This window comes from Sciurus vulgaris, assembly GCF_902686455.1.
Source record: "Sciurus vulgaris genome assembly, chromosome: 10".
NCBI lineage: Eukaryota > Metazoa > Chordata > Mammalia > Rodentia > Sciuridae > Sciurus > Sciurus vulgaris.
The window spans coordinates 72,188,891-72,333,069 of NC_136470.1; the positions used below are offsets into that span (position 1 = coordinate 72,188,891).

Below are 144,179 nucleotides of genomic sequence, written 5' to 3' on the forward strand. Positions count from 1 at the left end.
AATAATGTACTGTTATGGCAGGGAGTGCATGGTGGAGGAAACTGCTCACCTCTTATAGCAGGGAAGCAAGAGAGGAAAAGGTGGGACTGGGGTTCCGATACTCCCTTCAAGGGTAGCAACACTGCTGGGGACCAAGCCTTCAGCAAATAAAACTTTGGGGGCATTTACAATTCAAATTATAATATGCATAGATCTATTCTGGGGTTCTCCATTTTGTCCATTTGTCTACTTTTTATTCTTATGCCCAAACTACACCATCTAGGACTTACTAAAATGTCTTCAATTCTAGTTGAGCAACTCCTCCCACTTTGCACCTCAACTGTTCTTAACCATCGGTACTCTCACACATATTTATCATCCGCATATCATGAATAGATCTTTTTGAATTTTGGCTGCTTTTGTATTAAATCTATTAATCCATTTTACTGAATTGGCATCTTTTCACACTGTCATGTCTTCCAAGCTGTGAATATGGTAGAACTCTCCAACCAGGCAAGTCTGGTCCACGTTTTCTTTATCATTTTTCTGTTGATGAGTCCCTTATACAAGAGCCTACTCCCATTCATGAGGATGCTGCCCTCAAGGCCTAATCACCTCCAAAAGGGCCCCCTCTAAATGCTATCACACTGGAGATTACGACTTAAAAAACATGTGAATCTGGGAGTGGGGAGCAAGCATTCAGCCTATCGCAAGATGTTTTCAAACAGTTATTTTATCACTGTGAAAGCTAATGTCAACATCCAAAATCGTTGTGCATTTGTATCTATATGCCTTGTTTCTTGTTGGACATGGTTTTCTTTGACTTTGTGATACTCATTGTTCTTGAATTTGTAGAACTATTTATGACCTAAAATGAAAATCTCTTTCTCTAGAAAGGATTTTTTTTTTTTTTTTTTTTTTTTTTTTTTTACTAAAAATAACTTGATTCAAGTTCATGGACACAGGTATATGGATGACCCAAGGGACATGAACTCAAGCTACAAATTCACTTGAGGTAGATCATTTATGGTCTTTCTTGTTCCTAAGGCAAATTCTTCAACTACATATTTTGATTATGTTGTTTTACCTACTATTTATGTCTGTTATGATTTCTGAATTAGCCATATACTCTTATCGGTTAGCCTGTGTATTTCTCCAAAAGCAAGGTTTCTGTGACAATTTTTGATAGGGAATATAACATCTGAGTTCATAAAACCCAATATTAGCCAAGCACCATGGCACATACCTGTAACCCCAGTGCTTGGGAGGCTGAGGCAGGAGGATTGCCAGTCAGCCTTAGCAATTTAGCGAGGCCCTAAGCAACTTAGCAACCTGTCTCAAAATAAAATATAAAAAGGATTGGAGATATGGCTTAGTGGTCAAGTGTCCCTGGGTTTAATCCCTGGTAATAAAAACAAAAAACAAAACAAAACAAAAAAAACCAATATTAGCTTTAGCTTGCTGAGAAACTTCCTAAAAGACTCAATTTATTTCTTTATACTTGCAAGGAAAAATCTTCAGGACTCTTGAGGATAAGACAAATCAGCCCATATTAAAATAATATCTTTATTTAAATCTGAAAAGTAAGTTCAACCCTTCAGTATATGTAGAAATGCCACATTTTCCATATCACTGGATTAAAATTCACAAAAGTGGTAGCTTGGTACAATGGAAACTTTCTCTCACAGTTCTGAAGGCCGTAAGTCTATAGCAGCAAGCTCACACTTCCCCTAAGTGTCTACAGGACAATCCTTCCTGTCTCTTTTAGATCTTGGTGGTCCCAGATGTTCCTTGGTTTTTGGCTGCATTGATCCAATTTCTCCCTCTACCTTCATGTGGCCTTTTCCTCTGTGTCTGTCTTCTCTTCCTTCACTCTTACGGACATTTGCCATTAGAATTAAGGCTCACCACAGAAAATCCAAAATGATCCCATCTCCTAAAGATTTCATCTCTTAATTGTATTTTGCAAAAAACTCTTTTTCCAAACATCACATTCATAGGTTCTTGGGTTCAGACTTGCCCATAAGTTTTTGGAGGCCACTATCCAACCCACTACACCTACCATCTTTCTTCTCCAGGGATTGGACCCCTTTTTTCCTTGAAACTGTTTCTGAGGAAGGACATCACTTATTGAATTTAGGTTATTTCCAATAGAAACCAAAACTCATACCCAGGATATGCAGGTGAAATGAAATGGCGAGACCTGTGAAATTGTGTCATATTGGTTTCTATTCACATTGTTCATTTGTCCAGTGGCAGCCTGGGAATTTTTACATGATTCTTGTGGTTCCAACAGAAGAGATAGATTTTATTTTATTCATTTTTAGGCTTTCATTTGTTTTCTAAACTGCCAAAAGATTTGATGGCTTATAAAAATATGTCTTAAAATATTTTACAACATCTTTTCCCATAGGCGAAGAAACTGAAAGGAAAGGAAATTAAAGCAGGCAAAATAAAATGGAATCAAAGGAAAAATCCACAATATTCATGCAAATAAAAACAATTTGGGTGCTAGAGAAAGGCTGCAATATGAACCTGTGTTTCAAAAGCCAATAAAGAAAAGTAAAAAACATGACCGGGTAAAAGATTTTCTGTGTCTATAAACCAATTGTTCTGGAGGAGCATGATTTAATTTTAGTACAGACACATGAAAAATTTTCCTAAGATGTTAAAAAGGGAATATCATGAGGTGTATCAGTAGTATCATCAATAATATCCTAGTAGTAAATATAATCATGAAATCTATGACCTCAATAGAAATAATGACACAAACGGAAACAATTTTACATAAGTGAAAATAATACGATCCAGAAATTAAGGGCTCTTGACGGTCAAACTAGAACTAAGGATAAAATCTAAACTACCTGCAGAATAGTTTGCATGTCTTCTGTGCAGTGTTCTATGAACATTATCTCTCAAAATTAAACTTTCAACCATGATTCATGCAGAAGTCATGGCTCTCTTTTCTCATAAAATTTGGAATACATTTGAATATTCAACCAAACAAAGGAAGTAAAATTGTCATCCTCTTAAAAAGTGGAGGACTCTGGTCAAAACTGTTGCTTACATATGTAGACATCCCACCTCCACATGGACATAGGCCAATAGAATGCTTGTGGAAGAGAGGTACATATTTTAAAAATCATTTAATACCATAATTAATGCATGAAAGTTTTCTTGATAAAAGATGAAACATTACAGAGAAATTGAAAGTCCTTTGACAACCATCCTCAATCATTGTCTCCTTTCCAGTCATAATCACAGTTGGCAATTTAGTGAGTGTACTATTTCATGATTTCTGGCATTTGTATGTAGGTATATATGCAAAGTATATAGTATATTGTGTACAGTGCTGTTTCGTACAAATTTTTTACATAAAAATTACACAGTTTCTATTTGCCTTTTCCCCAGTGCATTCTGGATTTCAAGCCATGTCAATACCTGTAAATCCACTTCATTCTACTTTATTCGCCCACTGATGAATACTAGTTGGTTTACTAATACAAACATTTTTAATGACAATCCTCATATATGCTTTTTTTTGGCACACAAGCAAGCGTTTCTCTACCTTTAGTAAATTTTTTTTTTTCTTTTTAGTTATGCCATTAGGTTTTGAGAAGTAGAATTACCAGGTGGAATTTTGATTTTTTTTAAATGGGTACTGCCAAATTTCCCTGTGTGTTATGAAGGGAAATACCTGAGATAATCAACTTATAAAGAGGAAAGATTGATGGCTTCAGTTCATGGTTGATTGGTCCCATTGCTGTGCCCTGGGTGAGGCAGCATCATGGCAGGGAGAGCGTGGTGGAGCAAAGCCACTCAACTCATGACCAGGAAGCAAAAAAGGGAGGAATGAGAGGGGCCAGGGTCTCTCCAAGGACATTCCCCAAATAGTGAGAAGACCTCCCACCACATACTTCTTAAAGGTTCCAGTACCCCAATATGGGCATTTGGGGGACACTTAAGATTCAAACTATAGCGCCCTCCAAAAGGTCGCACCAATTTACCCTTCTCCAAGCAGTATGACCATATCTGTTTTCTCAGGTCCTCAGCAATGCTGGACATTATCAATCTTTTAATATTTTTATAACCCAAGGATGAAAATATCATCATCTTATTTGAATCTGCTGTTCCCTGGTTGTTAGTGAAGCTTTTTAAATTCATTTCCAGTAACCATTGATGTTACCTCTCCTTCCCACTTTTCTAGTAATTCGTTTGTCTTTCACTTACTAACTCGTGAGAATTATTTCATACATATATATGATACAAATCATTTGCCTATTATACATGTTTTCATTGCTTTGTTTTGTCATTTAACTTTGGAGCACCATGTAACATACTAAGGTTTTTCATTTCAGTGTATTCAAATTATCAATCTTTTACTTCCTTTTAGTATCTTTTTTTTTTTTTTTTTAATTTCTGGCCCTAAAATGAGAGCATGCTTTAAAAAAAAAAAAAAAAAAAAAAAGAATTTTAGGACCTTTATTTTATCTATATATTTAAATGTGGTGTTGAGAATGAATCACACATGCCAGGCAAGCACTCTACCACTGAGCCACAACCCCAGCCCTCCTTTAAGTATCTTATTGGAAAAGGCTCTGTCGAGAGAACACACATTTTTTTGCACAGAAGTCAGAAGTTGCCAATGTCTGCTGTTGCCTATAAACCCATCCTGACTCTCTCTGCTCCTGATTATTACCATCCACCCTACAGTATGCAGTACACGTCTTGTGAGATAACAAATCCCTGGGTGGTTAAATGAATGGATTCTACTCATTAACTCACTCAAGTCCACTCATGGAGTACTTCCCCAGGGCCAGGCACAGTACTACCCCTTGATATGCAGCAGTGGGTAAAGAAGATGAGACCTGGCCCTCACGGAGCTCGTGGAGTCTGTGGAATACACATTCATAGAACAAGTAGGCAAATGTGTAGACCCACTGCACACCACAGGAAGTGTGAGAGTTGTGGGTGCTGCCCAGCACGCCTCCGGGACAGCATTCCTCTTGCTGTCTTCTAATTGCCTGATCCCTGGGGCGTTTACACGTTGGCCACCAACACACTGCTAGTCTGACACCTTTCTTCTCTGAGTCATCATCCCGAACAGGGACAGGTCCGGGTTTGACCCCATTCCTCGTCTCTGGGGTGGCTGCTGACTTAGCATGGTGTGGGTCACTCTGACTCTGAGAAACCAAGTTCGGAGAAAATCGAGCCAACCAACAGGTGACAGAAAAATAAAACTCCTAACGTAAGGGATTTGGAGCACGTAGGGGTGGAAAAATCACTCTGGAGTTGTCAGATGAACCTGATTCAGATAAAATATTCTGTGCTTAGATGAACAAACAGATAGTGAAGTAAATAAAAGTACATTTTGGGAACTGTTTGGAACAGTGACACGTAAACACCTCCTATCCCTTGAGAAAGGGCTTCATGGTAATATAGAGATCTTGTCAGAAAACCAAACCTAGATATTTGAAAAAAAAAGAATATTGAATCAATGAATCCACTTTTCCCCTCTCACCATCATCTGGTAAATAAACCATCATACCTTCAAGGGTTCATGATCTTAAAAGAACCCCTAAAATGGCAAAAAAGGGCTTCCCACTGCCTCGCTCAGGCTGGAGGCCTGGCATCTGCAGTCAAATATCTGCTGCACCTGCTGCATGATTGCAGGCAGGTTGTTTAAGCTCATTCATCCAGTCTCAGTTTCCTCATGTGTACTATGCAAACAGTAACGAACCTTCTAGAGTCTGAGTGCTTATTATATGATAGGCATTATAATTTTATGATTTATTATTTTTGGCACCCAGCTTACTGCTTAGCACAAATGGTCCATAAATGTTTCATTGTTTGATTAGCCAAAGCAGTGAGAGTGCTCTTAACGCCAAGAGAAATGGGTGACTGGTCACAGTGGCCCACAGATTCTCTCAGAGGGCCAGGATATGTTTTGCAAATACTAACCCTGGACTACAAGGCATTAAGAAATCTAAGTCCAGCTGAAGCCTCCAAGCACAGAAAGGAAAGGAGTTCCTCCATTAACCTGGCCCTATTTATCTTCCACCTTCCTAGGCAAACAGCAACTTGATTATTTGTTATTTAAATAAATAGATTAAAAATACTGAGAATGCTTATGAACATTTCTTGATCAAGTTTAACTAAAAGGAAAATTCAAGCCAACCATAGAGCCTTCACCAGCTGCCCAACACCTAAGGTTGCATGGCATTAACTTTACCCAGCTAGGCACTGACTGGTGCCAGGTCTTACAACCAAATCCGGAGCTCTCTTTCCCAAACAGAGCTCTGCCCCACAACTCAGTCTTAAACCAACTCTAATATTTTGACTCTCCCAATAAAGCTATCATTTTTTTTTTCTGTTATCTGCTTCTCCTTCCCCAAATGCAAAATGCCAAGTAAGTAGCTGTCAGATGATATCATGGGCCTGCCTGCCACCATATCTGGCTACTACCCTGAGTGGACAGTGGTCACCTTAGCTCTGCTGGTGAACTCTGTTGCTGGGCTCATGATGAAATGCACTCAGTCTCAAGACAGTGTGTGACAGGGAGTAAAAAGGGATTCTCTGGGAAGGATATTCTGTAGGTTTCTCTACCTGCAAGGGTAAAATTCATTCTAGAAAACATGAAATTTTTGATAAACTCAATCCACAGATCATCTAAAATTCAAGGAATTTGACTTTCTACCACAAAGAAAAATAGGGTCTATATAATTTTTTTTTTACCTCAAGACTACCAGAGCAACTATTTGAAGTTTGAAACTTATAAAACTATAGTTTTCATAGTAATCAACCATCAACAACTTTAAAAACCAAAGAGTTAAGATAAGGAAGGAAGGAAGGAAGGAAGGAAGGAAGGAAGGAAGGAAGGAAGGAAGGAAGGAAGGAAAGAAAGAAAGAAAGAAAGAAAGAAAGAAAGAAAGAAAGAAAGAAAGAAAGAAAGAAAGAAAAAGAAAAAAAGAACCCAGATATGAGTTTCTTACATCACTGTTAAGGTTAATATTGTGATAATAGAAAGGTTAATCCTGAGTTCACAGCTGTGGGGTAAAATGAAAAATAATAATAATAATAGTTTATATCCTGAAAGCTGAAGACTAGGTTCTCTAATCCCAGACTGCATTATCCTGATGAATAAGGAAGTCATGCTTATTAAAAGGAGCTTAATAAGATTGTTTCTTTAAATATCCTGAAGACACTGTCCGCTTTCCTCTCCAGCAGCAAACTGTGGTGGGCAGCTCAGGGTCATTTCCTGCCCTATCCTTGGGCCTGTGGGCACGGCTGACCGGTCATGGAGTCACATGACTCATTGTTCTTCCACCACATGGATATGAGGGCAGCACCATTTGCAGGAAGCACAATTTTGTTTTATTTTGTCTAATGTGGTTCTGGGACAGCAGGAGGCTAAGGCTGGAGAATTTGATTTCCTGTCTTGCCTGTGGAAACAGGCTCAGCAGGGAGCCCCATTTAGTCACAGAAGGTTACCTCTAACCCAAGATGGCCAACTGGAGGCCTGCCTGACTACAGCAGACAACCCAAATCCTTTTGGTTCAAACCAGGCCCAACCTCAGAGTACAGAGCCTTTGGAAGCCCTGCCAACCACATAGGCACAAGTGAATCAAACTACCGGTATTTCCTCAGTTTAAAGATGGCATACTGGTGGGCGGGGTTTGTGGCTCAGAGGTAAAGCGCTTGCCTAGCATGTGTGAAGCACTGGGTTCAATTCTCAGCACCTAATATAAATGAATAAAATAAAAGTCCATCAACAACTAAAAATATATATAAAAACATTTTTTTTAAAAAAAAGATGACATATAGGGCTGGGGGTGCAGCTCAGTGGTAGAGCACTCGCCTTGCACATGTGAGGCCCTGGGTTCGATCCTCAGCATCACATACAAACAGATAAATAAAATAAAGTTATTGTATCCATCTACAACTAAATAATATTTTTTTAAAAAAGATGGCATATAACTCTTTTCACTGACAGGGGAAAAAGCATTACCATTTTGACAGCTGCATGAGAAGCCCACTAAGAGAGAACTAGTCAGCAATAGTAATGTACGTACATTTTGATCCTCTTTTTCAGAGTTATTTCCAAACCTCCACCCACTCCCTGCCCCGCTCCTCATATTCCTAAATGCTCAGTAAGAGTCTAGTATAGTCATGCACCGCTTAACGACAGGACTGAGAAATGCATCTAGGTGATTTTGTCACTGTGCAAACATCATAGAGCGTCCAGTACTTAAACCTGATGGTCTTGCTCGCTGCACACCCAGGCTGTATGGAATAGTCTATTGTTCCTAAACTGTAAACCTATACAGTATGTTACTGTACCCAATGTTGTAGACAATCACCTACTTACTGTAGGCATTTGTGTATATAAACATTTCTGAACATAGAATAGGTATAGTATAAATAGTAGGTGACAGGAAGTTTTTCAGCTCCATTATAATCTTACTTCCGGCAGTGAGTCTTGACCTCAACTTCCCTGTGTGGTGCATGACTGTATATCAACCACCTCGTATTCCTGAAAACATGGGGAATGAAGGAAGAAGGATGGTGCCTGTGTGAAGTGAGAGACAGGAGAGAAAGGTGAGCAGTTAAGGTGCTTAAAGAAATAGTAGAAGCCAGGAAGTATTAGAGAGGAAGGCTGCCTGCAGAGAAGGCAAACCCAGAGACAGCGGACTCTAGAGATTTTCGGTAGCAGGCAGACAGCAGCAGACAGCCTTGGTGCTGTCACATGGAAAGCGGCCTTCCAAGTGGCAGACATTTCAGTTCAATGAGTATTTGCTCAATACATTTGCAACAATACTTCATGTATAATCTAGTACCCTGGCTTCTTTTGCAAAATACAATCTCAGAAGCACTTTCTATGTTAATAATGCATTATCTTCGTAAACATCATTTTCAGTGGTGTCAAAATAGTCTATAGAGACAATTTGCCACGATTTATTTAACATTCTCTCTATCAGACTTTTAAATAAATTCAACTTTCTTTAAACGATTAAGGATAATGATACTATGAACATCTTTAAGCAGGAAGTTGTGTTTTTTTTTTTTATATCATAGTTAGCATTATTTCCTCATAATAAATTGCTGGCAATGGTGGTGGGACTGCAAACTGGTGAAACCATTCTGGAAAGCAGTATGGAGATTCCTCAGAAAACTTGGAGTGGAACCACCATTTGATCCAGCTGGCCCACTCCTTGGTTTATATCCAAAGGGCTTAAAATCAGCATACTACAGTGATGCAACCACATCAATGTTCATAGCAGCACAATTCACAATAGCTACACTAAGGAACCAACCTCGGTGCCCCTGAACAGATGAATGGATAAAGAAACCGTGGTATACATACACAATGGAATATTACTCAGCCTTAAAGAAGAATGAAATGATGGCATTAATCAGTAAATGGATGGAACTGGAGAATATCCCGCTAAGTGAAATAAGCCAATCCCGTAGAATCAAGGGCAGAATGTTTTCTCTGAAACGCAGATGCTAATTCACAATAAGGAGGAGGCAGCTAGGGAAGAATAGAGGGACTTTGGATTAGACAGAGTGGAGTGAAGGGAGAGGAGGAGGTTTGGAGGTAGGAAGGATAGTAGAGTGAATCAGACATTATTACCCTATATGCATATATGCCTACACAACCAGTGTAATTCTACATCATGTACAAGTAGAAGAATGGAAAGTTATACTCCATGTATGTATGATGTATAAAAAGGATTTTACTGCCATGTATAACTAATTAGAACAAATAAAAATTAAAAAATAAAAACAAATAAAAAAGAAAAAAATTACCAGCAATGTAATTTATCAGGTCAGAAGATATAGTTTTTGAACTTTTTTTTAAATATTATTTTAGTTGTTGATGGACCTTTATTTTATGCATGTATTTATGTGTGGTGCTGAGACTCAAACCCAGTGCCTCACATATGCTAGGCAAGTGCTCTACCACTGAGCCACAACCCCAACCCCCGAGTTTTTGAACTTTTGATAAATATTGATAAACTGGTTTCCACTTCCAGTAACCCTAATGGGAATCCCAGTTTCTCTGGACAAAGGAAATTCTTTATTAAATAACCACTTATTCTCTGGAGGGAGATGTTCTTAGGACTAAAGGGGTTTTTCCCCTGTATTTTTTATTGTTACATCGTAGTTGTACCTAATGCTGAGATTTGTTGTTACATATTTGTACGTACACACAATATAACAATATAGTTTGGCCAAGATCATTTACTAGTATTCTCCTGTACCTTCCCCTCCTCCTCCTTCTGGCCCCCTTCCTCTACTCTACTCCGCCACCACTCCCCATCCCCTGCCAATTTCCTTTTCCTTTTTCCTCTCTAGTTTCCATGTATAAGAGAAAACATATGACCCTTGACTTTCTGAGTTTGGCTTATTTTGCTTAACTTAATGTTCTCAAGTCCCATTCATTTTCCTGCAAATGACATAATTTCATTCTTTTTTAAAATTTGTTCTTTTTAGATTTACACGACAGTAGTATATATTTTGACATATTTACACAAACATGGAGTACATCTTTTTCTAATTGAGATTCCAGTTTTGTGATTGTACAGATTGTACAGTGATGTGGAGATTCACTGTGGTGTATTCATATAGGTACATAGGAAAGTTGTGTTAGATTCATTCCACTATTTTTCCTATTCCTATCATAATTTTATTCTTTTTTAAAAAATATTTTTAGCTGTAGATGGACATCATAACTGCTTTATTTATTTATTTATATGCAGTGCCAAGAATTGAACCTAGTGCCTCACACATGCTAGGCAAGTGTTCTACCACTGAGCCTCAACGCCAACCCCCATAATTTCATTCTTTATTACTGAATAAAACTCCATTGTGTATACATACCATGTTTTCTTTATTCATTCATCTGCTGATGGACACTTAGGCTGGTTCTATAGTTGGGCTATTGTGAATTATGCTGCTATAAACATGGGTATGCATGTATCTCTATAGTATGATGACTTTAATTCTTTAGGAGAAATACCGAGGAGTGATATAGCTGAGTCATATGGTGGTTCCACACCTAGTCTCTCTCTCTCTTTTTTTTTTTTTTTTTTTTTTTGGTAACAGGGATTGAACTCAGGGGCACTCAACCACTGACCCACATCCCTAGCCATATATTGTATTTTATTTAGAGATGGGGTCTCACCAAGTTGCTTAGCACCTCACCATCGCTAACGCTGGCTTTGAACTTGTGATCCTCCTGCCTCAACCTCCCAAGCCGCTGGGGTTACAGGCATGCACCACTGCACCCAGCTTCATGCCTAGTCTTTTGAGGAACCTCCATACCGATTTCCATAGTGGTTGTACTAATTTTTCTTTTGAATTTATCTTGCGAGATAATTTGCAAATAGTGAAAATTTGACTTCTATGACTAAAGTTTTTTAGAGATCACACTCTTACAGGTTAAATTACTAACTCACTAAGACAGAGTATGTATGTTTGAGCTTTTAGCAGACAATGTCAAATTGCTTTCCATTTAACCACCATGTAAACTTCATCAAATATGCATGAAAATATTTATTTCTCCACACTGTCTCCAACTATAAGTATTATCATACTTAAAATAATTTGTCAATCTGATGTCCAAAATATCTTATGATTATTTTATTTTACATTTTCCACAATTGCTAGAGAAGCCAAAAGTCTTTTCATGTTATTAACTATTTGTATTTTTCATCTATGAATTGCCTGTTTGTATCTCTTTCCCTTTATTCTCTTAAGTGTTCATATTTTATTTATTGATTTGTAGAACTCCTCTGTTATAACCTATTGCATATGCTAAATATATTGCTCTTTATGTATATTATAAATATTTCCTTCCTGTCTTGTTTTCTTTGTACTGAAAAATTTATTCTGTGTATAGTGGGTCCATCTGTCTTTCCCTTTTGGCATCTCTATTTTTTATGTAGTTTAGGAAGTTTTTACTCAATCCAAGATTTTGAAAATATTCTCTGAAGTTTTGTTATAACAGTTTTTTTTTTCTATATGTAGTTATTTAAGCCATATGGAATCTAGCTTCATATCTGTTATGAAGTGGGATTTTTTTCCAGAAAAGATTATCAATTGTCCATTTATCATGAAATAATCCATAGCCATCTTGGATCTAGTTTTAGTTCCAAGTTATTAGCTTCATAGCAAATTTTGTTCTAGTGAAATAAATCACCCAATATTTTTCTTGTTTTAAAATTTCATTGGTCATTCTTGTGCATGTACTTCTCCAGATATACTTTAGAATCATCTTTTTGTTTGTTTGTTTGTTTTTGAAGTTCTTTTACTGCAAATGGAGATCACATAATAAAAGATTTGGTTTCACTTTACACACATGCAGAAAACAATCAAAATGCAGTCTGTAAAATATCAAAAAATAAATAAATAATTTAAAAAACAAAGTTAGAATCATCTTGAAGAGAATTACTTTATAAACATTTTTTCATTGAGATTACTTTGAATTTGTATATGAATCTGGGGACAGACGATCCCTTTGTATCAATAGTAAATCTTTCTGGGAGGAATCAGAATGGAGCTCCAAAAGGGGCAACCGTGAAATTGATCTCTTAGTGGGTAGGAGAGTGGGGAGGCGGGATCTAATTAACAATTTAACAGTAAGGCCAGAAGCTCTGGCAGGGGCTTGTTTTGCCCCCATCCTTATAGAAGGTAAGTGAGTAGCGTTGGAAGAAGCCTCCTTGTCCCGTCCAGGGGGCAGAGGAGAACCCAGAGGTTTGGAATGGAGAACAGAGAGCAATAGATAGAGTTGGCTGCATTACCTGACTGGGCAGCTATTCCACACAGTATTGTGGAGTTTTCCCCAACTTTCCCAAGAGGGACAGAGATGTCATCAAGAGTTGAGCCTGGAGAGGCATTGGAACAAGTTCAAGAAGGACCCTGTCCGGGCGGTTTGCATGGACCAGGGCTCAGAGCCCTGCCAGGAGCCAGCAGCCAGCAGATGTTAGAGTGGACAGAAGAAGACGGCCCCCCAGCACCAACTCAGCTCCAAGGGTTGCAGGTGCGTAACCTGAATGTGGAAAACCTGAGTGAACTAAGATTCCCCTGAACTGAATGAGATGACGTCTCTGCCACCATGCAGTGTGAGCCCTGAAACAGAACTTAAGTTCACTTAGAGAAAAATTTCTGAAGTTACAGTTTCATTTTTAGGCATGAGTTTGTAAAACTACACGCAAGGCCTATTTTGAGGTTAACTCTTTGTATTTTGTTAGCTTTGTGTTCATGGCTGTCACGTGTTCACATGGCTTTCATGAATACTTTTTAGTTGTAGGTGGACATGATACTTTTTATTTTATTTATGTTCATGCAGTGCTGAGGATTGAGCTCAGGGCCTCACATGTGCTAGGCAGGTACGTCTCCACTGAGCTACAGCCCCAGCCCTGTCACATGTTGATTTAGGTATTTGTTCAAGAATTCTTGATGTATTGTATTTTTTTCCCCATGTAATACTTTTAGCCTTGAATTCAGCTTTGTCTGTTATTAATATATCTTTCTTTTTATAAGTATTTATCAAGTATTTGAAATTATATATATTTATTTATTTTGCATTTGTTTTAATTAGTTATACATGATGGTAGAACACATTTATGCATTTTGACAAATCATACATAAATGGAGTACGATTTCTCATTTTTCCAATTATACATGTTGGATCACACTGGTCATGCAGTCAGATATGTATATGAGGTAATGATGTCGGTTCCACTCTACTATCCTTCCCACCCCCATACCCCTTCCCCTCCCTTCATTCCATACTACCTAATCTAAAGTAACTCTATTCTTCACCTTCCTCCCCTCCTTATTGTGATTAGCATTGGCATATCAGAGAAAACATTCTGCCCTTGATTCTCTGGGATTGACTTATTTTGCTTAGCATGATATTCTCCAGTTTCATCCATTTGCCAGCAAATGCCATCATTCCATTCTTCTTAAAGGCTAAGTAATATTCCATTGTGTATAAATACCACAATTTCTTTATCCATTCAATTTCTTTAGCCACAATTTCTTTATCCGAGGACACCTAGTTTGGTTCCATAGTTTAGTTATTGTGAACTGAACTGCTATAAACACTGATGTGGCTGTGTCACTGTAGTATGCTGACTTTAAATCTTTTGAGTATAAACAAGGAGTGGGATAGCTGGGTGAAATGGTGGTTCCATTCCAAGTTTTCTGAGGAATCTCCATACCACTTTCCATAATGGTTGTTTGATTTTAAATCTCCTTGTGTCATTTTCATATTTGTGGGCCTTTAATAAAAAACATATGGCCAGATTTATTCACATTTGAGATTTCCTGCCTTTTCATTATTTATTACAATTAATGGCATGCTGGCTCTATTCCAGTTATATTCTTTTATATTCTCCATTTACTATTTTATTGTTTGGTATTATTTTTCTATTTCCTGTACTCTGTTGCTTGATCAGGTTTTCGTTTTTCACTTTTATTTTCCTTTAGGGGCCTTTAAAAAGTTGTGTCCTAGCTCTCCTTTGTTGCCACCATAAAGTCAGATGACGAACACTTGCAAATTGCTTCTTTTGGCTCCGCTCCATCTCTTCTGCAGTCCCTGGGAGCTCCTCCAACTTGTCCTCCTTCTCCAAGCTGGAAGAGGAGGAGTCATGGGAGAAAACATGGAGACAAAGAGGGAATTCGAGGGAGGAAAGGGAAGCAGAAATCAGGAGAGGGGCACGTCCCCCGTGGCACACATAGCCCAGCCCCAGCCGTCCCTAAGAGGCTGTATTTGATAGCACAACTGGAATTGGGAAGGGGAAATATCATGGAATCAAAAGTCCGAGGCTCCAGAGAGATGTCTGAACTTGTAAATTCTCTCCTCAGATTTTGCCAATTCAGCTAAATACAGGACTTCAATATGTGTTTTCTCTAATACCTTCATGCATATAGTCTCCCTCACATACACCCAGTGAGATTCTTTTATCTGTGGGAAAGGAAAGGAATAGTTCCTTCAAGACTAATTTCTAACAGGCTATCCATCCTGAGACATGAAAGATGAGGGAAAGGAGAGGAAGGACAATAGAGCCCAGTAAACATGGGTGGTGACAACCCTAACCCTAGCAAGCCCAAGGGAGGGTCTCTGTTGGGTCCAGGCAAAGAGAGGAAAGCTGAATTTCTTCCACTCAATGCCTAGGCAGTTATATACTGGTGACAACAAAGGCAAAACTATTTTAGATTTATCTTAACTTCTTTCTTCTCACTTAAGCAAAAAGTCCTCCCGACCGAAAAGGGAAGTGTTGACATCAAAAAAAAAGAAAGAATATCATGCTAAGTGAAATAAGCCAATCCCCCAAAACCAAAGACCAAATGTTTTCTCTGATAAGTGGATGATGATACATAACAGGGGTGGGGGGAAGGGAAGAATGGAGGAAGGGTGGATTGTGTAGAGGGAAATGAGGGGAGGGGAGGGACCAGGGGGAAAGAAAGATGGTGGAATGAGACAAACATCACTACCCTATGTACACGTATGAGTACATGAGGGGTGTGACTCTACATCGTGTACAACCAGAGAAATGAAAAGTTGTACCCCATTGTATATAATGAATCAAAATGCATTCTGTACAAATTTAAAAAAAAATCCACAACTTCACACTGTGGCCACTGGCAATAAAATACAGTGTTAGAAAAAAAAAAAAAAAAACAATTAGCCGAGCTGTTGTATGGTTACCATATTAATAATGCCTGTCATTTTTATTCAGGTGCATGAATGATGTTTTCTAAAGATTGTTTGAGATTCAGTGATACTTAGGACTCTCCTAATTAAAATGCAGCAGACTAAATAAACATTTTGGAATACATGTCGATTTTGAATGCAAATCGAATACAATGACTTGCTTTAAAAAAAAAAGTCTGGAGGTATATGGAGAAATAATAAAGACTCTCGGGAATTTCATTCTAATGAAGGATAAAATTTGGAAAAAATGATCTAATATTCCCTGTATGTAACACTAAGAAGCTGTAAAGAATGGATAAAGAAGACAAATACTCACCTATTCTCAAATGAGGGCCAACAAATGAATTCAACACACACACACACACACACACACACACACACACACCAAAGAAATGAAAACCAAATAAGGTTGGTACTGATTTGGGTCTGGAGTTGTGGCTCAGTGGTCGAGCACTTGCCTGGCATATGTGAGGCACTAGGTTCAATCCTCAGTGCCACATAAAAATAAATTTAAAAAATGAAAATATTGTATCCATCTATAACTAAAAATATTTTAAAAGAAAAAGAAAAGGAGGAAGAAAGAAAGAGAGAAAGAAAGAAAGAAAGAAAGAAAGAAAGAGGCAAAGTGGACAAGCTTGCCTCAGAAAGAGCAGTAGAAAAGAGATACAGGCTGAATTAAGCTGGGACAGAAGCTGCAAAGTGAGCTAAGGAGTAAGAAGTGCTTCACTTTTCACACCTCGTTGGTGGAGAGCCCTGGGCAGCCATTCTGTGAGTCCTACCTGGTGAGGAACTGCAGCGCTTGGCTTTGGAAAGGGAGGAAGATCAAGAGCCACCTCCTGCACCAGGAAGGAGACTAATTCTCTATTGTTTTAGAGGGAGGAAGTGGGATTTGCAACAAGTAGATTTCAGCTCAGTATAAGTCAATTCAAATCAATAAATATTGATGGTGCCTATTATGTTCCAGGAACTGTTTTAGGCATTGGGGATAAAGACGTGACCAAAAGGGACAAAAACTTCTCAGAGCTTGCATTCTTACAAGAGAGAGAAACAATAACACATAAATACACCAAGTAAGTTCTTGATATAGAACAACATTCTCTAACTTTATTCTTCTTTAGGGTTATCTTGGCTCCCCTTGGCCTTTTGCAAATTTCTGTATGTTTCTTTATAATCAGCTTGTGTGCATACACACATACGCACACATACACACACACATACACACACCACTAACTTTGGAGAGAATAATATTGGCTCTATAGATGGATTTTGGAGAAAATGGGCATCCTTAATCTTTAGAATCAACTAAGTCAGCTCTTATTTATCTATCAAACAGTAAGGTGATAGCGTCTTCCAAGAAGAAAAATACATCAAGGCACAAGCAATGACCAATTAACAGTGAAATTCGAAAAGGATGCCACATATAATTGCATTCCAAAGCACCAACTACCTAGAAATAAATCTAGCAAAATATGGACAAGACTTCCACAGAGAAAAATAGAAGTCACTAGTGAGAGAAATTAGAGAATACTTAAATGGAAGGTTATGCCGTGTTTGCTGAAATGAAGATCTAATGATTAAAAGGTTGTTTGTTTCTCCAAAATTTATCTACAGATTCTCCTAAAATTTAGTAAGTGGTGTATGTATGAGTGTGCGTGTGTGTGTGTGTGTGCACGCACACCTGTGTATGCATGCACTGACAAGCTGATCCTAAAGATGTATGTGAAAATTAAAAATAGATGATTAAGATAGTGAAAGGTAAACAAAGAATTGGAAAATATATTTGTGGTATCTATAGTTAACAAGAAACCTTCCCCTAGAGTATAGAAAGAATACTTCATATTGATAAGAAAAGGAGAGATCACCTAATTGTTTACAGAGTAGGGAAGGAAGATATGGACAGGCACTTCACTAAAGAAACTATCCAAATAGACAATAAATATATAAAAATACTCAATTTCACTGGTCATTAGGAAAATGCAAATTAAAACTGCAGTAAGATATCACTTCACACCCATCAGAGTAATAATTTAAAGAAGATTATGCCACATCTTGGTAAAGAGATGGATAAATAAAAACTTTCATTTTATGCTGGTAAAAATATAAATTGGTATGACCTCTTTGGAAAATTCTTTGGCCATATCCCAGTAATTCTACTCCTATATTTGGCTCAACAGAAATTTAAGCACATACACACCAAAGAACATATACAGTATTATTATACAGAAACTCATTCATAATGACTCAAAACCAGAAGCAACAAGAATGTTCATCAGTAAAATAGATTAATAAATTATAATATTGTCATGTAACAATATTATGCAGCAATGAAAAGGGAAATCTATCACATGATGTAGTTGGATCTCACAAACATTGTTAAGGAAAAGATATTAGACACCAAAATAGTATTTAATAAATAATCCCTTTAACATAAATAACTTGTGATGTTATAAGTCAGGATAATGTTTACTCTCTGGGGGTCTTTCATAATGAAAAAGAATATAAAGAGGAATTTTTAAGTGGAGTTCAAGATTTCTACAAGTATGTTGATTTCAATCAAATTGATTAATTAAAACAAAACAAACCAAGAAGACAGGTCTCTATTTGAGTTTTTTAGGATAATCTGAGGGTAGTTAGGGGATACCTGTAAGAGGGTAGGAAAACCCTCAAGACAGGAGACCCAGCAGCCAATGATAAGCTCACAGTAGCTGAATTCCCTATGTGTTTTAAAGAAGTGAATATTTACTATTCATTTCTAAGTTGTTTTCTGTGCTGTGATTTTCCCTAACCTCTCTGTGACTCCATCCCCAACCCAAATTTATTGGTCTCAAACTATCAGCAAAATTTACAACACCCTTAAAACAAGACAAAACAAAACAAAAAACCCCAGCCAACCAGGGTAAGGAAATCGGAATGGAATTGGGTGAAAGAGGAGCTAAGTCTTAGAGGAGAGGAACCCCAGAGGAACAGCTCTCTGAAGAGGTGACACCTGAATAGAGAGTGAAGAAGTGAGGATGAAGAGGGTCACAGACTGTGAGATAAGACCAGGAAGGGACTCCAGGCAGGATGCGCTGGGCCGCACTCAGAAATCTGCAGGAAGCCACTGTGTGTAGCAGGGAGATTGCAGAGAGGAGAGGAGACCAGGGAACAGTGGGGGTCCTGATGCCGGCCCTAATTAGAGCCATGGATCTTTCGGGATCTTACTCTGAGTGAGATAGGAGCCATAAGAGATGTTACTGGGTTTTAAACAGAGAAAGATCTAATGCAAGCTAAGTTCGAAATATATCGTTGTAGTGGCTTTGGGGAGAACTGGCTGTAGGGAGGCACGGGGTAGAGCCGGGAGAACAGCTGGGAGGTTGGTGGGCCTGGTAGTGGTGGGGTGGGGAAAGAGGGTGGTTCAGGATGTGTTTTGAAAATGGATCCAGCAGGACTGCAGATGGGTTGGATATGATACCGGAGGGAAAGAGCTGCAAAGAGATCTTAGGAAAGAACTTTCTAACCAAAGGGCTGTCTGACAACTGAACACTCTTCCAGCAAGACAGTTAATTCCAGTGTAAGCTGAGTCCTTCTGTGGGGCTGTCTGAATACTCTCCTTTCTCTATTTTACCTGCCACATAAGCTCCCAGGCAGCTTTCTGTTCTGAGCAGGTCTGTGTTTCTAGGAAAAACAGCCAGAAAAACTGTTTTCCTTCTGTCCTCACACCACAATCAACGCAGAAAATTTCTCTGACCCCTCAAAGGTGTGGGGATGTCTCCCCACCAGCAAGCAAGCAATTCTGCAGCAGACACCAGATGGCTGGCCTCTAATTCAATTAAATTCTGGCACTACCTACTTTGAGACAGCATCAAACCCCACCGATTGAGAGTTCAGCCCCCCAGGAATGCCCGTCCACTCCTCTTTCCCTTCCTCTCTCCCTCTCTTTCTGATGGGGTCTTGCTAAGTTGCTGAGACTGACCTTAAACTTGCAATCCTCCTGCCTCAGACTCCCAGTAGCTAGGATTGCGAGTGTGCTCTACCATGCCCAGAGCCTCCCCACCCACTTCAGATGCCAACTGCATGCCCCAGGTTGTCTTACCTGTGCTTCTGACGGATTGGCTATACATCAGGGTACACACAACCCTCTCCCGGGGTTCACAGAACTCAGGACAATAATTACATTTGCCAGTTTACTATAAAGGAAATGACAAAGACTTCTCATAGACAGAGGCATAGGGTGAAGTAATGGGGGGAAGGCTGCAAAGCTTCCAAGCCCTCTCTAGTCATGCCAGCTTCCAGGAACTTCCATGTCTTTATCTCTCTGGAAGTTCTCTAAACCCTGTACTTTGGGGGGACTTATGGAGACTCCATTGCACAGGCACGAATGCTAATAGACTGGATGGGGAAACCCAGAAAGATCTGATTCGATTTTTCAGGAGTCCTTCCTAGAAGGGATGGGGCAGGACCCCCTGGAATGAGGAAATCAGAGAATTTCTTTGTAGCCAGTTAAAGGCAGGGGAAGATCAGAATTTTTATAACCCATCTTGGGGAGGGAGTTATGATCCAGGAATTGTGTGATAAAGAAAATATATATGTATGTTTACATATGTATGCATCTTGATCCTTTTGAAGGCTGTTAAGTTGTACAGTTGTCATATAGATGCTGCTGTTGTTCAAAGATTGCTTGAAACTCACCTTTGGGATTTTTCCTCAGAGTGATTAATGTAATTTACTCCAAAATCTGTCTTTCCACAGGTCAGGCCCCTGGGAAGCTCTGCTGTCAAGAAACAGATTCTCCCAGTTGGCAGGAACTTTAAAGCTTCTAGCGCCCCTCTCTCTCTCTCTTTCTCTCTCTCTCTCTCTCTCTCTCTCTCTCTCTCTCTCACACACACACACACACACACACACACACATGCACACACACACACACACACACACACACACACACACACAGAGGCTCTTCAGCGTCTTCCACACGGCTCTGATTGTTAGAAAGTCGTCATTCATTTTGGACGGAAACTTCCTCACCATACCTGGTCATATTGGAATGTGAGGCAGAATTTTCCAAATTTCAAATATCAATGGTCTTATTAGTTCCTTAATATTATCCCTTTAAACTACCCATTTGTCCCTACTAAGCAAACATACATTAAATGGAAGCTCTATCACCTTTAAAACGGAAAACCATATCTAGAAATTAACAGCATAAGGAAGAGGAGATGGAAGAGAAAGTGATGATATTAAATTCTACTTAGGAATCGTTGCCTAGCAAAGGCTGTGAAGGAGAAGCAATCTCTGTAGAAATAGGAGATCAGAGACTGGGGACGTAGCTCAGTGGTAGAGTGCTTCTCCAGCTTGTGTGAGGCCCTGGGCTCCATCTCCAGCACAAAAAGCAAACAAGAAAGGAAATTAGCAAAAGTTAAAGAAGTGTAAAAATAAATACCACAAAAATGATACTTCTTCCTTGGCTAAGCCAAAAGAACAGGAGAATTGGAAAGGACATAACTTTTTCACCTGGTAATCCCCTGTTATTTAATGTTATTGTCTGTGTGCCCTCAAAACCATCTCTTGTGGAAGATGTACACACTGAAACATGCTGGCAAAGTGACCAGGCCCCGGGACCGTGCGCAAGCTGAGCAGCTGCAATTGCACTCTTGGCTCTGTGGCTTCCAAGCTGCATGGTCCTTGACACTGTAAACTCTGTGTGCTTCCATTTCTTCATCTTTAAAATGGGAGTAACAGAGCTCTTCAGAGTGACACTTTAAAACGACAATGCCTAGATTTGAACATTATGCCCAGGTGTAAGCTGACTACTGAAGAGTATTAGTTCAGCCTGAGATCGTGGGATCTTTAGGGTTTTGGATTGAATTAATTCAGCCCTTGCGCACTGACAAGGTTGCACTCATAGCCAACTAAAATCTCCCAGCTTTTTGACACTTCCTGTCACTGAACCAAATACCCCACTGTAAATGTGTGTTGCTGTGGGGTGGGGGAGAAGCCCAGGGAGGACTTGCATTTATTCTTGTTAGCTAGATTCTTCCCTTCACTTAACCCCAGGGTTTGAACATTTGCTCAGCTCCTTCTCCTACCCTGCATTTGAGGGAAAATAAGCCAAATGGGCAGAATTGGGCCACCAGGATGTTTCTGACATTCTGGATGTGAGTCTGTATTTCTGTGAAGAAAGGAAATGAGAACGTCTTGCTGAGTATCCACCATGTATCAGGTACTTTTAAAAAAATATCTCGTTCAATATACCAAGGACCCCTTAAGGTAGGTGTTTATCTTCATATTTACAGAGAAGGAATGTACATTTTAATTTGAAGTTATAAATCATGATAATTATGCAATTTTATACTGTTTTCCTTAATATTATTTTGTAAACTCTTTATCAAGTTATTTTTCTTTTTTTTTTTTTTTTACTGTAGAAATAAATAAATACTACCCCCTTGTTCTAAAAAGAATTTGAGGCACTTCTGTCTTGATGTTTATTGTTTTAATGATTACATAATATTCTATTAAGTCACTCTGCCATTTATTTAACCAATTTCTTACTAGTGACAGTTTGCTGTCTTTGTTTTTTAATATTATTTTTCTGTCATAAATGATCCTGCAACAGACATCTGCCCCTGAGTGTTACTTTGTTCTCCAACGGTTGAACTGGTGCATTAAAAAGGATAGAGATTAGCAAATTACCTACCCAATCTAGTGAGTAGGCTTCGAGAGGAAAAAAGCAAAGACTGGTTTTCTACCAAAGAAATTAGTTTTCTACATATTCAGAAAACATTTGAATGTTGCGATGGGTGGCAGGCGTGGTGCCAGGTGATGGAGACAGGGATGAGAAAGGCTGGGTGCCGGTCTTTAAGGAGCACACTGTTGGGTAGGGTAGAGGAGAAGCCGCGCAAGGGGCGCAGGCCGCCAGTCAGCCAGGGATGCGCATCCGTTTGCGCAGAAGCTGTTTCTGAGCACCCGGCGCGGGAAACCCTTGACCGGAGTCTTGCAGAATGAGTAAGAGTTCGAGCACGGGATTTAAAAATTTTATACTGTGACTCTCTGGCCTTTTTTATTAGGGAAAAAAAAAAAAAAGTATCCCATTCTTGGCACGTAGGACGTTGGTGGTGTCGCAAGTTTCCAATATCTTAAGCCTCTTTTCATCTCCAAAAAGGAGAGGGAAAGGGGACCTTCTCCACACAGGGGCGGGAGCTGCGATCTGAGGGCCGGGAACCCCTAGTGCGGCGCCGGAGACAGGAGGGGGCTTGAGTGCCAGGCCCACGGTTCCCTGGGGACCAGACCCAACGGGTGGCCTCGGGGGAGGGAAGGCGTCCCCACAGTTCCTGGCTTCGGAGAAGTCGGCTCAGTTCCGTCTGGCTAGGAAGACGGCAAGGGAGCCTGGCTGTCGGGGGCAGGGGTTAGAGAGCAGCCCGCAGGTGGGTTCGGAGCGGAGCAGGGCTCTGCAGTCCGGGACCCCGAGGGGGCAGGCGGGCGGGGAGCGGGAGAGGGGCGGAGCTCTAAGGCCCGGGCACCTCGGCCGCCCAGAGGGTCTGCGGGGGCTCCTGTAGCCGGACCCGAGAGCGCGCGCCAAGAGTTCCAGGTAGTGGCGCGCCCCTCCAAGGCTGCGACCTTGGCATGGGGAGCAGGACCTTCGCGCCGCCCTGAGCTCAGTCCTGAGCTCACCCTCCTGGAGACCCTCCGCCGAGGGACCAGAACTGCCTCTGTACGAAGGAACCCGGGGAATCGGCGGCAGGTAGGACTGAGGGACGCAAGGAGAGCTGATGGAAAGCGCTCCCAGGAGGGGAGGGACTCTGACGGAGTCTGAGGGCTACGGGACTGAGATACTAAACAAGGGGAGCACATCCAAGCATCTAGGACCTGGAGGCACTGGGTGCCGGGTGTGGGGGAAGCCAGGGTCGGGTTACAGGAGCTAGGTTTCTGGTACGGGACTCTTTAGTGACCCTGAAGGGCTGTGGGGTTGTCCATGCGGATGAATGGAGGTGTGCACTAAGACGCGGCTGTAAGTTGTATGTCGTGCCTCTGCCTTATTTCTGCAGAAATAAGGTCTGAAAGAACTCCTTTTCCGTGTGTTAACAAGGGGATAAGTAGCTTTCTAGAGTGCATTTGTGTGTAGGAAAGGCCACAGCATCCGCACCCATCTGCCTGGGCCAGGAGTCCTCTCGGAGGAATTCTGGTCCAAGCCGCCAAATGCCTTGGAGACTTTGCCTCAATGGCACCAAGTTAGGGTGTCAGTCCCCACCCAGGTCTAGTTACCAGCTTTCATATTCCTTGAGGAGAAAAAAAAGGCACCTGATTGATGGAGTCTTTTATTATTATTTCGAGATTGTAGTTTTCAATTGCAATATATGTACATAGTTTTTAAAAATCAAATTATGCAGGGGTTTACCATCTCGGGGCAATACCTGTACTAGCATTGGCCTGTATGTATGCCTCCCTTCTTTACCCATGTGCTTTCCTGTTCTGCTCCTTCTGTCCCTTCCTTCTGATTCTTTATCCACCTCCTGCAGTTGAAAGTACCAGAAGAAAATGATTTCACTACCACTACCCACATCCCTAGTCCCCAGTCTTCTCCCTTAGAACACCACTGCACTCTCCAGCATCTTTCAGAGAGAGGGTCCTCAGGGTAGGAAGCCCACTAATGAGAAGACGGCTCCTTTAGTGGCCTTCATTCTTCCAGCAATTTGAAGAAAGGTGTGTTGAGGAAAAGTCCGTGATAAGTTCTGTACCCACCTGTTCTTTCCCTTAAACTGGTCTTTCCAAGTGCAGTTGAAGTAGATTTGGGTACTGAGAGGGATCGATGAAGAATCATTCCTGAATGCTCCACATTGGTGCCAATTCCTCAAAGCAGCCCTTTGCCACTTAAATACCTTCCATTGCTTTCCCCCTCTCCACCCTAGAGTGGCATGCCTTGGATTTTCCCTTTGTAGGACCTGGGAAGGTGAATGTTTTATAGTGGCCTCTGAGCAGCCCAGAGAGGAGCTCAGGGACACAGCTTTGTGGTAGAGAAGGGGGAGGGGAAGATGCAGAAGGAGTTGGAGGGGAACTGGGAAGTAGTCAAGGAGGAGCAGACCAGCCCCCCACCCCAACCTCCAGGGGAGAAGAATCCTGGAGCAGGGCCCTATAATTTAGGGACATAATTTTGCTAATAGATCACACATGTAGCTTACCATTTGCCATCAGCCAGCACAATAAACTCTTTTCCAGGACTTTTTCTATGCTAGGTCAAAACATCTGAAAGTGTAAGAAAGTTCAACTAATCAACCCCTTTTGTCTATATGGTAAAACACAGTGGTCGACAGGTTCTTTAGGAGCTGTGTAAACTGTTTCAAATAGTCTCGTTGCTGTCGCAGTTTCCATAATTTTGTTCCCTTTTTCCTCTGGCACCTCCTTGAACTGGAGGTCATGAGCGTCAGAAAGTTCAGGTTGGTTTGAAGCTGCCCCTTCTGAGAAAACTCTCTGAATGGGGAGGAAAGGATTCAAAACTCAAGACTGGTCCTTGTGATAGGATAGGGGAACAATAAAGAGGAATGGGGTGAGGCAGGTCCACGCCTCACGAGGAGTTGGGTATAATTCTTAAGTGAACAGGACATTGTTGGGCAAGAAGTGAAGCATCTCATTCATCCAAAATGTGTATAGCGCACCTCCCTATATGCTAGCTAGTAGGAACAGAACAGTGAATAAAGTCAGGCCAGGTGCCTGCCCTCCTAGCTGCTTTGGAGAGGTAGCTATTCATTAAATCACTGAAGTATTAACTAATGGTTACAAACTAAGGTAAACTCTGCAAAGGAAATAAATGACATTCTTTGTAGGTACATATAAACTGGACTTGAGACCAGGGAAGAATTTCTCAAGTAGGTCTCCCCTGAGCTGAGGTTCAGGGGTGGATGGGAATGACGGAGATGTATTTGGTTTTGAGGTTAGGCCAGATCCTGTCAGGTAGGAATTGCATTTGGCTGCCAATCATCAAGAAGACTGGCTGCTGTGTAGCATTTACCACGCTACAAGTGCATGTGCGCAGAGCTGGTGTTTCTGGCACAATAGGAAAGAATGCTTTGTTATCTATCACAGGCTGTGTGTGTTGTCGGAAAGTAGTCATGGTTCTCCATTACAGTATTCTTGATTTTAAATTAAATGTTTAGGTTAACTTAATTCTTATCCATTTATTTTGTTAATTCTTATCCATTTATTTTACTATGTGCAATAAAATGTGCACATTGAAGGTCAAATGCTAATCAATCAGACTCCGATTGATAAGGTAAATGTGTAGATACCTCTGACATCAAATTTGGGTTATTTAGTGACGGATCAGTGGTATCACTGAATAACTTCCCAGGTGAGAAACATCTTCCCTCCCTCCCTATCCCCATTCTAATTGGGACAATGTCAGTCCTCACCCCACATCCCCACCCTGCTGCCCAGTGCTAGGGATAGAACCCAGGACCTTGCACATGCAAAGCACACATTCTACCACTGAGTTACATTTCCAGCCCTTGAATTTTTTTGGCAGGGGAATGGGGCGGGTGTCAAAATTTTTAGTTACCCTAAATCTGCCATACCTCTTCAAAACCTCATATACAGTTCTTTAATAAGGACAAAGATACATATAACCAATTGTATTAATGCTGTAAGTGAAGATATAAATCTCACCACATAGTGCAGGGATGCTGTAACAAGCGATGTGTTTAATGTTCAAACAAATATTTTCATTTCTTCAACAATATTTGTAGTAAAACTTCTCTGGGCCCAGAACTATGTTAGAGACTGTGGATAAAATGAATTGAGGAAACACAGTCCCAGCACTTAAGGAGTTCTTCCAAGTCTAAGAGAGGAGTTGTACTCATCCATGTCAGGCTATTAAGTACTGCATGTGCTGTAATGGAAACATCATAGGGAGAAGCACAGGGGAGGAGAGTGACCAGTTCTGCCAACCAAGGGAGGATGTCGGGAAATGGTTCAAAGAGGTGGTAACACTTGAATTGACTACTGGAGGATGAGACGTTCCAGCAGGTAGATAAAAGGGAGAGGGCATTAGAGAAAGAGGCTTGTGTGCAAAAACAAACCCCAGAGACTTGGAACGGCACATCAAGTTCTAAGACTTGCAAGCAATTCAAGAAGCAAAGAGGGGCTCATGGAACCATGAGGCTAGAAAAGGAGGACAGGCTAGTGAGGTGGTTAAAGTGTACACCGTAGGGTCACACAGACCCAGGCTTAAGGTTCTGCCACCTTCTAGCTAAGAGACCTCAGTCAAGTAACGTAGCTTCTGTCAGTAATGGTGACGGAGGTAGAACATCCCTCATAGGATCACTGCGAAGACTGACTCAAGATGCACAGTGCCCAACACAGACTGTGAACCCAGTGAAGCTTGGCTGTTAATTTTCATTATTGCTCCTAGGGCAGAGGAGCTGCTGGAGAGTTTTCCATACAGGAGTAACCTAGCATTTAGCAAAGGGCAGTCACCTGTCTGCATGTGGAAGGGGGACACCTAGAGCAGAGTGACCACATACAGGTATAACCAGCCAAACTGTGGTGATGACGGCCTGAACCAGGATGGCCATGGCAGTGACCGTGGAGAAAAAGAGTTCATGTTTTTTCAGCATAGACTCTACCACAGAACTGTTGCTCCCTGCATGCGGGCTGTGAGGGGGAGGAAGCCACCTTGGATTATGGTCTGTCCTCCCTGACCTCTGTCATCCACATGATCTCGGGATGAACAAAAGGAAGCTAGATATCAACCTGGACTGGGAATCAGGAATCTTGGAAGTGCTCATGGGCAGAGAACTTCTTGATCAGTGTCCAAAAAAGCTGTCTTTCTGATTCAGAAGACCCTTTGATAACTTCTGTGTAAGAGCATAAAACAGGGTCTAGATCAGAGTGAATGAATATTAGACTTCACCCCTTTGTCCCTGCCACGAAAGGCCATATATAAGCCTCACGCAGTCCCGGTGCAACTCTCTCCTCACATTAGCCTGACTGGCTTTTTTCTCCTTTTCTTTCTCAAGTGTCCTTCCACAGTCCAGCAAGCTCCTGCTGAGATGCTTACATGAGCTTATGGAAGTCAGTGGGACGTAGAGGGCTAAGGTGGTCCCTGTGTCACATGTGCACTCTTGGTAACCACACTAACTGTCCATAAGGCAGAACACAAGCCAGATATGTGATGGCATTTTGGAAGAACTGCTGGGAGATTTATGCCTGCTTCCACCAAAGGTGGATACTGGGAAGTGCTCATTAAAAGTGTGATTTTGGATTCAATTCCTTGAACAACTGTGTTATTACTTGAAGTCACAGAAAGGAGCAGACATTATAAGCAGGCAAGATGAAATGAATGAGGTGACCAAAGGCAAAACGAGGAAAATGAAGGTCAGCCTCTGCCACGGACAGTCTAGTTTGGTTGAAAATGTACTTTATGTCTCTATGACCTTCGGTAAGACATTAACCAATCCGAGCCTCCTCTTGAACTGGTAGACAGCTGGTGGATACCGTAAAACTACGATGATGTCTCCTTCAAAGGTTATTTGTGGGAATTAAATGAGCAATACATGGAAAATGCTTAACACAGGCCTGGAGTGTGTCCAAGCACTTAATTGGTCATACCCTTTGGCTCAATGGGTCCCCAAGGTCTTTCTGTACACTGAAAAAGCAGGAAGAGTAAAGATTTCTTAGGTTAAGTAACCTGAATTAATTTGCTTACATGTGTTTCTCATCTGTAATTGATTTTTTCCCCCCTGGAAACCTGTTTTCCTCCACCCTCAGTGAATGCTTATCAGAGATGATGGAGCAAAGGTAACATGATGCCCACAGAGGAAACTCGACTCTCACTCTTCTGTCAACAAGTCTTTAACACACACAAGCAAAATCACTACCAAAGAATGGAGTCATTTCATTTCTTTTCACTTCTTTCTCCCATTTTGTTTTTTTTGTTTTGTTTTGTTTTGTTTTGTTTTTGGTAGAGTCCCTAAGGATCTTCTTTCCCCCGCCCCCATCCTGAAAGAAATAGGCAGACTCAAAGAGATTGTAAATGTTCTCCCCAACTACTGTGAGCTATTTGTCCTCAGGAAAAACATTTTGTTTTCCTTCTCTTAATAGAAGTAGGTGGTTGACAGAATCACCTTAGTCTTTATGTAGTCTTTTATAAGTCTTCCATGACTTGACAGAAGCCTGTAGCGCTCAGCTCATCAGTTGCATGGTGCGCGCAGAGATGCCTTAAGGGAGAGTGTGGGGAGAAAGTGGAGGAGGCTGGGGCCAGCTGATCAGGACAAGCTGGGGTGGGACAAGAGGGGCCCTCATGCCTGGGTTCTGCACCACCGCATCAGACACGCTCCCTGCATCCATAAGACCATTAGTGGGGATTTCAGGTGGGGATCTGGGGTCTGCTCATGCTAATGCCCAGAGGCTATGCCCACAGGAGCCCTTTTGGGCTAAATTTTTGTTGGTTGAGGAATTAGGAGACAACAGAAATGAGGAGGCCAGGTGGTCTCTTTCTACACTCTGCTTGTGTCCTATGCAATCATCAGCAAAATTTTACTCATCTTTTCAGAGGCAGTACAGCAGAATGGTTAAAGATTCTTGGTTACACTGAAGACATGATTTGGGAGCTAAAAACCCTAACAAGTAATCTCTTGGACCTTGAGCCACATATTTTCCTTAAAGTGTACATTTTACCAACAAATTTTTGCTGGGTTATGTTGTTGAGGATGAACTGAGATGAATATGAGGTTTTATGTAATGGCCTACTGTACTGGAGATGTTGAAGAACTGCAACAGACTTAAATTCCAACTCTTGTTAAAATTTTATGAAAGACTGAAAAATTCTCAAAATGCATATGAATCAAGTTCTAATATACTGTATGATGGGTAGATGAGGCTGTTCATTATATCATTTCCTCCTTTGGATTCACAGGCACAGTTTGGCAGTGCAAGAACTCTATAACTTTAATGAATTCAATAAAAAGTAAATATATGGAAAAAACAAACAAAATCCTGAGCTCTGGAGTTAGATTACCTGGGCTTATAGCTCAGCTCCACAGCTTTGTGACCTTGGACAAGGTGTTTAACGTCTCTGTGCCCCATATTTCTTACCTATAAACTAAGCTTTAATATTACCTACATCGTTGATTATTAAAAAATTTATATGAACATTGTCCACCCTTACACTTGATATATAACTATCGATGTGTCATGTTGAACACCAATGTCATCATGACAGACACATGGGAGAAGCTACCTCAGAACTTATGCTGCGTATTCTGATCTCTTTACTTGTTTTAATTAAAATACAGTTAATAATCTGATATGATATGGTAGCATGAAGCTATCAAGTTAAATTTGCTTTCCTGAAAAACTGTTTTTCAAAAACATAGAGTGTATTCAAAATCTTTGGCAATTATAACCTTTCACTGTTTTGCCTCTGCTCTTTTTAAGAATGACTCATTCTTACCTGTAATCACATTTATTAATTATAGGAAATATATTTCAAAGATTTTTTTAGAAAGACTTACATAAGCTAAGGTACATTGTCCCCATGCACAGAAAGCATGTCTTATTCAATGTGGAAACCCCAGAAACCAGCAAATCTCAAAATGCAGACTGTTTTAAGGTCAGTGATTGATAAGGCACCCTCCTACCACTAACTCCTTTTATCCTCAGAACCCCACAGGAATTAAATAGGGCAATTATCAGGATAGGCATTACCATCTTCATTTTACAAATTAGGCCACTAGACACTGAGGGTGGGGTGGCTTGCTTGGGGCAGCCTGGCTGTAAATGACAGGCCTACTGCCTGAGGCTGACTCTGTTAGCCCCTACGTAGCTCTGCCTGCACCTGGCAGCATGGAGCTCCAGGGATATCCACCTTTGAAAGTGAGGCTCATTCAGCTCTCTGAAGAAATGAGCCTCCCCCTGTGAATACACCCAATCAGGTGGTAACTTATTTGGAAAGTTTCTGTCTTTTGGAAAGGAGAGCAGTAGACTGTGAGAATGAGGAAGTTCTAAGTGTGAAAGCAGCAGAGAATTATGGAGGAAAATATTGATAGATTGTATTACATAAGCACTTAAATAGCATATATATTGTCATAATTAAATTAAAAGGAAAATAAACTTAAAAAATTACTGGGCACCAAACACGCCAAAGGGTTAACATTTTCAGTATGAAAGAGCTTGTAGAATTTAATAAAAAGAACATTGAGACCTTGGTTTTTAAAAAGTGAGTAAAGGGCTGGGCGCAGTGGTGCACACCTGTAATCCCAGCAGCTCGGGAGGCTGAGGCAGGAGGATCGAGAGTTCAAAGCCAGCCTCAGCAATTTAGTGAGGCCCTAAGTAACTCAGAGAGACCCTGTCTTTTAAAACATTAAAAAGGTGGGGATATGGCTCAGTGGTTGAGTGCCCATGGGCTCAATACCTGGTACCCCCACCTCCCTGCAAAAAAGTAAATAAAAGACATAACAGTTTTCAAATGTGGAAAAACAGGAGTGGAGAAACACAAAAATGTGCTAACTTTATTTTGAATCAAAGAAGTAAGCAACTTTAAAAGGTTATACCAGTTTATGTACCAAGAACACTAAGATTTTAAATACAATGCTGGCGGAGTAAGACAAAACAGTTACCCTTATAGCAAATGACCTAGAAAACAATTGCCTTAAAACTATTCACAGCTTTGACCAAGGAATTCTGTTTCTGGGAACATATAATAAAGAAATCACCATAAATTTGGTTTAAGACTCATGTCCAAATGTGTTCTTTGTGGTACGTATTTGAAAATGAAACACTAGAAATAACCTATGTGTTCAACAAAAAGGGAATGGGTAAACATTATGGTGGGTGTGAAGCAGCATAGACTAGCAGCTAAAATCGTGTATTCTGCAGTCTCACCGCCTGGGTTCAAATCCTTCGCCCAGTATGGAAATCTCTCCATACCCCACTTTCCTCGTATGTTGGGGAGGATGATAAGAGTTTCTACCACATAGGGTTTTAATGTGAGTTAAATAACTTAATATAGGTCTTCAGTTTCAAAATATTCAAAACTCAAAAAATTTAAAGCATTTTTTGTGACTTAATTTGCCCCAAAATATGATAGACCCAACATAAATCTATGTATCCACTTACAGTGGCTAGATTCAGCACCTATCATCAATCTTAATTGTTTTCTAGTTTTTCTTTCCTTAAGAATCTCCAATTTTCTCTTCACAAATTCTAAATAACCTCTTGCACATGTGAAAAGATTAATTTTGAGGTCACAGCTAACTGGAGAGCAGTGTGTAGTTTTAATTAATCTTTTGACCAAGAAATGTTTTCAAAGCCTCTACCCCAGGGCTTCCAAACTTTAAGGGGGATTATTATCAACATAAAGGTTGCTGAGCTTCATCCCAGAAACTGGTTAAGCAGGAGTGGGATGGGGTCAAATGTCCGTGGTTCCTACAAGGCCAGGTGATGCTGGGGGTGCTGGTCCAAGCACCACCCTTAGTAGTCCCGCTCTATCCACCCCTTCTTTAATTTTATCACCCTTAACATTGTCCCTTGTTAATTTCAATTCTTTTATTCCTGGAAGTTTTCAGGTTGTGTTTTATGTTACCCTTCTCCTACCCTCTCATTTCTATCTGTGCTTTTATTACTAGAAATAGTGCTATAATAAAATTATCCATCACTTTCTGAGCACTTATCATGTCAGTAACTGTTACTATATTCCTATTATTTTTTTTGTCCTCCAAAGAACCCTGAAGGGAGAATGTAGAGATGAGTCTTCTTGGCCCCACAGCCAAGTTCTGTTTTTTTTAGTGTCCTGCCTGTTTCACTTGGCAGTACATGTCACCAGGTTTGCAGTCTGTACACCTCCTGAGTTCTGCCAAGTGCACACAGCGTGGAACCTCCCCTCTCTGAGATCAATCCAGACCTTCTGCACCAGGAAGCTTTTCCAGCTACACCTGCTCAGAGCCCACTATCAGCTGTGCCTACTGCTCCTGTTATCCATTTATCATATGTGCATGCTGTGACAGGGGATTTTGTCTTCCTTCTGGATTTGGAGTTTCTGAGAGGCAGGTTCATCTCATGCATCTGGGTCTCCCTTGTAAGAGCAATGGGATGGGGTGATTGCTTCCTTCACCCCCACTTCTGACTCTTTTCCCTCCTATTCCCCCACCTCTACCACTTTGTTCCATCCCACCTTGGTGCAGTCAGGTCACACGAACAAGAAGGCAGAACATAAGCCAGCTCTAACCTTTCTTAACCCCTTCCCTGTATTCCAGCCATGGGTGGTTGGTTAGTGTGGACCTTGTTGGTCCACAGTATCAAGAAAAGAAATTCTCCATGAGCCTCTGCACTTGACCAAGAGATCCCAGCAATGTCTTGTGAACCTTTGTTCCTCTTGAGGGTTTCCAGAACCCTCTTCCCTCCTTCTGTGTATACTCAATTCTGTTTTCATCACTGTGCTTCTTAGATTCACCCTACATTCTTGTCATCATCCACAAGTATGCCTAGAGCTCTTGCCTGCCTGGGCCCGGCTTGTACATCTGTGACGCTACCTCCCCCTGGTGAGGTATAGTGGGGCCAGCATGGTGGACTCACTCATCTATCTGGTCTGTGCACTTTGGTTGTTTCTTCCTTCTCTTCCCTCCTTGTCCTCTTCCTTCTTCCTCCTGCTCCTCATCTTTCTTGTTCCTCCCTACTATCCCTCTCTCCCCTTCCCTCCAGCTCTTCCTTCCTCCCTCTTCAAATCATCATACCTATTATTGCTTGAGTAGTGTTTTCAACTCTCTAGGACAGCACCCAACTTACACATCCCAGGGCTCGTGACATTCCTTTTTGTAACTTTCCCGAAACTTGTCATTGTTTCCCCCTGTAACAGTCTACAGAGCAGCTGGGCCTCAGAGCAAGGATTTCATTTCCTCCATGTCCACACAGTGTTGGTTGTGTCTGTTATGGCACCATGTGGAACACTGCCACATTGACCCCACCACTGTGACAGCATCTTAGAGTCATGAGTCTCTTGTTCAGAAGGCTGTTTCCTGATCCAAATTCATGACCCATGGTGATCCTGATGCTTTCCTTCAGTGTATTCTGTGATCTGAATTCCTTCTCTTTGGTGCCTACGTCCATGTGCTGTTCTTGATAAGTTTTATAGTAGAATCCTAGGTGGGATAATTATTGCAAGGAATACCATCATTTACTGTTTATTTAGGGTTTGCAATATGCCAGACATTGTGCTAAGTATTTTTGTATATTGTTTTGTTTAATCCTACCAGAAGCTTTAGGTAGACATCATCCCAATGCACTTGGGGAAACTGAGGTTTAATGATGTTGAGTGACTTGTCTGAGGCCTCCTGACCAGTAAGTAGAACAGTCAACATTCAAATTCAGTTCATATTATTCCAAAACCCACAATCAAAATTTAATTTATGGGATATTTTTCCTTCCTTCAAAATTATGATGAGTTTTCCATAAGTTCATTTACAATCTGCTATGAGAGTATGAATTAATTAACTTTTTTGGTGGGAAAATCTAGCAATACCTGTGAAAAGCTTTTAAAATGTTCTTATTCATTAATCTAACAATTCCCATGACTGAGTTTATACTAAGAAAATTATCATTAATATGTGCAAAGATTTTACCCTGAGGAATTTCAAAAGAGCAATATTCATAATAAGAAAAATTTGAATCAGGTTTCATGTCCAACAAAAGGGAATTGGTTAAATAAATGATGATACTTGGAGCCAGTGAAACACTGTCAGTCATTATGAATTATGTGGAAAAAGAATATTCAGTGGCATAGAAATGTGTTTAAGGCATAGTAAGTAACGTAGGATTTGAGACTAAATCCAATTTTTTGTAAAAACAGATACTATAAAACATATTCAAAGAGAAATATTATAGATCTAGAAACACAAGTATGTATTGTATTATACATTTAAAATGTGAAGAGTTGTGAGATGAAAGGGTTGAAATGAGACTGATTTTTCTTTCACTTGCTATGTAATAATTACTTTTAAATTGAGGTTTAGATTTTTTAATTTTTCATTTTCTCTTACTATTTTTAATAGGAAAAAAGGTCTTCATGCTATGCACCCCCAATTTTATTGAGGTATAATTGACATTCCATGTGATGATCTGCTAAACATGTATTTTGTGATTGGTCCACTAACTACAGTCAAGTTGGTGCACATATCCATCATACCACCTAGGTGCCATTTTTGGTGTGTGGGAAGAACACTTAAAATCTACTCTCTCAGCAAACCTCAAATATATAGTACCTTCTTGTTAACTATAGTCACCAGGCTTGTAACGGTGGACAACATCTCCCCATTTAGAGGTGGGGTCTTCAGAACTCCATCTTGGTATGTCCTCTGATGGTGTTTTATGCTAACAACTCCAGTAGTTCTTTTTGTCCACCTGCCTGCTATGCTGAGCTTGAGAACTAATCATTCATGCTGGAAATATTTGCACAAAACAGAGCTCATGTCTGGCATTGCGTGTCCTCGTGTGGCTCAGGTAGGAAATCCATAGCTTGTTGAATCAAAATTCTTTTCCTGATCTAAACTAACTAAATATCTTCTCCACCTCCTGCCACTGCCTGGTTTGGTGCACCCCAGCAGAATCCTGGAATAGCAACTTTCTTTACCCTCACTCACCTGGTGAAGGAAATTCCACACTTTTTAAATTATAACTCTGTGACCACTGTTCTTATTTACCAGTGTTCCCATTTCATATTTGTAATGCCTCCCCCCCCCCCATTTCTTCAGATGCTGAATTCTATCCTCAATCTCTTTAATAAACCTTTTTTCTTAATTTCAGATTTGTGCTGGGTTTTTTTCTCTTTGACCCAGTGTGACCAGGTCACTCACCAACCACCTCGTGCTGTTGACACAGATCAATCCCCTATACCCTCCCCAGCACACCCCTTCCTTAGCCTCTAAAATGTCTTTGAAAAATGCCTCATTCTTTTGCAGCCTTTCTGCTCTCCTGGCTTTGATCAGGTCTTTGCAGGCTTCCTTGATTGACCCCTTTTCTCTTCCCATTTCTGTATCTAGAGAGACCACGGCTCCTTCTCTCCTCTCTTTATAATCCCCATTGGCTGCTTGATTGGTAATCCTTTGTCTGGCCATTCAATCCTTTGATTTGCGCCTTCTCTGAAACGTTTGTTCAGATCTTTCAAAAACTATTCTCACTCCTCAGACTCCTGAGAGGTCTTCAGTACCTTCAGACTTATGCTTTTTATTTAGAGCATAATCGATTATAGAAGGAGAAGTTAAACCTCAGAAGATTAAATACACAAAACATTAGCAGTCTGTTTTAAAAAATGGATTTCAAAAAAAAGCAAGTATTTTTATAAAGAGCAAATTATTCCTGACCAACACTTCCAAATGAGTTCATAACACTTTTCCTCTTCTCAGAATGAACCTTAATGTTAAAGATATATTTGAAAACAGGCTGATTGAAATATTATTTAACATAGTTACAAAGGTAAGAAATATCTAAAATACCCAACAGTAGATGATTGGCTATGTAAATTTTGACCCATACCACACTGAAGTCATTAAATATGATTATGTATTTATGATAATAAATATGTTGTTGAGTGAAAAGTCAGGAAGTAAACCAGAATGTATAATACAATCCTAGTTCAGTAAAATTATTTATATTTATGTCTATATCATCACCAAATTAAGATCTCATGATGATGGAATTTTGAATGATTTTAAATTTTGTTCCTTCTTTTTGATTTTCTACATTGCTTGGTTATTTTTCACTTAGGAAATGTCCTTAAACGACAACAACAACAACAAAAATCTAGTTTTGTTTCTTAGTAGGTTATTTAGCTAACTTCAATTCTTGATTGTTCATTTCATATTTTCCTAACATTTTGCCATGAAATTACTCATTGTTTGCTTGATTCTTTATTTTGAAATATGTCATTCATACTAAAGATAATGTGTAATATATATCCATAGTTTAAAGAATAACAAAATGGATACCTGTGAACCTATAATCCAATTTAAGAAAATAATTCTTTGGAACCCCTGTGTGCCCTTCATCAAGTCTTTCCTGTTCCTTCTTACAAAGAGGTGACCACTTCTGAATTTGTATTTCACATTCCCTTTCTTTATAGTTTTGATGGCATATGTGTGTTTGATTGTTCTGTTCATTATGGTGTAAAACTACCTTGCTGTAATTCACATTTACATGTATGCAATTGGTAAATAAGGGAATTGTGATGCTATACACAGAAATTCCATTGCTTATGAAAGATATTTCCCAACTCAAAAACTCTGTGCCACCAGGGAACTGCAGCTGGTACACTAAGCTGCCAAGTTCAGTAGCAGAACCTTCCACCGCAGGCAGGTTCTTAAACTTGGCTTAGTTTGGCCTTGCAATGTTTCTGCTCTTCCTGATTTCCAGGATTTTGCCCTAAGACAGCTTCCTAATCCTTCCTAAATCTCCTCCTAAGAAGTTCTCTTTGGAGCCCAGGTGGTAGCTCAGTGGTAGAGTGTGTGTTTTGCATGTTTAAGGCTTTGAGTTCAATATCTAGCACCTCAAAACAAAATGTTATCTTTCTCTTTTCTATGAATTTTTATATTTGAAGTAGTATTTATTAAGAATTTAATGGGTCTTATAATCATCGTAATGTTTTATTGGGATTTTATTGACTTTACTAATATTCTGGTTACAAACTGACACAGGATTTTTTTCTTTTCTTTCTTTTTTTCTGTACAAAATAGTCCATAGGCCAGGCATAGTGGTGCACACCTATAGTCCAAGGTACTTTGGAGGCTGAGGAAAGAGGATTTACATATTCAAGGTTAGCCTAGGAAACTTAGTAAGACACTGTCTCAAAATAAAATAAAAATTTAAAATAGGCTATGAATGTTACTTAGCACTTGCCTAGCATGTACAAGGCTCTGGAGTCAATACCCAGTACTGGAAAAAAAAAAAAGTTCATAATCTTAATCTTGTTTACTCTTAATGCATGAGTTTACAGAATGTGAGGGTTTATTTTTTAAATGCATGTATTATTATATTATACCAGAAACACTTTTATTTTTAAACAATGCATTGCTTAATGTTTGTGTTGTTTTGAATTTTGTACAAGAGTCATGCATGCTCTTTGCATTCTTCTCAATATCCTTTTTAAAATTTATGTATGTATATGTGTGTGTGTGCTTGTGACTGTAGCTGTGGTTCATTCATTTTCACTACTAAATAAAATTTCATTATATGAGTGTACCAAAATTTATTTATATATTCTCCTGTCAGTGGAGCAATTGGTATTTTTAAACTCTCCTGCTATTATAAAAAAATAGTATGAATATTTTTGTACATGACTCCTTGGCACATGTGTAAAAATCTCTAAAAAATTATACTTAGGAATAAATTATGTGAGTCGTGGAGTATGGACATCTTTGTGTTTGTTAGAACATGCAAAATAGATTTCCAACATGATTTTACCAATTTAAACTTTCTCCATTAGTGTAAAAGAGTGTTCCTTAGGCACATCCTTGCCAACAGTTGAATTGTTTCCAAAGCGTTTGGGTTCTAATTTGGTCACCTATGAGTGTATGCTTCTTTTCTTTGCCAAATCCTGTTTTTTCCTCTATAAAATACCTGTTGATGTCCTTTGCCCATTGTTTTGCCATTAGAATGTCTGTTTGTCTTTCCATGGAAACGTTATCTATTCTGGAAACTAATCTTTTTCAGTTACGTTGCTGCAACTTTCCCTTTCTAGTGTGTGACTTGTCTCTTCACTTTATAGGATCTTTTTGTGAACAACGTTCTTAATTTAGTGTAATTGAATTTATCAAGTTTTTCTATTATAATTTGTGCTTTTTTAATTTAAGAAATCTTTCTATACTTAGAGTTATGAAAACATTTTGTATTTTTTTCTAAATGTTTTAAATTTTTGCCTTTCACATTTAAATCTTCAAAGCATTTACAGTTGATTTTTGTGTCTGGTCTGAATACAGATCCAAATGTCTGTTTTCTGCATGGATAACCAGCTGCCCCAAATCTGTTACTGAGTAGTTCCCCTTCCTCCAGCAGCGCACCAGGCATCAGTCCATTATCAAGTTTCCACGAATGCTCGGGTCTGTCTCTGGGCTCTCTGTTCTGTACTGTTTTTTTCCCTGCCATTATCAACTATCTCAATTATTCCAGTAGAGTATTAAGTTTGGGCAGTAGGGTTGGATGGGAGGGGGAAACCTTTTTTCCAGGAATATCAACTATTCTCAGTTCTTTGCTGGTCCTTATGACCTTTTTAGAATGGTCTATGTTGCCCAGGCTGGTCTCAAACTCATGAGTTCAAGTGATCCTCCTACCTCAGTCTCCCAAGGATGTGGGACTGGAGGAGTGTGCTGCCAAGCCTGGCTTATAGGACTTTTAAGAACCAACTAGGCTGGGTGTAGTGGCACACACCTGTAATCCCAGCAACTTGGGAGGTTGGGTCAGAAGGATCTCAAGTTCAAAGCCAGCCTAGCAACTTAGAAAGGCCCTAAACCACTTAGCGAGCCCCTGTCTCAAAATAAAAAACAGAAAGAACCAGGGATGTGTTCAATGGTTAAGTGCACTTGGTTTCAATCCCCAATACCAAAAAAAAAAAAAAAAAAAAAGGAAAAGAATCAACTAGTTAAGTTGTGGCCATGCAACACACACACACACACACACACACACACACACACACACACACACCCCAATGGGGATTTTTTTTTTTTTAATTCAACTGTGGTGAATCATAGATGAATCTGGGGAGAACTGACATCCTAACAATATTGAGTGCCCCCCCATGCATGAACCATGAACACAGGAGCACTCTGCCTTTATTTAAACTTTCTTTAATATCTTTAAACATTTTATTCTTTCTCCATAAAGTTCTTGCATATCTTCGATTCTTTTCATTCCTGGGAAACTTATTTTGGTTACTATTGCTCAACAGGCTCCCCTTCCTTCCACCCGTGCACAGTGCCATCTGTTTTACCAAGTGTACATTTTACATTGTGTCATTTGCACAGCATAGATTTCTGTTATTAATGATTAAGAGAAAAACAAATTGTCTTTACCCACCACATATCTGGCAAGTCTCCTAAAGTTTCTAATTAATTCTAATTATTTGTAAGTGAATTATAAGATTATCATGTTGTCTATACTTAATCATCTTTTTTTCCCTCAACCTTATATTTTTACTATCTTTTTGTTATGTTACTCAACTGGCTAAAATCTCCGGGAAGATGTTGAAGAGAAGGGCTGATGGGGCATGTTCTCTTGTTTCTGGTTTTAAAGGAAAGATTTTTTTTTTATATTTCATCAATGAGTGCTGTGCTTCACATAGATTTTTTTTCAGAGGCACTTATTTTGTGTTAATGAAGTTTCTTTAAACACCTGGCTTACTAAGGTCTTACCATGAGTGCATGTAGAACTTTGTAGAACACTTTTCTCCCCAGAGGCAGTAGAGATCTAGGACTATTCAGTTGGCCTTGGGAAGCCCGGAATATATGGAAAGCAAATTCCACTTTTCCTTCTCGTGCTGAATTGCTACATATTTTGGAGCACACCTTTCTCATATTTGATTGGAAAGAGGGAAGCTGGAGGTTGAGCCTTGGAGAAGAGGAAAGACAGCATGCTTGAAATCTGGGTTCTTTCCACTAACACAGTGGAGAAAAAGCCCCTTCTGTGTGGTCCTCCTCAGTCACTAGAGTGTGGTATGGGGGTCACCTGTTATTCTCAGTACATGCATTTTTCTCTGAATACCTAAGGGGAGGATTTCTGTAGTTCTGAGTCCCCAGTGAAAAACCACCTCCTATGGCACTAATGGTTCACAAAACTCAGGCGAGTATCAGAATCACCCACTGTTGAGCCCTGCCCTAGAGTCTATCTATGAGTCAGAAAGTCTGAAAATTTGCATTTCTAAGAAGTTTCTAGATGTTGCTGATGCTGCTGGTCCCGAAGTCATACTTTGAAAAAATATTGGAAGTCATACTTTGAAAAACTCTCTCTCGGTGCTGCCTTAAAACACCCAGACAGTGACAGTTCAGGGCAGTGGCAGTTCAGGACAGTGGCAGTTCAGAGCCAAGGAAACAAAATATCCAAGTGTTGGAGAGGGAAGGAAGAAAACTACAGAGTGGCCACGAGTACTGCCCTTGGAGGGTGACGGATGGCCACCTCCAAACATGGGAGAACCAAGGAAAGGAAGGCACAGGGAGAAATGGAGGATTTGGGATAGAACAATGGAAGGAACACATGAGAAAGTGTAAAGGGGGACCAGAAATAAGCAAATGTGTCAGGTGGGATGCAGCCCACAAAGAACAAAGAGGGGCAGGACAGAAGCAAGACCTGTGAAGCTTCTGGGAACGGGTGGTAGGGCAGCCATCTAAGGGAGCATTCCTTGTGAAGATTTGTCCCACATAGAGATGGGCCTCACCAAGTTAAGACAGGAAGTGCTGAGCGTACCAGCAACCCAAGGCCTAGGAAGTAAGAGACATAAGGCAAGTTTCCTATCAAGTGAAAAAACTAAGTTTATATTAAAATAGAAAAGAAAAGAGAGGTATCTTGAGTTTCAAGTCATGACATTTACTGCAAGGACCACAGTGCTCACCAGAGACACTTTGACTTGGGCTCAGGGTCAGTAAGTTGGCAAGGGTGGTTCAAGCAGAGTCACACAAGGAGCAGAAGTTGGAGCTGTTGCCCTGGTGGATGGAGAGCAATACTAGGTGTGCCATGGATGGTCGAAGCCTAACTTTGCAGAGGGGATTGAGTCATACAAGCCTCAACAGCATGAAAAATAAACAGAGAATTTGGATGGGCCTAAGTTCTCCATGCTCCTTCCCAGCCAGCCACCTCCCCGTCAGGGGCTGGCTCACTCCCTGGGACTTCATGTCTAGAAGTTACCTTTGGCTTTGGTGATTAGTGCATAACACGTCAGAGCTGGAAGGAACCATAGAGGTGATCCTCATAGTTCCAGCTGAGTCCACAAGTAGGTGTGACTTGCCAGAGGTAACCAGAGGAATGGCTTTTGTTTATTTTATTTTACTTATTTGCCATTAAGACTCTTGATTCAATTGATTAACTTATATTAAAACATATAAATCTTTGCCATATTTATAAGTCTGAAAGCTTGCCTTGGATTTGCATAGGTTCTTGCCTCTGGGTAAACTCAAGTAACTTCATATGAATAAGTATGTAGAAACCAATGAGAATTTTATTCCTATGAGGACTTTTGACCCCGTATTTTCTGCAGCCAATTTTTAATCAAATTGTTACATTGTTCTGTGATGCACTGACTCTTGTGAGACTAGAGGTAAAAAATAATTTCCAAGAAGGTAAGTTATGATATAAATTCAAGGGAGTTCTTGAATTTTTGAAATTCATATGGTAACTTCTAGCGGGACTTGAAGATCTCTTGTTACCCAGGGCCAGGTGCCCTCTCTGCTCTCTCACACTCCTTCTGAATACTTTTACACCCTCATATGTATTTCCACTATTGCATACTCCTCATGGTTATAATAGGAAATTTATTCTCATGCTATGTTGGAAACCTAGTGCATTATTGTACAAATTTGATGATTAGAAAATCTTCCTTGCATCATACCCAAATCTGTTTTCCTGAAATTTATTCCTGTCTGTCCAGTACTCTTACCCATATCTATCTAAAAAAAAAAAATAAATTAAAAAAAAAAAAAAACTTAAGGTCTCTTTCAGGATCCTGAAGACCCCAGTGGTGTCTCAACTAGAATTCTTTTCTCTAGGCAAACTCTCAGGGTTGGTGCCCAAAGTTGTTTCCTCCTTGTGACTTCATTTCCAAGCTCTTATTGTCCTGTTTGCCTTCTGCAGGCATAGGACAGCTTGTCTAAGACTAAAATACACATACCAGGCAACATGTCCCATATGAATTCTGGGTACAAGGGTCTTGGTCCTCCTGGATCTTGTGAACTTCTTCAGTCGTCACCCAGCCCTGTGGCTCATAGATTTCCTTCCAGGCCATCCAGATCTTTCTATGTTTTTTCTTACTGTGTGGGTACAGTTGGATAGTCAGTGTCAAAAACACCTATCTGAATAATTGAAATCACTACTCACTTTCATCTGCCATTACAGTGACATAGCAGAGAGAAGTCAGGGACAGTCTGTGATGACTTGCTCAAGCTGGCTCCTAAGCTATTATTTCTAAGAATATCTTTCTCACTTCTTCCCCATGGTTATTTCTCACAATCTGCCAATTGTTCTAGGTTCATATCAGTGTGTCGTCTGAACCCACTTAGTTCCTCAGTACTTGACCCTGAGTCAACCTCTCACTTGGAAACCCCAAGGTGACTTTGGGAAGTGCCTGGATTTTGTTACTGCTTACTCTTTCCCTCTCCCTCCATCTTTCTGAACTCTGTGCCAGATTCTAACATTTGCTCTTTTAGGTTTGTTGATGCTATTTTATGGCCCCATTTTCCTTTGTCTGCCAGCAGTATCCATTTGAAGATACTTTAATGAAGAATATCCATTTTTATCATTAAAGTCTTTTTGATTTGTGCTGGCTTCTAAGAACAACGATGACAATAAACTTTCTTTAGAACTTCTTTAAAAGCATGCCACACTTAATGAGGTACAAGGGAGTATGGACAAGCAATTATATTTGGAAGGAAATCCAGTTCTCTTAGCTCCAAGTTCAGAACACTTGTACCACGTCTGCATAATCTCTCACTTAGATGGATCAGACAAGATGATAAGGACATAATACCCCTATACTCTTTTGGTCTAGAATGTCCATAACCCTCAAGGAGCTGGTGAAGCAAGTTAGAGATGGGCAAGTCATGTAGATCATCTAACATCACATGCTGAACCCATCTGAGGCCCACCTTTGACCACAGGGAAAGGTGTTAACTATTATTCAAATGAACTTAGCTGTCATTCACTGTGTACTTGAACTATACAGTAATACTTTTCAGTCTGGGCTCTAATTGCTAGAATTTAACCAGATAAAATCTCTTATAGCTGCTAAGGAGTTTTTGGAATGAAAATGACTGAGTAAAGACCATGTCCCCTAACTGGACATGTGGCAAGAGGTAGTAAGGCAAATTCCTTGTTTAAAAACACTCACGGCACATTTTTTTTTTTTCATTGACTGGACTAAGGGTCACAAAAAACCCATGGTAAATGTCTTTCTTTCTTCAGAGTCATTTATTAACTTCAGGAGTGTGGAATGCATCACTGAAAGACTAATCCATGCTACACACTCAAAGGACATAAACCGAGTTTGTTGAACTGGTAAGCAGGAGGGTGGAAGAAAATAAGTCAGACTACCCTTGCCTTTGCTACTATTCCACATATTGCTGCATCCCATGCCTTAAAAAAAGAGATGCTGTATTATTCAGCTTTCTGTCACCATAACAGAAGATCTGAGGTAATCAACTTAAAAAAGATAAGGTTTATTTTGGCTCACAGTTTTGGAGTTCCAGCCTATAATTGACAAGTTCCATCACTACGGGCCCATTGAGAAGCAGCACATCGCAGCAGGAGCATGTGGTAGAGCAAAGCCACTCATCTCATGCCCGAAAGTAAAAGAAAGGAAAAAGAAGGGCACAGTCCCTTTCAAGGCACCCCTCCAATGACTTAAAGACTTTCCCTATGCCCTACCTCCCTAAGAGGATCACCATGGGAACCATACTTTTTACACATGGGTCTTTGGAGGCCACTGAAGATCCAGACTGTGGCTTATGGATAAAGAGACCTTATGTACACATTTGAGAAAGCTGGGCCATGCTCTGATTACAGCCCTCTGCCTCCAGAAATGCGCCAAGGGCACGCCTGCACAGGTGGGCAATGAATGAGGCATAAAATAAGCTTCTGACTTATTTTAACCCCACAGGCTGGTGCGTACACAGCCAAGTGACTGTGGTTTCCTTTTAACTAAAGCCCCTTGAAAAACTTTTCACTTGTTCCATGATGTGTTGGTGTTGCTCAAAATATTGTTAGGGAGTTGAGTGAAGGAAAACAAAAAGAAAATGGCAGCATCTACAACTCAAAATTAGCTACTCTTAATAGTTTGGCACATTTGCTTCCAGCATTTGTCTCAAGACATCTTTTTCTTTTGTTTCTCAGTAGAGTGAAACATGGCTTATTAGATTTCAAATAATGCAGAAAATAGCAAAAATTAAAAGACTTTTCAAAGTATCTAAAAGTCCACATCATCAATACTTGCTGACTGTCATTCAGGACTTTTCACTATATATTCCTTCCTTTTGAATATCATTGTTTTTGGCAATCTTTCCACCTTGTAGAGAAGATGTGATTTTTTGAAGTAGCTGCTATTTTTTTGCCAGGTGCTATTTAAGTCTGGTGAATAGGTAATGATTAAGCAGAGTAAAGATTTGGGTGTGAAGTCAGGTATAATTGGTTTTGTTGGACAGCTCAGAAATTGTCATGAGGAGACCCAGGTTTGAAGTGATCAATGAGCACTGCCTCAGAGAGACTTTCTCTGAAGGACATGTGTGTGGGGAGGCAGGATATAGCTCTGGGGACCATAGCTGCCGGAACTGAGCCGGGCTGTCCTTTGAGGACTCTGGGCCACAAGGTAATGCTGAAGCTGTTACCCTCCCTGAGTCTGTTTGCTTATCTTTAATGGGATGTTCATAATGTCCACTTTTCATAAGCTGTTATGAGAATCAAATTAGGTCAGGGACATGAAAGCTCTTTTGCAAGCTGTCAAGCCCTATGCAAATGTTAGGCTTGATTATTTAAGTATATTTGTCAAATTAATCTTGCTTCTGGATGGGCAACCTTCTACAGACACTGTCAGTTCATGACAGTCACATTGTCAAAGCCTAAGTGGGTGGGGCTGTTCTCTCACCCTTCTGCTCTACTCGGTTACAAGTTTGTCCTCTCCAGGCTGCTTTACCTGTGACCTGATCATAATTTTACCAATTTTTTTCCCAGTACCCAAGTGTGGACAAAAGGAACCGGAGAAGGAACCAGTTTGAATTACCATCACCATGATTTCTAGCTTCCTACAGGCTATGTGATGAATTATTTCAGTCTGGGTATCTATTTGCAAGTTTTATAAGGATCTGGTCAGTTTCCTGGCTACTTGGAAGTCTTTGGGGATTCAGACCTCATCAAACCATCTTTCACAGAACAGGAGAATCTGAGATCTGGAAGGTTTCTCAGGGGTTCCCAGGGTGCATAATGGAAGAAAGATTCAAAGGCATAGTTATCTATAAAAATAGAGGTAATCGGTACCATTCTAATAGTAGTTGTAAGGACTAAAGTTCAGGCACTCAGTACAGCTTGGCACATAAAAAGTATCCAGTAAAGTTTAATTATTATTTTTATGTTGTTATTATTATTAATATAAGAATTGGAACTTACAGACTCCGTGAGTTAGAAAGATGTCAGCATGTGTGCCGTTGGGGACTTTGGACACATGGAAGCATGCCTCATCACAATGAGCTACTGTTGCTCATACGGGTGGAATTTTGCCATTTGGAATATCTGCCTTTTCACTTGTACTCATTCACTCATCTTGTATTTATTGCGTGCTTACTATGTGCCAGGCTTTGTGCGATATATCACAGTACATCAGTGAGTCAACCAGACAGGACCCTCATGCCTCATGTCCCAGAAAGGAGACAGGCAGTAAACAAGTAGTTACAGAAACGAATATTCAACCAGAACTTGTTCTGAGTGCAAGAAGGGCAAGTATAATCGTATGAGGTCATATAGATGATGGAACCCACTCCTGTGTAAATGGATGGGGAGGAGGCAGGGAGGACTTAGGGGAGATTTTCTCAAATAATTGGCATGTGAGTTGAAATCCAAAAAATGAACAAAGAGTGAGGAAAAGCAGATTCCATCCTGAGGAACAACAAGTACAAAGGCCTTGAGGTTGGAAAAAACAGGACATGGTCTCACATCTGAAGTAGAACAAGGAGTTATAGAGCAAAACCTGAGGGTGAAGGCTAGAGGGAATTAAATCAGCCAGAGCCTTAAAGACCAATCCTAAGACTTGTGCTCGAGACTCTTAGAGCAAAGGGGAAGCATTGGAGTGATTTAAACAAGATGACCAGGATTCAAAGCTCATGCCACTGAGAGGAGAAGAATGGATTGGAGGGAAGCCCTGTGAATGCAGGCAATCAAAGTCAGAGGCCATGACAGCAGGGCACAGGAGGGCTGTTGGCAGTTTGACTCTGAATGGTAGTGGTGGAGTTGGAAAAAAAATAGAAAGAATTAAGAGTTATGTAAGAAACAAAGTCTGGAAAAAAAAAAAAAAAAAACAAAGTCTGAAAGATCCCATGATGAATTGGATCTAGGAGGTAAGAGACAGAAGTGTGAGGAATCCATTCATTTATTCAGCAGATATTTTTGGAGCCCTTACTAAATTCTAGACATCACACTAAGTGTTGAGGAGGCAGCTCTGGACAAGACAGGGAAGTTCCTGTCCTCGGAGGGCTATAGTTTGAAGGTGGAACTGGAGAGTTGATAATAAGTAAGTAAACAAATAAATAAGGACCTGTTTGAATTACAGAGTGGTGGTTACAAGTAAGTTATAGGAAGAAAAAACAAACAAAAACAAAAATGGACAGCATGTCAGAGATAGCAGCTCTCAGGGAGGTGACATGGAAGATAAGACCTGAAAGAGGAGAAAGCCAGAAGAGCCAGTGGAAGAACATGCCAGAAAGAGGAAACAGCAGGCCAAGGAGCTCAGAGTGTTCCAGAAATAGGCTGGAAACCAGGATGTCTGAAAGCAGTGAGCTGTACAAAATGGAGTTGGACATGATTTGTAGATCACACTTCAGATTTAGAGGGTTTTTTTTTTTTCTTCTTTGTACAACTAGAATGATCTGATTAATGTTGAAAAGGGTTACACTGTTCTGTGAAAATTTGACAAGAATATGGTTATTTCAGAGTAACGGTGAAAGCAGGGAGGCCATTCAGGAGCCAGCCATTCAAGTGATGGAAGACGACGGTGCCATTGTCTAAGGGCTAAGGGTGCAGTAATGAGTCAAGCAGAGGGGACCAAGGATCAGGTGCATTTTGCACATAAAGCCAACTGACCTCCATGAAGGTCCAAATCATCTTAAATATGTGGTGGCACATTTCAGTCACTGAGGTTGACAGCGTGGTACAGACCAGATTCATCACTTGAGTCCAGGCAAGGATGAGACCGTCATTTTCCAAGCCCCAGGAAAGCAGGTCATTGACATAAGGGAGACCCAGATCAGGAATTAGGGGCCCATGCCTGGCACCCAATGAAACTGGTATCAGGGCCATTGGTCACCAAGATAGGGGTTACCACAGTCACATCAGGGTGGGTATCAGCCCACAGTGAAGGGAAGGATCTATTGAGCTATGTTTCTGTGAGTTCATCATCCCACCTGGGGCCAGAAGTAGGAACTGGTTTGAAACATGGGTCAGGGTGCGGTTGGGTCAACAGTGGAGGTTAAAGTAGCAAAGCACCAGTGAGAGGTTAGAGAGATGGGGAGGTGCCACCTACAACACCAGTTGAGATGGGATGTCTGGAACAGACATTTGTTTGTAGATTAGGTGATTCAGATATTTATTTTTAGAACAGCAAGCAGTGTGGTCTCCAATGTTCTTTAGGGTTGTTTTGTTGTTGTTCTTTTTTGTGATTTAGAGAAGAGGAATCCCTGCCTGCAGACTTTGTTCCACCTCAAGTGTGAGACCTTTTGGTAGTCTGACTATCAAACTACTGCCTTCTTGATTCCATTCTTCCTTTCTCTGCCATCTCAACATCACTTTGTACATAAGGTGAAATAACTGACCTTCTGTGACAATGCTGAATTTCAGCTCAGTATACCTGCAAACACATGTATGTATACACATTGGGTCAAATACAGTGAGCCTGTGTGGAAGCCAGGGTGTGAGTAATGGCTACATCAAGACAGATTAACCTGCAGAGCAACAGGTATCTCCATGTAGTGAGTCAGAGATGAAATTAAAGAATGAGCAAAATGAATCTAAAGTGACAAAAATCAGAAGAGCAGTTAGAGGTATCATTGACTTGAAGGGTCATGAAGAAGGCTTCTAGAATGCTGAAAATGCTCTGTCTTTGATCTGGATGATGGTTATATGGATGTTGCCCATATGTAAAAATTCATTGAGTTGTCGTCTTAAGAATTGTTCACTTAAGCTGGGCATGGTGGTGCATGCCTGTAATCCCAGCAACTCAGGAGGCTGAGGCAGGAGGATGGCAGTTTCAAGGCCAGCCTTAGAATTTAAAAAGGCCTTTTAAAAAAAAAAAAAAAAAAAAAAAAAAAGGCTTGGAGATGTAACTCAGTGGTGGAGTGACCCTGGGTTCAATCTCCAATCCCAAAGAGAGAGAGAGAGAGAGAGAGAATAGTGCAACTGACTAAGTATGTTAGACTTCAGTGCAAATGATTTTAGAAGCAAGAAGGAGACACCTGATCCCAAGACAAAATAAGACAGAGAAGGGTGGTTCACTCAGATGTCAATCACAAAGCGCAGCCATGTGCCTCCTTTCCAGAACTTACTGCCGTCTGACCACTCCTTCCTGCTCTTCTTCCAGTCTCAGACCTCAGTCAATGCTGCAGTCTACCCAGCAGCATCTAGAAGAGGTTGGCGACTTTTGATGGTAAGCCAGGGGCCAGTGAAGTGTCAGGTAGAACAAATCATTTCCAAATATTAGGAATCCAAAGTGACACAGACTGAAAATTTCTAGAGAAATACCAAGCAACATCCCTATTAGTCATCAGCATCCCTGATGGCCATGGTTAACCACAAATGAATTGAATAAATCACAGAACTACAAGAACTTCCAGAACTTTGAGGAGAAAAGAAGAACAAGAAAATTAACAGAATGACCTTGTTTTTTCTTTGTAACTTTCCATTTTATTTGCTAAATCCACTTCCTGGAGATTCTACCATGTACATTAGGTCATTAGACTGGTAAGTTCTACAGTAAAGAGAAATGTTTAGTTTTATTTAGCCCGGTGTTTTCATGTGTATTTGACCAGCAGTGCTTTGCAAAATGGTGCTTAAGTCTATCATTTGTTTTCCTTCCCGCTTCCTCCCCTCCTTGGAGATTCATTAATCTTTACTCTTTCAACTGCCATCTCAGGGCCCCGTCTCCCCACAACCACGACTCCGGGTTATCACTACCCATAAGGAACCTGTGCCTGGAGGGTCCACAGTGGGGCAGAGCGGGGACCTATGGAGGTTCAGAGGAAGTTCTAAATTCTTGAGAATTGAAACCCAAACTCATGGAATCTTTGCTTATTAAAGATGTAAAATCTTTAGTGTTCTGTTGCCACTAGAAAGACAGTAGTAATAAATATTACCAAGAAAGCTCTCCAGTACACCCGCCAAGTCTCCTGGGAACTCTGCAATGTAGGTTTAAATTCTTTCTCCATCATGTATTAGTGTGATTTGTCGAAGTCTCTTCACCTCTCTGATTCTCCCAGAGTTCATCCTGGGAGTAGGGATAATATCTGTGGAGATTTTTGAGAGAGTGTAACAAATGACAGTAGCAAATACAAAACACCTTTCACCTGCCGCTCACCCCCACTTATTTATCCATTAACTTTCATCTTCTGCCACTTCCTTTTACATCCATTAAGCGAGCACAGTCTCCACACCAACACCTAGATCCACATTTATTCAAGCTCCTCCTTCCTGCTCCAGCGCATTCACTCAGAATCATAGCAGAAAGGGAGAACTGGCTGGCTGCTCTCTCCCAGGCTTGGGATGGGGTTGGTTTGTTCAGTTAGTTGAATGTTTTTGTTTGCTTATGGGGGGAGTGTTTGTTTTGTTTTGCTTTTGTGGCACTGGGGACTACTGAGCCCAGGACCTGGTGCGTGCTAAGCAAGCGCTCCACTCTACTAAGCTATGTCTCCAGCCCCAAGGTTGGTCTTTTTCTGAAATAGCCTTTAAAAGATGATACCATTATTTTGAAGTAGATTCTACTAAATGAGATCACTGGTACTGGTTCTCTGCCCTTGGGAGAGTCCAGCTGAGGGTAAAGACAATTGTCTCTGACCCTTGATTTTCTCATCTGCTAGATAATTGTTCTAACCATTTCTAATATCCTGCATATACAAAGTGTGTGCATAAAGTGACTGGTATCGTGCCCATGCCACTTCTCCCAAAGAAGATTTGGGAAGGGGGGAATATTTATCTGCATTGTTTACAAAAGCAAAAGCAAAACAAAAACTCTAAGGGCATGTAAAGGACTATATAGTTGTGGCAGTATGGCTACTTCAAAACCACACAGCCTTCCTGGGATGTGTGTCCAGCTATCTGCAGAAGTGGTTCCAGGTGAGGCTTTGCCAGTATAATATAATACTGTACATTTTATAATGCTGGGCAAGCCACCTAATCTTCAAGTGTCAGTAATGTCGATGTTGTTTGTAAATCACAGGCTTAGTCAGTTCTTCTCAGCCTAGGTCACAGGGCTGTTAATAATTCTCCATTATTTCTTCCCGCGTCTATTCACATTTTCAAAAGCAAATTGGTTTCACTGTACATGCTGTTCTCTGCTTGTTCTTTAATTTATTTAACAGCATGTCATGGCTTTCGTCCCCCATCTTTAGGTAGTTTTATGACTTGTTCTTGAAGTCTGCATAGTGTTCTGCTCTGTGACTGCACCATCTTTGCATACCCATTCTCCCTTGTTGGACGTGGAGTTCCACTGTTTGCTGTTAGAAATAATGTGTTGCCAGGTACAAAGAAAATCCGAGCTTCTTAAATGAGATCACACCTCCCGTGCTCCACTTAGAAAGTCCCATCTGTCTTTGGCCAGAATTGAGACCCTAAAAAGGAGGAGATGAAGGACTGGTTACTTGGAAGAGCAAGGGGCTGAGAAGGACAGGGCAGGAGCTGCATTTGCCTATTGGGGACCATCGTGTGAGACACGTGTGTTAGTACCACATCCCTGTGAGGTAAAACTTGCCCCCATTACCTGAGCTGCAAGAGCGGAACTGACCCCATGCTCACACCTTCCTGACTGACAGGGACCCAGAATCCCCACTGCACTGCACCTCATGAACATTCACCACCCTCTCCTTCCCACCATGACACTTGACCTTCCTCTGCCTGTGCACACCTTACTTCCCCATCCTAACCCATCGCCCTGCTCTTCAGAGGCCCTCTGATGTATCCTTTCTGGACTTCTCAGTCACATATTCAGCATCTTATTACAATCCAACCTAATGCTCAGATTCTTAAGATTGCAACAATTTATATATATACCCTTGCCTACATGCAGTGAAGTCCCTTCAAGATTAAAATTCTCCCTGTCTGAGCCTAAAATTTAATACTCTCCACAACATGGATACCCTACACTAAATGGATGTTTTATTGTAAGCAGTCTTAAATTAAATCCCATTTTAACCATATTTTTCCAGCTTCTGTAAGTCTTCCCAGCTACATCGACCCAGCCTCAACATCTTTGCACACTAGTAGCAAAATTTCCTATTTTCCTGCCCAAGGTGGGGCTCTTTTGCATTTCTTTTAAGGTGAGCTTCTTTGCTTACTTAATAACAGCTATGGGAGTGAGCAGGGCCCACCAGAATCCATCCTCCAGTCCTCCAAGTTGCTAACAAATGAAGTGAGCTAGAAGACTTCTCATATCCTTCCAAAATTAAGAATATGTGTCATTTGGACACATCTTCATGCGCCCCCCGCGGGGGAGGGGATATCTTTCCATCGTGGTTTACTTTTTATGTTAAGTTTGCACATTAAAAATTAGAAATAAGAAGCCTTCCAATCCTTACCACGACATCTATGAATGAGAGTGCACAGTCGCATCCTATTCTTATCCCTGCAGGTCTCTGACCCTGAGATCTTAGTGAGTTGAGGGTCTTATCTCTCAGAGTTTCCGTTTACCCGTTTGTAAAATCGGAAATTTATAATGAAGGTGTACTGAGATGCCTCCTGACCCTGGCATTATTGGATTCTGATTATGTATTCATTCTGCACAGAAGAGTCTCTCTGGTTTCAAGGCAATAATAACCTCTGAAGGAAGCGAAGACACTGGGACTGGGTCCGCCCAGCCCAGCTGAGGCGCTCAGGAGTCGCCCTTGGGCATCTGTAAAATCTGTGAAGAGCAAACCCGCGTCCGCTCGCCATGGGCGCCGGAATCAGGAACCCGAGAAGGCCACTCGGTTACAAAGCAAAACAACCTGTCCTGCATGCTGACGCCACGGCCGGCCGGCTGGGGCTGCAAATCGAGCCCGGATCTTTCTGCTCCAGCGTAGCGGGGCCGCGGCGGATGCGGGCGGAACCGCGGGGCTGCTGACAGCGGAGAAAGGAACCGGCCTCCAGCGGCTCCTCTCCCTGCGCCGCCCCAGGCCACGGGGCAGGCTTGGGCCCCCGGGTGGGTGGGAGGAGGGAGGCCCTGTCCCCTAAACAAGGCGAGGAGTGGGGACAGGGAGAGTGGCCACTTGTAAGCCCATCTTTCTACTGAGGTTCCACCTGCGTCGAAGGGATTTCCAGGGACCCGCCGAGCTGCTGCTGCCCAGCTCGGTCCTCCTACAGGAGGACCGAAGCCAAGAGAAGCGCGGCAGCTGCTCCCAAGGGGGAGAGGCAGAGGCAGAGCCAGACCGCATCCCCCTCCCCCGAACCCTTCCAGTCCTCCGCCAGACCTCCAGGCTTCCTCAGGCGAAGGGCTCTCCCTTCCCTTAGTTTCCTCACAACGTTTCCAAGTTGTTGCCTGGACCTGCTTTTCTGCTTCATACTTAAAGGATCGGGAATTTCCACATATGTAATCCAGTTCTCCCGGTGAGATCTTACCGCACATCTTCCTTGCTAGTTCAGATCATCTACAGCTTCCCGAGGGACACTGGGGGCTACAGTTCACTTATGTCGGGATCATGATGTCATTGTAGGGATGTGTCACCGCTCTAATCCCTCTCACCCTGGAGGGCGCCTCACATCTCGGAGGGCTCCATTTCTGTGATCCAGCTGCTGGGTAGCTTGCCTGGTTTTCTGCCCTAGTCCAGTCTCATCATCACCCACTTGTCTGAAGGTAGGCAGGCTGTGGGGAAACTGAACCAGTAGCATTCTGGGACCACTGGAGAGATAACAAGTCACTCCTCCTCAATTCAATTAGTAAAGGGGTAGAGGGGTGCCTCAAATTAAGAACTAATATTTATTGAACATTTACCATGTGCTAGGCTCTAGTACATGCTAACTGGTATTATTTTAATATAATCCTTACAGCAACCCTACCATTGTTATACCTCTTACAGATGAAGAAACAGAGCAACAGAGATTTAACAATTTTTCTCAAATCACCAACTAGCAGTTGTCAAAACAGAGATTTGAACCTGGGTCTATCCAGAGTTTGTGCCCTGTTCCTCTCACAGTGGAATAAACTCTAGTGTAGAGAAAGGATGCTCAGTGAGGGATAAGGAAACTTGACTTCCATTCTTTCTCTACTCCATGCGACCTTGGTCATGTCATTTAACCTTGCTTTTTCCATGAGTACATGAAACATCTGGAATAGATAAAATTAGATGCTTATGTGTATTTTTCTGGAAAGAACAACTATAGTTTTCATTAGCATTGAATAGACCCCATTACCCCCATACCCAGCTCCCTGGACTGTCTCATCTCTATAGGCCTTTTCATATTGTGTGGTCTACCCTACATTTTAACCACAGGCAGGCTGGAGCATAGCAGCTTCAGGCTGCTACTACCTCTGAACAATAGCCCCTGTGTGTCCAGGGACGTGAAGGACTCATGGCCTTTCCAACACACCCGCATGTCCTGATAGCAATCACAGGAAGGACGCCACTGGGACAGGATCATCACATACATCTTCCACCTACTTGGCAACACCTCAGCACTTTTATTTTAGCCTGTTGTATTCTTTATTTGCAACTAGAACCTCAGTTTCTATTGAGGCCCCAAGAAAAGATTTTAGAATCTTTAAAAAAAAATATTTTAGTTGTAGATGGGCACAACACCTTTATTTTATTTACTTATTTTTATGTGGTGCTGAGGATCAAACCCAGTACCTCACACATGTGAGGCAAGCACTCCTCCACTGAGCTACAGCCCCAGCCCTTCAGAATCCTTTTTTATAATTGAACTATAAATAGAATGCTGGTCATGGGGCCTCCATCAGGCTTGAGGTAAAGCAACCATTAATTATTAGGCATCTGCCACATTGTAAGCATATAGCAGTGAACGAGAAGACCAGGTCCCTGGCTGCGTGGAGAGTAAGAGGCACTCTGTCAAAGAAGTGCCAGGCAGAGGTACAGAGCACTGTGAGCCAGGAGGGCTTCATTGAGAAGTGGTGTTTGAGGAGGGATGAGTCAAGCAGGAGGTGCAGGTTCAGAGAGGTGAAGACATTCCAGGCAGAGGAAACAGCCAGACTATGAAGAACCAGGGCCAATGGAGGGACTGAAGGAAAGGGCAGGTTGGAAAGCAGAGAGGAAAAGCAGTGTAGAGACAAGGCTGGAAAGAGGCCAAGCCAGTATTATGGGACTCCAGGAGTCATCCGCTATGCTAACTGGCTGTGTGACATCGGAAAGGCAGGTAACATCTCTGAATTTCCCTTTCTTTCTTTCTTCCTTTTTTTTTATACCTAGAATTGAACCCAGGAGCACTTAACCACTGAGCCACGTCCTAGCCCTTTTTAAATTTTATTTTGAGGCAGGGGTTCACTAAGTTGCTTAGAGCCTTGCTGAATTGCTGAGGCTGGCTTTGAATTCACAGTCCTCCTGCCTCAGCCTCCCACGCTGCTGGGATTACAGACGTGCACCACCGGCCTGGGCCCCTCTTCTTAACTTAAACCCGAGAGGCCTGCACTAGATGATTTCAAGAGTCCTTCCCTACTCTTCTATTCTGTGATTTTGGACTTCAAAGAAAGTGAAAAGGTCACTGATAAAAGAGGCAGGGGTGTGGGGAGGGGCCCTCAGCTAGGCCTTCTTGTTGTCCTGTTGAATATCAACAGTTCCACAGAACATCACATCAAGCAAGGCCACTCTGTGACTATGGTGAAGACAAAAATAAGGCCCCTCCACAATCGTGCCTGAACACGGACAAGAATATTGTCCAAGCCATAGGAATGATCAAATGTCTTCCTATCCTGGTTCAGAGGAGTGGCCACTGCTACCTTACAGCTACGGCTGCAGCCTCATGCTGGTCTTCCTCCCCTCAAGACAAGATGTGTTAGGATAGAATTAGGCCAGCTTCTGACAGCACTAAGAACAGCATCTTCAAGCCCAGCCCTGTCCTGGCTTTGGCTCGAGGGCTTGGACACCAGCCCTCTCTGATATTCTCGAATCTCTCCACCAGTTCCCTGTCCTGAGCTTCAGGGTGTTGGGCAGTGGAGCCATGAAGTGGAAGAGAAGAAAATGAGGAAGAGAAACACAGAGGGCAATTTCACAGGGGGATTTTCTGCCACCCACCTACCTGAGGGAGCAGAATTAGCACTTCTCCAGAGGAGCATTTCTTCCCTCTCTGGCAGCTCTGGGCTGCTTCTTTGCATGCCCACACCCTACCCAGATCATGCCTGGGCTGCCTGGGAGGTAGCGATGGGTCCATTTCCCAGCCAGGCCACACCTAACATATCCTCCCCTCCAGTCTTTCACTGGAAGGCAACCAGTGCCCCCTGAAACTGACCCATTCCTCAGAGTCCAAGGTGCAAAAACTGCTGGTGATTCAGACCCTCAGCCTGGACTTCCCACTCTTAGCTGAAAGTGTTTCAGTTTGGGGGAGTCCCCACCATGAACCCATTCTCTTCTGTTGATGTGAGCAAATGGTAAACACACCAGGCTCCTGAGGCCTCCTGAGTCAGGTGACAACAGAGAAAACATATGACCTCTGTCTCTGGCCACAGACAGACTACTGGAGTCTTACTCTTCCAATTGAGAAAGCTAGTGAAATCAGCTTCTTTTAACTCACACCAAGCACACTATTTAAGCTCTCAGTGTCCAGTTCATGGCAAAAGTAGGGATTTTTTTGTGCTCAATTCAATGCAGGCGCCAACGGACATTTCCTGTAAAGGGACAAATAGCAGCAAGTCTTCAGCTTTGTAGGCCAGTCTTTGTCATAACTACTCAGATCTACATGTGTGGCACAAAAGCAACCAGACATATTATGCAAGTGAGTAGGCATGCCTGTATGTCAACAAAATGAGCCCTGGTCCAACAAAACCAACACTCGGGCACAGCAGAATAAGAATAAGAGCCGGACATCATAACACATGCCTGTAATCCTAGTGACTTAAGAGGCTGAGGTAGGAGGATCACAAGTTCGAGGCCAACCTCAGCAACTTTGTGAGGCCCTAAGCAATTTAATGAGACCCTGTCTCGAAATAAAAACTAAAAAGGACTGGGGATGTAGCTTAGTGGTAAAGTGCCCCTGTGTTCAATTCCCAGTACCAAGGGGTAGAAAAAAAGAATAAGGGAGATATTAACCTTTATCCTTGACTTTCAAAGAACTTAAGTCCTTCTCATTACAGGGGTTGGAAAAAGGCTTAAAAATCAGCTTGGAAACTACTGGAAGATGAAAGAAAAAGAGGAAATAAAGAGTAAAGAAAGCAAAAATGATAGTATAGATTTTTTATTTCAAAAGAGGAATAGAATCAAAGTGGAAAGATCTCTCAGTAAGGCCTCTGAATAGCAGGCGGACCCCTGTCATCTGTCCTTACCCTGACCAGCTCATCAGGAGTAAGGAGCAGGCAGGGGAATACAGTGGATAAGCACAGATTGCAGAATGCCCAAGATCATTCCAGCTCCTGAAGAACAGCCCTGCAGGGTTCCTAGAAAGACGTCTCAGGAAACTACAGAATCATTTCATGCTAAGTGAAATAAGCTAGAAAAGACCAGAGGTTGAGTGTTTTTTCTCATTTGCAGAAGTTAGACCAAAATAAGGGAGGGGGGTCACAGTAGGGGTGGAGGAGAACCCTATGAAAATAGAAGAGAGTTCAGTGGGGAACAGGAAGGGGATTGAGGGGAAATGAGAAGGGATAGGAAAAGGGAGAAACGGTGAAGTGAAACTGATCAACTATCCTATGTACATATATGAATATATCTCAGTGAATTTATGTATGGCCATAATGCACTGATTTTATAAAACTATAAAAATATAGAAGAAAGACCGGTAGAATAGAGGAAAGAGAAAGGGAAAGTACTAGGGACTGAATTGGAGCAAATCAAATTCCATGCTTGCAGAATTTTGTCAAATGAATCCCAATGTTACGCATAACTATAATGCACTGATAGAAGGAAAGAAAGGAAGGAAAGTCAGGGTCTTGGGGGAGCAGAAAACAGCAGGGATTGCTCATAGGGAGTTTGCAAAGGTGACTTCTAACACCTACATGTAAACAGGGTTCCAGACCTTACCATCTGGGCCTGATGGAATGGTTGTGAAGAATACGTACTCATTTTGCAATTTTGAGAAAGGAATTTACCAATTAAAGATCTAAGTCTAAAGTAAAGCTGGCAGGAGTCTTCTGGGGAAGGGTAGAGGAGAATAATAACCAGATACGTAAGTCCCCTCCTTGGAGCTGGAAGAGAGGGTGAGAAGTGGTCTCTCTGTGGGTAGTACCATCATCTCTAGTTCACAGAAAAGAGACACTGATCACAGATCCAGAAAACTACCCGAGCTGTAGAGCAATGATTTCTGAACTTGTTTCCGAGAATACTAATTTCATAAGATGTTGGCAATTTTTACATGAGAAAGACTTCAGGGAAACTAAAGAATAAATTGACTTTGACAGGAACTGTGATGTGTCTGCTCAAAATGCACTTTTGCTTTGCTAGGTTGGACTTGAGCAAGTTATAGTGTTGGAAGAAATAGATCAATTTTAAAAATCATTCTTGTGTTTTTTTTCCAGAAACTAGAACACAATATGATCCTGAACTGATGCAGATGAAAGGTAGTCCAACAATAATTCTCAAACTTTAATGTACCAGATTCACCAGAGGGCTTGTTCAAACACAGGTTCTGGGCCCCTCTCCGAGTTTCTGATTCTAACTTCAGTACCAGTTGAATCCATAGCATTTCTGTTACTGATAATTGATCATGTAGCCTTGTGAGGTTTTGTCCGTTGTTGTCTTAAAGGATCTGCTCTAGCAATGGCTCCTGTCTGTTCCTTGTTGATATTTAAAAGTTTCTCACACTATGGGGAAAAAGGGACGAAGGAAATTCCCAGTTAAATCTAAGTCACAATATGTGTTCTGTAAGTGATTACTTAAAACTATACCATTTCCAGTTGAGTTGACACAAATTCAGCCGCATTCTTTTTTTTTTTTTTTCAGGTTAAGTTCTTTTTTTTTTTATTGTAAACAAATAGGATACATGTTGTTTCTCTGTGTGTACATGGCGTAAAGGCATACCATTTGTGTAATCATAAATTTACATAGGGCAATGTTGTTTGATTCATTCTGTTATTTTTTCCCTTTCCCCCCACCCCTCCCACCCCTCTTTTACCTCTATGCAGTACTTCCTTCCTCTATTCTTGCCCCCTCCCTAACCCTAACTCAAATCCTAACACTAACCCCTCCCCCATTATCTGTCATCATCCACTTATTAGCGATATCATTCGTCCTTTGGTATTTTGAGATTGGCTTATCTCACTTAGCATGATATTCTCCAATTTCATCCATTTGCCTGCAAATGCCATAATTTTATCATTCTTCATGGCGGAGTAATATTCCATTGTATATATATACCACAGTTTCTTTATCCATTCATCAACTGAAGGGCATCTAGGTTGGTTCCACAATCTGGCTATAGTGAATTGAACAGCTATGAACATTGATGTGACTGTATCTCTTAGTATGTTGATTTTAAGTCCTTTGGGTATAGGCCAAGGAATGGGATAGCTGGGTCAAATGGTGGTTCCATTCCAAGCTTTCTGAGGAATCTCCATACTGCTTTCCAGAGTGGCTGCACTAATTTGCAACCCCACCAGCAATGTATGAGTGTACCTTTTTCCCCACATCCTCACCAACACCTATTGTTGCTCGTGTTCTTGATAATCGCCATTCTTTTGGGGTGAGATGAAATCTGAGGGTAGTTTTTTTTTTTTTTTAATAATGTATTTTTTTTTATTGTAAACAAATGGGATACATGTTGTTTCTCTGTTTGTACATGGCCTAAAGGCAATACCGTTTGTGCAATCATAAATTTACATAGAGTAATGTTGTTTGATTCATTGTTATTTTTTCCCTTCCCCCAACCCCTCCCACCCCACTTTTCCCTCTATACAGTCCTTCCTTCCTCCATACTTGCCCCCCTCCCTAAACCTAACTCTAACCCTAACACTAACCCTTCCCTCCCCCCATTATGTCATCATCCACTTATTTGCAATATCTTTTGTCCTTTGGTATTTTCAGATTGGCTTATCTCACTTAGCATGATATCTTCCAATTTCATCCATTTGCCTGAAAATGCCATAATTTTATCATTCTTTATGGTTGAGTAATATTCCATTGTATATATATACCACAGTTTCTTTATCCATTCATCAATTGAAGGACATCTAGGTTGGTTCCACAGTCTGGCTATTGTGAATTGAGCAGCTATGAACATTGATGTGGCTGTATCTCTGTGGTATGCTGATTTTAAGTCCTTTGGGTATAGGCCAAGGAGTGGGATAGCTGGGTCAAATGGTGGTTCCATTCCAAGTTTTCTAAGGAATCTCCACACTGCTTTCCAGAGTGGCTGCACTAATTTGCAGCCCCACCAGCAATGTATGAGTGTACCTTTCTCCCCACATCCTCGCCAACACCTGTTGTTGCTCGTATTCTTGATAATCGCCATTCTAATTGGGGTGAGATGGAATCTTAGGGTGGTTTTGATTTGCATTTCTCTTATTACTAGAGATATTGAACATTTTTCCATATATCTGTTGATTGCTTGTACATCTTCTTCTGTGAAGTGTCTGTTCATTTCCTTAGCCCATTTGTTGATTGGATTATTTGTATTCTTGGTGTAGAGTTTTTTGAGTTCTTTATATATTCTGGAGATTAGTACTGTATCTGAAGTATGATTGGCAAAGATTTTCTCCCACTCTGTAGGCTCTTTCTTCGCTTTGCTGATAGTTTCCTTTGCTGAGAGAAAGCTTCTTAGTTTGAATCTATCCCCGTGGTTGATTCTAGCTTTTATTTCTTGTGCTATGGGAGTCCTGTTGAGGAAGTCTGATCCTAAGCCAACAAGTTGAAGGTTTGGACCTACTTTTTCTTCTATAATCTGCAGGGTCTCTGGTATGATTCCGAGGTCCTTAATCCATTTTGAGTTGAGTTTTGTGCAGGGTGAGAGATAGGGATTTAGTTTCATTCTGTTGCATATAGATTTCCAGTTTTCCCAGCACCATTTGTTGAAGAGGCTATCTTTTCTCCATTGCATATTTTTGGCACCTTTGTCTAGTATGAGAAACTTGTATTATTTCGGATTGTGTCCATGTCATCTATTCTGTACCACTGATCTACCTTTCTATTTTGGTACCAATACCATGCCATTTTTGTTACTATTGCTTTGTAATAGAGTTGAAGATCTGGTATTGCCATACCCCCTGCTTCGCTCTTTCTACTGAGGATTGCTTTAGTTATTCTGGGTTTCTTATTCTTCCAGATGAATTTCATAATTGCTTGCTCTATTTCTGTAAGGTACACCATTGGGATTTTAATACGAATTGCATTGAATCTGTATAACACTTTTGATAGTATGGCCATTTTGACAATATTAATTCTGCCTATCCAAGAACATGGGAGATCTTTCCATCTAAGGTTTTCTTTAATTTCTTTCTTTAGTGTTCTGTAGTTCTCATTGTAGAGGTCCTTCACCTCTTTTTTGAGATTGATTCCCAAGTATTTTTTTTTTGAGGCTATTGTGAATGGGGTAGTTTTCCTAATTATTCTTTCCAAAGATTCATCACTTATGTATAAAAATGCATTGGATTTATGAGCATTGATCTTATATCCCGCTACTTTACTGAATTCACTTTGAGTTCTAAAAGTTTTCTGGTGGAATTTCCTGGTTCCTCTAAGTATATAATCATATCATCAGCAAACAGGGATAGTTTGAGTTCTTCTTTTCCTATTCGTATCTCTTTAATTTCTTTGGTCTGTCTAATTGCTCTGGCTAGAGTTTCAAGGACGATATTGAATAAAAGTGGTGAAAGAGGGCATCCCTGTCTTGTTCCAGTTTTTAGGGGAAATCTTTCAGTTTTTCACCATTTAGAATGATATTAGCCATGGGCTTAGCACAAATGGCCTTTACAATGTTAAGGAATGTTCCCACTATCCCTGTTTTTCTACTGTTTTGAGCATGAAGGGGTGCTGTATTTTATCAAATGCTTTTTCTGCATCTTTTGAAATAATAATGTGATTCTTGACTTTAAGTCTATTGATATGGGGAATTACATTTATTGATTTCCTGATGTTGAACCAACTTTGCATCCCTGGGATGAAACCCACTTGATCATGGTGCACTATCTTTTTAATATATTTTTGTATGCAATTTGCTAAAATTTTGTTGAGAATTTTTGTGACGATGTTCATTAAAGATATTGGTCTGAAAATTTCTTTCCTCGATGTGTCTCTGTCTGGTTTAGGTATCAGGGTTATATTGGCTTCATAGAATGAGTTTGGGAGGGTTCCCTCCTCTTCTATTTTATGGAATACTTTGAGGAGTATTGGAATGAGCTCTTCTTTAAAGGTTTTGTAGAACTCGGCTGAGAACCCATCTGGTCCCGGACTTTTCTTTGTTGGTAGGCTTTTGATGACTTCTTCTATTTCATTACTTGAAATTGGTCTATTTAAATTGTGTATGTCCTCCTCATTCAGTTTAGGCAATTCATATGTCTCTAGAAACCTGTTGGTCTTCAAGGTTTTCTGTTTTGTTGAAGTATAGATTTTCAAAATAGCTTCTAATTATGTTTTGTATTTCACTTGTGTCTGTTGTGATATTTCCTTGTTCATTCCGAATTTTAGTGATTTGGGTTTTCTCTTGTCTTCTCTTTGTTAGTGTGGCTAAAGGTTTATCAATTTTGTTTATTTTTTCGAAGAACCAACTATTTATTTTGTCAATTTTTTGTATTATTTCTTTTGTTTCAATTTCGTTGATTTCAGCTCTGAGTTTAACTATTTCCTGTCTTCTACTACTTTTGGTGCTGGTCTGTTCTTCTTTTTCTAGGGCTTTGAGCTGAAGTGTTAGGTCGTTTATTTGTTGAGTTTTACTTCTTTTATTAAATGCGCTCCATGAAATAAATTTCCCTCTAAGTACTGCTTTCATAGTGTCCCAGAGATTTTGATATGATGTTTCTTTGTTCTCATTTACCTCTAAGAATTTTTTAATTTCCTTCCTAATATCTTCTGTTATCCATTCATCATATAATAGCATATTGTTTAATCTCCAGATGTTGGAGTAGTTTCTGTGTTTTACTCTTTCATTTATTTCTAACTTCAATCCATTATGATCTGATAGAATACATGGTAGTGTCTCTATCTTCTTGTATTTGCTAACATTAGCTTTGTGGCATAATATATGGTCTATTTTAGAGAAGGATCCATGTGCTGCTGAGAAGAAAGTGTATTCGCTCTTGGTTGGATAGTATATTCTATAAATGTCCGTTAAGTCTAAATTATTGATTGTGTTATTGAGATCTATGGTTTCTTTATTAAATTTTTGTCTGGAAGATCTGTCCAGTGGTGAGAGAGGTGTGTTAAAATCACCTAGTATTATTGTGTTATGGTCTATTTGGTTTCTGAAATTGAGAAGGATTTATTTGACATACATGGATGAGCCACTGTTTGGGGCATAGATGTTTATGATTGTTATATCTTGTTGATTTATGCTTCCCTTAAGCAGTATGAAATGACCTTGTTTATCCCTTCTGACTAACTTTGGCTTGAAGTCCACATTATCTGAAATGAGGATGGATACTCCAGCTTTTTTGCTGAGTCCATGTGCATGGTATGTTTTTCCCCATCCTTTCACCTTTAGTCTATGGGTATCTTTTTCTATGAGGTGAGTCTCTTGCAGGCAACATATTGTTGGATCTTTCTTTTTAATCCAGTCTGCCAGTCTATGTCTTTTGATTGATGAATTCAGGCCATTAACATTCAGGGTTATTATTGAGATATGATTTGGTTTCCCGGTCATTTGGTTCATTTTTTAAATTTTATTTATTGATTTGTTTGACACAACTTGGCTCCTCCTTTATTTGACAATTCCTTTAGGATAATTCCTCCCTTTGCTGATTTGCTTCTTTGTTTTTCATCTCTTCCTCATGGAATATTTTGCTGAGAATGTTCTGTAATGCTGGCTTTCTTTTTGTAAATTCTTTTAGCTTTTGTTTATCATGGAAGGATTTTATTTCATCATCAAATTTGAAGGTAAGTTTTGCTGGGTATAAGATTCTTGGTTGGCATCCATTTTCTTTCAGGGCTTGAAAAATGTTGTTCCAGGCCCTTCTAGCTTTTAGGGTCTGGATTGAAAAATCTGCTGATATCCGTATTGGTTTCCCCCTGAATGTAATTTGGTTCTTTTCTCTCACAGCCTTTAAAATTCTGTCTTTATTTTGTATGTTAGTCATTTTCATTATAATGTGCCTTGGTGTGGGCCTGTTGTAATTTGTGTATTTGGAGTCCTATAAGCCTCTTGAACTTGATTTTCCATTTCATTCTTCATATTTGGGAAATTTTCTGATATTATTTCATTGAATAGATTGTTCATTCCTTTAGTTTGTTTCTCTAAGCCTTCCTCAATCCCAATAATTCTTAAATTTGGCCTTTTCATGATATCCCATATTTCTTGTAGATTCTGTTCATGATTTCTTACCATCTTCTCTGTTTGTTGAAGTTTGTTTTCAAGGTTAAATATTTTGTCTTCAATGTCTGAGGTTCTGTCTTCCAGGTGTTCTATCCTACTGGATATGCTTTCTATGGAGTTTTTAACTTGGTTTATTGTTTCCTTCATGTCAAGGATTTCTGTTTGGTTTTTTTTCAATATCTCTAACTCTTTATTGAAATGATCTTTTGCTTCCTGTATTTGCTCTTTTAACTGTCGATTGGTGCGATCATTCAATGCCTGCATTTGCTCTTTCATCTCATCATTTGCCTCCCTGATCATTTTAATTATGTACATTCTGAACTCCTTTTCTGTCATTTTTTCTGCCATGCTGTCATTGGGTTTTATTGATGTAACATCTAGATTTGTTTGGGGCATTTTCTTCCCTTGTTTTCTCATATTGTTCAGGTATCAATGGACCGCTGAGATATTGCAGATTTCCTCTATTGACTTATAATGTCCCTGAAGATTTCTATATATATCCCCTCTTAGCCTTCAGTAGCCTGAAGTCTTGGAGGAAGTTGATAGTGCGGTGCTCCACAAGGAAGCTGCCTCTCTAGGGGTGGTGGCCTTCAGGTGGGGTATATTCCCTGCTAGTGGGCAGAGGTGCCTCCACTTGTTGACCAATGGTCATCCAAAGGGGAACTAGGCTGCGGACTGAGGCAAGGCCGGTTTGGGCCTGTGTCTCTGGTTTTACCGTCCTTGTGGGAAAACCTCACTCGGCAGGGAAGACTCACCTGGTGGGGAGGTCTCTCTGGTCAGTTCCCCTCCTAGAGGTTCCCCTCAATCTACAACTACCACCTGGGCTGGGCTGCCATCCTCTGCAACATTCCCAGGGGCCCGGACCTACCTCCTGGGCCTGGGAGCCTCACCCTTCGCAGACGAGTTTCCTTAGGCTGCCCCTCCTCAGAGAATCTGCCCGCAGTCCTGGAACCTTCGCTCCGTCCCTAAGCGTGTCTCTGTGTGGCTCTTCCACCAAGAAGCCTCCTAGGTCCTGGGACCCTGCTCTGCACCTAATCGCCTGGCTATGTGGCCCCTCCTCTGAGCAGCCACCCGGAGCCCCGTACAGTCGCTCCGAGTCCCAGCAACCCTCTGCATGCTTCTTCCTCCAGATAGCCGTCCGGTGTTCCGGTGCGGTCACTAGGAGTCCGAGCAACTCACTGAATGCCTCCTCCTCCCGCCAACTGCCCGTAGCCCTGGGCAGTCACTCCAAGTCCAAGTGACCCGCCCCGTTCCTCCTCCTCCAGGTAGTCCCCCAGGTGTTCAGAAGCGGTCGCTCTGAGTCGCTCTGAGTCCAAGCGACCTGCTGCACGCCTCTTCCGGCAGCCGCCCAGAGCTCGGGTGCTGCCACTCCAAGACCAAGCGACCCACCGCGCTCCTCCTCCGGGCAGCCTCCCGGTGTTCAGAAGCAGTCTCTCTGAGTCCAAACAGCTCGCCGTGCAGCTCCTCTTCTGGCAACCACCTGCAGTTCTGGTGCAGTCGCTCTGAGTCCAAGTGACCCGCCGCACTCCTCCTCCTCCTCCGGGCATGCCCTGGCATTCAGAAGCAGTCGCTCTGAGTCCACACAGCTCTCCTCGCCGCTCCTCCCCTGGGCAGCCGCCAGAGCCCCAGTGGTTGCTCCGAGTCCCAGCGCTGTGCTGAGCGGCCTCCTCTACAACGCTCCCAGTTGTCCGAGTTCACTGCTCCAGTGGGGGGAGGGGTGTCTCGCCGGCAGCTCTACTTCACAAAGTTCCCTGCGTTCCAGGACTACCGCCCCATCCAGGACGCCTCCCCAACAGGAGAGACTCACCCGGCTGCTTTGAGTTGGTCCCAAGTCTCTCTATATCTCCTCTTCTTGAGTCCTGAGTCCTGGAGCAACATGAAATGCAGCCACCCTCTAGTCCGCCATCTTGAAACCCCCCTCAGCCGCATTCTGATTATTGTTTATTGACATTTCAGATTAGTCGATACCGGACATGTCGGTGTAAATAACACTGAAGTTAGAATCTCTAAAGTGTTTAACTGTCTCCTAAGTCCATCACCTTAGCACACTCTAGAGTGAGCTCATAGCTTAATTAAGATAGTTATCTTGTGGAAATATTAAAAAGCCTAGGCTTGTGTAAGTGAAAAAAATCACACTCATCGAAAGGTATTTTGTAGAAGCCCAGTGCTTTTCCAATGCACTGCTGTATTAATGTATTAAAAAATAATAAAGTACAAAGAAAAGAAAAAACCCGCAGGTGGATGGGTGCCTCTCCCAGAGTTTCTGATTCAGGAGTTCAGGATGATACCTGGGAATTTACATTTGTAATGAATTTCCAAGTAATGCTGTTGCTTCTGGTCCAAGGAACACATTTTAAGACTTACTGGCCTGACAGATGGGAGGTCCTTTAATGCTCACAGTAAGTTTCTACCTGAGGATTGCCATGTTAGAGGAAATCTACGGGATGGGTTTCACAGTGAGTGAGGACGTTCTGGATTAGCGAGCTTCTCAGGCAGCTTACGGAATTCTAAATGGGCTTTATTTGAGGAAGGTTTATCTGGAACAGTCTTCCTCCAGAAAAGCTTCAGGTGTCATTAGTAATGGAGAGTCTTTGCAGAGAGCCAACTGAACATGGCCTGTTCTAGGATTTATTTCTTTTAATGGTGGTTTGTGATGTTCCTAGGCAAAGCTGGAGAGGTCGGCTACTAAATCTATAAAATTTCTCTGACATTTCTGGACAAGGAGAAATATTCCCTCAAAAATGGGAACAAAATTCAAAATGAATTTGACAGGGGCATATAGTTCTTCAAAAATAAAATTCAGAACAATTGCAATGTGATATATCAATTCTGAAAGAACTGCCCCAAGCAAATGTATACTAGAATAACAAGAAGGATCTAGCTCACCTGAATGTGGCATGAGTTCGCCAAACATGCTGCTACTGAGAAAAAGCAACAAGCGTATCCTGAGAGTCTCACATAAAGGCGGGGATACAATTCTTCTCCATCTCAGGCCAGGTCCAAAGCATGGCACTCATGTTTGTTAGCGTACTCTAAAAAAATAACATGACGAAGTTAGGAAAAGTCTATGGTTTGTAAATAGATATCTCTAGAAAAATATGAAATAATCCTAAGTGGAAAGGTTTGAAGGGGACTTGGGTTGTGAAGCCCAGAAAAAGTGAGAGCAACTCCATTTTACCTTTACAAATGAGAATTTTCTGTCTCTGGGCCTTCATTAAAGTGGTAAACTAAGCAAGAGGAAATAGCCTTAATTTAAAAACAGACATGACTTTTTTTTTTTTCAACTGGAGGGAAAATCTTTAAAATGGGAAGATGAAGCACTGGGGTTATGTCATTTTGAGCCTAAGAAATCTGGAAGAAGTTAATAGCAGTTATCCATTTTAAATGGTTTCCATGGTCCCTTCACACGAAGGGCTTCACTCTTTAAAGAATGGCCAGACTTGAAAAATCCCAAAGGCCCATTAATGGGATCATGAATGATTAACTTATGATTCAAGTGTGGAATATTATGCAGCAGTCAAAATCATGAATTATAGTAACACAACAACATAGATGAATCTTTATAGTAATAAAGTGAAATTTTATACTCAGATTACATACAGTATGATATATTTTTATAAAGTTCAAAACAACTAAAAATGTTCAAATACTTTTTAGGAATGCAGGTAAATATAACATGACCATATAAAAGGAAAGCAAGAGGCAATCATATTGGAAAAGCCTGAAAATACCAAATGTAGGCAAGGTATGGAGTAATGGGAACCCTACCATGCCACATCAAGTGAGCCACCTGTACCATTAGGTTTGGTAAGAACACTCCAACGTTCACTATCACACAAGGTCACATTTTTCAGAACATCAGGGCATGATTGTATTATACCATAGTGAATAAAAACCAAATTGGTTGCACATAACAATAAAACTAAATCCTGAAAACCTACTAATATTGGACAAAGAAGCCAGCTGCAAAAGAATAATACAGGGCTGAGGACACAGCTCAGTGGTAGGTTGTTGGCCTAGCATGTATGAGGTAAAGAATATCTAACACATATTTCCATTTATATGAAATTCAAAAACAGGAAAAGCCGATTGGTGGTGGCCATGAGTCCCTGGTCCCCCTGGGGAGGGTAATGATGTGGGGTGGCACAGGCAGGGCTTCCAGGCTCTGGTTCTATTTCTTAATTTGGAGCTGGTTACGTGGCTGTGTTTCCATTGTGAAACTCACTTCCAATTTGTGCCCAACTGGTGTCTGTTATATTTCAATTAACAGTTTCTCTTGCCATCGAGGGAAAGATAAAGAAGAAAGAGAAAGGGAGTCAAGACAAAGGACAGAAGGGAGATGTGAGGAAGTATCCCCAAGCATTTATTTCGAAGGATATAACATACCATAAGGTGGTAGGATATTTTTTTGCAGAGTTTTGTATGTTTACTGTTATATCCATTTGTGAAACCATTATTTTAATAACATTTTACAATAACATATTGTCTGATTTTAAAAGTAAAACAGATTTATAAAGAACTCAAAAAACTTAACACCAAAAATACAAATAACCCAAAAAAAAAAAAAATACAAATAATCCAATGAATGGGCTAAGGAACTGAGTAGACACTTCACAGAAGAAGATACACAATTGATCAACAAATATATGAAAAAATGTTCAATTTCTCTAGTAATTAGAGAAATGCAAATCAAAACTACCCTAAGATTTCCTCTCACTCCAATTAGAATGACTATTATCAAGACTACAAGCAAGAGTAGATATTGGTGAAGATGTGGGGAAAAAGGTACACTCACACATTGTTGGTGGGATTGCAAATTGGTGCAGCCACTCTGGAAAGCAGTGTGGAGATTCCTTAGAAAACTTGGAATGGAACCACCATTTGACCCAGCTATCCCACTCCTTGGCCTATTCCCAAAGGACTTAAAATCAGCATACTACAGAGATACAGCCACATCAATGTTCATAGCTGCTCAATTCACAATAGCCAGACTGTGGAACCAACCTAGATGCCCTTCAATAGATGAATGGATAAAGAAAATGTGGTATATATACACAACGGAATATTATTCATCCATAAAAAAAATAAAATATGGCATTTGTAGGTAAATGGATGGAGTTGGAGAAAATCATGCTAAGTAAGGTAAGGCAATCCTCAAAAACCAAAGGCCAAATGTTTTCTCTGATAAGTGGATACTGATACTTAACGGAGTGGGGAGGTAAGGGAAGAATGGAGGAATGTTGAATTGTGTAGAGAGAAATGAGGGGAGGGGTCCGGGGAGGGGGAAGGAAAGATGGTGGAATGAGACAAACATCATTACCCTATGTACACGTATGATTACATGAATGGTGCCACTCTACATCATGTACAACCAGAGAAATGAAAAGTTGTACCCCATTTGTGTATAATGAGTCAAAATACATCCTGCTGTCATGTATAACTAAATAGAAAAAACAATTTTTAAAAAAGTGATACAGGCCAGGGGTGTGGCTCAGTGGTAGAGTGTATACTTAGCATGCACAAGGTCATGGATTCAATCCTCAGCACTGCAAAAAGAAGAAAAAAAGTCATACATGTGGATTTTAAGTTTCAAACACAAGCAACAAAACTAGAAAGAAGTACACAGTTCCACTGCTGAGCTCTAACTGCCTTTACCATTGGGTGTGTGTCCTCCCAGGCTTGCTCTGATATAGTTCACAGGGTTTTCTCTTTTAAGGCATGGGATGGGGGAAGCAAGGATGACCATGTGGTTCTGGATGATGGCTTCTTCGGTGGGAATAGACAGGAAAAAGAAATGTAAAAAAATGAAACTGCAGAAAGGTTACTGCAGTTCTTTGTTTTAGATGGTAGATTCATTATCAAAAGTAGCTTAATAAAGAAATAAAAGTGAGCCTTATGAACCAAGGATGAGGATGTGTCATCAACCAAGGATTGTGATTAATGGATTCTTGTGCACCTGGGGTCCAATTAAAATGAAAAGAACTCCCAGGGCAGATGGATTTTATGCTATAATTGAAAGTTTAGGCCTCTGAAGAGTTAACCCTACACGGGGGTGGGGGTGTAACTTGCCCATTTACTAAATATAAAATGTCTTCTCTTTGATCACTAAACCTCATGCAGCTTTCTCAGTGAGTTGTGAATTCCAACTTCCCAAATGGACCACCATGATTCAAACACGAATGTGTCATAAGGTTTTGATGGTCCCTTCCACTTCTAAAATCTTATATTCCACATAATGTCCTGGTGTGCTTACATCTACCCACTAGTTAATGAGACAGGACCAGCTTTTCCAGACCCCTGCCTGATAAGGACACAGGGAGTTTTGCCTGGGGACACGTCTCGCTGTCTACGGCAAGAACTCCAGATTTGTGTAGCTATTTGTTTTGTGTTTATGTTCATATCACTGTTTATAAAAAGGAAATATTTAATGTGGAGAGGAAATAGGGGTAAAACAAGAACAGGACAAAAAAAATAAGCAAGTAACATTAGAACACTGAAATATAGCTTTCGTTTTCTATCTTAGCAAGATCTGGGCCACAAATTTGACGCACAGCTTCATAATAATCAAAGCAAAGAGGGAAATGGGAAGATAAAATAATTTTGGCCAGTGTTTTCAAAAGAAAACTAGTGTTTCCATGTGCTAAGAGATATACACCCAGTCATGTGCTAGAGCAGCCGTCCACAGGCTTTTGAGAGACAGTGGTTAAATAGCTAGATTTGTGCAAATTCTTTGTTAAACTGTTGGTAGTTTGGAATTAACCTTGGTGGGTCTATGGCCATACCACCCTGTACATGCTGAATCCTCATCTGAAAGTTGACCTCTGTGGGGAATCCTGAGCAGACACTGCAAGTCAGGACCTTACCACCACCCGCTTCAGAAAGCCAGTTTGCAAGATCACCACTGCATGCCCCCAGTGCCTCACGAGGGACGCCAAACCAGACCAGGGTGCTGCAAGTGGGTGGAGAAGGACTCAATGCCCAAGTCTCTTATGGTCCACAGAAGCATCTTGGGGGCGCAGAAAAGAGTAGGCATAGATGCTGAGACCGAGGTCGACTTGGAGGTTTGTGTCAACCCTCACCCAGCCCACCTCAGTCCTTCCTTCTTCCCGTTACTACCCTTGGCATTTCATGGCTGCAATTTCAAAACACAAGTTATGCCCATCAAAGGGCAGAAATCTCTCCCCATTCAAAGATTATACAGGCCGAAGATGACAGGAGTCTCAGGTGCTCCCTGTGAGGGCAGTGCTTCCTGCCAAGCCCGAGTGTCACATCATCATATCGAGTGTCCTGGGGAGAGGTGTGCAAGTGTCCATGCCGAATCAAGCCATTTTCTTTACTTCTCAGAGTCTTTGGGAGGCCAGTGTGCCCTTGTCACAGAATGCACTTCGGTTCCCAAGCTTATTTTACCCTAGAACAATTTGCAGTGATGCCTCTTGGGACATCAACCTGAAAAAATGCCACAGTGTCTGGTCAGGGACCCTGTGATTTTGAAAGGCAATACCAGGACATCATTGCACAGAAACATGTCCTTCATGGAGGACTTGAAGTGCAGGTATTTTTCTTGATAAAAACATGACTTGACAAAAAAAAAATCTCCAATGAACCATTTCACTAACCTTAGGGGTGTGCACACGTCAAGCAACCATCCTTTATTAAGACTTGAAGGAAACGTGTCAGGATAAGAAAGTTCTTAACTTGTGGTCTGTGTCCCCAGCAACTGTCCTGTCATGAAGCTCCAGGCATTGGCCTTGCCCACCCCCCAAGCCAGCATGCAATTCACAAGATCCTGGAGCAGACAAGGAGCACTTCCAGTCAGGTTTTGACCTTGAATTTTCACCCCCCTCAACTTCCATCTGCCCAGTTCCTCTTCCTGTCTTCCTGTGAGAGCATGGTGGACTCCTCACGTCCAGCTTGGCACGTGGTGGGCACTGACCACAGATGAATCCCTCCACACCCTCTGCAGCCCCTCCACGTCCCAGGTCGCAGGCAGGACTCATGTAACCAAGGAGCTCAGGACGAGCTTCAGTGTCAGCTTCCTCTCCTGTTCTCTCCTTTCTTTGCTCTGTCTGGGCTCCTTCCTCCCGACATGGCCGATGCTCGGAGCTGCTCCTCCCAGCTCATGTTCATCCTTTGTCCTCCTTTCCCTGATAGCTTTTTCCATTGACTAACAGGAACCCAGCTCAGCTGGTTTTTATCACACTCCTGTCCTTGCATTTTTCCAACTCAATTAAGCCATTACCAAGGCTAAATGAGGCATGGACTCTCCCAAAGTCACACCTGTTGTCAGGGAGATGGTGGGTCAGAACCTGGGCACAGCTGGCCAGCTGACAAGCCGGGCTGGAGGGAGGCAGCCGAGTGTGACCAGGCAGTTTGTCTCCCCCTACCCCCGCAGTGCTGAAAGAGGGCCCTCATCTTAACATCAGATGTGTCTTGCCTTCATACTGAAGAAATGAAGTCTGACGGAGCTGGGGAAGGTCACGCTGAGGATGCGGATCAGGTGGCCCTCCCCAGTCCTTAGGCAAATGTACACCAGGTGAGAACAGAAACCCGTGCCACGACACACCCTCGGCAAGAGGTAAAGAAAACCATAACCAGACCCAGGTACACGGGTTCTGTGATTATAAGTTGAACTTTCTCAGGTATTTTTCCCTGTTCAACCTCATTAAAACATACACATTTCACCTTTCTGTGATACAATTGCTGGCATTTTTTATTATCAATGTGATGAAAGAGGGCAAAGATTAAAGTACAATAAACCAAAGACATCAGTGTACTTGGCCTATGGAGATAAACAGTCTCTCTTAGAAATAGAATTTGACTTCATAACCATTTTTCTTCCCTAGACAAACTACAATTATTTCTGCAATCTAGGAATTGAGAAATTGTAGCTTTTGAACTTGGCATACCTTTAGTTTACAGGGCATTTTTGTGTTCAGAAGATCCATGCCTCTGTTTTCTCAATTTGAAATGTGGGCAAAATCATTCTGCTGAGAGTTATGCAATTCCTAGAAATGCTAAAACTAAGGGGAAAGAGTGGGGGTGGTCTTTACTTAGGTGAAAATCAAACCGTGGTAACATTGATTACTAACCTTTCCTCGCTATCCTCTGCTAACCTGTCCGTGGCTATGGAACTTGGACGAGCTGTGTACCTACTTTTGTGCCAAACACAAATTCATAGACATTTTTAAAGCATCTGTGCAGTACCAGGTTTCTTGTTGTTGCTGGTGGATACAACAGTGATCACGATGAAGCCCCTGCCTGCCAGGGTCTCATGGGGTGACCCCTTCCCCATTCTGTCCTGAAGTTGCCCAACCAGTCCCTGGCCTGTACTGGTCACACTCCATTCATTCATTCAACAAGTATTTGTGAAATACCTACTAAATTCCAGGTGCAGTGTTTGGTGCTAGGCTACCACGATGAGGAAGAGGCAGGCCCTTTCCTCAGGAAGCTACCAGACCCCTCCTTGACTTAATTCTGACTCCTGGCAATCACCAGACAACACCACTCCACCTCTGTGTTCCCTCAGCACTTAGTTTCTGCCTCACAGTAGCATCTGTCATTAGAATGCATTTTCTGTCTACTTTTAAACCATGAGTACCTTGAAGGCGAGAAGTTCAACTTTCTTTCGCTAGTGTCCTACACTCCCTAAAGTCTAGCATACTGAGAGCTAAGAAAATGTGTTTTGAGTGGATCAATCACTGCATGAATTTATAAACTCAGGGACCATGAAATCCACTGAGCAGTCTGCGTTGTCTCCAGTCCCGTGTGTCTTGGATGAGGCACTTCATGAGCCAGCACCTGCCAGTGCTGGAACACTCCTCCTGATGTCAAGGACCTCCTAGATATAAACCAGCCAGTCCGCGGGTCATTTCTTCTTCCTAAATGCATTTGCTATTGAGAGAAAGAACAAATATTAGCATCAACCCATATTTAATACTTTTTTGCAGGAGGACAAACAGGATATGATAATTTAAATGGAGTAAACTTACAGTGAAGAGAAGAAATAAGTTTCCTGGCAACTCAGATACTGTTAGAGATAACTTCAGTAAGAAAAAATATATCACAACAGTGACTTTAAAAAAATAGAAGTATTTTTCTCTGTCATGTAAAAATTCAAGAATAATCCAATAATGAGGTTCTGTTCCATGAGATCCTCTGCTTGTGGCTCCACCATGCCCTAGAATGTGACTCTTAGCTCCAGATGGGTTTGTTGTCCTATCCACCTCCATGCAGCAGAATGAAGGAAAGGGGATGAAGGGACAAAGCACACCAACCCCCCTCAGCTGGATTCCCAGAAACTGTCACTGGACACTTCAGCTTACATCCCACTGGCCAAGGCTTAGACCCATGACCACACGTAATCATAAAGGAAGTTGGGATAGCAGTCTGTATTTCAGACAGCCACTTGTCCAGCCAAAAATCATTCTACTGTAGCATAAAAGGAATGTGGATACAAGGAGTACAATTAGACGTCTGTACCACAGATGTGAAAACTCAAGTGCTTTTAGTGATGATTCAAGAGCTTTTATATTCTAACTGCTGTAAGCTGAAGACATAGCAGTGAGCTCCAATGTTCAGCCACTGAGCTCAAATCACACGTGTTCTGCCCTGATTGTCCATGTCTATGGAGTGGGAGGAGTGAGCTAGAGAGGAAAGCAAGCTGTTGCAACAGGGCAGGTGGGAGGCATGGGAGCCTGGACAGAGGCACTGGCAACGGGAAGAAAGCAGAGCAGAGAGTGAGGGCAGAATCAAAGGACGAGGGGATGGATGTCAGAGGAAAGGAAGATGTGTTAAGCAGCTTTGCATCACTGTGACCAAAATGCCTGACAAAATGACATAAAGAGGAAGAGTGTATCTGGATCATGGGTTCAGAGGTTCAGTCCAGGGCCAGCGAGCTCCGGGACTGAGGTGAGGTAGAACATCACAGTGGAACGGGCATGGAGGAGGGAAGCTGCTCCACTCATGGCAGCCTGGAAGCAAAGAGAAAGCGGGGTGCCCCACCCCAAAGGCACGGCCCCAGCCCCACCCACCTACTTCCTCTAGCTGCACCCTACTTGCCTGCAGCTTATCACCCTATACAGTAGCCGGTTCAAATTATTAATTCATCAAATGAATTAGTCCTCTGATTAGGTTACAGCTCCATAATCTAATTATGAGTTCATGGAAGGCACCTCCTATCCAAACCATAACAGAAGATGAAGGCTCAGGAGTGAGTCTCAGCACTGAAAGCAATTTAGACCCTGGTAATGGGACTATAAAGAGTGGTATAGAGACCACATTAGACTGGTGGAGTTAACTGGCACAAATTGACCTGAAATCTCTCCTTCATTTATTGCTTCTGACCATGAAGTTTCTGTTGAGTAGGCTAATGAAGTTAATAAATTTCTCCAAGTAGTTAATCTTTCACAGGAAAAATCTGTTCTTAGTGACTTACCCAGCCAGTTCTAATGTCCCCCCTCCTGCTTGATTCAGAACAGCAGTACTCCTTGAAATTTCGAATTCTTGAGGCACTCTTAATTAAAATAACAGCATTTTTCACTTGAGTAAACTGAATATACAGAGGATCTATTTCCCCATCTAGAAAGTGGGATTTCCAAATTGTTATAAAGCTTAGTGTGTGTTGAAGTTTCAAGAGTGTCATAATGCCTGATAAATAAATGCCAGTTTTTGTCTCTCTCCAAAATACCTTCTTTTGCCAGGTACAGTGGTGCACACCTGTAATCCCAGGGGCTCAGGAGGCTGAGGAAGGAGGATCACAAGTTCAAAGTCAACCTCAGCAACTTAGTGAGGCCATAAGGACTTAGTGAGACCCTGTCTCAAAATAAAAAATACAAACAGAAGGGTTGGGGATATTTTTCAGTGGTTAAGTACCCCTGGGTTCGATAACTGGTACCAAAAAACAAACAAACAAACAAACAAAGTACCTTCTTTTTCTAGGCATTCATCTGACAGACATTTATTAAACATTTACTATTTCAGACATTATACTGAATGCTGGGGTGGTCATGGGGGACAAAGTTGAATTTAGTCAGAGGTAGCAAAGTTATAATTGTATTTGTCACTTCTGAGTATGGAGGTAAATTCTAACATCATACCCCAGCACTCTTACCCACTGGACTGGGAGCTCTTGAGAATGGAAACACGCATGTGTTTCTCACCTTTATATACTCAGACCTCGGCACAAGGTCTCATTAAATGCATGTGTGAACATATGACCATGGTCCAAGAAATGAAGCCAAAAATCTAAAAGCAAGACTGGAGTCTGAAAACTGGGATGGTTACAGGTGCTCAGACATTTCTAGAATCAATTCCATGGAAGCTGAGTGTCTGCTGGGTGCTCCTTCCATGTGAGGCCAATTACCTATCCCTCAGTTAGAATGTCTGCTGGAGATTCCTATGGGACAGTAAGTCTCCAATGACAATGGTGAAGAGCTTGGGCTCTGCAAGAATGTTGGCTCTTCCAAGAGGGGAGCTCCAAGAGCCTTATAGGTGGGCCCTTCTAGCCTGGTGGTTCAGGGAAGGCCTCCCAAAGGAGTCCTGTAAACTGCTCACTGTGCCACGGAGGTTAGGTCAACATGGGCTGAGATCCAACCTCTGCTCCACTTCCCCATCCGTGCACTTGATGCAAGGCCATGCCTGCCCCAGAAGGAGCTCTTTTGTTCTTCACACAAAGGTGCCACAGTTCACCACGTCATGCCCCACACTTGTGGACATCTGAAATCTGAAAGATAAGCAGATGCTATACAAAAAAATTTGAACCAAAGGGACCAAAGAGAGGGAACAGCATGTAGGAGGTCTGGGTATTTCAAAAGCCAAGTGGCCTCGAGGAACAAGGAAGTTCAGTAAAACTGGAATGTGAAGTTCAAAGGGAAAACCACCAAGAGAGGTTGGAAAGGGATTCATCACAGCTGCATTTTCTGTGACTTAACTGGTTGCACTGTGCAATTGGCTCTACACACATTATTTTATGGAAATTACAGAGATAACATGACTTGCCCGAAGTCATGTTAGGAAGTAGTAGAACTATGAATCAAAGCCAGGGTTAGCTCCAGAGTCTATGCTCCAAACCACTTATTCTTCCAAATCCAAAGATGAACAAAAGTGGATTTCAAGGGGATAAAACCAAAGGTGGGAAGGCCAGTTAGATACAAGTGCAGAAATTCAGTTAAGAAATGATGGTAGATTTCAGATGCAATCAGAAAAAAGAGTGAATGGATTCCAAAGAAATTTAGGAAGAAAAATCTACAGGGCTTGGTGGTTATTTGAACACAAAAGGCAATAAGAAGAGAAAGGAGGCTACAAATGCCTTCTAATTTGGGGTCTTTGTGAATGGCATGAAATTTTCCATAATGGAAAACAATGAAAGAGAAGGAGTCTGAGAGGGAGGTGAGATTAAGGTGAAGCTCCTTGGGACATCCAAGTGGAGGTGCCAGTTGACAGCTCAGTGCTTGGCCCCCAACCTCAGGAAATTCCCTACATTTAGCCAATATCAACATGAAGTTGGTAATTGATCCAAGGTGGGTGAGATTGGGTGCAGCAAAGAGAGAAGAGAGTACATGCTAAACTAATCGTGCTATAGCAGAAAGGCTTTTCCTTAGATCCAACAGCTGAGACTTGCAAAACATAATCTGACCCACGATTTATCTGTGTCCTTTACAAGAACTGTTTCTAAAAACCTCAGAGTGTCACATTACAAACTGGAACCAGAGACCTGCATTAAAGTGGGGCGGGTCATAATAACTAAAGAATTAATGGTCTTTTGTGACATTTCTGTCTGGTTCAAAGTCAGATTTAAACTTAAAAATGATTTGTTCAGGACTTTCTATGAGAACATGTGTGCTGAATAAAATATCATTAATATTATGATACAGGAAGCTGCTTCTGCTACTAGGCAAACCCCATGCATTATTTATGCAGAAGATGAATGGATCACAATCCAGCAGCAACCCCAATGGAGGGAGACCTTGGCTTATCACAGGTCTCTTTAAAAATGGAGCCTCTCATAATGGAACACAGTCCTACAATATGGCCAATTAAATTTTTCCATGTCTTACATGAAGTACTATAAAAATGTGACTCTAAGTCATGGCTTCTCAATCTGCTACCTCTAAGCCCCTCTAAATGGAAATTCTGAACCACCACTGTTGCAATCATAACAAGATGGGATTTAAGTTCAGTTGGATCCATTCTGTGTATCTGTTCTTTCAGAAAGCATCACAGGCAGTCTCTCCATGATGTGGCTTCTCAAGACGCAAGGACCACCCACCTTACACATCCACAAAGAAGAAGGCAGAAATGGAGATGGCGACCCCACAGCTTCCATTCTGTTATTAATCATTCTGTAGGCATGTGTCTCCACTGCAGGGTGTGAACTGCACCAAGGGGAAGTTCTCACCAAGAGACCCAGACCACTATCACCATTGTCTTGCCCCCTGGAAAGAAGGCAGAATCATGGCTCCATATAGCTACTGTTTGGTCCTCTTGGCACTTTCCTGGTACTCCTCTGCCTACGGGCCTGACCAGCGAGCCCAGAAGAAAGGGGACATTATCCTTGGGGGACTCTTCCCTATTCATTTTGGAGTAGCAGCCAAAGATCAAGATCTGAAATCAAGGCCGGAGTCTGTGGAATGTATCAGGTAAGCAAGGAGACAAATCTGGGTCCATTTCTGGGTTGTTGAAGAGCTGAGCTGCCCTAAAGCCAGAATAATTTTTTGAAACTTGAGTCTCTCTTTTCCAATGTGGTGATTGGTTATCGTGCTGAAGCCTATTGGTCCCTCCCTTTTTTATCCCTATTTTTTTTTTTTTTTTGCTAGAAATAAAAATGTCAAGGATATTGAGTAGAAAAATCAATGGCCTATTAAAGGCCAGTCATTTGGTAACTAGGTCATGCTACCTGGTGGTAGCACCTGACAACAGTATCACTTAATGGAAAACTAAGTACCTTCTAGGTACTTAGTTTGCTCTTGCAAACTTCAGTAGTAAATTCCCCACTGACCTTACTTGCCCCAGTGGTCAGCAGTGTCTGAGTGTGGGTTGCCTTGGCTCTTTTTGTTGTTGTTGTTTTCATAAAGGAACTTAGAGTTGAAATAAACTTCAGTACTCAGCAAGGCCCAGGCACCTTCAAAATGCATTTGGAACTATTCCCACTATAAAGTCTGTCTCATAACAGCCAAACCCCACCTCCAACCCCATCCCACCCACCATTGGCCTACACCCTACTCCCACTAACTCAGATGGAGCAGTGCAGAAGACATCCAACTCTCTGCAGACTCCCTGCCTTTCAAAGACAGCAAATATGTCCCATCAAATCTTTTCTTCTCCAGATCAAATACCCTCAGTTTGTTCATCAATTCTCCTGTGACATGATTTCTAGACCCATCATTATTCCAGTTCCCTCCATCTGTTGCTCCCTAATTTATCATGATCCTTTTGGAACATGTTATCCAGGAGTAGGCAACTCTTAGTAGTAGGGTCTCACTTCTGCAGAGAAAATGAGACTCTGTATCACCTCCTTAATTGATCCATCAGGCCCCAGGACCTCACTCCAAGTTTTGACCCAACTTCTAGGAGAGAGCAGCACTTCCTCTCTCAGACTAGCAAGTTCTGGAAGGAATCCAGCACTTCTGATCATCCTGATAGCTGGAAAATGAAAATGAAAACCAAGATTATCCCCCAAAAACTGCCTTTCTATTCATGCTTGAATGAGAACTAGTACATTAAATAATGTTTTTACATTTTTCTTAAGAATGCAGAAAAATTAAGTGCAGAATCTCACTAATGATTATTTCCTTTACATAACCTGTATGGACAAATGCTCTCTGTGTTGTTCTTCCTGGACAGAGGGATACATGTGCCACGTATGTACATACCTAAAATCAAGCAAGAAGCTTGTCCTGAAATAATATATCTTAAAACTACATTAATGAAAAGTAGCAAAATCAGTTTATCATTGGCTTTGTATAACAAAAAATATTTTTAGTATCTTAATAATTTGGCAGATTTAAAACAAACAATTGAACAACTCTATCTGCTAAACATAAAGAAGGGGACAAAGAGGAAATGTCGCATTGAAAGTCAGACCCTGAACTTTGGGAGCCTGAAAGTCACAGTGGAATATTATGGATCATATTTCTCTCCTGTCGTCGATTTGAGTCATGAAACCCACAACATAATGGGACAAGCTGTCGTGTTCAGAGGAATTTTCCTTTGGAACTTGGTGCACTGAGTCAGCACATTTATTCAATCCTGACTCTGAACCTAGTGCAGGAAGAGAGAAAGCCATGTCACAAACCCTTTTTCTTTTTGTTAATTTGCTTGATTTTCACTTAATCTTCTTTGAAAGAAGATTATTGTGCACACTCATTTTTAATAGAAAGTATAAATAGGTCAAAAACACATAATTTTAAAGCTCATCATTCACCACCCAGAAAGGATCACTGTCTATATATGGTCTTTATATGTTAGTTGTTTGTTTATGAAAGTGCCATCATACCTCCTTGCCCTTTGACCTCCAGGAGTGTCATAGTCTAAATATGTGACTCTGCAAATCTGAGTTCATTTTTAGTCTCCCACATATTAACTTCCTAATCTGTTTATATTTTCCCCGGTCCCTTTCTTTTTTAAATGTGATACTTGCTTTTTGTTTTTTGGGGTTGTTTTTGGCAGTTCTAGGGATTGGAGCCAGGCCTCATGCATGCTAGGCGAGTACTTTACCACTCAGCTAACACCCCACCCCCACCAGGCCCTTTATTAATTTTATATTTAATTTTATTTTGAGACAGAGTTTCTCTAAGTTACTTAGGCTGGTCACAAACTTGCAGTCCTCTTTTCTTCAGCCTAGGATCACAGGCATGTGCCACCACACACTGAGCAAGACTATGTTTATCCCTTTTATTAAAGTTATCCTTTTATTGAAGTACCTCACATGAACTACGACAAATTCTAACTTCGCTAGAAGAAGCAGATATAAATTGTTCAATAAACTACTAATAACAATTTTTATTATCATTGTTCCCAACTCTGTGGGAGGTGCCGTGCTGAGAATTTTTCCAAATTATCTCATGTCAACATCTTCACAGCCGCCCCAGGGGACAAGCATCTTCCCCATTTTGCAGAGAGGACCTTGAGTCTCAAAGAGCACAGCACAATACCAAGTCCTAACAGAGCCGTGATTCAAACCCAGCTCTGCCCAGTCCTCACACTAACACAGTTGACCAGAAAGCCTCCCATTTTCTTTCACTTTCTTTCTTCCAGGTACAATTTCCGTGGGTTTCGCTGGTTACAAGCTATGATATTTGCCATAGAGGAGATCAACAGCAGCCCTGCCCTTCTTCCCAACATGACGCTGGGTTACAGGATATTTGACACTTGCAACACCGTTTCTAAGGCGTTGGAGGCTACCCTGAGTTTTGTTGCCCAGAACAAAATCGATTCTTTGAACCTTGATGAGTTCTGCAACTGCTCCGAGCACATCCCTTCAACTATTGCTGTGGTGGGAGCAACTGGCTCAGGCGTCTCCACGGCGGTGGCCAATCTGCTGGGGCTCTTCTACATTCCCCAGGTACTGACACCTTCTTAGATGGCACAAGGGGCAGGGGCAGGAGAAGCAGGTGTGGAGAGGAGATATACTGACAGTGTCTATATAGTTTGCTATTTTCCTATGTCTGGCTTAACACTGACTGGAAAAAAAAAAAAAAAAAAAAAAAAAAGAACTTTCAGTTAGTCAGGGTGCTGTGTCATGACCATTTGGGATTTTGGAAACCCGAATGTCAATAATGTCAACTAGACCTTCACTACTCTTCCAAAATTATTTTCAATGTACCTTGTAAGTATACAATTTTGTGGGTTTTTTCAGTGTTATTTTCAAGTCCATTTATTTAGTACATGACCTTTCTTCTATATTTACTAAAAGGAACAAATCCATTACAATGTAAATCCCACCTTTCAAACCTAAAACATCTGCCATTGATCCTGTTCCCTCAGAGTTTCTACTTCTGTACTTTTGTTGTGGGCACCACAAGACAACACTCAAAAAGTAGGAGAAACCAAACCTTATTTTACGCCAGCGGGCCCAAAGGAGATTAGCACTCCAAAATTCTGAGTCCTGATCCACAGTTTCTCACAATATTTATAGGTTATTTGATGTCATCTTAGACTCATGCTATCATTGGGGCTTTTTCCTCTTTTTTTTTAAAAAAATCCTAATCTATGCGGCTAAAGGCCTGTGCAGGGTCCCTAACATAAAGCATCTCGCAGAACAGAGAAGAAACAGCTCTCTTCACAGACGTCTATTACATTTCAGGAGGGCGTAGTCAGACTCTTAGGGCAGTTATTGACAATGCAAAAGGTAGGGACCCATGGTTAATTAGGCTTTCTGGAGAAAGGCTGAGAGAGGGGACGGGAAGTGACCCCTTCCCCAGACATTGGACTCTTCCCAAAATGTTTTTGTAATTTCATTTCACAACCAGGTCTGGTTTTGCATCACACTCTCTGGTTGAAAGTTTAGCTCAGAGGGAAGCAGAGCATATTTTCTCAGAAAACAGAAAATCATTGCCTTGCACATGCCAGAAATGCAGAACATTCTAATTATTCAACCAATATGTATAGATCTTATATGAACGACTGCTATTTCCTGTCCAGTCCCCACCAAGGGACTCAGCCTTGGTGGGCACGTGGTTTGCATTTTTGAATACTAACAGTTCACTGAAACAAATATTGTAGTAATTTCTTCAAAGTTGCATTGTCCACTCCCAAAAAAAGTAACAGCAAACTCTAAATGCCATTTTATTCACTGATTTCCCCCAGAACCCTATAGAACAAATCTCTCTTAAACATCTATAGATCTATGTATGACATCACTTTATAATAATGAAAAATTGGAAACAACCTAAATGTTTGTGGATTGAGGAATTACTTCAATTATGATATACCCTTCGTATCAAATTTTACATCAAGTTATAAATCACATTTTAATTTTTTCAATGTTTAATATTTAAAATTTGTATTCCAAATGTACCTTTAATAAATTCACATTTCTCTGCTGGGAGGGCTCTGTTTCTTCGGTGATAGCTTTTTAAAAAAATTTTTTTAGTTGTAGATGGACACAATATCTTTATCTTTTATTTATTTGTATGTGGTGCTGAGGATTGAACCTAGTGCTTCACACTTGCAAGGCAAGTGTTCTACCACTGAGCTACGACCCCAGCCCCTGGTGATAGCTTTTATATCATTATACGCATGTGGCATGACAGGAAGCCTTGTCATATTTACCGAATCCTTACTTCAGGGAATTAAAGGTGTTCCCCAGGGGGAAGCCCTGGTTTTGTAACTTTTGTGCCAAAGTGGTCTGACAAAGTTGACATTAGTAAATGTGTTGGGCATAAATCTGACATACTGTGCAGCATTAATTTAAATACACAGTTCCAGTAAGTTGTCACCCTATGACCAAAAGATGCAAGAAGTCAAGAAAGAACTCGCAGGGGAGAGCTCTGATTCAGCATGGTTTGAATGAAAGATAATGAGAAGTTGAATTGGAATTATAAGAGAACTGAGAAGATGATGTTGATTATCAACCAAACCAATTAAATTTGTCTGCCAGTGTGGTTCTCTGTCATGGCTGTAAGTTGGAGTCACGCAGGGAACTTTAAAAATACCGCTGGCAGGGTCCACCCCTAGATGTGGCTTAACTGAGCTGAAACACAGTCGGCACCTGGAGCCTCCGAAGCTCCCCGCTGATTCCAGGGTGCTGCGGGCCTGGAACCTCTGCCCTGCAGAGTGGGATCAGCTGCCCTGTGGTATTTCTTATGCCAGTCACGCCACCAAGTGGATGGAACGAGCAGAGCAGCTAGCAGCTGGCAGATTGAAGTCGCAACGTTTTCTGATTCATGAAATTCTCCCCTCTTCAGGAGAAAAGTTCTGTGTGTTTTTAAGGGTTTTGTTTTTCCCCTTGAGGGGGAAGAACAAAGTCAAATATTATAAATAAATCCTTACAGAGAACACATCCTTGAGGGATATTTTGATTTTTAATTTTTATCCTTTGAATAGCCTTTTGGGTTCATTTTTCCAAAAGAAAATCAAGAAACAAGCAATAATGGATGAACGTACAAAGTGGTAAGTGTTGGATTTGCAAAAACTAAATTCAGAAGCCTGTCATTTGAGCCTGAAAACAGAGCTCTCACAAACAACGACATCTCAACCACCTACCTCATGAATTTCTGGAGTACAGCAGGAGGGGCTTATTCTGACAAAAGAAAAAAGTTATTGATTTCATATTATAGCTTCTGAAATCAAAGCTCTTGTCAGAAAAAAGCATGCTTGTCCTTTAGGAAAGTTGGTATAGTTCTTTCACAGACCAACCCTTTTAATGTTTTCAAAGTATAAAACTATTATTGATTTAAAAAAGAAACATATTGGAAATTTTTATGTAAAAGCATTGAACCTAGAAAATAACTGTTTTAATTGAGGGAAAATATTAAAAAGGTATTCTCCCAAATTTCTCAACTTGTTTCATTAAGTTAGAATTTTTAAAACTCCCTATAAAACTAGAGAACAAGAGATCGTAACACTACCTCATCCCCTAGAAGAAATTTCATTAAGGGTAAAAATGTTCCGCTGTTCAGAAGAAATGGGCCAATGACTTGGAGCTCCCTAACTGGTATGCCATATGACACAGAGTGCCGCATATGGGCCTACGCCTGCCGTCAAAGATATGGCCCTTCTCAGACTTTGGGGTGGTTAGGAGAAGCCTGGGGGTTGGAGCATCTCCACCAGGGTTAATCAGCCTCTTCCATTTACCAGGGCTTCTGTGCCACAATGTGAAAAAAACAAACAAACAAAAAACAGCTGGGGAGCCCTGTACTGGCTAACAGTGTTTGGACACTTCCTAATCTCTTCACATCAAAGGCAGGACTTTCTGGACTCCTTGGTGGTGCATGTCCATGTTCAGATGCAGAACTGCTTCTATCGTAGAGAGTGGGGATGTTTCAGCTGAGCTTCTCCAAGGTTCCTTGTCAGCCTCTGTACATGGTGGAGACACATCAGAAGCCTGACCAAGGGCTCAGCCATGGCTTGCAGCAGAGTGAACAAAAGGGCTCTGGAAGGTAGTGATAACCGGGAGAGGGAAGGAGGCTCTGCTGATGCCCTTTAATGATGTTCATCACTGTTATTGTGGTGCACAGGGACTGAGCTTAATTATCCTAACTAGTTAATCAAGCCTAAAAGATAAACAGGTTTTCAAAATTATTGCAGCTGTGGTTACTTTTGTCTAAAATCCTTGGGGGAGGGTAAAAGGAGGGAGACAGGGAAATAGCTAAAGGATGGGAAGAAGAAACCGGGGAAGAATAGAAAAAGGGAACCCATCTAGAGCTACTCTGAAGAGCCTGAAGTTTATAACCCATAGGAAACCTGATTCTTCCAGAGATGGGTTATGGACAAAATAGTCCTCACAATAGGAGGAAGCTATAATGTTCAGATCAGAACCTGGGCCCAAGGAGCAGAAGATATGGGTACATGGATGTATTATAACCAGGGAGGTAACACAGAGAGGGGGTTAGAAGAAGGATGAAATGGTGCATAAAGAAAGACTCTCTTTGAGAATACCAGCACAGGCTGGGTATGGTAGCACACTCCCTTAACCCCCTTTGGAGGCTAAGGCAGGAGGGTTGTAAGTTAGAGGCCAGCCTCAGCAACTTCAGCAAGACCCTGTCTCAAAACAAAAATAAATAAATAAAAATGACTGGGGATGTAGCTCTGTAGTAAAGCACCCCTGAGTTCAATCTGCACCACCCCTCCAAAAAAAAAAAAAGAAAAGTACATCCTATTATTGTTGAGTTGATTCTGTGGCTGGACCTATTTTTTGAAGGTAGCACTGTAAAGAATCGCCCCCTAGGAATTAGGAAGCTCCTGGATGGACTCACAGGTACTAGGGTGCTCACACTGGAGTGGGACAGATTCTGATTTTTCTCACCCTTTCATCCTGTCCACAGTCAATGCTTGATAGTTGAGATTAAAGTCTACTCAAAAAACCACCTCCAAGGCAACCTCAAGGCTCAGCCGGCTCCTCCCTCACTCACTCATTCTGAGTTCTTGGTTCTTTTGCAGGTCAGCTATGCCTCCTCCAGCAGACTCCTCAGCAATAAGAATCAGTTCAAGTCCTTCCTGCGCACCATCCCCAATGATGAACACCAGGCCACGGCTATGGCAGACATCGTCGAGTATTTCCGCTGGAACTGGGTGGGCACGATTGCAGCCGATGATGACTACGGCCGCCCAGGGATTGAGAAGTTCCGAGAAGAAGCCGAGGAGAGGGACATCTGCATCGACTTCAGCGAGCTCATCTCCCAGTACTCTGATGAAGAAGAGATCCAGCAGGTGGTGGAAGTGATCCAGAATTCCACAGCCAAGGTCATCGTCGTCTTCTCCAGCGGCCCAGACCTAGAGCCCCTCATCAAGGAGATTGTCCGGCGCAACATCACAGGCAGGATCTGGCTGGCCAGCGAGGCCTGGGCCAGCTCCTCCTTGATTGCCATGCCTGAGTACTTCCACGTAGTGGGAGGCACCATTGGATTCGCTCTGAAGGCTGGGCAGATCCCAGGGTTCCGGGAATTCCTGCAGAAAGTTCACCCCAGGAAGTCGGTCCACAATGGTTTTGCCAAGGAGTTTTGGGAAGAAACATTTAACTGCCACCTCCAAGAAGGTGCTAAAGGACCTTTACCAGTGGACACCTTCCTGAGAGGTCACGAGGAAGGTGGCAGCAGGCTAAGCAACAGCTCCACTGCTTTCCGGCCCCTCTGCACAGGGGACGAGAACATCAGCAGTGTGGAGACCCCTTACATGGATTACACACATCTTCGAATATCCTACAACGTGTACTTAGCCGTCTACTCCATTGCGCATGCTCTGCAAGATATATACACCTGCTTACCTGGGAGGGGGCTCTTCACCAATGGTTCCTGTGCAGACATCAAGAAGGTTGAGGCTTGGCAGGTACGTCCTTCATTTACAGAGCAGTTCACTGTATCATTAAGCAGTGAAGAGCCCTCCACACTTGCAAAGTGCAATGCTAGGAGCTTTGTGTAGCTTTCAAGAAAGTCCATTGTTAAAAGTTACTGTAAAGCAGGCAGGAACAGGAGAAGCGGAGCTGGTGAAATCTTGTGGTTGTCTAGCATAACAGTTCCTTCCTTCCCAGCAGCTATATGCCTGAGATCAAGGTCAGAGCTGATGGGACTCTTGCACAGAGCCTCCTCATGCAGGGCATTGCCACAGCAGCTAAGCAGCCCATGCCTTTGCACAGGATCATTCCCAGGCACCAGGCATGCCACAGCCACGAGGTCATCAGAGACCCCCAATCTTAGTCACTGCTCCCCCGTCCTCTGTCACCACTCTCCACATACAACTTTGGCCATCGTATTGCCGCCTGTGTTGGACCACCCTCAAGCCATATAAGCACATCCTTAGGACACAAGACACAGAAAACTCTTTTTAAAAGGATTAGATATTGAATGTTTTAAAAAGAAACACTGAAGTAGCTACATAGAAATATCAGAACTTAAGTGTTGGTCCTATACTTATAACTTAGTCTTGTTTTTGTAGGAAAGACAGCATAATGTTTTTCACTTAGTGGAACTTCTCAAGGCAATAGTCTAGTCCGACATACCCTACACAGCTGCTCATGTCTTGCACATGAATCTTATTCTTTCAATCAGATTGTGCTTTATGCTTCCTTGTGTATTTTCCTCAGTTCAAGACTAACCCATCAGAGAAAGTACGTAATCATGGGGTAGGGTGAGGTTCCCTTAACTTGAATCAAATGACCCAGCCCCAAGCTTCAGCTCCAGCACCCCATTTTTGAGCTGTATAATCTTAGGCAAGACTCTGCTCTGAGCCTGTTCCTCTGTAAAATGGACCTAGTGTCTGGCCTACTGTTCATCCATGGTTCTTCAAAAGGTGAATGAGATGATGTGTGTAAAAGCAATTTGTAAACTTTCTAAGTCTATACAGAGATGTGATTATCATAGTAATATTTTATATATGCCTACCTAATTAAGCAGTCAGGGAAAAAAACATAATTTGAGCAGCTTTGTAAACAGAATCCAGCCATCACAGACCCTTCAGGAAAGATACCAAGAAACTAGGAGTATACAACTCACGTCTATCAATTTAGAGATTCTCATGAGTGATAAGGAGTGACTGTCTGGGCTGATAGAGTGAACCAGGACTGATAGTTCTCAGCTCTTCTTGTGTAGAAAAATCTCACTTGAACATCATTGTTGGCTAAAGTTTTTAACCTCAAAGTTTCCTTCCCTGCTCTGAATCTCTACTCCAGTAGATATAGGAGTTCAAATGAAGGTCAAAGATTAAAATGACTTTCAGAACCATGATCCTAAGGCATGGCGTTTTAAGTAGTCTTGGAAAGACTGCAAGAGCAAGGTAGGGTTGAAGGGAAAAGAGACTTCCAGTGGGAAATGGCTTTTTGATGACTCTTCTCTCAGATAAGGAAGTAAGATTCATATGGGTAAGGCCAGAACTTGGGCCTGTGAGAAAACAAAAAAGAAAAGGAAAAAAGAAAACAAAAAACAACATCAGAGTTTGGCTATAGTCAAGATTAGAACTTTTAGTTATAATAGAAAACCCATACCAAATTGGCTTGAGCACACACACACACACACACACACATGCACGCACGCGCACACACACACACACACACACACAATACCAACAAAAACCCAAAGAGGAAGTGTAGTGTTTCCCGTTGCTGAAAATCTCAAAGACAGGGAGTGCTAAATACTTTCATCTACATCTCCCTGTTCCTTTGTCCCCAGGGTTAGCTGTTTTCAGCCTCTGCTGCAGCTCTGAGCTAAAACCCATTGCCACTAAGGATCTCCTTACTTCCCAGCACCTCCTGTGAATGCCCCAGAAATCATGTTGACTAACCACACCTGGGACATACATCCAGTCCTGATGCTAAGTCCTTTCAAACTAAAGAGACTGAGCAAAAGTAAGGGCGGAGTGGATCCCCAAAAGGAATTAGGACAGTGTTACCAAAAGGAGGAGGAAATGAAGCAAAGCAGACGAAACTTAAATGCTAATTACAGACAACTCACCTGACCCTTGTCCAGATAAACATGTGTCCTGGCTCAGACATGCTCTGGTACAATTCACCCGGAAGAAGGGAGGAACAAAAAAATGGGATCAGAGCTCTAGGGAGGAATAACATCTGGGCATTGGTCCAAGGGTCCTGTGTGCTTGCTGCGCGTCTCCATTGAACCTCAATAACCCAAGCTGTTAGGTGGGCATCCCAGACTGTGAGACCTCAGCCATGTCTCTGTTCATCAGGTGGACCAGCAGCTCACTGTCATCGTTAGATGGAAACCTGTCACCTGCACAATCTAACCTAAATGTCTCAGCCTGTAATCCTGAATCTGCCTTCTCTCAATTCTTCCCTTGTCAGCCAACCTGCCTGGCATCTCCCTTCAAACCATGTATCCGTTTTGGACACGTCTTTGTTTCTTGTGGTTTTTAGCATAGCATTTTTGCTTAGGCCAGGGTCCACACCTGGAGGGCCATCGCTCTCTGTGTCCACCAGCATCATCCACCACCAACTTTTAAATTTTTTCAAAATTCACTTTTTCTGTACGTCTCTTCAAATCAAACTCCCACACACATACTCTCTGGTTATTCTTTATTCCTCATTTTTTTCTGTTTGTATGCTCAGCTTAAACTTCTACAGTGGAGGTTTTCTAGCCTCCTGTCTTTGGCTACATCCAGTTGCTGCTACGAGTGTGTGAAAATCAGGGATCTTGTTTATGCTCATGCATACAGTTCCACTTTGAAATCCCTTAGAGGAAATACCCTAAGAGGCCACAAGATGGGAATATCACCACATAGAAGAGGACATGACCTTCTAGGTGTGTGCATTCCACGTGTATTGGCTCCTCTTTCAGACCTGTGTCTTTCTTCATGTTTAGTTGGTTGTGAGCCTGTCCATTGTTTTGTTTCATTTCTCTTCTCCTTCATTTATTTTTTCACTCATATTATTCCCCAAATAAAATAATTTTGAAGTATACTATTTTGAATTATGATCTCAGGTAAATGTTTATGTTTCTTTTTTGATGGAACTATCGGCTCCTTCTTTTAAAGTTGTAAAAGCAAAAGAACAGTCTCTCTGAGGGGAATATCTAAATTATTTTTTAATTTACATTGCTTTTTTTCTTGGGTCTGTGATGATCAACTTAGAGTCTCGATCACTGCTTTCAAGTTTAAAATGATTTTCCTCTCTATCTTCCCTGTTATGTGAATTAAAGGCAAAATATTAGGCAGAAAATAAAGTGTTTAAATACAAAACTTGCAACTTAACATGCCAAAAGAAATATTAAAGATGCTGACAGAGATGACTTAGGGATAGTACTTAGTAAACAAACAATTGTTTTCCAATGGATAAGGCATAAACTTTGACTATAATATATTTTACACTCTCGTGATTTTATTTACACATCTGCTGTGAGGATGAAACACTACAATACCTCAGGTTAGGATGTGCGATAAGGAAAAAATGTAAAATATCATGCAAAGCCAGATGCAGCCACGCAGATTGCAGGGTGTTTCCTTTTCTGGACAAGATGTCTGAATTTCTACCTTTTTACTTCTGCCTGTGCTTTGTCACCCTGAAGCTAGACTTGCTATATCTCCTTGGTCACTGCTCAGTGGCAGATATCATAGAGGTGACATTATCCCAATCCCTGCTGAACATAAGCTCCACCAAAACAGTCATATTTGGATTTTCTTAATACTTTTCCATTACCTCCTTTTAAAAAGATAGCTTTATTGAAATATAATTTAGATACCATATATTTACTCATTTAAATTGTTAGATTCTGTGTTTTTTTTATATATTCATAGAGTTCTGTAACCATGACTACAGCCCATTTTAGAATCACATCATAAAGAAACCTCATACCTTTATCATTCCCTAGTGCCTCCCCCTCATACTCCCATCTCTATATCATCACTAATATACCTTCTGGACATTTCTGGACATTTCACATAAATGGTATAATGTGTGGTCTTTTGTGACTCCTAAAGCCTAACACTGTATTTTGAAGGCTCATCAATGTTGTAGCATGAATCTGTACTTTGGATGCATGACAAATGTAGTATTCCATTTAATGTCTTTTTATCTATGCATTCATCCAATTGGTGGACATTTGTATTTTTCCACTTTGGATTATTATAAATAATGTTGCCATGAACATTTGTGTACAAGTTTTTGTGTGGACATATATTTTCATTTCCGTTCAGTACATTCACAAGAGTGGAATCGAGTTGAATAGTGACTCTGTAATCCAGTTTTTGAGAAACTGCAAGGCATTGTTCCAAAGTGGCTATACTATTTAAATTCCCACCAGCATTAAGTAGAAGATTCCTGTTTCTAGACGTCCTCATCATATCTCATTATTCTCTGACCCCATGCCATTTTGATGTGAAATCTAGACTTTTTGCCTTGGCTTCTCTTTATTTCTCTACTGTATTTCCTCTTGTTCTCCACCACTTACACAGTTTTGGAGAAATTGATCTCTAGTGCCCCCATAACAAGTCATGTTTACTCCTGATATGATACCTTTGCCCATGCTGTTCCCCTGTCTTTAACACCTTCTTCCCTCTACCTTTGCCAGTGAAAATCCCTACCATGCTTCAAGCCCAGGTTGACCATTTCAGGTCTGTTTAATCTCAATTGTCCCTGACTTTCTCTGTACTTAGCCCTTAACTATGTTTTATATTGCTGTTTCATTGAATATTTATGTCTTATATTTTGTCACCTTAATCCATATATAAACTTCCTAAGGGCTGGATGATGGTGTCTTCTATTTCTGCAAAACAGTTCAGAACACAAAGTGAATATTGTATAAATATTTGCTGGTTAATTAATTCCAACAGTGTACTGTTCCAGAAAAAGCTGATCCTCATATAGAAGCACTGGTTTAAATATGTCATGGAACTGAAGAAATAGGCAGATCAAAGATGGCACAAAGTACATTTATTGGGGAGTTACTGACAGAAGCATGGTCCTAGATGGCAGTGAGACCAGTGTGTACCAATAATTTAGATCCAAAGGAGGGGATTTATATGACGGTCAGGACAAAAGTGACTTCATATGAGCTGGAATGTACCTGGTTTATCTCAGGCTAATGTCAAAGACATCAAGCACATTCCTGGCATTGACAGTGCTAGCGTCCAGGTTTTAAAGCTCTACATATCACTCTAATGGTCTGTCTGCTTATAGTAGGCTGGTTAACTACGTGGAGAAAACAGATCAGGGTTTCTCAGGAACAATCATGGCAGTTATGACTCGAGAGGGCTGCGTCAGGTCAAGCTGAATCCCTATGGAATACAAGTCCAGTCTTATGTACAATGGGTTTCTTCATGCAAACTTGGAATCTTTAAGAAAATGATTTTACTTGGTTTCTTCTTTCAAGTTCTTCTTTCAAATCTCCATTCTATGACAACGGAAATGCAAAAGGCTTATAACCAGAGGTTTTTGATCACCTGTCTGTTCAATGACCAGTGTAATAGATGGCCATCGAATTATGAAATAATGTTGTTCCAGCTCCCCTCCCCCCATCTATGCCAATATCTGGAGAGTTCCATCACAGAGACCAGTAGACAGTAAAAAGGAGAGAGGCAACATGTTGCCTGGCATGTTAAGAATCAAGAAACCTGAACAGGAAGAAAGAAATTTATGCTAAATACTTGAGCTTCACTATTATATATTGTATTCAAGGGGGTTCTCCAGAGACACAGAACAATAGGATATGCGTATAAATATGTGAGAGGTGATTTTTTAGGAATCATCTCATGTAATTACCGCAGCTGAGGAGTCCTAAGACAGGAAGTTGGTAGGCTGAGATGCTGGTTGTGTGGTTCAGTTCGATACTGAAGGCCTCAGAACCGGGGAAGCTGACAGTGTTACTCTCAGCTTGAAGCAGAAAGCCTGAGAATGTGGAAAAGATACTGCTGGTGTGTAAGTCCAGGGATCCAGAGACCAGAGAGCCTGGGCTTCTCATGCCTAAGGCAGGAGGTGAGTGTATGCCCTCTCTTGTGGAGAAAGACCAACTCACTTTCTGTATTTGTTCCCCCACTACCCCAGCAGACTGTGTGGTGCCCACTCACGTGAGGGTGGATTCTTCCTGCTTGTTCACTCAGACTCACATGCAAACCTCCCCTGGAAACACATTCACACACCTTAAGAACACTTTACCAGGTTTATAGGTATTCTTTCATCCAATGTAGTTAAAAACCTAAAATAAGCCATCACATATATGTATGTTAAAGTATTCTTCAAATAAAAGTGATGCTTTTTAAAATGTTTATTTAATGGGAAAATATTACTGACCTCTGACAAATCTTTGTCATGGACACTGAGCAATTTCTATTGATGGTAGAAAGACCCATGTTTAAATCCCAGCTCCAGCCCTTACTAGCTGCATGACTTCTGCAAATTTCTTGAGCTTTCTATGCCTCAGCTTCCTCATCTATGAGGATGATGCCTATCCAATTGTGAGGACTGAGTGCGAGAGCGTATGTACAGCTGGCACATGGGAAGTGTATGTAAGAGGCAGCTCCCTGCCTCTCCACTCTTATCTCCCTTCACACACATCAGAGCAAAGACAGAGAGCGTGGCATGGAATGGACAGTGGAAATGTACGATTAGCATGGAGACATTGTAGGTATGACATCCAAGTATGGAGGGTTTGGGGACTACCAGGAGAAGATTAAAGCATATTTCATCTGAGCAGTGGAAGATTCCCATCAGGAAATGGGAGGAGCATTACTATGGCTTGGAGAAGAATGGATGGCCCTGTCAGAAAGGACCCAGAGTAGGTAGAAGAAGTGAGGCTCTGAGGGCTGCAGGAGGGGACAGCATCAAAGAGCAGAAAAGCCACATGTTCCTCCTAAGGGAGGCGGGGAAGGACGTAGCCAGACATGGACGTGTAGGGGACGAGAAAGGGATGCACACCACGAGTTCAGGAGGAGGTCAGCCCAATCAAAGTGCAAGAAGGAAAAGGAAGGGAGGTAGAGGGCTAAGAAAGGGGCATGTGTGGGACACATCCTCGCTGAGACTGCTTTAGGATCAATATAAAGGAGGGCAGAAGCAAGTTTGATGACCAGAGGGAGAATATGGGTAATAGGACCTTCACAGGCTTCATCCTCCATCTTTTCTGAGAATGGCTCTGTAGCTCTGGATGCAGAACCAGGGGACAGGAGTGAGAAGGTCCCCTCCCCCATGGACTTGGGACAAAAGTCAGGGCAGCCAGGGGAGCAGCGAGGACACTCAAGTAACCACAAACAGCAGTTGGGTGAGGTGGTCAGGGGTGGGCCTGCAAGCACACAGGCTCCTCGCAGAGACTGCTTCCAAACATGTCTTTGAGCTGCTGATGTGCAGATTCAGGTGACCGTGAATAACAGGTGCTGGGCTGGATCTCATTACACAGCTGAGGAAATGAGCTCAGAGTGGGAGAATGGTAGACTCCTGAGGTGCAGCAAAATTAAGTGGCCCTCCATCATGGCCTGGACCTTGTCTTCCTCTCGCTTGGTACCACAGTGACACAGGTCAGGTTTTGCATGAAAGATAAGCTTCTTAGTGCCCACTGCCTCCACCTGACCTATATCACAGGCACAGCAGAAGCAAGGCCAGGAGCCCAGTAATGCTACTCTACAGTATAGCAATTAAGAGCACAGGCTTGTGATCCTGGACAACTATTTAAATTTTCTGTGCCTCAGTTTCCCCATCAATAAAGTGAGGGGTAATCACACTATTTGTTGTGAAAAGTAAGATTACATAACAAATATAATGTACTTAGGATCATGCCTCAAAGGTAGCAAAATGTCTGGTATTTTAAATGATTAGTATGTGTTAATAATCATTACAATTACTTTCTTTTGCAAGGGCTTTGTGACCCATTGGAAAAAAGTATATAAATTCAGGTATTTCCTATGACTGTCAATAGTGATGGCCAGGGCTCCCCCCACAGCCCCATTTCTTTCTTTCTACCACCCACTCTGTGACTTTGAGCAGCAAGACTCTTCCACAGAAACCAGACCATAGCAAAAGAAGGTGCACATAGTTAGAGCCCTTAAGCCTCCCTCCTCTCCTTCACCAGCGCTCATCTCACACAGTGCCAGGAAGGGCCTCCAACTACAAACTCTGCCCCTCCTGGGGCACCTCAAGGTGATGGTGCACCTGCAGAAGCTTGGACTTGGCTGATGGCCAGGTGAATATGTCCTGTTCTCTTTCCCATCTTCAAGAAAATGCTTCCTGCCAGGCACAGTGGTGCATGCCTATAATTCCAGGGGCTCCAGAGGCTGAGGCAGGAGGATCACAAGTTCAAAGCCAGCCGCAGCAACTTAGTGAGGTCCTAAGCAACTAAGCAAGACCCTGTATCAAAATTTAAAAGTAAAATAAAATAAAAGGCTGGGGTTGTGACTCAGTGGTTATTGCCTCTGGGTTCAATTGAAGGAAGGAAGGAAGGAAGGAAGGAAGGAAGGAAGGAAGGAAGGAAGGAAGGAAGGAAGGAAGGAGGGGGGGAGGGAGGGAGTGAGGGAGGGAGGGAGGGAGAGTTTCCTGCCCCATTTGCAGTTTGAGTAGTAGGTAAAGCCCATGGCTTGCCAGGGCTGCCACTGGCACATGCAAGTACTTCAGTAAACGTTAGGAAAAAGTACCTCTTCCTCAAGTCATGTCCTTCCACTTTGTTGTAATGACAGTTTACTGTCCTTCTGCAGTGCACAACCTACATAACCAGATGTGGCAGCCCTGGGGCTCGTATTCATTCAGCTCTGTTCTTCTTTAGGTCCTTAAGCACCTACGGCATCTAAACTTTACCAACAACATGGGGGAGCAGGTGACTTTCGACGAGTGCGGTGACCTGGTGGGGAACTATTCCATCATCAACTGGCACCTGTCCCCAGAGGATGGCTCCATCGTGTTTAAGGAAGTCGGGTATTACAATGTCTATGCCAAGAAGGGAGAAAGACTCTTCATCAACGAGGAGAAGATTCTATGGAGTGGCTTCTCCAGAGAGGTGCGTGCCTGTCAGAACACCAGGGGTCACCACTGTGGGCAGGAAACTGTCCTCAGGCTTCACTCAATCCCAGACTTGAGCCCTTCCTTTAACTCACTAACTGCGCATGCCCAGGGCTCTGTGAACTCCACGACAGTCTAGTATGCAAAGGAGAAGCCTCTGAACCTGAGCCCTGTGCCTTCTTATTATATGGAAAGTTTCACTTGGTATATATATGACTCCCTACTAGTAATAAAGTCTCCCTACCTGAAACTTTCCCCAACCAGAGCAAAACATTTAAGTGAACATAAACATCTTTCAAGTCAGAGGCTCTTGGCTGGGACAGAGGGGGACATCCTGCCTACCTTGGGTAAGGGAGAGAAGTCAGAGAGTGGAAGGGGCTGCTTTTAGGTTGTCACAATGATTAGGGAGTACTAATGGCCTTCAGCACTGAGGGTCCAGGGATGCTATCCAGCATGAATGGGACAATCTTGCGTATAGCAAGAATGTATCCCCTACCCTAACCCCCAGTATCAGCCATGAAGACAAGTCAAGTCCAGCACAGAGTTGGATGCTTCAGGATGAGGCATGACAATTCACACAGAGGTGGTTTTCTGTCCTCCAAATAGCCTAGAAGTGAGTCAAAACCCAAAAGGGCCCTGTATTCTCCTACCATAAGAGACCTGTAACAAAGAGGAGGATGCATGTGACTATAGTCAGGCCCCGCTGCCCTGTAGTCACTGCAACCAGAAGCCCAATCAATAACCAGAAGCCCATCATTCAGTGAAGATGCACTGTGGAACAGACCTGTGATGTACTGAGGCGGTGGGCTCTTGTGGGCTGGCTGTAGCCTAGAATACAGCAGGATGCTGAGGACCTGGGCAGGCATCCTCCCTGACTCTCAGGATGCCTGACTGAGAGCCACTGTGTTTTTCTTTGCATTTGGCTTTTTGCTACCATCCTTGGATCCCTTCTTATAATATGACCAAAGACTCAACTTCATCTTGTTGCCAGTCGCTTCTTAGATTGATGGGTGTCTGATGAGATGCTGCAATTTCACTGTTCCCCAGGATGTAGGACGGGTTGGGACAATCTCCTACAGACAGTCAATTCCGCCCACAGTGGACAGGTCTATCTCAATTACAAATGTGTCTTGACCTTTTCCAGATGGGGATTTGGGATTCCAGAGGTTATACTCCTCTGCCCACTAATTATACCCTTTTCTAAATTATCAAACATTTCAACTGACTGGAGTCTAAACTGATTGGCTATACCATTCATTACCTGTTCACCCTTTGGATTATTCAGGTTATCTTTCACCCCCATGTAATTTATTATCTCTAATTGGTGCCTGTCTCATCTCCCTTCCTGCATGGGAGCCATTTCCTGTACACTTCTCTATAAACTTAATGTCCCTGACCAGGCTATGTGTGTCATGGCCTTAACCATTAGTGAGTGAGTAACACACGGAAGCCTCGTACATTCAGTCATTTCTGTTCCTGAATAGTTGCTAGAATTATAAATTAACTCTAATTTTCATAGAAACAATACCTCAAACTAACACATAGCATGCACTCAACAAATCTTAGAGTCCAATCTACACTTTTCTGAAAATTTTTGTGGAAATGACCAAAAAATGCTATGTATATTTAACTATAAATTATATGTTAATAACTCCCTTATACATCTCACAAATTTGTTGTTGAGAGCAAATGAAATCAAGAGATCAAAGATGTAGAAGTATAGTTTAAACTGAATTATACTATGTGAATACAAAGTCATATTTCTATAGCATTATCATTTCTTCCTTTTTTTTTTTTTTTTTTTTGGTTAGGTTTTGTATGTTTGTGGTGCTAGCGGTCAAACCCAGGGCCTCAGGCGTACTAATCATGCATTCTACCACTGAACTACTCCAGCCCTCTAGCATTATATCTTAAAAAATGTTCTCAATTTATTTACAAATGTAGAGCTAGGTGGGTCTTTAAAGACCCTTATCTGCACTCCTTCAATTCAAACTTGATGTCACTGAGGTTCAATTATGCAAAGGTGACTTCCCAGGCCCAATGGATAATATAAGGACTAAAACTAGACCCCAAAGACCTGGATGCTCCATCCTCTACACTCTTCTCCCAATAATTCTGTCCTTGTTTTGCTGCAACAAATAAGAATTAAAATAGACATCTTCGTTCAGGGCTTGGAGTTCAGATGAGCCTCCTTGGCCAGAATTGGACGGGTGTCTTTCATAAGGCTTTGAGGAGGCCTCGAAACACTTGGTGGCTTTTTGCACAGCGGATCTTTCTAGTGGCCACCTCAGCCTACTCTTTTGGTAATAAGATTTCTCTTTGGCTAACAGATGTTGTAGGCTGAAGTAAGAGGTCTCATAGGTGACATTCTTCTAATCCTTAACTAGTATAAAGTAGGATTTGTTATGGTGAAAAATGTAGACTTTGACAACTGACCTGTGTACGAATTCAACTCGCCAATGGGGTCACAATGTGACCTTCAGGCTGTTCACTGACCACGTGAAGAAGAGGAAAGAGGCAGGCTAAAAAGGCCGCACTTCCCTCTTTCTTTAATAATAGAACTCTATCTCTGGGGGACACATCAGTGCCCAAAATAAAGATGGTATTTCCCAGCCTCCGTTTTTCTAAGTGTGGTTGTGATTACATCCTGAGGAATGGGATCTAAGTGGCAGCGTTGTGCCTTGGCTTCTGGGAACCTTCTTTAAGAAACTGCTTGCAAGTGTCCTTTGCTCTCTTCTGTATCCTTTCCTCTTTCTTACCTCCTAGAAACAGGACGCCACCATCAACAACCATGAGGCAAAGACCTAATGTATCAGAAAAACAAGGTAGAAAGAGTCTGGGTCTCCAGCACCATGAGTGCCCTGTTACTCTGGACCACCTCCCTAGATGTTTATGTAAGAGAGAAATGCACTTCGACTTATTGGAGCCATTTTGTTATTTGGAGATTTTGGCTTCACGGCCTAACAGAAATCAAAAAGGAAAATGACTAAACTCATTTCCTGAGGCTAATATGATCTCAAGGTCACAAACAGACAAGAACAGTACAAGCAAAGACAATGATAGACCAATCTTGTTGAATAAGATGGAATCTTATTAATCATAAATGCTCAAATCCTAAATAAAATCTCAGCAAACTTAGAGCAGCAATGCATAAAATATATAATACATAATGATTCAGTAGAGTGGGTAGTGAATTTACAGGAATATAATGTTAACTAAATTCTACGAACTTCATAAATGTAGTTTATTACCTTAACAAAATAAAGGATTGCCTACACTTTGTGGGCACCAAAAATCCTGAATGTTTTTAATTCCAGTAACCTGAATGCAGGCTCTTTTTCAGCAGTCTGTGCTGTGGGCTGATTGAGCCAACTTTGCTCACAGACTTAGAGCAGCAGAAAAATCTGAGAATTTATACTTTCCTACAATGAGCCTAAACCAGTCAGTAGAGTGGAAGTGTGAAGCACTAGCCCCCTCTCAGGTCAGGACCATCTGAGGCAGAGCTCACTGTCCAGGGTCCCCTCTTGGAGCAGAGGCTGCCTTCTGAGGGACTTGACTCACCCTCCTCCTCTTCTGCATCCTACATCCCCCATTCTTGCCCGTTTCCCCTGGAAGGACTTTTTTTTAATAAATGCCTTATACACAAATCCTCAACTCACGTCTGCTTCCGAAGACCATCTAAAATAATCAATGTGTGAGATGCACCCACAATTTCTTTTCCTAACTGTCCTTATCTGGTTGTATTCAGGATTATTATATTTGCTTTACAAGAATGAATTAGAAAATGTTCTTTTATTTTTCTATTCTCTGATAGTTTGTATAAGATTAGATTGATCTCTTTCTTACACGTTTGATTTTGTTTGCCTGTCATGGACACAGGATGGTGATGTACTCTTGAGAATTAACATACAGCAGAGGCAGGATCAAAGGGCAGAGGGAAGCACAGAGTTAGATGTAGGTTATTGTCCCAGTTCTGGCTTTTGCTTTGGACAGTAGACATTTAAAATGCCTATCTAAAAGTAAGTCAAACATGAGTCATGATGGAAGAAAGCAAGGATTATGATTAACTAATCAAATACTGTGTACCTAAAGTCCATTAAGAAAATATGATAAAACAAAATCCATGATCATTATCTGAAGTTAATGGAGCCCTACAGCTTTCTGTTGGTTAGTTAGTTCCCTGATATAGCTCTCTGATCCACTTTACTTTTTTTTTTTTTTCTTTTTTTTTTTTTATTTTATTGTAAACAAATGGGATACATGTTGCCTCTCTGTTTGTACATGGCGCAAAGGCATACCATTTGTGTAATCATAAATCCACATACAGTAATGTTGTTTGATTCATTCTGTTATTTTTTTCCCCTTCCCCCCACCCCTCCCACCCCTCTTTACCCTCTATACAGTACTTTCTTCCTCCATACTTGCCCCCCTCCCTAACCCTAACTCCAACCCTAACACTAACCCTTCCCTCCCCCCAATTATGTGTCATCCTCCACTTATTAGCGATATCATTCGTCCATTGTCTTTTTGAGATTGGCTTATCTCACTTAGCATGATATTCTCCAATTTCATCCATTTGCCTGCAAATGCCATAATTTTGTCATTCTTTATGGCTGAGTAATATTCCATTGTGTATATATACCACAGTTTCTTTATCCACTCGTCAATTGAAGGGCATCTAGGTTGGTTCCACAGTCTGGCTATTGTGAATTGAGCAGCTATGAACATTGATGTGGCTGTATCTCTGTAGTATGCTGATTTTAGATCCTTTGGGTATAGGCCAAGGAGTGGGATAGCTGGGTCAAATGGAGGGTCCATTCCAAGTTTTCTAAGGAATCTCCACACTGCTTTCCAGAGTGGCTGCACTAATTTGCAGCCCCACCAGCAATGTATGAGTGTACCTTTCTCCCCACATCCTCGCCAACACCTGTTGCTTGTATTTTTGATAATCGCCATTCTAATTGGGGTGAGATGGAATCTTAGGGTGGTTTTGATTTGCATTTCTCTTATTACTAGAGATGTTGAACATTTTTTCATATGTTTATTGATTGCTTGTACATCTTCTTCTGTGAAGTGTCTGTTCATTTCCTTAGCCCATTTGTCGATTGAATTATTTGTATTCTTGGTGTAGAGTTTTTTGAGTTCTTTATAGATTCTGGAGATTAGTGCTCTATCTGAAGTATGATTGGCAAAGATATTCTCCCACTCTGTAGGCTCTTTCTTCACATTACTGATAGTTTCCTTTGCTGAGAGAAAGCTTTTTAGTTTGAATCTATCCCAGTTATTGATTCTTGCTTTTATTTCTTGTGCTATGGGAGTCCTGTTGAGGAAGTCTGGTCCTAGGCCGACATGTTGAAGATCGGGACCTACTTTTTCTTCTATAATCTGCAGAGTCTCTGGTCTGATTCCAAGGTCCTTAATCCATTTTGAGTTGAGTTTTGTGCAGGGTGAGAGATATGGATTTAGTTTCATTCTGTTGCATATGGATTTCCAATTCTCCCAGCACCATTTGTTGAAGAGGCTATCTTTTCTCCATTGCATATTTTTGGCGCCTTTGTCTAGTATTAGAAAGTTGTATTTATTTGGGTTTGTGTCCGTGTCCTCTATTCTGTACCATTGATCTACCTGTCTATTTTGGTACCAGTACCATGCCGTCTTTGTTACTATTGCTTTGTAATAAAGTTGAAGTTCGGGTATTGCGATACCCCCTGCTTCATTTTTCCTGCGAAGGATTGCTTTAGCTATTCTGGGTTTCTTATTCTTCCAGATGAATTTCATGATTACTTGCTCTATTTCTGTAAGGTACGTCATTGGGATTTTAATTGGGATTGCATTGAATCTGTATAGCACTTTTGGTAGTATGGCCATTTTGACAATATTAATTCGGCCTATCCAAGAACATGGGAGATCTTTCCATCTTCTAAGGTTTTCTTCGATTTCTTTCTTTAGTGTTCTGTAGTTCTCATTGTAGAGGTCTTTTACCTCTTTTGTGAGATTGATTCCCAAGTATTTTATTTTTTTCGACGCTATGGTGAATGGGGTAGTTTTCATAATTTCTCTTTCTGAGGATTCCTCACTTATGTATAAAAATGCATTGGATTTATGAGCATTGATCTTGTAACCTGCCACTTTACTGAATTCACTTATGAGTTCTAACAGTTTTCTGGTGGAATTTCCTGGTTCCTCTAAGTATATAATCATATCATCAGCAAATAGGGATAGTTTGAGTTCTTCTTTTCCTATTCGTATTCCTTTAATTTCCTTGGTCTGTCTAATTGCTCTGGCTAGAGTCTCAAGAACGATATTGAATAGGAGTGGTGAAAGAGGGCATCCCTGTCTTGTTCCAGTTTTTAGGGGGAATGCTTTCAGTTTTTCACCGTTTAGAATGATATTAGCCATGGGCTTAGCATAAATGGCCTTTACAATATTAAGGAATGTTCCCACTATCCCTATTTTTTCTAGTGTTTTGAGCATGAAGGGGTGTTGTATTTTATCAAATGCTTTTTCTGCATCTATTGAAATAATCATGTGGTTCTTGACTTTAAGTCTATTGATATGGTGAATTACATTTATTGATTTCCGGATGTTGAACCAACCTTGCATCCCTGGGATAAAACCCACTTGATTGTGGTGCACTATCTTTTTAATATATTTTTGTATGCGATTTGCTAAAATTTTATTGAGAATTTTTGCATCAATGTTCATTAATGATATCGGTCTGAAATTTTCTTTCCTCGATTTATCTCTGTCTGGCTTGGGTATCAGGGTAATATTGGTTTCATAGAATGAGTTTGGGAGGGTACCCTCCTCTTCTATTTCATGGAATACTTTGAGAAGTATTGGAATGAGCTCTTCTTTAAAGATTTTGTAGAACTCGGCTGAGAACCCATCTGGTCCTGGACTTTTCTTTGTTGGTAGGCTTTTGATGACCTCTTCTACTTCATTACTTGAAATTGATCTATTTAAATTTTGTATGTCCTCCTCGTTCAATTTAGGCAATTCATATGTCTCTAGAAACCTGTTGATGTCTTCGAAATTTTCTATTTGGTTAGAATATAGATTTTCAAAATAGCTTCTAATTATGTTTTGTATTTCAATCGTGTCTGTTGTGATATTTCCTTGTTCATTCCGAATTTTGGTGATTTGGGTTTTCTCTCGTCTTCTCTTTGTTAGAGTGGCTAAGGGTTTATCAATTTTGTTTATTTTTTCAAAGAACCAACTATTTATTTTGTCAATTTTTTGTATAGTTTCTTTTGTTTCAATTTCGTTGATTTCAGCTCTGAGTTTAACTATTTCCTGTCTTCTACTACTTTTGGTGCTGGTCTGTTCTTCTTTTTCTAGGGCTTTGAGCTGAAGTGTTAGGTTGTTTATTTGTTGATTTTTACTTCTTTTATTGAATGCGCTCCATGAAAAAAATTTTCCTCTAAGTACTGCTTTCATAGTGTCCCAAAGATTTTGATATGATGTTTCTTTGTTCTCATTTACCTCTAGGAATTTTTTAATTTCCTTCCTAATATCTTCTGTTATCCATTCATCATGTAATAGCATATTGTTTAATCTCCAGGTGTTGGAGTAGCTTCTGTGTTTTACTCTTTCATTTATTTCTAACTTCAAACCATTATGATCTGATAGAATACAAGGTAGTGTCTCTATCTTCTTGTATTTGCTTACATTAGCTTTGTGGCATAATATATGGTCTATTTTAGAGACGGATCCATGTGCTGCTGAGAAGAAAGTGTATTCGCTCTTGGTTGGATGGTATATTCTATAAATGTCCGTTAAGTCTAAATTATTGATTGTGTTATTGAGATCTATGGTTTCTTTGTTCAATTTTTGTTTGGAAGATCTGTCCAGTGGTGAGAGAGGCGTGTTAAAATCACCTAGTATTATTGTGTAATGGTCTATTTGGTTTCTGAAATTGAGAAGGATTTGTTTGACATACATGGATGAGCCACTGTTTGGGGCATAGATGTTTATGATTGTTATGTCTTGCTGATTTATGGTTCCCTTAAGCAGTATGTAATGTCCTTCTTTATCCCTTTTGACTAGTTTTGACTTGAAGTCCACCTTATCTGAAATGAGGATGGATACCCCAGCTTTTTTGCTGAGTCCATGTGCATGGTATGTTTTCCCCCATCCTTTCACCTTTAGTCTATGTGTATCTCTTTCTACAAGGTGAGTCTCTTGCAGGCAACATATTGTTGGATCTTTCTTTTTGATCCAATCTGCCAGTCTATGTCTTTTGATTGATGAGTTCAGGCCATTAATATTCAGGGTTATTATTGAGATATGATTAGTTTTCCCGGTCATTTGGTTCATTTTATTTATTTATTTATTTATTTATTTATTTATTTATTTATTTTGAGACGACTTGGTTCTTCCTTTATTTGACAATTCCTTTAGGATGGTTCCTCCCATTGCTGATTTGTTTCTTTGTTTTTCATCTCTTCCTCATGGAATATTTTGCTGAGAATGTTCTGTAATGCTGGCTTTCTTTTTGTAAATTCTTTTAGCTTTTGTTTATCATGGAAGGATTTTATTTCATCATCAAATTTGAAGGTAAGTTTTGCTGGGTATAAGATTCTTGGTTGGCATCCATTTTCTTTCAGGGCTTGAAAAATGTTGTTCCAGGCCCTTCTAGCTTTTAGGGTCTGGATTGAAAAATCTGCTGATATCCGTATTGGTTTCCCCCTGAATGTAATTTGATTCCTCTCTCTTGCGGCCTTTAAAATTCTGTCTTTATTTTGTATGTTGGGCATTTTCATTATAATGTGCCTTGGTGTGGGTCTGTTGTAATTTTGTATATTTGGAGTCCTATAAGCCTCTTGTACTTGATCTTCCATTTCATTCTTCAGATTTGGGAAATTTTCTGATAGTATTTCATTGAATAGATTGTTCATTCCTTTGGTCTGTTTCTCTAAGCCTTCCTCAATTCCAATAATTCTCAAATTTGGCTTCTTCATGATATCCCATAGTTCTTGGAGATTCTGTTCATGATTTCTTACCATCTTCTCTGTTTGTTCAACTTTGTTTTCAAGGTTAAATATTTTATCTTCAATGTCTGATGTTCTGTCTTCCAGGTGTTCTATTCTATTGGTTATGCTTTCTATGGAGTTCTTAATTTGGTTTATTGTTTCCTTCATTTCAAGGATTTCTGTTTGGTTTTTTTTCAATATCTCTAACTCTTTATTGAAGTGATCTTTTGCTTCCTGTATTTGCTCTTTTAACTGTCGATTGGTGCGATCATTCAGTGCCTGCATTTGCTCTTGCATCTCGTCATTTGCTTCCCTGAGCATTTTAATTATGTACATTCTGAACTCCCTTTCTGTCATTTCTTCTGCCATGCTGTCGTTGGGTTTCATTGATGTAACATCTAGATTTGTTTGCAGCATTTTCTTTCCTTGTTTTCTCATATTGTTCAGGTATCAGTTGACCGCTGTGATATTGCAGATTTCCTCTATTGTCTTATAATATCCCTGAAGATTTCTATTATATCCCCTCTTAGTCTTCAGTAGCCTGAAATCTTGGAGGAAGTTGATAATGCAGTGCTCCACAAGGGAGCTGACTCCCTAGGGGTGGTGGCCTTCTGGTGGGGTATATTCCCTGCTAGTGGGCAGAGGTACCTTCACTTGCTGATGAATGGTCATCCAGAAGGGAAGTAGGTTGTGGGCTGATGCAAGACCAGTTTGGGCCTGTGTCTCTGATTTTACGGTCCTTTTGGGAGAACCTCACCCAACAGGGAGGAGTCACCCGGTGGGGAGGTCTCGCTGGTCGGTTTTCCTCCCAGAGGTTCCGTTCAATTCACAACTACCGCCTGGGCTGGGCAGCCTTCTTCTGCAATGTTCCCAGGGACCCGGACCTACCTCCTGGGCCTGGAAGCCTCACCCTTCGCAAACGAATCTCCTTCGGCTGCCTCTCCTCAGAGAAGCTGCCTGCAGTCCTGGAGCCTTCGCTCCGCCCCTCAGTTTGTCTGTGGGGCCCTTCCACCAAGAAGCCGTCTAGGACCCTGCTCTGCACTTTTCGCCTGGCTATGCGTCCCCTCCTCTGAGAAGCCATCTGGAGCCCCTTACAATCGCTCCGAGTCCCAGTGACCCGCCACACGCCTTTTCCTCCGGCAGCCACCTGCTGTTCCGTGCGGTCGCTCTAAGACCAAGTGACCCACCACACACCACTTTCTCCACCAGGCAGTCACCCAGAGATCTGGTGCGTCACGAGTCCCAAGAACTCACTGTGCACCTTCTTGTCCCGACTGCCTCCCGTAGCCCTGGTGCAGTCACTTCGAGCCCAAGCACCCCGCTGCGCTCTTCCTCCTTCTCCAGACAACCCCCCTATGTTCAGGAGCGAATGCTCTGGGACCAAACCACTCACCACGCTGTTCCACCGGATAGCCGCCCAGAGCCCTGGCGCAGCTGCTCCAAGTCCAAGCGACGTGCCGAGCCCGTATTTCTCCTTCTCCTCTGGGCAGCCCCCTGTGTTCAGGGGTGGTCACGTTCAGTCCAAACAGCTCACCAAGCACCTTCTCCTTTGGGCAGCCTCCCAGAGCGCGGGTGGGTTGCGCCGAGTCCAAGCGCTGTGGTGAACAGCCACCTCTCCAATGCTCCCAGCTGTCTGCGATCACTGCTCCAGCGGGGGGAGGGGCGCCTCGCCGGCAGTTCTACTTTGCAAAGATCCCTGCTTTCGGGGCTACCACCCTGTCCGGGGGCTACCGCCCCGTCCGGGATGCCTGCCCAGTGGGAAACACTCACCCGGCTGCTTTGAGTTGGTCCCAAGTCTCTCAATATCTCCTTTTCTTGAGTCCTGAACCCACGCTGCTCCTCCGGACAGCCGCCCGGAGCCCTGGCGCAGCTGATCCAATTCCAAGCGACGTGCTGAGCCCGTATTTCTCCTTCTCCTCTGGGCAGCCCCCTCTTCAATGCTCCCAGTTGTCTGCGATCACTGCTCCGGCGGGGGGAGGGGCGCCTTGCCGGCAGTTCTACTTTGCAAAGATCCCTGCTTTTGGGGCTACCGCCCCGTCCAGGACTCCTGCCCCGTCCGGGACGCCTGCCCAGTGGGAGACTCTCGCCCGGGGCTGCTTTGAGTTGGTCCCAAGGCTCTCTATATCTCCTCTTCTTGAGTCCTGAGTCCTGGAGCAACACGAAACGCAGCCACCCTCTAGTCCGCCATCTTGAATCTCCACTTTACTTTTGATTCTTCCATGCCTATCCTGACTGCCACTCTGAGCTGTAGCAAGGATCTCAGAAATTACCCTGGAAAGAAGCAGAATTATAATACATTGCAAAGTTCAGAGTATCACTTTCAAATAAATTTCCCCTTGTCTCAGTACCCCACCACCTTGTGACTAAGCCTCTGTGTGTGAGTCATTGTCCCTGTATCTTTTATTTTGTCTCAAGCTGTTACATCCCTGGAGAAGAACCAGGAATCAGTCTCTTTCACAGGCTAACAGGACCAAGGACCCCTGGACCTACCTCTGCCTGGAATGGACCAGAAGTCTGCCACACTGGTCCTTGTGCCCAAACTCTTCCCCCTTGCATGTGTCCAAGGAGCTGTGGGACTGACCCCTGACCCCACAGCTGCAGCCACTCAGTTTGTGCTCTCTGCCCTCCAGGTGCCTTTCTCCAACTGCAGCAGAGAGTGCCTGGCAGGGACCAGGAAAGGGATCATTGAGGGGGAGCCCACCTGCTGCTTTCAGTGTGTGGAGTGTGCGGACGGGGAGTACAGCGATGAGACAGGTAAAGGCCCAGCCCCTCATGGAGACTGAGTAGGGTTCCATCTCCTTCAGGGGCCTGGGGTCAGCGAAGCCCACAGAAGGGCTGGGTTGAGATGATGCTTAGCACAGTTTCTCAGTGTTGCGCTGTGCTAGGCAGAGGGGGAAGAGAAAAGGAACCTCAGATGTCCTTTTAATTCCATAAAAGCTGTGAAACACGTCTGTGACATGTCTTTCACTCACTTTGAAACTGCTCTCCAATATTCTTCCCTTTTCTTGGAATTCAGTGCCCTGAAATAGAAAGCACCATGTGCTCCAGACTCCAGAGTTAATTGGCCATGGCAAGCTGTCACTGGTGCCTGGCACTGTATTTGTCCTCTTTATGTTTTTCCTGTGTTTCAAGTTCTTTTAAAATGGGGATAACAATTAGACCTGTCTTATACAGTCTTGAGAATTAAACAAATTATATTGGTAAGACACAGGCAAGTTCTAGGTAAATGTTTGTTAAATAAAACTTTGACTAGCATATTGAAAGCACTTTGTAAATATTAACTGTTATTATTGTTATTATTTCATCCTCAACACAGTAATGGGCTTATCATTGGTTTCATATTACAGATGAAGAAACTGAAGCTCAGAGAGGTTGATGAGCCTGGTAGATTTAGTACATAGCATGGCCAGGATCCCATCCAGATCTCTAACTACAAAATCCATGCTCCCTTCACTGCCCCAAACTCCACACTACCTGACACATAGCACAGACTTAGCAAATCTTTGTTGTTTGAATACATCTGCAGCCTCCCTCATTGGAAATCCATGGATGTGGAAGGAGTGAGGGAAACACAGGTCATATTCATGGAATGCTCTGCCCTGACCTAAAAGAATGTCTGCTCTGGCATGTATAGGAGTCCGTCCATGTACACAAAATAGACCAAGATGAATGCAAGTTAATAGATGTGTTAATTCACGTCACCATAGTCACCATTTTACTACCTGTACATATCCCACAACATCATGTTGCAAACCTCTAGTATACACAATAAAATTTATTTAAAAATAAATAAATCAGGCAGAATTGAGCTGTGCTGTGCAGAGCTGATGGATCATGGTAGACATTTGGCATACAGGGCCATTTCTACTACAAACCATCAGCAGACAGTGTAAAAGGGACCAAATGTCCCACACACACATGCAAAGGAAAAACAAAACAAAACAGAGCCATCAAAGGTTCATAGTTTTTGTTTTAGTTTAGGATTTTTGTTGTTGGTTGGTTGGTTCTGGGGATTGAACTTTACCACTGGGCTACATCCCCAGTACACTTTATTTTTTATTTTGAAACAGAGTCCTGCTAAGTTGCTGAGGCTAGCCTGGAACTTGCAATCCTGCTGCCTTCGCCTCCCCAGTCTCTGGGATTATGGCCGTGGGCCACCTTGACTGGCTGGTACACCGTTTTTGATAGTGTAAAAATCACAATGATTTTATCAATAAAGAAAGTAGAAAGTGACCAAATCCAATAACCCATGCACTCTCAAGGCCACATATACTCACAGATGTTGCTGGGACGTTTTGCAGATGCCAGTGCCTGCATCAAGTGCCCGGATGACTTCTGGTCCAATGAGAACCACACTTCCTGCATCGCCAAGGAAATTGAGTTCCTGTCGTGGACCGAGCCCTTTGGGATCGCGCTCACCCTCTTTGCAGTGCTGGGCATTTTCCTGACAGCCTTCGTGCTGGGTGTCTTCATCAAGTTCCGCAACACACCCATCGTGAAGGCCACCAACCGAGAGCTCTCCTACCTCCTGCTCTTCTCCCTGCTCTGCTGCTTCTCCAGCTCCCTGTTCTTCATCGGAGAGCCCCAGGACTGGACGTGCCGCCTGCGCCAGCCGGCCTTTGGCATCAGCTTCGTGCTCTGCATTTCATGCATCCTGGTGAAAACCAACCGCGTCCTCCTGGTGTTTGAAGCCAAGATCCCCACCAGTTTCCACCGCAAGTGGTGGGGGCTCAACCTGCAGTTCCTGCTGGTTTTCCTCTGCACCTTCATGCAGATCGTCATCTGTGTGATCTGGCTCTACACGGCGCCCCCCTCCAGCTACCGCAACCACGAGCTGGAGGATGAGATCATCTTCATCACGTGCCACGAGGGCTCGCTCATGGCCCTGGGCTTCCTGATTGGCTATACCTGTCTCCTGGCTGCCATCTGCTTCTTCTTCGCATTCAAGTCCCGGAAGCTTCCGGAGAACTTCAACGAAGCCAAGTTCATTACCTTCAGCATGCTCATCTTCTTCATCGTCTGGATCTCCTTCATTCCAGCCTATGCCAGCACCTACGGCAAGTTTGTCTCTGCCGTGGAGGTGATCGCCATCCTAGCAGCCAGCTTCGGCTTGCTGGCCTGCATCTTCTTCAACAAGGTCTACATCATCCTCTTCAAGCCCTCCCGGAACACCATCGAGGAGGTGCGCTGCAGCACCGCTGCTCACGCTTTCAAGGTGGCGGCCCGGGCCACGTTGCGACGCAGCAATGTCTCCCGAAAGCGGTCCAGCAGCCTCGGGGGCTCCACGGGATCTCTCCCCTCCTCCTCCATCAGCAGCAAGAGCAACAGCGAAGACCCCTTCCCTCAGCCGGAGAGGCAGAAGCAGCAGCAGCCGCTCGCACTGACCCAGCAAGAGCAGCAGCAGCAGCAGCAGCAGCAGCAGCCCTTGACCCTGCAGCCACAACAGCAGCCATCGCAGCAGCAGCCCAGATGCAAGCAGAAGGTCATCTTCGGCAGTGGCACAGTCACCTTCTCCCTGAGCTTTGACGAGCCTCAGAAGAGCGCCATGGCTCACAGGAACTCCACCCATCAGAACTCCCTGGAGGCCCAGAGAAGCAGCGATGCCCCGACCAGACACCAGGCATTGCTCCCGCTGCAGTGTGGAGAGATGGACTCAGACCTGACCGCGCAGGAAACGGGCCTGCAAGGGCCCATGGCAGGGGCCCACCCTCCAGAGATGGAGGACCCAGAGGAGATGTCCCCAGCCCTTGTCGTGTCCAGTTCACGGAGCTTCGTCATCAGTGGGGGAGGCAGCACCGTCACAGAGAACATACTGCATTCCTAAAACAGAAGAAGGCCTGGCAGGAAGAGTCGAGAGAGGTGTCTTGGAATCACAGGGAAGATGAATCACATCAGACCCCTTTCCTCTGAGGAAGAAGGGATAATAGACACATCAAAGAACCCGAACTCGGTTGTACTGCTTTCAATAACAGTCAATTGACTGTTGATCCCTTTATGAAAGAAAGAAAGAAAGAAAGAAAGAAAGAAAGAAAGAAAGAAAGAAAGAAAGAAAGAAAGAAAGAAAGAGCTGTGTGTTCTGTGATCATGTTTGTTAGAATGTTATGTCATGATCAGATTTGATGTCATTCCCATCTGAAGTCTCTTCTGCTGCTCTATCTCACCCAACAGCTCAGAGATGAAACCAAGGCTTTAAGCTACCCACCTGCACCTTCCTTTAAAAGAAAAAAAAAAAAAATGTTGTGTGTGTGTGTACAAAAATGCCTGGCCTGAAAATCATGGACAGCCATGATCTGAATCATGGTCCAGAGACAAAAGTATGCAGACTGACAGAACATCCAATTTGCCACCACTGGAGTTAAGAGTCTGGAAGACATAATGTCACCAGAACCACCCAACGCCTTGACAATGGAAAGAATTTAAAATGTTCACAAACATCAGAGGGATGTGCCCCCTCTTATTTATGAAAACCATAAGATGTGATTTTCTCCACCTTGATCTCCTACCTGCTGCTGCTCTTGGGTGACATCTAGAAAGTCTGCATCCCTTCCGCAGTGATATGTCTGTTTTTTTCCAGAACATGATAGTGATGCCACATTTATTTTCCAGGATCATAAAAATCACCTCAAATTGTCAGGAAGGGACTGTGTAAAGTCAGTGAGCTATATCTGTTATTAATATTGTTGTATCTAGCTTTATCCTTACAAAAATGCTTCTATTGTAATGGTCCGTGGACAATATAAACTGAAAAACTGTTGCAGTCTGGTTTCTACAAGGCAGTGTGATTGAACTCCATTCTCCTTTCCCATCCACCACCCTCCCCCCTGAGCAGAGCCCTCTGTGAGCCCTTTCAGGGCCTCAGGGGTCCAGAACTCCCTCCATCCCTGCCCTATCGGCTCTCTGAAGCCGATCCATGCCTGACCTGGTGAAGGATAAGCTCCAGGTGGCTGCCCCCCTCACAGATTTTGGGGTAAGAAAGTGCAAACACCACGCTCCAGCAGTGGAGTTAAAGCAATAGATGACCCTGAGCACTCAGATTACAGAGCCAGAGAGATGAGGGTTGAAGCCCAGGCTTGGTCACTTATAAGCTGTGTGACCTCATTCAGGGAATCACAACCTCTCTGAGCCCCAGCTTGTCTCCAAAATGTAGGTAATAATCATCTTTTTCCCTCAGAACTCTTTTGGGAATAAGTGAGAACTATGTAAAGTAAGCATGGTGCCTGACACATAGCAAGTACTCGGTAAGTGTCAGTTAATACCAATACTGATGTCACAATTACTGTGTTTCATTTGCTTAGGCTATGCTATAGTTTAGATCATGGGTGTCCCCTAGAGGTCCACATGTGAAGACTTGGTCCCCAAGGTAGCTCTATGGAAGGTGATGGAAACTTTAGGATGTAGGGCCTAGTGGGGGGTCCTTAGGTCATCAGGGGTATACCCTTAAAGGGGATTGTGGCCCTTACTCTTTGTCTCTTGATTCCTGGCTAGAAGGTGAGCAGTTTGCTCTACTGTGCACTCCCCACAATTGCCATGTGGCACCCCTACCAGAGGCCTAAACATGATGGGTCTATCTGACCATGGCCTGGAACAAAATAAGTCTTTTTTCTTTATAAGTTAATTATCTCAGCATTTTGGTACAGTGACAGAAAGTTGACTGACACAAAATACCAAGCAAAATTTTTATTAACCATTCATATTTTAATGACTAACTCACTGACCACAATATCTTTCTCCATAATAAAGTCAAGAATTCTGGGGCCCAGGCCAATGAGACAGGCCTAGTAATTTGGCTCCTTATGAGGAAGCCAGATAGCCAGGCAGCCCCCAGAGGGCCTGCTGCTCTGAGGTGCCAGAGCCTACACCTCCAGTACCAAAGACTGTCACCAATTGGCAGATTCTCAGATCATTCTGAATGCTGCATTACTGCAAGACCAAACCATAAAGCAATTCAATTTGTCTGAAGCCTCAGATTTTACAGTTTTTCATCACTTCTTCCTCTGCTTTTTTCCAAAGGGATGACTGTCAATGATTTTTAAGGTAACTGCTGAAATGATGGTCATTATGATTATGATGAAAAGTCAGAGAGGGCACAATGGGGAGCAGAAGTGAGACTGAAGGCAGCCACACCTGGAAAGGCCCCACCCAGAAAGGGCACCAGCCCTGCCTCCCCTCTCCAGCTGCTACCACACTGCTGGTCAGCCTCTGAGCAAGGAACAGAGCTGAGTGAGGATTTATATTTAACATTTTATCTGGTCTTAGAAAAATAGAAAATAAAAGAAGCAAATAAAAGTGCATGCCTATCATCCTAGCACTTGGGCAGCAGAAAAAAGAAGACCGAGTTCAGAAGTTAGAGGCCAGCCGGGGCAATGTAGCAGACCCTATCAAAAAAAAAAAAACTAAAAACTTAATGGCTTTCTAAAAATGTGTCACAACATCATATCTCATCCTTCCAGGGTTGGATGTCATTGTTCTCCTCACCCAGGTAACTCCTCAACCTCCTTCAAAGGTGGCTGAGGCTCAGCCAGGAAAACATGCAACAGTTATGTTAAGCCTTCACTTTGCCAAGTGCTTGCCAATGTTCTGGTCAGAAAGGTAGACACAACATCATTTTCCAATGTATATGAAGTAGGCACGAATCTCAGCACCAAATCAGAAGTATCAGATAGGAATTTTCATTATTTTTCTAAAACAAACTAATTTCTATTGCAAATTCTCATTCAGCCTAATGACAAAACCCTTACCTTAGTCAGATTGGGGGGTTTTCTCAGTAACTTCAGAGTTTACTGAATCAATTTAAATATTCGAGACTAAATTCAGAGGTTTTCCTCTCCCTCCCAGGCAGGTGTTTGTCATGTAAGGGGTTAGTGTTCTTCCATCATCAGCAACTCCTGTTGACATGGCTGAGAGCCATCTTGTCTGGCCGTGAGTACTTATGCCTCCATGCTGGCTACCCCTGAGGATGTGTGTATTCATCCATTTTCTTTTACTATAACAGAATACCCAAGGCGGTGTCCCTTTATAAAGAAAACAAGTTTTCTTAGCTCCTAGTTCCAGGTTCCAAGATCAGGTAGGTCCCATTGGCTTGAACTCTGGTGAGGACCTAATGGCAGACGGTGCCACAGTGGCAGGAGTGTATATGGGAGGAAGATCACATCTCAAAACAGGAAGCCAAAGAGTTCACTCTTAAAGCATCTCACTCTCTGAAAGCTCAGAGTCCCATGAGAGCTACCTTAATCCCCTCTGACGGCAGTGCCCTAGTGAGCCAAGGACCTTCCACTAGGCTCTACCTTTTAAATGTTCCACAACACTCAGCATGGCCACACTAGGGACCAAGCTTCCAGCACTTGAACCCCTTGGGGACAAGTGAATCCCTTGGGGACAAGTGAACCCCTTGGGGACATGTGAACCCCTTGGGGACATACGAACTGTAGAAACATCACATCCCCTCTAGTCCCCAACCACAGGCTTGATTCCCAATCAGGGAAAAACCACTGTCCCAACTGGTGGGCCTTTCCCAGGCCTTCCAGTTCTCTCAGCTACCCCCGTGTCCATCCTGGGGACATGAGAACCACCCAGAGCTCTCACTGCCATGTGAAACTAAAAACTTAATGGCTTCCACCCACGACGGTCGGAAGAATTCTTGGGTGCTAACAAGCATCCAGGGCACCAGATGAGAAGCAGACTATGTGTCTCCATACCTATGTAGACTTCTGTGGCAGGCAGAATAACGGTTACCCAAAAATGATGACATTCCAGGCAGGGGTGGTGGCACAAGCCTGTAATCCCAGCTACCCAGGAGGTTGCGTCAGGAGCCCATCTGGGCAACTTAGTGAGACCCTGTCTCGAAATAAAGAAAAAATTTTAAAAAGAGCTGGGTTTGTACCTCAGTGGTAAGTTCCCTGGGTTCAATCCCCAGTACTGGGGGGAAAAAATACCTATATTCTGAATTCTAGAATCTATTATTGTCTTAAGGTATGGATAAATGCAAGTTGCTAACTGAATTAAGATTGCTAACAGCCTTGAGATAGGAACATTAGCCTAAATTTTCCAGGTGGATCCCATGTAATCATAGGGATTCTGAAGTGTGGAAGAGAGAAGCAAAAGAATCAAGTATTAGGGTGATATGATGTAGAAATGGCTCCACCAACCTTTGCTGACTTTGTGTATGAAAGGGACCAGAAACCAAGATATGCAGATAACTTCTAGAAGCTGGAAAAAGCAAAAACACTGATTCTCCCCTAAAACTGAAAGCCATCTTGTTTGACCTTCAATAATTGTGCCTCCAAGCTAGCTTCCTCTAAGACATCTGTATTCATCTGTTTTCTGTCACTATAACAAATACCTGAGGCAGGTATGGTTTATAAAGAAAAGAGTTTCAAGAAAGGAATGTAGTCCTGCCTTGATGTAGCCTTGATTTTAGCCCAGTCAGACCTTTTTAGAACTTCTTGTCTCCAGAACTGTAAGATAATAAAGTTGTGTTGTTTAAGTCACTACATTTGTGACTAGTTTGTTTTAGCAACAACAGAAAACAAATAGATTTCTATTGTCCTCTCTTTCCTGAATTTTGTCAGCTCAGGATAGCAGGGCTGATCTTTACTAGAAATTCATTCCCACTCTCACTGTGATGCCATTCCTTCCAACGAGCTCACTTCTTCTCCTTCCAAAAAAAAGTCCTGACCAATATTCTGTTCTCCAAATCTGTAGTGGAAAGTATAAACCTTATGTTCTGAATTTTTCTGGACTTTGGCTACAGAAAACTCGCAGCCATGTTGTACAATCTATTATCTATTGGTAGCAAAAACCTGAAAAAAATGTAGCTTCAACAAACTAATATTTGTTTTTCATAGATAAATATACGGTCACCTTTGAGTCACTTTTTTCCAGAAAGATTCCTCAGGGCCTGGTAGCAATGGAAAATTGCTTATCTTTCTTTTGAAAATAGAAATGAATTATATAGAATTTTCAGTCTATTGAAAGAGTTTCCTAGAAGATTGTAAGAATTTAGTGTGGCACTTTAGAGGTGACAATCAGCATATAACATCATCCTGAAAATCCCCATGATCATCAAAACTGTATAATTGCATTAGTCTCAATTTCAGGGAAGTTGTCCTACCTCTGTCACCAGAAGTCACATTTCAGGGAAGTTTTGTCTGTCCTTTTGGCCTGGCTGAAGTCACATAGCCATGGGCCAGCTCTGCCCATAGCCCGAGTTTCCCTTTGCTCACTACCTGCATTTGAAATCATTAGTGCTGGATGAACAACCTCAATGAAGGGTCACACCTAACCACTGGAAGAGATGGCCTGAGGCTGGCTGGTCATTTCAGCAGTCCAGAAGACAAAGGCAGACCCCCAAACATGGTGGAATTGAGGCAATTGGGAGGTAGTTGTTGTAATGAGCTCTCTGGTCACCAGGGTACCCTGGATTTCCTGACCCAGATCATGGAAAAATACCAGGGGCTGGATGAGAACTTAGAATGACTTTTGCTATTTTGCAAAGAGTGAGATAAGGGTCAGGAACACAGTAGAGGGAAGGAAGAGTCATGGGAATGAAGGTGCAACCCAAGGACAGCCTTGCGGGGACTGCTCAGCCAGTGGGATGAGACGTGGAGACCACAGGGGAACTACTGGGCCACAGGGGCAGGACGCTGGAACACCAGCGTGAAGGCGCATGGGTGAACCAGAGGGACAACTGCAACCCAGCATCAAGGGAGCCGAGGAGGACCTCCTCCTTTGTTGGGATGACTGCCACATCCCTCCCCTCCCCGAGCCCTGCCGTGCAGGTAAACAGGGCTGCCTGTTTATATCAAGACCGGGGCTGGAGGAGGATGAGTACAGAGAGGGAGACGTGGACACTGGTCAGCAGCTGTCTGCCTCTGAAGTGTGGGCAGTCGCCGCCCGATGATGAGAGCAGCTAACTCCAGCTGCCTACCAGGACACGGAGGGTGATGCTTCCAGGTTTAGCAAACAGGCGAGAGATCAGATCCTAAGGAGAGCCCCCGGGATCAGTACAGGACCGGGTCCCTGACAAGAGCACCAGGAAGAACAAGTGCGGTGTCCTCCTACTGTGTCTGGGATTCCTGCTAAATGAGTAGCTTTTAGTTGCTTTTGTCACAAAACAGAAACAACAAAATAAAAAGAGCAATGCTCTAGTTTGAATGTCCCCCAAAGTTCACGTACTGGAAACAACAGCGGGGAGAGGTGGAGCCTTTAAGAGGCGAAGAGCACAGCGCCCTGCCTTTACCACAGGAAGGGGCTGGTTGTCTCAGCGTGGAGTATTCTCCATGGAGGGATGAGTTCTGCTCCCTCCCAGCCCCTCTTGCACACACACATACGCTCACACACTTGCTCTCTTACCCTTCCATCTTCCACCTTCTACCTGCTTGACAAGCAAGAAGGCCTTCACCAGATGTGGGACTTTCACTTTGGATTTCCTTCCCTCCAGAACTATAAGAAGTAAATTTCCATTCTTTATACATTACCCAGTCTCAGGTATTCTGTTATAGCAGCACAAAATAGACTAAAGGGACTGTGGGATGATGGATATGTTAATTTACCTCACCATAGTTACCATTTTACTATCTGTATGCATCCTGCAAGCTCTTACTGTACATCTTATACACAATAACATTTATTTTTAAACAATAGAGGAATTTAAGCATGTAACCAAAGTTTAAACAGATAAGCATATCATATTAGATGAGAGTCAACATATTAGGCCAATTACCCCTCCTGTGACGTTCTTCTGGAGCTCTAATTAGCCTAAGACTTTTATAAAATTTTTTAATTTGTTTTGTTTATTCAAGAACAGGTTGACTATATAAAACAGTGGAAAATCAGGAGTGGGATTCCAAGCAGCGTAACAGGAAAGCTGTATGTCTTTCAATGAGACATTTAGTCATTCTTTGCATCTATTTCCTATGTGAAGTAGATGGAATATTTCCTACTATAAATATCAGATATGGTTGTTTGCCAAATACAATAATTGATGTAAAAGTATCACCCTCAAGAATATGGGAAAAATGTGGGTAATCAACAAAACCACAGGTGACCAAAGTTTAGAGGGTTTTTTTTTTTTTTTTTTTTGAATACTTAGGAAGTTCCATGGGTTCAATGATTTTTTTGATATTTTTTTTTTCTATCAGGTTTCTTAACTAGAGACAATAGAATCCACTCTAATCAGCTTAAGCAGAAAAGGATTTGTTTTAGGATATTAGGAAGTTTTTACAATTTTAGGCCCAGTGATCCAAGCTTGGATGCCACACAATCAGGAACAATTCATACGATCACCATGGCACTGTTCAGGCAAAAATCTTGCTACCTTCCCTGCCTTCCACTCCACATCTAAGACCCATGGAACTAGAACTGCAGCCACGGGAGCCACACCCCTCTGCCATGTGCTCAGCCCCACTCACATCTGCTTTCTGAGCCTCACACTAGTCTTGTGCAGAACATTAGCCACCAGTGAGTCTGGAAATGGAGCTTTTGCTTTGCTGCCTCTCTCGTGGAGGACATGCTGGAAGGTCACAGTCTGTGACAAATGGGCCAATCTGTCATCCAACACCCAGAACCAAATATTTTTAAGATCATACACAAAATGAAAAGCATACTCTCCAGAGAAAAAACTGAAATATGATTCCCTTTCATCTTAACAGCTGTGATCGGTCAGAAAGATTCTGAAGGAAAGACAGATGCACCTGCCATTTCACCATACAAAAGAACCTGCCAGCAGATAAGACAGAGCAAACAGAGATGGCCAGGAGGGGAGCTGTGGACCGGAGTATGGTGTAATAAGCCTATTAATACTATTTGTCTTTCTAATAATGTGTGTGTCTGTGTCTGTCTATTTAATAACTAGGAGAATAATACATGATCCTTTTATAGTGATTATATCTGGATGTTAGAATGATGCATACTTTTTATTTTCCTTTTAATATTTCTCTGGTTATTTTCATTCATTTCTTTCCACCAAGGAAAAACAAAAGTTAAAAAAGAATTTAATTAATAAAACAAAAAAGTAAAATAGGGCTGGGGAAATAACTCAGTTGGTAGAGTACTTGCCTCGCAAGCACAAGTCTTTGGGTTCAATCCCCAGCACCACAAAAAATAAAATAAAATAATTTCCACAATCATGATTTATAGTAAATCAAGAAGAAATCTGTTCTCCATCATGATATATTCATGTTTTTATTCATTGTTTGTGCTTCAGTTTTTATTTGGAAATAATTTCAAATCTATAAAAAAAATTTGCAAAGTAAAAGTAGAACAGAGAATACCTGTCCCCCTCTACCCAGATTCACATCTGGGATAGTTAACATCTGATCCCATTTGGTTTGACATTCGTGCTGTGGGGATCTCACACAACATGATGCTCACTCAAGTATTTATGGGTGAGATCACAGATGCCTGTGATTCAAAATACAACAGTGAGGGGGAAATAGGTGTGCAGAGGAAGACAGAAGCCCGGAAAGTCGTGGCTCCTGAAGCTGGGGAATGGGGGATAGTACAAGAAGCTTCACTTCACTTTCTTTTTTTGTACTGGGGATTGAATCCAGGGGTGTTTTACCACTGCACTCATCCCCAGACCTTTTTATTTTTCATTTTGAGACAGTGTCTTGCTAAGTTGTCTTGCTAAGTTGCTCAGGGCCTCGAACTTTCGATCCTCCTGCCTCAGCCTCCCAAGTCATTGGGATTACAGGCAGGAGCCACTGCACCCAGCTGAGCATTCACTTTTCTATTCCCTCTACTTTTATGGAGGCTTTTAAAATTTCTTTTTCATAATAAAAAGGTAATATTAAAAAGCAGGCAAAGGATTAAAAAAAAATTCACCAGTCCAAAAGTTACACAAAAGAATTTCCCTGATTTGACTGGTTCTATTAGTTAGGAGGGAAATCAGTCAGTCATGGTCACAGGAAAAAAAACCTGAAAGTCTGCCAAGCAGCTAAAATTTTAGTTGGAAAAACAAACAAACAAACAAAAACTTAAAATCAAATTGGTCACATGTACAGCTCAGTAGTAGACTATATACCTAGTATGTGCTGAGGCTCTGGGTTCAATCTCTAGCATCATTAAATAGGTTGATTAAATTAAGATCTTTAGTATCAAGTTCAAAAAGTGATTGTTTAGAACATATCTGGATGACCTTTCTGGACTTTGATAAATCCAGTTATGATGTTTGATCTGATTTTGATCTTATCCTTAGATGAACCAACTGTTGCCTGGTTTGATTTGTTTGGATTGTCCTCCAGCAAAATATTCAGTCCTTAACAGATTCTTACTAGCTTTTGTAGCAGTAATTTCTCATTTATGTATACTGTCCCAAGAAAAAAAATACAACAGAGAGCAAAAGTAATTAGTTTCAACATCAGGCAAAAAGAGGACCTGCCATAAACCCAGCATGGTAGCTTGCCCGTAATCCCAGTGACTAGGAAGGCTGGGCAGGAGAATCACAAGTTCTAGGTCAGGCTGGGCAACTTAGTGAGACCCTGTCTCAAAATAAAAAAGGGCTGGCAATATAGCTCAGTGGTAAAGTGCCCCTGCGTTTAATACTCCTTGTACATAAGCAGATGATTGATACATACATACGTACGACAGACGATTGATACAGACACACAAATAGGCCGTGCTATCGGGTGGTCTGCACTGGGCAGCACTGAAAACCACTGAGATTCTGGGAAGAAACCAGAAACCACACAGATATCAATACCCAGGCAACAGCTAAGGAAATTAAATAAGTTATAATCCCATTGTGGAAGAACCACAGACAAACATATGGACTATGTCAAAACACATCATCAAGTTTTAGAAAGGGGAGGGCAGGAAAATGATGTCCACAGAAAATGAACCTGTTTTGAAAAGGAGAGAGGAGGAATATGAGAGAGGAAGTAGAGTTTGTTATACATTTGTTTCTTTCTTTTGTAAAATTATATAACTTCACCAAACAAAAGAAGGAAATGAGAGCAAGGAGGGAGGGAGGAAAAAATAAAGCCTAGCTGATGTAGTTTAACTGCCATTTAAGGACTAATAAAGCCAAGTTACAGGGAACCGGAGATCAGAAGTCACTTGTGGGTTCTAAAGCTAAATCCAGAAAAATTCCAGATCAGATAGTTTATAGAGAATGCCAATCCATTTCCCTACACCCTGGGCAAATACCAAGCAACCTGTGATAAGGTAAAGCATTTAAAGAATAATTTTAAAAATCACTGTGTTATGCAGATGTGGTAAATAAATTTTATAGCAAAAGTAAAACAGTCTCATTACCCTCCTCCCTCTCCCGCCATTAATTAAGTCACCGAACAACTCCAACCTGGACCATCACAACAGTAACAATCATACTGAGCAAAAAGGTTCATGAGACATAATCCGTAAGTGGCTTCGTTTTTGTCTTCCTCTAATTCTTTGTGAAGCTAGTTCTCCTGCCATTAAGAGAAAACCTGGAGTATCAGACTTTTCTGATAACTTTTAGTTGACACAAGTTCCTAATCAACAATTGAAAGGTCCGTAAGGGGACAGATAGATGAGAATGGTGGGAACATAAAGTTAAGAGAATAATTCTTTTTTTTCATTATTTTTACAGCTGCATTTTGATTCATTGAACACAAATTGGGTACAACTTTTCATTTCTATGGTTGTACACAATGTAGATTCACACCATTCATATAATCATACATGCACATAGGGTAATAATGTCTGTTTCATTCTACTATCTTTCCTTTTCCTACCCCCTCCCACCCCATTTTCCTCTACACCATCCAGAGTTCCTCCATTCTTCTCTTGATCCCCCTGAGCACTCCATCAACCCACCCCCCCATTATGTATCATCATCCACTTATCAGAGAAAACATTCAGTCTTTGGTTTTTTGGGCTTGGCTTATTTCGCTTAGCATGATATTCTCCAACTCCATCTGTTTACCAGCAAATGCCATAATTTTATTCTTCTTTATGGCTGAGTAATATTCCATTGTGTCTATATACCACAGTTTCTTTATCCATTCATCAAATGAAGGAAATCTAAGATGGTTCTACAATCTGACTATCATGAATTGGACAGCTGGTTCAATTCATGTGGTTGCATCGTTGTAGTATGCAGATTTTAAGTCCTTTGGGTATAAACTGAGGAGTGGAATAGCTGGATCAAATGGTGAGTCCATTTCAAGTTTTTTGAGGAATCTCTGAGACCCTTCACCAAATAGAAGAAAAAGTAGGCCCCAATCTTCATCATGTTGGCTTAGGACCAGAATTCCTTAACAAGACCCCCATAGCACAAGAAATAAAAGCAAAAATCAATAAATGGGATAGATTCAAACTAAAAAGCTTTTTCTCAACAAAGGAAACAATCAATAATGTGAAGAGAGCCTACAGAGTGGGAGAAAATCTTTTCCATACACACTTCAGGCAGAGCACTCATCTCCAAAATTTATAAAGAACTTAAAAAATTTTACACCAAAAACATAAAGAACCCAATCAACAAATGGGCTAAGGAACTGGGCAGACACTTCACAGAAGATATAGAGGTGATCAACAAATATATGAAAAAGTGCTCATCATCTCTAGTAATTAGAGAAATGCAAATCAAAACCACCCTAAGATTTCATCTAACTCCAATTAGAATGTCTATTAACAAGAACACAAGCAATAATAAGTGTTGGCATGGATGTGGGGAAAAGAGAATAATTCTATAAAATGGGCCTGCTGTGCTGCCCCCCCCCCCCCACACACACACACACACACAAGCTTTCTTTGCCAAAAAGCAATCTGCCTGCAGCCCCTCCTGGCCTAAGTGGACAGGATATGTCACATTCCTCAGCAAATTGAGGCAGGGGCAAAGGTCAGGCAGTCAGTGTAGGGAATGAAGGATGGGGCAATAGAGGAGGACTGGTTATCAAAGAGAGAACAATGGCTGTTAACCTCTGAGATCGTGCTCCTGGGCACTCTGGGTTGCTAACAATTAACCTCCCTGTCCCTGCCCTTGGTCACATATACAGGGAGAAAAGAGAGACAATAATGAAAAAGAGGGGTTCTGGGGTCTATAATAGAGCAAGATGCACTCACTCCCATGGACGCCCCACTCTGGGGTCCCTTCTCTTCCGAGAAGTCTGTCTTTGTCCCTCTTTTAAATAAATCTTGCTCTCTACACTTGCCTTGGCATTTCTCCGGTGTTTAGTCTTCAACACCAGGGAACAAGGACCCATTATGTTCTCCAACAGACTGGAATCAGGTCAGGCCAAAGGTGGGACTCAGTGGTAGAGAATGTGCTTAGCATGTGTGGGGCCTTGGGTTCAATGTCCAGAACTCTGAACTTGGTTTAGTTTAGGCAGAGGGACAAGTTTGTAGTCAGGGAACTATTTTCCTATTGAGGACATTTTCTCTATGCCCTCTCCTCTCTACATATATGGTTCATCTCTCCAAGGCTGGAGAACAGGGAGGAAGAAAACTAAGTTGAGCAGAAAAGTTTTTATATTGACTAGTGCCCACCAGGTATGATAGTGAACTCTCTTGCTGTGGGACCCTGGTGTGGAGGAGATTCCTCCATTCCTGGGGACCTCTCTCCTGAAGGTGCCTTAATGGAACTGTTGCCTGCTAAGAACTTTTAGGGACAATCAACTCTGCTTTAGCAGGAGGGCTATTGCCCCTTTAAGTGACTATTCACATTCCTTCAAAGTTCTTTTTTGTTTGTTGATTTGTTTCAGATAAAGTCCTCCAGATAAAGTTATAGCTGAACCAGCCAAAATCACTGAGTCACTATGACTCACTTTTTTAGGTGACCTAGAGTAAATTTTGCTTGTTATAATACTAAGTTATCTGCCCTCAGGCATCTTATCTGCCTTTTTTTTTTTTTTTTTTTTCTGAACATGCAGTGTATGAGCATGTTCAGAAATGTGCCCATCTCCACGTGTGATGACAAGTTTCTCCCATATGAATACGTGCAGCTGGGAATGTGGCTCAGGGGTAGAGTGCTTGCCTGGATTCAATGCCCTGCACAGCAAAAAGGAAAAAGAATATATGTGTACATTTCCCCAGTAGAACCCCTTGCTTTCTCTGTTTGTGTGACACTACTTAAAGAATTATTCCTGGGCTGGGGATATAGCTCAGTGGATAGAGTGCCTGCCTTGCAAGCACAAGGCCCTGGGTTCAATCCCCAGTACCAAAAAAATAAAATAAAAGAAGAATTATTCCTGTGCACTCCTTGCTGCAAGTAGCAAACCCCCTGGGTTGTGCTTCTCAGCTTTGCACCCACCAAGGGGAACCCATTGTGTTCAGTGTAGAAGTGATGGGCCCTCTTCAAATACTCCTGTCAAAGGACAAAATTACAACAGCTGAATTCAAAGATCTTAATTGGCTTAAGTTTATAATTCAAAACTCAGGCAATCTTCATTCCACAGAATAGAGTAAGTGATCCAATGGGCTGAGCAGAAGAGGTGCATTTTGTAGAGAAGGAAAGGCTGCAAACGCCCCTGGGCACAGTTCACCCATCCCAAAGGAAGAACTCAGAGGACTCCACAGAGAGGTTCTGGACATTTTGTCACTCACTCCTCGGCAGCAGGAGAGGACACCATGGAGGGCTGCCCAAACCTACAACCAGAGGGAATATACAGGAGGGGGTGCGTGTATTAGGTCCAAGGCTTAGCATCTACGCAGCCATTTTAAATTCTTACCATAAGTTGCTTTCCCGCCCTCAAGGGGAACTTACAGAGAAAACAAGGGATAAAATGTCACTTCCCCTTCCCACCTCTCACTAACCACCCAGAACCTCCACTCACCTGTCCTGTCAGCCCAGCGTAAGTTCTGACGGAAGCCCCTCATGGGAGCTCAGGCGACCTTACGCAAGCCGTCCAAAGGACCCCATAAAATACCCCAGAGCTAAGTTTTTCCTGCCTCTCTCGCTTTTCCCAAGGGATGGCCTTTGTCAGACCCTGACTGGCAAATAAAACTTTCTGTGTGGATCTCCTGGTCAGGTTTCTGCGTTGCTCCTCTGCGTGGCTAGTTCCTTTCAGCACGCCCGCCGCAGGTGGGCCCTCGGATGTTTCATGAGTCCGTCCCTTTACTTTACAACCAGGGTCACTCTCTGACAGGCTGGGGATAAGGAGAGCGACCAGCTCCCCCTCTCCGTTTTCCTCTCTGTTTGAGAGACTTTCATATCTCACTGCAAACTTTCCCGGCACTGATTAGTGTTTAGCCCAACAACTTAAAATTTAAAAAAATAAAAAGCAAGAAACAAAGAACAGAAAGCAGATTGATCATTTTAAAGTTACTTTCCTTGGCAGACCGCTGGCCTACTGTACAGGAGGCCCGGGACCAGGGCCCAGCAATGCCAAAATTATAAAACTATAATAATAATAATTTTAAAAGTTACTTTCCTTGCCCAGCATGGTGGCACAGGGCTGTAATTCTAGCAACTCAGGAGATCAAGGCAGGAGGATAACAAATTGAGACCAGCTGGGCGACTTAGTAAGACCCTGTCCAAAATTAAAAAAATAAATAAATAAAAGGAATAGGGTAGAGTGACCCTGGGTTTAATCCCTGGTACCAAAAAAAAAAAAAAAAAGTAAATAAGGGACAGGGAGACAATAGAAAAATATCTTGATTGGTTAATATCCGGTTACTCCAGTTTACCTCTTTTGTTTAAGGATTAAGACAGGGAAACTTCATTATCATGCTAATTCAAACTGCCCTATTTGAAAATTTAGCCATTTTCTTTTTTCTTTCTTTCTCCCCCTGCCCCACCCCCGGGGAAGGTCAGATAACTTAGTTTGGGTGGTAACATGAAACTCAAGCATGGATGTGTCCATTCTGATTTCTAATTTGGTCTGTTTGCACCTATTGCAGGGGCTTAGTCCAAAATAATGGCCTTCTCTAATGTTTATTTAACATTCCTAAGTACCCTGCTATATATCGAAGTTTCTGTTTGCTCCTCCAGAAACTCTCTTGAACAGGATTCAAGAACATCCAAAAGAATGAGTTCTAAATTCCCATTGCCAAGGGCTTCTGTCTTTCCCAGGTAGCAATGGCCACTGGGTAAGAATAAATGACACAATGTGGATTCACAAATGCACTCAGTTCACCTCCCCTGATACAGCCACTTTGATGGGGTTCAACCCAGCTGAAATCCCAAGAGATTCCTGAGTTCTCAGCTTCAGGTGATCATGACAACAAAGACTCTCCTTTGATCCAATTTTGTTGGGTTCCTCTGAGTCCTCTGCTTGACCTCTGTCAAATTCCAGCCTTGTTGCATCCAGTTTGAGGCAGAATCTTACCAAGTCAGTTTAGGGAAAATTCCCCACCCTGACCTGCAGCAGTTGTCCCAGCAGGTCGGTTCAGTCAGAAACTCTCAACATCGATGCCTCCTCTTGGTCATTTTCCACCCACTGATGCCCACTCTGATCCTTGACTAAAGAAAAAAAAAAGAAAGAAAAAAAAAAATCCACTTGTTCTGTTGGGGTTGAGTCTGAGTGTTCTGTGTGGCAAGATCCCTTTGCAGTGCCCCTGTACCTATCACCAGGACTTTTAAGATGAAGAGCTCTCCAAAGTGAAAGGGTTTATTGAGCCCTATAGATGCCAACCAGAAAGGATTAGGTAGCAGCTGGGAAAATGTCTGCTGGATCTAAAAAGCTACAGTATTTTAGAATGAAATTTTGGGGAAAGAAGGCATAAGTTGTTTATATGGATCCTGTATCATCCTTAAAGAAAAGGGATACAGTTTAACACCATGTCCCTGAATGCCCCCTTTCTGTTCCTAAAAACCTCACCAACTTAAGGGATCAACGAGAGCAAGCCTGGGTCAGAATGTCCAGATACATATGACCTTGAAGGACCCTGACTCTCTCTTATGCACACTGAAAAGTAGGGCCAGTCAGGGTTATCTGTAGAACGCCATTTTCTTGCATTTATGGCAGGACACTTGCTCCTTGGGATGCAGGTCATGTAAGAAAACTAAGCAAGCTAATGCTGATGATGTCACTGCTTCTGCATCTTAACACATACAATCCCTCTCAGTGGCAACTGGCATGGACAGAGGGCACTGTGGAAAGAATACGTCACTTATCCAGCCGGCCATCTCTGGACAAAACGCCAAGAAGAGGAAACACTGCTTGGCAAAGCTCCATGAGGGTTGGAGGTGCTGTCTGTTCAGCCCGAGGTCCCTGAACTCTTCTGGGAGCTGTGGCTGATCTCCTGTAAGCGTTCCCGGATACATTGTGTATTGCATACCATGCATGCACTTCCTTTGGGCTTTCAACAACCAACTCCACTGCCCTGGCACAACTGTTTTGTGGACATGAAAAACCCACACTGACTCTAGATAAGAGGGAGGTGATCACACAAAGCAGGGAAAGCTTTGGGATAGGAAGGCAGTCCATAAGGAGAAGTAGTTTGGGTGCATTAGGATTGTAAACCAGAAACTGCAGCACCAGGGCACTGTGAGCAGATTTCAGTTAAGGTTGGAACATACATTCAAGAATGTGAAGCGGATGCTAACACAAAATAAGAGGGGGAGGTGTTGTGCCCAGATCACAAATCCCCAAAGACCACCAGGGAGCCGTTCCCCAATGCAAAAGCAAAAGGGTCTTCATTGCAAGCTCGAGCTTGGACTCACAGCATTCACTGACGCAGCAGGTACTGGTTGAGAGTCCCAAGTCTAGATTCAGCGGGAGTTTTATGAGGCCCACAGTAGAGCAGGAAATTTGAACAAAGTACACGATTGATTGATCTTTCAGCATGTGTGGTTTGGCATGTTTCCATTGGCTTAGGGAACCCAGGTCTTAACATATTGACATATATGGTTTGGAATGTTAGGCATTGGCTCCTTAGCTCCTGATAGAAACTTAGGCCTGAAATCTTTCATGCCCTAAACGCAGCCTGTGATGGCCACAGTTCAGCTCCCTTTTCAGAGGGAAGAATAGAAGTTCATTGGATTAGACAAAGGGGAATGAAGGGAAGGGAGCGGGTGGGAATAGGAAAGGCAGTGGAATGAATCTGTGGTCATATTATGAATACACAGCCAGTAACTCCACGTCGTGTATAACCACAAGAATGGGAAGTTATACTCCATGTATGTATATGTCAAAATATACTCTACTGTCATGAATATCTAAAAACAAAAGAATGTGAAATGGGTTTTCATTCATTTCCACCTGTAACTTGTTAACTGACTAACCTCCCCCATTGTGCCTCCCTTATATTCTCAAATTTTTGTAATTAAATTTAGAACCAGAATTTTTCTCCAATCTCTTGAAGAGTCTGCTTTTCCATCTTTAACAGATGTTTGGCTAATTTTTTTTTTAACAATGTTTATTACTCAAGACCATGCCTTCAGGATCCTTTCCTTGATCCACAGCACAAGTCCCCTCACCCATCCCCCTGCCAAACCCTTCCAGACCTTCCTTCAAGGAAGACCAATGTGTATATCTATCATGACAAGAGGTCAGTACTCAAAGGCCTGTGGATGATGACTGTGGATGAGGAATACTTTATCTTTAGTAAAGTAGCTTAGTAATATGCTAAATCTTGACACCACCCTAGTCTAGACAACAATGGCATGGTCCTCCTCAGATCTGGTTTGTGTGACTCTCCTACACTTTAAAACTCCTACTATTTCTCAAAATGATAGGAGACAGCTAAACTTTAAGATGTTGAGTTGAAGTGAATTATAAGACTAAAGTCATTTGAATTCTCTAATTAAAGTCAAAGAAACACCCACCTTCCTTAACAAAGCATCTGAAACAAAACTAGCAAGTAAAACACCTGACTTCAGATATATCATATGCTCAAATCGCCCTATCCTTTAAACCAAAGTGTGCATCCACCTGTCTATAAGAATGTCACTTTATCATTCAGTTCTTCTAATGCCTCTTCCCAGTTCATATTGCCTTTTATTCCTGAATTCTAATGCAAAGCAAACAAACATAAGATCATAGTGTATTAAAGGACTCTTGTGACTAACTTACAATTGTCAGGTCACTAATTACTGCAGGCAGAATAATGGCCCCCAAAGATGTCCACATCCTGACCTACAGGACCTGTAAATATGTTTCATAGCAAGAGGGAATTTGGTTGCATATAGAATTAAGATTGCTAATCAGATGACCTTGAACTAGGAAGAGTAGTCTGGATTATTCAGGTGAGTCCAGTGGTATCACAAATGTCCTTAGAGGTAGAAGAGGGAGGCAGAAGAGTCAAGGTCAGAGTCAGAGAGAGATCTGAAGTTACTATGCTACTGGCTTTGAAGATGGAGGAAGTGACCATAAGCCAAGGATCCCAAGAGGCCTCTAGAAACTAAGAACTGATTTCCCTCCAATCTCCAGAAAGGAATATCAACCCTGTAAACACCTTGATTACAGGTCTGGGAGACCCAGAACTGTTAAAATAATACATTTGTTTTGTAGTAAGTCACCAAGTTTATAGTGATTTTTGGAGGTGTTATTATTATTATCAATTATTTGAAGTACTGAGGATTGAACACAAGAACGTTTTACCACTGAGGTATATCCTCAGCCCTTTTCATTTTTTGAGATAGGGTCTTGCTGAATTGCCCAGGCTGACCTCACACTTGCAATCCACCTGCCTCAGGAAATGTCATGCTAAACAATTTAGGAATAAACGGTCATATCCTCTTACTTTTGAATGTTTCACACACACACACACACACAAAAAAGTTTTACAAAAACATAAATACAGATATGTTAAAATATGTGACAAAACATTAATAATTGTTTAATCTGAGGGGTGGTCTAGGAGTGTCACATTATTTTTTGTGAATGGTTAGAAATTTTGTAATAAAAACTTGAGGGAATTCATTTTAAAATTAACCCGTTTATAAAGGCTTTCTAAACTCTTGCTCAGAAACTTTATATTTTGACTTGTAAATTCTCCCCATAAATAGAATTTTCTTTTTAAAATTAATTATAAATGCAGCACTGCAAAAAAGTAAGGTAAAATAAAACTAATTGAAGCAACTTAAATTTGTGGTAAGATAAGTACCAGCACATGTAAAATAGTTAAAAAAAGTTTCCAGTTAGAAAGCTCAAGGGAAAAAGGTGATATCATTCTATGAATCAGTGGAAAATTAGTGCTCTCCAAATAAAGCCTAACTTGATGGAAGGGGAATTTTTATCTCAGCAGGTCAGAGATTTTCATTTCTTGATTTTGCCAATAGAAAAGATAAAAGTGAAACTCAAAAAATAAAAATGGAAATTTATGGACAACTAAAAGAGGCAAGCACAGAAGTTAGTCCCTAAACTTCAATATTCTACAGCCAATAGTAAAAAGAAACTAAGAAATTCACATTATCAAATTTGACTGAAGTAACAGAACTATATCATTTCCTATTGACACATCACATAAGAGAAAATAAGAGAGAATTAAGGGATGGCATCTTAGTCCAGAGATAAAAATAGAGTTAGCTGGAAATGGAATGGAAGTTACTTTTATATAATTGTTTTTTAGATTTTTAAAAACTGATTTCTATTTGTATTAAATAATTTAAAGTTATAATTTAAAGTTCTTGTTAAACTACTTAAGTCATGTTTTTAATTTTCATTTGAAAAATATGCAGTTAAAACCTACAATAGAAAAGAAAAAGCCTACAATGGAATTGATGTGGGAAATCTGTGGTTTGATTAGTGAGACCCTAAGCAATATAGTGAAACCCTGGTCTCAAAATAAAAAGTAACAATTTAAAAAAAGGACTGGTATGTGACTCAGTAGTTAAGCACCCCTGGGTTCAAAAAATTTGTGGTTTAATCTTATGGTGAATGACATAACCAGGATATCTGCTACCACTTAGTGGAACACAACTGAATTGCAGGAAAAGCCTGAGGTGAGATAGTAGGCAAGATTATCACCACCTCTGATAGAGAAATTCCTTCTAAGTTTTCCTTCCATAATCCATTTCTTATAGTGATGCATAAAATTTTGACCTCTCCCATTATGGTAACCAAACATATTCAGTTTATTAAACATTCAGAACATTATTGGCTACAAACTCAAGTAGTTTTGCTTTTCTCCCACTACTACCTTTGACTGGGCTTGGTTCATCTCTTTCCCAACTCTTCATAACATTCTGAGTAGGCTCTATGTCTTTCTAGTCATTTTCATTTATTAAAAATTCAGTCTAGTTTAAAACTTAAATTTCAAAATCCAACCTAATGTTTATACCCCCTATTCCCCCCATTACCAAGCAAACTCTGGCTTAAGAGACCGAGAGTGAGAAGAAACTACAATCTATTCTTTCACTCAGACTCCCCTCCTTCTGGATCTGCAAGATGGAAATCAACACCTCTTTAATTTATCTGGCCCCTCTTACAGTCCTTTCTTAGCTTCCTTTGTTTCTCTCACTAAGATGAATGACTGTGAATTCCAAATGAGTGATATTTACCTAGTAGCATACACAACTGTCAGCTGTCCACAGAGATAGGCCATTGCCTTTACCTCTGACTGTGCAGACAAGGAGTGGAACAGACAAGTAGTGGTTCATGACAGTTCACACCACCTGCAGAGTACAACTGAGTCCCCAGTTGTTTTGATTTGTTGGCTCTTAATAGTTGGCTCTTAATAGTTTCTGTGGTAAGTAAATATAGATCACATGATTTAAAGTAATAGACAAATTGGAATAATGTTATTTGAAATAACCACAAATTATTCTATAGCTCTAATACTAAAAAAGACAAATTTTGATATAAAAAGCATTACCCCAATAATGTGTGTCATTGGTATATAGCATTAGTAACTGATTCAAACTATGGGCTATTTTAGAGTTTGTTTTTTTTTTTTTTTTTTTTTTAAATAAAATAGCCCATAGTTCTAAGTGCCATTGGTTACCAAAAGTAACCAATAGTCCTTAGAGAAATGGTTGATTATAGGGCTGTGGTAAGATATACACAGTTAAATCTATGACATCATGTTTCAAAAAACAAAGACATTATCAAAGAATCAAAGAGTACTATAAATACATAGAAAAGACTTAAGAGCTGGCTAGGGTATAGCTTAGTGGTAAAGCACTTGTCTAGTATGTGCAAAGCCCTGGGTTCAAGCCCTGCTACAGAAAAAGAAAAAGACATAAAACCACCTTGAATGGGCTCTCATAAGCCTAAGATGAGACAATATGAGCATCAGTAAAAGAACAGGAACTATAAATGAAGCATTTCATATATATACAAATCCACAAGTTCATAGCCATCCTCCCAAACTTCCCCCACAGCCCCCCAAAAAAGAACGTTTTAAAAAGTCTTAATTGTCATCATCATTCAAACTTTCAGGATACCAACTCATTACTTCTTCTTTTTTTAAATTTTGGGGTCATTATTTATTTATTTTTATTATTATTAAGGTTTATGGTTATACATAGTATTTGGATTCATCGTGACAAACTCATACGTGCATGGAAATTGATTTGTTCATGATCCCCCATTTTTTCCTCTCCCTCTTCCCCCTCTCATTCTCCCTCCCTCTCCCCTCTCCTTCTCTACTAGACTTCCTTTTGCTTATCTATTAATTTGTATTTGATTTGTTCTTTTTATAATCTTATCTTTCCCTCACCCTTTCTTTTACTGTACTCTAACTTCCACATATGACCTTTGAGTTTCTGAGTTTGACTAATTTCACTTAGCATGGTAGTCTCCATTTCCAACCATTTACCAGCAAATGCATAATTTCATTCTTTTTAATGACTGAGTAGAACTCCATTTTGTGTGTGTGTGTGTGTGTGTGTGTGTATACTGCAATATATATATATATATATATATATATATTGTAATTCCTTAGCAATTCCTTAATCCATTCATCTATTAATGAGCATCTGGTTTGATTCTATAACTTAGTTATCGTGAATTGTGCTGCTACAAACATTGATGTGGCTGTATCGCTGTAGTATACTGATTTTAGATCTTTTGGGAAAATACCCAGGAATAGGATACCTGAGTCATATGGTGGTTCCAGCCCTAGTTTTCTGAGGAATCTCCATGCTGTTTTCCACAGTGGTTGTACTAATCTGCAATCCCACCAACAATGTACAAGTGTATCTTTGTCCCCACAACCTCACCAGTTTTTATTGTTGTTGGAATTCTTGATCATTGCCATTCTGAGTGGAGTAAGATGAAATCTTAGTGTAATTTTGACTTGCAGTTCCCTGATTGCTAGAGAAGTTGAACATTTTTTTATATATTTATTGGCATTTTGTGTTTCTTTAATTGAGAAATTTCTGGGTTATTTGATTTTTTTTTTTTTTTTTGGTGTTAAGTTTTTTGAGTTCTATGTGTATTCTGGATATTAATCCCCTTTCAGAGGAGTAGCTGGCCAACATTTTCTCCCATTCTGTAGGCTCTCTCCTCTTGCTATTAATCATTTCCTTTGCTGTGCAGAACCTTTTTAGTTTAATGGCATCCCACTTATTGATTCTTGGTTTTATTTCTTGTGCTTTGGGGGTCTTGTTAAGGAAGCTGGTGCCAACACCTATTTGATGGAGGGTTGACCCTCTGTTTTCTTCCAGCAGTTTTAAGTTCTCTGGTCTAATTCCTAAGTTTTTGATCCATTTCAATTTGAGTTATATGCAGGGTGAGAGAGAGGTGTCTAATTTCATTTTTTTTACATATCGCTATCCAGTTTTCCCAGCACCATTTGTTTAAAAGGCTGTCATTTTTCCAATATATATTTTTGGCACCTTTGTCAAATATCAGATGGCTATTTGTGAATTTGTCTCTATGTCTTCTATTCTAATCTAGTCTTCCTGTCTATTTTGATGCCAATACCATGCCGTTTTTTTTACTACATCTCGGTAGTATAATTTCTCATTACCTGTTAATTGATAAAGTAAGGTAAAGAATCTAGTGTTTGGGGGTTGTGGTTCAGTAGCAGAGCACTTGCCTAGCATGTGTGAGGCACTGGGTTCGATTCTCAGCACCATACATAAATAAATGTATAAAATAAAGGCCTCTCAACGTCTAAAAAAATTTTTTTTTTAAATATTCTAGTGTTTGGCCTGTCCTTATATGAATTGCATATCAGAATAATCAAATAAATTTCTTCTTTGTAGAACAGTTCAATTATTAATAGATAATACTTTGCAATGTATTACATAATAATCTACATATAGGCCAAAATGTAAATATGTCCAAACTATGTACTTTAAGCATGTGTATTTTATTATACATCACTTATACTACAATAAAACTATTTAAAAATAAATATATGAACTAAAATATATAGCAAAAACATAGCAAACAGCAAATAGCAAAAGCAGTAACAGGATCAGAGCGCTCAGCATTTTGCTAGGCCTAATTAAATAATGGGTCAAGGCTACAACATTAGTGCTGAAACAATTATCTAAAAGATTAATAGTGATCCGATTTCAAGATGGCGGCCTAGAGGGTGGCTGCATTTCATGTTGCTCCAGGACTCAGGATTCAAAAGAGAAGAAATTGAGAGACTTGGGACCAACTCAAAGCAGCCGGGTGAGTCTCTCCCATTGGGGAGGCGTCCCGGATGGGACGGTGGTCCCGGAACGCAGGGAACTTGTGAAGTAGAGCTGCCGGTGAGACGCCCCTCCCCCCGCTGGAGCAGTGAACTCGGACAACTGGGAGCATCGTAGAGGAGGCCACTCAGCACAGTGCTGGGACTCGGAGCCACCACTGGGGCTCCGGAGGCTGCCTAGGGGAGGAGTGGCGAGGAGAGCTGTGTGGACTCAGGACACCGGGGCCTGCCCTGAGGAGGAGGAGGAGGAGGAGGAGGAGCGTGGCTGCTTGGATTTGGAGTGACTACACCAGAGCTACAGGCAGTTGCCAGAGGAGAAGCTGCGCGGCCAGCTGTTTGGACTTAGAGCGACCGCTTCTGAACACCGGGGCCTGCCCTGAGGACGAGGAGGAGGAGGAGCAGGGCCGCTTGGATTCGAAGTGACTGCACCAGAGCTACAGGCGGTTGCCAGAGGAGAGGCTGCGTGGCGAGCTGTTTGGACTCAGACCACTTCTGAACACCGGGGCCTGCCCGGAGGAGTAGGAGGAGGAGTAGGAGGAGGAGCGCGGCAGGGCGTTTGGACTCGCAGTGACTGCATTAGCGCTCCAGGCGGCTGCTCAGAGGAGGAGGCGAGTGGTGAGTTGTTTGGACTTAAAGCGACCGCTCCTGAACACAGGGGGGCTGCCTGGAGGAGAAGCGCCGTGGGTCGCTTGGTCTCCAGTGGCCGCACCAGAGCTCCAGGCGGCTGCCCAGAGGACGCGTGGAGCGGGTCACATGGATTCAGAGCCACTCAGAGCGACCGCTCCTGAACACCCAGGGGGTTACCTGGAGGAGGCGGAGGAACAGGGCGGGTCACTTCGACTCGGAGTGATTGATTGCCCAGGGCTACGGATGGTCGGTGGGAGGAGGAGGCATGCAGTGAGTTGCTTGGACTCCTAGTGACCGCACCGGAATACTGGGCGGCTGTCTGGAGGAAGAGGCGTGCGGCAGGTCTCTAGGACTCAGAGCGATTGTATGGGGCCCCAGGTGGCTGCTCACAGGAGGGGCCACAGAGCCAGGCGATTAGGTGCAGAGCAGGGTCCCAGGATCTAGGAGGCTTCTTGGTGGAAGAGCCGCACAGAGACAGGCTTAGGGGCGGAGCGAAGGTTCCAGGCCTGCGGGCTGATTCTCTGAGGAGGGGCAGCCTAAGGAGATTCATCTGCAAAGGGTGAGGCTCCCAGGCCCAGGAGGTAGGGCCGGGCCCCTGGGAACTTTGCAGAGGAAGGCAGCCCAGCCCAGGTGGTAGCTGTAAATTGAGGGGAACCTCTAGGAGGGAACTGACCAGTGAGACCTCCCCACCGGATGAGTCTTCCCTGCCAGGTGAGGTTTCACCACAAGGACGGTAAAACCAGAGACTCAGGCCTAAACAGGCCTTGCCTCAGCTCGCAGCCTAGTTCCCCTTTGGATGACCATTGGTCAACAAGTGGAGGCACCTCTGCCCACTAGCAGGGAATATACCCCACCTGAAGGCCACCACTCCTAGAGAGGCAGATTCCTTGTGGAGCACCGCATTATCAACTTCCTCCAAGACTTCAGCCTACTGAAGGCTAAGAGGGAATATATATAGAAATCTTCAGGGACATTGTAAGTCAATAAAGGAAATCTGCAATATCTCAGTGGTCCACTGATACCTGAACAATATGAGAAAACAAGGAAAGAAAATGCCCCAAGCAAATCTAGATGTTACATCAATAAAACCCAATGACAGCATGGCAGAAGAAATGACAGAAAAGGAGTTCAGAATGTACATAATTAAAATGATCAGGGAGGCAAATGATGAGATGAAAGAGCAAATGCAGGCATTGAATGATCGCACCAATCGACAGTTAAAAGAGCAAATACAGGAAGCAAAAGATCATTTCAATGAAGAGTTAGAGATATTGAAAAAAAACCAAACAGAAATCCTTGACATGAAGGAAACAATAAACGAAATTAAGAACTCCATAGAAAGCATATCCAGTAGGATAGAACACCTGGAAGACAGAACCTCAGACATTGAAGACAAAATATTTAACCTTGAAAACAAAGTTGAACAAACAGAGAAGATGGTAAGAAATCATGAACAGAATCTACAAGAACTATGGGATACCATGAAAAGGCCAAATTTAAGAATTATTGGGATTGAGGAAGGCTTAGAGAAACAAACCAAAGGAATGAACAATCTATTCAATGAAATAATATCAGAAAATTTCCCAAATATGAAGAATGAAATGGAAAATCAAGTTCAAGAGGCTTATAGGACTCCAAATACACAAAATTACAACAGACCCACACCAAGGCACATTATAATGAAAATACCTAACATACAAAATAAAGACAGAATTTTAAAGGCTGTGAGAGAAAAGAACCAAATTACATTCAGGGGGAAACCAATACGGATATCAGCAGATTTTTCAATCCAGACCCTAAAAGCTAGAAGGGCCTGGAACAACATTTTTCAAGCCCTGAAAGAAAATGGATGCCAACCAAGAATCTTATACCCAGCAAAACTTACCTTCAAATTTGATGATGAAATAAAATCCTTCCATGATAAACAAAAGCTAAAAGAATTTACAAAAAGAAAGCCAGCATTACAGAATATTTTCAGCAAAATATTCCATGAGGAAGAGATGAAAAACAAAGAAGCAAATCAGCAAAGGGAGGAATTATCCTAAAGGAATTGTCAAATAAAGGAGGAGCCAAGTTGTGTCAAACAAATAAATAAATAAAATTTAAAAAATGAACCAAATGACCGGGAAACCAAATCCTATCTCAATAATAACCCTGAATGTTAATGGCCTGAATTCATCAATCAAAAGACATAGACTGGCAGATTGGATTAAAAAGAAAGATCCAACAATATGTTGCCTGCAAGAGACTCACCTCATAGAAAAAGATACCCATAGACTAAAGGTGAAAGGATGGGGAAAAACATACCATGCACATGGACTCAGCAAAAAAGCTGGAGTATCCATCCTCATTTCAGATAATGTGGACTTCAAGCCAAAGGTAGTCAGAAGGGATAAACAAGGTCATTTCATACTGCTTAAGGGAAGCATAAATCAACAAGATATAACAATCATAAACATCTATGCCCCAAACAGTGGCTCATCCATGTATGTCAAATAAATCCTTCTCAATTTCAGAAACCAAATAGACCATAACACAATAATACTAGGTGATTTTAACACACCTCTCTCACCACTGGACAGATCTTCCAGACAAAAATTGAACAAAGAAACCATAGATCTCAATAACACAATCAATAATTTAGACTTAACGGACATTTATAGAATATACCATCCAACCAAGAGCGAATACACTTTCTTCTCAGCAGCACATGGATCCTTCTCTAAAATAGACCATATATTATGCCACAAAGCTAATGTTAGCAAATACAAGAAGATAGAGACACTACCATGTATTCTATCAGATCATAATGGATTGAAGTTAGAAATAAATGAAAGAGTAAAACACAGAAACTATTCCAACATCTGGAGATTAAACAATATGCTATTATATGATGAATGGATAACAGAAGATATTAGGAAGGAAATTAAAAAATTCTTAGCGGTAAATGAGAACAAAGAAACATCATATCAAAATCTCTGGGACACTATGAAAGCAGTACTTAGAGGGAAATTTATTTCATGGAGCGCATTTAATAAAAGAAGTAAAACTCAACAAATAAACGACCTAACACTACAGCTCAAAGCCCTAGAAAAAGAAGAACAGACCAGCACCAAAAGTAGTAGAAGACAGGAAATAGTTAAACTCAGAGCTGAAATCAACGAAATTGAAACAAAAGAAATAATACAAAAAATTGACAAAATAAATAGTTGGTTCTTCGAAAAAATAAACAAAATTGATAAACCTTTAGCCACACTAACAAAGAGAAGACGAGAGAAAACCCAAATCACCAAAATTCGGAATGAACAAGGAAATATCACAACAGACACAAGTGAAATACAAAACATAATTAGAAGCTATTTTGAAAATCTATACTCCAACAAAACAGAAAACCTTGAAGACCAACAGGTTTCTAGAGACATATGAATTGCCTAAACTGAATGAGGAGGACATACACAATTTAAATAGACCAATTTCAAGTACTGAAATAGAAGAAGTCATCAAAAGCCTACCAACAAAGAAAAGTCCGGGACCAGATGGGTTCTCAGCCGAGTTCTACAAAACCTTTAAAGAAGAGCTCATTCCAATACTTCTCAAAGTATTCCATAAAATAGAAGAGGAGGGAACCCTCCCAAACTCATTCTATGAAGCCAATATCACCTCATACCTAAACCAGACAGAGACTCATCAAGGAAAGAAAATTTCAGACCAATATCCTGAATGAACATCGATGCAAAAATTCTCAACAAAATTTTAGCAAATCGCATACAAAAACATATTAAAAAGATAGTGCACCACGATCAAGTGGGTTTCATCCCAGGGATGCAAGGTTGGTTCAACATCAGGAAATCAATAAATGTCATTCACCATATCAATAGACTTAAAGTCAAGAATCACATGATTATTTCAAAAGATGCAGAAAAAGCATTTGATAAAATACAGCACCCCTTCATGCTCAAAACACTAGAAAAAACAGGGATAGTGGGAACACTCCTTAACATTGTAAAGGCCATTTATGCTAAGCCCATGGCTAATATCATTCTAAATGGTGAAAAACTGAAAGCATTCCCCCTAAAAACTGGAACAAGGCAGGGATGCCCTCTTTCACCACTTCTATTCAACATCGTTCTTGAGACTCTAGCCAGAGCAATTAGACAAACCAAAGAAATTAAAGGGATACGAATTGGAAAAGAAGAACTCAAACTATCCCTGTTCGCTGATGACATGATTATATATTTAGAGGAACCTGGAAATTCCACCAGAAAACTCTTAGAACTCATAAGTGAATTCAGTAAAGTAGCAGGTTACAAGATCAATGCTCATAAATCCAATGCATTTTTATACATAAGAGATGAATCTTGAGAAAGAGAAATTAGGAAAACTATCCCATTCACAATAGCATTGAAAAAAATAAAATACTTGGGAATCAATCTCACAAAAGAGGCGAAAGAGCTCTACAATGAGAACTATACAACAGTAAAGAAAGAAATTAAAGAACACCTTAGAAGATGGAAAGATCTTCCATGTTCTTGGATAGGAAGAATTAATATTGTCAAAATGGCCATAGTACCTAAAGTGCTATACAGATTAAATGCAATTCCAATTAAAATCCCAATGACGTACCTTACAGAAATAGAGCAAGCAATTATGAAATTCATCTGGAAGAATAAGAAACCCAGAATAGCTAAAGCAATCCTTAGCAGGAAGAGTGAAACAAGGGGTATTGCAATACCAGACCTTCAACTCTACTACAAAGCAATAGTATCAAAAACAGCATGGTATTGGTACCAAAATAGAAAGGTGGATCAATGGTACAGAATAGAGGACACAGATACAAACCCAAATAAATACAATTTTCTCATACTAGACAAAGGGGCCAAAAATATGCAATGGAGAAAAGATAGCCTCTTCAACAAATGGTGCTGGTAGAATTGGAAATCCATATGCAACAGAATGAAACTAAACCCATATCTCTCACCATGCACGAAACTAAACTCAAAATGGATTAAGGACCTCGGAATCAGACCAGAGACCCTGCAGATTATAGAAGAAAAAGTAGGTCCAGATCTTCAACATGTTGGCTTAGGACCAGACTTCCTAAACAGGACTCCCATAGCACAAGAAATAAAAGCAAGAATCAATAACTGGGATAGATTCAAACTAAAAAGTTTTCTCTCAGCAAAAGAAACTATCAGCAATGCAAAGAAAGAGCCTACAGAGTGGGAAAATATCTTTGCCAATCATACTTCAGATAGTGCACTAATCTCCAGAATCTATAAAGAACTCAAAAAACTCTATTCCAAGAATTCAAATAATCCAGTCGACAAATGGGCTAAGGAAATGAATAGACACTTCACAGAAGACGATCTACAAGCAATCAACAAACATATGGAAAAATGCTCAACATCTCTAGTAATAAGAGAAATGCAAATCAAAACCACCCTAAGATTCTATCTCACCCCAATTAGAATGGCGGTTATCAAGAATACGAGCAACAGCAGGTGTTGGCGAGGATGTGGGGAGAAAGGTACACTCATACATTGCTGGTGGGGCTGCAAATTAGTGCAGCCACTCTGGAAAGCAGTGTGGCGATTCCTTAGAAAACTTGGAATGGACCCTCCATTTGACCCAGCTATCCCACTCCTTGGCCTATACCCAAAGGACTTAAAATCAGCATACTACAGAGATACAGCCACATCAATGTTTATAGCTACTCAATTCACAATAGCCAGACTATGAAACCAACCTAGATGCCCTTCAATTGATGAGTGGATAAAGAAGCTGTGGTATATATATATACAATGGAATATTACTCAGCCATAAAGAATGATAAAATTATGGCATTTGCAGGAAAATGGATGAAACTGGAGAATATCATGCTAAGTGAGATAAGCCAATCTCAAAAAGCCAAAGGAAAAATGATATCGCTGATAAGTGGATGATGACACACAATGGGGGGAGGGAAGGGTTAGTGTTAGGGTTAGAGTTAGGGTTAGGGAGGGGGGCAAGTATGGAGGAAGGAAGCTCTGTATAGAAGGAAAATAGGGGTGGGAGGCGTGGGGGGAAGGGAAAAAATAACAGAATGAATCAAACAACATTACTCTATGTAAATTTATGATTACACAAATGGTATGCCTTTATGCCATGTACAGAGAAACAACATGTATCCCATTTGTTTACAATAAAATAAAAAAAAATAAAAAAATAATAAAATAAAATAAATAAAAGATTAATGGTGAACCTTCTAAGGAAAGAGCAGGTTGACTCACTGAAACCCACTGAAGAGTGTCCACATCACTCAAGTGGGACAAGACATTACATTCTTAATGATCTATGGAAGTATGGAGCATCTCCACAATGTGTTATTGCCTAAAACATTAAACCCAAATCTTATCAAGCTTCTAAGAGCAAATAGCAATTTACAGAAACATGAAGCATGAAGAAACATGCTTAAGTGACATCATGAGAAGCAAACAGTCAAATTCAGGATATGGAAGATCATCAGAGATAAATGACCTGGTTTCTCCAATAAATCAGTCGGGGAAAGTAAAGTAGGAAAGGTGGTACAGATACTATGATTAAAAAAAAGATTTAAGATAATCTCAGTATAATAAAAATAGACAGTGGAAAAATCAAAACTAAAAAGACTGGGCTGGGGTGTAGCTCAGTGGTAGAGCACTTTGCCTACCACACATGAGGACCTGGATTCAATTCTAGGCACTTCAAAAATAATTAAACAAATAGACTGTTGTACCTTGAAAGTAAGAAGCCTTCTTTTAAACAACTTTTGAATAAAAGGGAAAGTGTAAGTTATTTTTCCCAAGATTACTGAATTTTCAAAAATAATAAGAGTGGAACACTATTTATTAGAATCAATGGGTTCCATTTAAAAGTGATCTGAGAAAAAAAATCACAATCTTAAACACTTATAGCAATGAAAAATTACAGAATGAAAATGAATTAAATGTATAATTTAAAAAGCAAGAAAAATAAAAACAAAGTAACCAAAAGTAAAGGAAGGAAATAATAAATCTAAAAGTCAGTAAAGATAGAGAATAAAAAGATAAAACTAATTAATAAATCAAAATATTCATTCTCTTAAAAACCAACAAAATAGAGGAATCAAACAAAACAATAAATGACCAAAAGAAAATAACCACTGAAGCACAGAAAATATTTTTTAAATCATAAGCAACTATTTTGTACATCACTAAGCAAATTTATTTAAGAAATTAGATTAAATGGGTAGTTGTCTTCTAGAATAGTTTAACAAAATTGACTTCGATAAAAAGTATGAACAGACCAACGTCCATATAAGAAATAGAACAATATCAAAAAACAGCCCACAAAAAAGCATCAAACTCAATTTCAAAGGAAATTTCTATCATATCTTAAGAACAGATAGTCTCAGCACCACCTAAATTGTTCTAGAAAAGTGAGATGTCCTGATTCCTAACACTGATTGCTAAACATGACTAAGCTGATACAAAAAAAAATGACAGAATGATATTGCTTGTGTACATTCTTCAAAGGAATCAATAGCCTTTGGAGTCACGAACAGTAACCAGTTAGAAAATAAAACAAAGGAGAAAGCCCTATGTACCACAGTAACAAAAGAAATAAATTCCAAGGAATAAATTTAACAAGAAATATGCAAAACAGTGTAAGGAAAAACTTAAAATACTCAGAAAATACCAAAGAGTACTTGAACAATTGGAAAGACCTTGCATGTTCCTAGATAAGATCACCCACATTTACAAATTGACTGTTCTGCCCAACTGAGTTTACAAATTAAATAAGATTCTCCATAAAGATGCCCATGAGCTTGTTTTGAAACTAGATAATTTATAGTAAAGTTTATATGAAAAAAATGTGCAAGAATAGCTTTTTAAAAATAAGAGATCCATAAAAGAAGAGTAGCACTATTACATATTAAAATATATTTTAAAATCTCCATAATGAAAGTATTGGCACATGAACAGATCTATGTAATAAAATAGAAAGTCCAGAATTAAAGCCTAAGTGTATACGGAAATTTAGAATAGAATTCCAAAAAAGTTTTATGGCATCTAGGAAAATCACTGGGACAAATGTGGTTCTTTAATATATGGCGAAAGGACAACTTGATAGCAGATAGCCTTTTTTTTTGGAAGTGAGTACCAGGGATTGAACTCAGAGGCACTCAACCACTTCTTTTTTTTTTTTTTTTTTTTTTTTTGTATTTTATTTACAGACAGGGTCTCACTGTGTTGCTTAGTCCCTCAATGTTGTTGAGGCTGGCTTTGAATTTGCTATCCTCTTGCCTCAACCTCCCAAGCCGATGGATTACAGGCACTTGCCACCATGCTCGACCTGATAGCCATTTTTTTTTAAAAGATAAAATTGGATCAATACCTTAGGCTCTAAGAATGAACTACCAATGTATTAGAGATCTAATGTAAAAAATGGAGCAAAACCATACAAATACTAGAATAAATCAGTGCTGAATTCCTTTTTAAGTTGAATGTCCAGGATAGGCTTTCTAACTATGTTTCCAAACCCAGATTCAGTAAAAGAAAATACTGATAAATTTGACTATGTTACAAAAATTTTTTTAATAATCATGTCATAAGAGTAAAATTAACTGACAAATCACTGAAAG

General features: G+C 41.4%; 1 protein-coding gene across 3 annotated transcripts; it reads left to right on the plus strand.

The window, feature by feature from the left end:
• Nucleotides 1-21,837: 21,837 nt before the first annotated feature.
• On the plus strand, nucleotides 21,838-114,810 carry CASR (calcium sensing receptor). Of its 3 annotated transcripts, none has more exons than XM_079155294.1 (7): nucleotides 21,838-21,949; nucleotides 78,617-79,044; nucleotides 81,662-81,968; nucleotides 86,507-87,391; nucleotides 96,250-96,480; nucleotides 108,088-108,211; nucleotides 109,759-114,810. In XM_079155294.1, exons 2-7 carry the CDS (start codon nucleotides 78,860-78,862, stop codon nucleotides 111,279-111,281), a joined length of 3,255 nt encoding a protein of 1,084 aa, XP_079011420.1. In that variant the 5' UTR covers nucleotides 21,838-21,949; nucleotides 78,617-78,859; the 3' UTR covers nucleotides 111,282-114,810. The 3 variants fall into 3 exon arrangements, with proteins under 3 accessions (XP_079011420.1, XP_079011419.1, XP_079011418.1); XM_079155293.1 differs by lacking the exon at nucleotides 21,838-21,949 and adding an exon at nucleotides 22,557-22,684; XM_079155292.1 differs by lacking the exon at nucleotides 21,838-21,949 and adding an exon at nucleotides 22,714-23,420.
• Nucleotides 114,811-144,179: the final 29,369 nt, after the last annotated feature.

Bases quoted from the DNA above. Each gene is read 5' to 3' on its own strand.
- CASR (XM_079155294.1), top strand. From the start codon at position 78,860: ATGGCTCCATATAGCTACTGTTTGGTCCTCTTGGCACTTTCCTGGTAC. The intron at 96,481-108,087 runs GTGCGTGCCTGT...TCTGCCCTCCAG, and splicing joins GGAGTGGCTTCTCCAGAGAG to GTGCCTTTCTCCAACTGCAG. The intron at 108,212-109,758 runs GTAAAGGCCCAG...GACGTTTTGCAG, and splicing joins GGAGTACAGCGATGAGACAG to ATGCCAGTGCCTGCATCAAG.